Source organism: Falco punctatus (assembly GCF_963210335.1).
Source record: "Falco punctatus genome assembly, chromosome: 8".
NCBI lineage: Eukaryota > Metazoa > Chordata > Aves > Falconiformes > Falconidae > Falco > Falco punctatus.
Window position 1 is genome coordinate 26,998,779 of NC_137588.1, and position 121,465 is coordinate 27,120,243.

Genomic DNA, 121,465 nt, shown 5'->3' on the forward strand with positions numbered 1-121,465 from the left:
GCATGCTGATGTGCATGGCTTTGAAATGGGTGACAATGAGTGGGGAATAAAAAGTGGAGGTAGTACATTAAAAAGGATGAAAACTGTTGCCGTTAGCGAGGAGGGAATGTGCACCAGATTGCTGAGAGCAGTGGCAGACATTGGTGCAAGGCTGCTGTCTGTAATCTTTGAACAGTGGTGGAGATGAGGGGATGACCCTGGCAAGTAGAAGAGGGCAAACATCAGAGCTATCTACAAGCAGGGACCAAAAGAGGACCAAGGAAGAAACTACAGGCCCATTAGTGTCACTTCAGTCCCTGGCAAAGTACTAGTAGAATGAGTCTTCCTAGGAATTAAACCAAATTAAGCAGGTGATTGGGAAAAGCCAGCACATATTCACCAAAGGCAAATCATGCCAGACTAACCTGGTCACCTTCTACAAAAAAATAACATATTCCATGAACATGGAGAGAACAGTGGATGTTGTTTACCTGAACTTCAGCGAAGTGTTCAACCCTGTTTCCCACAGCCTCCTCCTGCATGAACTGGCCAGACAGAGAGTGGTCTGTGGGATGGGTAGGAAATTGGTTCACAGGCCACATGCAGAAGGCCATGATCAGTGCGTTTTATTCAGGCTGGCAGCTTGTCATAAGTGGGGTCCCTCAGGGGTTGATGCTGGGCCCCATGCTGTTCAACAAGTTGCACTGGAAGAGGTTTCATCTTGATGTAAGAAAGAAATTTTTTACATTGAGAACAATCACTGGAACAACCTCCCCAGGGAAATTGTGGGGTCCCCATCACTAGTTTTCAAGGTGCAATTGGACAGAGTGCTAGGTAATCTCATCTAGGGTCCCTTTCCCACAAAAGACTGAACCAGATGATCTTTCAAGGTCCCTTCCAACCTGGGCTGTTCCACGATTCTGTGAACACCTTCATAATAAGATAATTAATTGTAATTGCATCAGAGTTCTGAATAAAAGGATCTCCCAGGGTTTTGATTATACATGGGGCTTGATTATACACGATAAGCCACCCTTTCTGGATAGCTGTAATCCCTGTGTGCATGCCCAGAGTGATAGCTGGGGAGAAAGCAGAGAAGAGGCCCTGGGGAGCACCATAACCCCCTCCCATCTCTGACTTTCACTACCCTACCCAGTAGCAAGTCTGGAGCCGCCATCCCTGTCTCCAGATGCCATTTTCTCCTACCTGACAGACCCTTTGGCTGGGGACACCGAAGCCAGCTGGCTTCACAATGTATTCATTCTTCTCTCTGCTGGTTAATTAGAAAAGGTTATCCTTAAATTGCTTCCTGATTAAGCAGCAGTGACTGCCGTTAGTCAGGAGCTTGTCAGCCCAAGAAAAACAAGGCAAGCAGCAAGAACGAAGTGCGACTCAACGCACAGCACAATACTGGGAGTGCACACACACAGACGTGAGCGCACCATGTGCACTCAGGTGCTCACAAGCACATCACTTTGAAAGAAAACCACAGGGCTGTGGAGAGGTCTGGTCCAGGGTTTTGTCCCAACTTCTCTTAAGAAAAAAGTCAAACCGTTTTCCAGATTCCAGGCCCCCTCACTGCTCAGTGGGTTTGCTAGGAAAAGATGCTCAGCCCTGTGGACTCTGTTGAGATCCTCTGCCATTGCTCTTTCTTCCTTTGCAAGCCAGCAGACTCCAGCTGGCTACGCAGCAGAGAGAGAATGGAATGAATGAGACACCTTTTTTTTCTTGTTCTGGTCACACTTTTAACTGCCTAAAGCTAAATCAGATCCCAGTGTCACATATGGGGGAAAGAGAGAGAGAATAGGCAGAGCATAACCCTGCAACTGTTTGCAGCCACCTTCTCCCTGCCAGCAGCCATCCAGTTCCAGGTCTCTGGTGATGGCTCCTTATGCTTTGGGAGATTAGGGGGAAAAAAACCAAACACCACCTTGGGAAAAGTGGAGAAAAGCCCTTATCCGGGCACTGTCCCCAACTTGTGAAAATGCTGAGAGCGGAACATCATTTGCAGAGAGTTCTAGGGTTGCACGGTCAGGCAGACACACAGACAGACGTTGAAGCATTTGCTCCATATGGCACAACTTCAGCAAGGCACAAGGAACAGCCCAGCCATGCAGAGAACAGACCTACAAAATGAAAGGCCATTTGCGGGCAGTTTGCTGGTAGCACTCCAGGTGTCCTTTCAGTCAGAACATGCTTCCAGCAGAGGCTTGGACTCACTATCCACATACTGGGTCAGGGAACAGAGATGCACTACAAAAATCCTGGGAGTACTGGGAGCGTTAGCACACCCCAGCTCTGCTGCAGAGGAAGTGGCTCACACACTACCAGAGAAATGCTCCCATCAGTGAAAAAATATAAGGAAATGGGGTTCTCAGTGCTGTTCTTACCAGGATCTTTCCATCACTTGGATTGTGCTCTGAATGTTCTTTCATGGGCTGGGCTGGCTGGTCCTGACTGCTGGCTTCCAAATGAGGACCGAACTGCCTGTGTTGTACATCTTGTGTGATCAGCTGCTAATACGCAATATACGAGTGACCCAACACCCCAGAGCTATTCTGAAATCTCATGGAATGTCCTCTGAGGGGTTTTGAGCTGCTTTTGAGAGGTTCTGCTACATGTGGAATGTATTCGCCCCACCCCACTGCCTTGCCAACACACCTTGGTGGTTCTCCACATGGACAGAGCTGGCTGCCTTCATCCTGGATGTATGGCCAGCCTGCACTCTCTGCTGGAGCTGAGCTGCATGCAGAGCTGCTGTGTGTAGCAAGGCCATCCAGCAGGCAATTGGAAAGCAGCACAGGCTAACAGCCCTCAGATGCCTCAGCTTCTTGGAGGGTTTTGGTAGCCCACACTGAGCTCAGAGACACCATTACCAGTGCCCAAATGTGCCAGTTTTTGACCAGCTGTGGACAACTTGTAGTTGCATCTTCTAAAATTAATTAATCCCATGCTCATGAGCCTTGTCAGTTCCTTCCCAGCTAAAACCAGTCAAGTGGCTGGACTGGGGACATACAGGTCATCTCTTCAGAGAAGGTCTTGGGGCAGGAGAGTCAGAGAAAGGCCCCTGACTTCTGTTTGAAGCAGCCCTTTCTTGTGGGCTTCTAGGGTCTGACCTGAACACTCTTTACAACACCTGTACTCTGTAGGTGGCATGGTTGTGCTTCCTCTGCTCTGGTTTCAGTCCTCAGTGGGGTCTAAGCTTCCTCATGCGGAACCAGGACCCCGGGCTTGGAGGGCCAGTGGGTGCTTGGGTTTGGGAGCATGCTGACCCTACACTCCCCACCCCCCACCCCACCCCCACCAGTTCTTGGATTTCTCTTCTTGGACAGCTATTAATGCCCTCTGCTTCCACTCTGCCATCAAGGCATATTAGGGACTGTGGTGTGCTGGCCCATTGGACAGCCCAGCTACCACCGCTGAATCAGGCCCTTTCACTGAGCATCTTTGTAGCACCACAGACAAAATTTGGAGTTTTCTGAATGCAGCTGCCCTTGAAACTCTGACAAAAGAGGACCTGCAGAGACTTTTCTGTAAGCTTTTCCAGCATGAGAAGGTTGCGCCCCTCCTCTGACTGCCAGCTCAGTGAAGACCACTTCTTTTTCCCTGCTCTTTGGCCACCCGGTGCAAGGAAAATTAGTCACTCTCCACTCTTTTTAAGCAGCCTCTTTTATCTATGCAGCTTGTTCTTCCCTGGCATGCTGAAGCCTTCCTGCTCTTGTTTATAGTACAACCCCTCCAACAGATTGCAGAGTCTCTTTTCTGCCTTCTGTCCCTCTTGGCTGGATTCCTCTCCACAGCTCCAGTCCAGAGCAATGGTCTGCACAGCACAAGGCCTCCGCTTCGCTGCCAGGCCACTGCCAGACTCACAGAGAGCTGCTGCAAAGCTGAGCTGACTCTTGATCTTTTATGCAGTGCAGCACAGGTGTGTTGGGCAGTTCGTTGGCACCCAGAACAAAGATTTAAAAGAGAAAATAACCCCCCATATCCAACACTGAGATGCAAACAGTGCTTCCAAAGCTTCTGTGTTGTCGGCATTTAACACAACATGAGCTGTGATCCAGCTGCAGTGAGGGCATTGGCAATGCGGACTCTCCAGTGTCTCATAGCATGCTTAAGATCAGGGCAGAGCACATGCCTCTGCTCTACACAACTGGGTCCAGATACTGAACAGAGCTTTATCTTGGTAAAAAACAGTTGAACTGGCAGAAGGGTGCAAAGTTAGAAGGAAAAGCTTGTGTGCACACAGAAGATTTAACTGGGTGAGTGTTATTACATTAGGAAACCAGGCTAAACAAACCAAAGTTGCATTCCCAGTTCTGTTCTAGAGTTTAAATTACTGGCCTGTTTTTTTCAAGTTCAGGATAAACAGCTAATCCTATGGCCTTAGTATTGATGTGAAGCCAACTTCTGAGATCCTGTTTGTTAAAGCTAGCCACAGTTCTCTGCCCTTTCTCTCCCTGGTGCATGAGACACAGAGATGCAGAGAAATCCTTTAAGCAGGAGCATCAGAGGTCACTGATGTTAAATAATTAACCACCCATGTAATATTAATGGTCCTTTGCCCTTGCACAAGAGTGGCATCACTCCTTGGAGGATCTCAAAGCGTATTCCAGATCAGGTGGAGTTGGCAGAGCAGCTCTGGACTTATGTGGGATACAAGTCTGATGCCAGGGGGGCTTCCAAGAGATAGACCCAGGGTTGTGGCATGCCCAAGACTTTCCTAAAAGCCCTGAGCTTACAGTGGGTTCTGAAACAGCCGTTTGCCATACTCTGCTGTGACTTGGATGGGAGCAGCATAAGACCACTGCTTTAGTTAGGAATGCGGACTTAGCACAGGACTTTCTTTTGCCCTCAGTCTTCACTCAACCAATGATGCAGGAAGGTTGCTTTAGTCTTAGAAACCTTCCTGAATGCAGTGCATGGGAAGTGAGCCAAAATCTGGCCTTGGCAAACAGGGAAGTTAAGGACATGCTTAACTTGAAGTGCGTGCTTAAGCTTGTTAAGCCTTCTCCTTTAGCAGATGATTCTCCTTAATGTTGGGAGTCTCATCTGCTACAGAAGTGGGGAGTCACAAGGTGATTTGTTTGTTATATTTTGTGTGGCAGCCTGATCTAGAAAACATTTGCTGTTAGCTGCAGTATTTTCCTACCAGCTTGTCTCCGTGACTTCCACTGGGCTCCATGGGATAACAATTACTCCACAACAGGGAGTGCTCTTGAAGTGTCAGGGCAGCCTGCTTGCAAGGCGCTGCTGCAGTCTGCCTGCTGGTGCTGTTCGTCTCTCATTCTAAATAACAGGGGTCATGGGCACTGGGAATGCACGTGCCTTTATTTAGGCAGGGTATTTCCCCAATCTGATCACAGTAAAAATCGTGATAGCCAGATCCTGAGAAACAGCTACAAAGGTTCTGTTTAAAAGAATGTGACTACAGAAAGCAGATGCTCATCAAGTTAAATAAGGAATTTAATTAGCCTGCATTTTATCTTGTTTTCAGCAATATGATGACAAATCGCATCTTAATAAAGTAACATTAGGGAGCAGCACAATTCCAGTGCTTCAGGAAATGAGAAGCAGTTTAAGTTATAGGCCTGTTCCCACTGAAGAAGTCATTCTCATTCAGAAATCTGACATGATGTTAAGATGGATAATGCTTTAGCAAAATGTTCCTCTAGCATTTGGAAAGATTTACAGCCACGTTTGGCTTTAAAAGGCTTAATATAGGGTGATGGGGGAGAAGGGAAGGGGCATGAATAGCTCAAGGGACTGGTAGTGCAAGTAGTATTTTTTTATTCCTATGGTGGCACAGGTATGGAGGGTTCTTTACAGGTGAATAAAGAGTTGTCCCTTCCCCAGTGGGGCTATAACTAGACATAGACATTATACATTGTACAACAAGCAGTGGGTTTAGTGTTTGTCATGTAGTCGAATATGTCCAAATTAAATTACAAACAGGCATTTGATCTGGAAAATTAGTTTTGTGTAACATCATGAGGACAAGTCTTGCTTCATCCTGAGAAAGGTTCATGAAGGATCCACAGCAAGTTCGCTCATCTCATGGTTTGAGGGCTGGAAAAGTTTGTCTAAGCTCACTTGTAACTTCTGGGACTTGAGAAACTAGTGGTTTGGGGAATATTTTTGTCTAGTAAAAAGGATTAAAAACCACAAGAGCTACAATAGTAAAAGATTATGAGATTTAGCTTCATTATAAAAAAATAAAGGAACTACTCATCCCATTCAGCATGGTTGTCCACTGAATCCTTTCTTTTGTCTGTACTGGGGAACAGATCCATGTTTTAGGCGGTAGATCATGGGGTTATCACATAGTTGTCCACTATAAAATGCATAGTTTAATCCTGGGTGATATATTGAGGCAATATATTTCACTTGCTGATCATACGTTGCAACAAAAGTTATTCCTGATGGTCTGTTTGACATTTTCCATCTTTCAGCTTCAGTGGTTGCTCCATAGCTCCTGTATTAGGAAAGGAGAAAAGTGCAAGAGTTGTCTGAGTGGATCTCTTGTCATGTGAGGGTGCACACATACACAGACAGTATGCACAGTGAGTTTATAAATGTATATGTATTTGTGCATATACAAATATATTTATTTGCTGATATGTTAACTTTCTGGATTCATGATTTAATGTATTAATCTGAGATTATTCTGGTATTGCTGAGGACAGAAATATTTTAGAAGTTGTTGATGAATTGGGAGTCTCTGCCAGTAACTTCCTGGCCTGCATTTAGTTCAGGTTGATGAGGGTTGAAAGCTGTTGCTCTCTGGCAGCTGTTCACTGGTGTATGTGAAATGAGTTTATAATTCTTGATCAAGGTCCTAGAAAACAGATGTCCATACTACAAAACTCACCTTTGCTATTTAGACCCTCACAAACACTGTCTAGAGGGATGGTGATGAAGCTCTGTTCGTTGCTATGGGGCGGCCTCGAATCAAAAGACATTGCAGAAGTATGGATTGGGAGTGGGTCTCCTCTTTTAACAGGCAGCAGATTCCTTTTAAAATTATCTTGCAGGAGCTAGATTTAAGACTGAGTGTGGAAGGGTGAAGTTTTCTATCAGTGGACATTTTTTTAAAATGTATTGACCTGGAAAATCCAAGCTCAGAAGCAGCAGTTGGGTTTTCAGCAAGTCCCTTGTTTCTTTCTCTGTTGTCCATCTGGATTCACTGTAACACAGAAATCAAACATTGCCTCTGAGGTCAAGTAAAGTTTGGAAGCGGCCACCATTTCTGTACATTTTTGCCAGGATGGGTGGTGCTGCCCCATGCTCTAAGGATGCTGCTTGCTGGATATGAAAGGCTCAGGCCTGGAAGCAGTGGTGGAGATGACTTTTCTCATTTGCAGAACTGTTTGCAGAATTGGACCCTAAGCCCTTCCAGAGCAAATTGTGAAGCAATGCACAAATCAAGATGCTGACTGACTGCATCACACCACAATATCATGCTGACAGAATTTGAGGCTAAAAGCAGTGACATTCATGTCTAGCAATGTTGAATACATCATATGGTTGTAAAGTGACAGCTGAGTCCTGGGGGACAAAAACTAACCCCTGTATGTCCTGAAAATATTTCCCAGCCCACAGACAAGTTAAAGACCAGGTCTTGAAAACCGTTTGATGGAGCCCCTGGACTTGATCTCTTAACAGCAGAACAGGTAGTTCCCTCTGAATTTGCACATGCTGTCAGGTTTTATTCATGGTCGTGACACCATGCAGAATTAATGTTCCCTGTGGATGCAACCAACTTTTTTTATAGATTTTCCAGACTTTCATTAATTACTTAATTGGTGCACAGTAATATATGAAATGAAGTGTATTCCTATAGGACAGTCATACTTCAGACAGGCACCAAGCTGTTTGCAAGCAGAATTAAAAACAAACGGGAGAAACCTTTTCAATTGTCCCTGCTTCATCCTCGATTTCAGCAACACAGCTGATATATTGCCAGGTACTGATCCCACTACCTGGAATTTGTCCAGGTTGAGAACTTATTAGTGCTTATTTGAGCGAAGAGGGGAGAGAGAGAGAACACAGCTTGTATAAATCAGATTAAAGTATTGACAAGTCCTAAGTAATGCTCATTCCAGGAACAAGCTCACTATGCGATAACACCACTGCTATAAAAGAAGTGCATTTTGAATGCATGCCACTTTGCAAATACCTGGTGGGTCAGGAGTTCTTGAGGCTTAGTTACTAGAAGAGAAAACAGGATTGCTGAAAAAGTTCAATGCTTTAGATGGAGATTATCCTAATGACTTCATAGGTGAGAGACTCAGCAACCACTGGACTTTGCTTTGCCTGTAGTCGATGGTTCAGAACCATCTTGGGTCAGAGTAGAGTAGAAATTGTTACAGCTGATACAGACTGAATGACAAAATCAGGGTCTTGACCCAAGCCTAGTGAGCAAAGAACTCCACAGTGATCTGTGATTCGCCTTGGCTTTCACATTCAGTGAGAAGGGGCGTGGTTAAATGCAAACCTAGAAAAACAAACTCCTGTGTCTCTTCTCAGTGTGGTTGCTGGACGTCAGGACCATGAAATATCAATAATCAGTGTGTGTTAAGAGTCCCCCTCTCCGCCTGATCCACAAATGATGTGCATCTGTCTCTGCTTTCAGCCACAGAGCTCAGCTCAAGCTGAGGACTCCTGTGCTTTTCACTTGGGAGCCCTCGGTGCACCCGGCAGCAGAGCAGCTTTGCCAGTGGTGTGGAGTCTGGGCTTGGCAGATGGCTCCAGCATCCTGACTGTCACCCTGGCATCTTGTATCTGTGCTAAATCCCCTTGTGTTATTTTTATTTGATATATTAATCTCCTTTTTGCCACAAAGCAGAACGTGAGCAAAGGGTTGGAGGCAATGTGAGATGACCAGAGGAGGGATGGATAGTAGGGTAGTAGGAAGGAAAGGGGAGAGCTGCAGTTGCAAGCAGAGAGATCTTCAGTGGCTTGGAAAAGGGGGGTGGGGGTGGGGGAGGGATGTGGGAAGACATTAAATGGAGATCAATTTTTTGTCATGTGTATGTCAGGATTTCATTGGGACAGCAATTTCGTAGGAGCACATATTGCCGATGGCACTGCAGGAGCAGCTCTGTGTCAGAGAAAAGAGACCGGATGGGCAGTTTCCTTTGCTGAGATCCCTCATGGTTTTGATCCTTATCAGCCTAAATGAGGGCTCCCCAAAAGGCATCAGAGCTGGACAGGTGTGAGCTCAGTAGCAGAGTCCCAGCACATGATGGCTTCAGATAGAGGAGACACCATCTGCCTATGCAAGCTTTCCTGATATCACACACCCAAACCACATCAGGGAGGTCAGGGGGAGGCTACATCTCAGGGTACTCTGGGACAATTCTCCTGTGATTTTCCAATTTTAGAGTCAGCTGGTGTGTCTAGAGGAAACTCTTCTCCTCTGTGTAGTGCCACCATGTAACTGAAAAAGCAGCATCCCAAGGAAGAGGCTGTTGGTCTGCCTGCTCTGCCTTTTGTCTGGATGACTGGGACTCCAGCCATGGGCTTCACTTAGCATATGTCAGCAGCAGCTCCGCATTGTCATAATGTGCATAAGCACAGTCATTGCTGCAGTCCTGGCAGCTTGTGGTCTTCCTCTGGGTCTCCTGAGACCCAGGCCCATTCCCAGAGTTACTGTGGGTACCACAACACCATGCCCTGCAGGTGGCAAAAGCTGGTCCCACAGTGAGCTAAGCCCACCTTGCCCCATGCACCCTCTTGTGCAGGGAGTCTGATCCGAGACCCATGACGTGGCCACTGTGCTGGGGCAGGTGGTGGCTGGGAGCAGGGGAAACAATGGCCACCAACTCTTCCAGTGGGGTCACAGCAAGCTTGAATGCCCTTCCTTGCTGCTCCAGGGGTAGGTGGGGAGGATCTGGGACACCATGCTTCTGGCTCTCCTGGTCTTCATGCCTGGCATGGGAGCTTTACCCAAGACCACAGGCAAGTTCAAGGGTGGGATGAGGTTCCAATTTGGCCTGTCTTATGTGTGGAAACCTTCCTTTTTAGAACATGCTGGAAACTTTTTTCCTAAGGCACTATCTGTCCTCCAGGGCATCCTTTCCTCCTTCTCATAGTTTCTACACAAATGCAGGATCTTTGGTGCTTAGTCACTCTACTGTTCCTGCTGTTTATTGCGTCCGATGGGCGTAATTCTCTGCTCAGGAGACCTTTGCGAGTTGCTGTGGAGGAGCCGTGGGCTGTTGTCATGCTGTTTCCAGGGGGCAATAAACAGCAGCAGTAAAACTTCCATGGAATAAAGATTGTGTCATTATTCAGTCATAAAGAGAGGGAAGAAAAACAGATATATATTGCATGTGTGCTTATTTGCACATCACACAGGGATGTGCAGATTCCTCTCAGAAGAGAGTCTTGCTGTGAAGTAAAATAGGTCCCTACATAGTGCTTCACGGCTGACTCGAATGAGTGAATTTTCCTGCCTGTGCCTCAGTTTCCCTATGCAAATCTTGTAGCTCTTCCCACCTAGCTTAAGTGCTTTCAGGTCCAGGATTTTATTCATGCCCTTACTGGGCAGGGCAGGAAGGCAAGGATGTGCGTTTGGGGGTGACTTAGGGAGGGGAGTATTTCCTGGGGTTAAGGGCTTGTGTTTTCCCCCTCTTCTTGAACAGCAGCAAGCATTTGTCAGGGAGGAATATCCAGGGAAACGACATTAGTCTTAACAATGAAAGGGCTGGTATTAGAAGCAGCCCATCACCATAGTCACCTGCATCTGTCCTGAGGGTTAAAAAACTATAACCAGGGAGAGCTAAAGCCTGTTAGGAAGGAAAAGCCCCTTCAACAGCAGGAAATTGCCACTTACATGCAGACAATGGCTCAGAAGCAAGTGCTTTTGACGGTTTCCTTTTGGGGGCTGTGAGACTGAAGTCAGTCTAGTGGGCCCAAGTCATTAAGAGCTATGTGACCCCAAGGACCAGAGGGGATTTCCAGCTCATCAAGGGTTCAGCCCACTGGGCGCTGAGCACCTTCATGGAGTTGTTCAGCACCTGGGAGCCTCCATCCTTAAAATGCTGCCCCCGCCATAAAATGTAATTATAAAGCCCTTTGACTACATAAAATCCTAAATCAATGAATTATCTTGGCAAGAAAATGTATATGGTTTTGAAATCTCCCTTTAATTAACGTAAAGTGCATTAGGAAGCAGTAGATCTAGGCTACCATTTTTTGTCATAGTCTGTCACTTCATGTGCTCCTGAGGCCCTGGCAGAGTGTGTCAATGTAATGCCCAAGCTCCCTTTCAAATGCTGTGTCTGGGCCACATTCAAGGCCAAGACCTCCCTTTCAGAACAAGGTTTCCATTCTGAGGTACTATTGAGGTATCCTCCTTAGAAGTGCAATGGTCAAAAATCGGCTCCTGTTTCCGCTGGTGTAAATCCATTAACTTTTCACTGCTCTTCCATTTCTCTCTGCTTTCATCACCAGCAGCGTTCCATCTCTGACAGCCCTGCCTTTAAATCCATGTTCATCCTCTTATCTCTCTTACCTCTTCCTGTTGGAGCCTTGCACTGCACTTGTCCTTTGTGCAAAGGTGTGGGGACAAGTCACCAAGGAGAGTGATACCTGTTAGTGAAATCTTTGCACACTTACTAGAGACAGTTGTGAGCTTTCCTGTATTTCTGATGTGCACTAGAGCATATTCAGGGCCAGAGAAAGAGGCAAAACAGTATCTTAACAGGCTGTGGGTTAGCCCGGTATTTTGTACCGGTCATTTCTAAGCAGATCTGGAAACCTTCTGTGAAAATGATGTGGAGCTGGTGCATGTGGTGGGTGCTTCTTCAGCGCAGGGAGAAACTAGGATGTCCTCCTACAATGTTCTTCACTGTGTGCCTTTCTCTGATCTCCCGTGTTCCCTCCCTTCTCAAGGCCCACTATATGCAATGAGGGTTGCTTAGGAGACACCTAAAATGGTCTTCAGCTCATGTCTGGACCTTGGACTCTGGCAACATGAAAACTCATCTACTACGGATGAGACTAAGAAGATTAACTGGCTTGTAAGTGACTTCACTGCCTGCGTTGTATTTATGCAGCATGTGTGTATTTGCCTGCTGATCCAGAAACAAGGTGCTGTAGCTGAGGAAGTTATCTGGGCAGCCTGAGATGTTAAATCCTAAGATTTGGATTTGTAAGAATTTAGGGAAACAGTCTCAAATGTTCAGGATGCTTATTATACTGGAGCAGAGCTGTAGCTCAAGAGGGATCTCAGCTCAGCACAGGATTCACAGGATCCATCTCCTGCACATCCTGGCATAGTGTCACTACACATGACCCTTTTGTGCCACAAATGGGTCCTCCTGAGGACAGACTTTTATTCTTCCCATACAAAGTTACTCCTGTTTTCTTAAGCTGACTATGGCAGTGTTGTGCCACAGTATAATCATGATGGTACTAAGAGGAATGTCTTCAGTATTACTGTGTCAGATCCTGAATCCTGGTAACTAAGGAAATGCCTGATGACATGCTAGATCCTCTGAGTTCACCTTGATTTGGAGAGCATAGTGTATCTCTCAGGATCAGCCCCTACTGGGCTTGTTTAACAACATTGTTTTCTCTATAAATCCCATGTCAGATGAGTGAGAGCTCATTCTAGGACTGTTGCATGTCGCTAAAATAACATACATCTGAGAATGCAATTGGAGACCTGAAACAAATTTGACTTGACTCAGGAGAGTAGTGGAAATATCCAAGGGACCGTGATTATATACTTTCTCCTCTTTCTTTTTTTGTAATGTCTAAATTCCAATTTTAGGTTTGGGATTTCATGACAATTACTACATTCCTAGATAGTTAAAACCGCTCAGGATTTGGCTAAATGCCTTAGAAGATATCCTGAAATGCACCATCTATTGCAGCTGCTCTATTCAAGTCACAGTTCTGACTAGTCACCCAAGGGGACAAGGAATTCCTTTTGTAGGAGTTAGTGTAGGACTTGTTACCAGGAAAGCTCTATGTTTGGGGTTGTCTAGTTCTGAATAGAAGTGCTGTGGCTTTGCAAGTTTGAATTTGAAATCCAGATCCTAAAGGAGGAAAGGTGGGGGCTGTCCTTATCAGCAGTTGTATCATTTCTCTCGCATACTTCTGCACATTGACTGGCCTCAAGACAAACTCAGTAAAACTAAGATCTGGATTTCTTCCTAAACCCAAGGAAAGAGATGTGCAGTTCTACTTCTTTGCTTGGACTCCTATTGTGGGACATGCCTGATTTTTCAAAAAAGAACATTTCCTTCTCTTTTCTTGGCAGAGAGCAAGGTGCCATGGAAGTAGAAAAATTTTCTCTATATCAACTCAGAGGCAGACCATGATCCTTGCAGAAAGAGAGGGAGTGGAAGTTCGGGCCCTGCTTGGGGAGAAAGCAATAGCACAAGGACTCCCTGTGTGCAGGGTACTGTGCTTTTTGCTCTAGCCCAAGGCAGCAGATATACCAAAGTAAAGCACTCCAGAAATGATTTCTCATCCCTGTTGAAAAGAACATTCTAATCAGTGCATGGATTATTTCTGAATACTTGGAAGATGCATAACCCCCACCTGCAGAGCCCATCTTGCCAGCAGCATTCTTTGCATCAGCACATTTACAACTGCCCAGAAAGAAAGACAGACCAAAGAAAATGTGACAGAGCTCCCTCCAGCAGCTGGCTGCATCTACCCACAAGCTTCGTCAACTGAGTTATGGTAATTGCATCACTTGAGATTTATTTAGTATCTCCATCCTGGAAAAGGAACCAGGAAGTCTGGCTGTGACGAGCAATCACAGGGTACTCAGCTGATGAGCAGCTCCCCATCACTGAGAGAGCAGTAGGAACCTTCGATGGATTGGATTTAAGTAATGGTTTGCCAGAGTGATGGGGCCCACGCCACAGCAATCAAAGCTCCTCTGCACCATTAAGGAGCTCTAAGTGGAGCAGGAGGCGCAGTGCAGCTATTGACTGAGTAGGTGGGCATGAAAATGGGTTTAGGTAACTGTTTACTTCCTGAGAGATGGAAAACACAAAGGGATGTTTCTCTGGCAGCTCTCTGGCTCTCTGATCCTGGCTGTCCACATCAGCATTTATATTGTCTGTCTCTCACATACTCGTGCACAATGACCAGTACGCTGTGTTCAGGCTCTTCGGCCACAGTCCATGCAGAGCTTTCCTGCTTGTGTTTGCCCTCTCACTATCTCTGCCACTTTTAAATCTCTGACCTAACATTAAAAAAAAAAAAAAAAATTATATCATGTTATATCAGAACACCACATAGGCAGATAAAGTATTGCTGCAGCTCTAGGCACCCTCTTCCTTCCTTTGTCTACCACCTCTGTACTGAGCAGTGGCTTGTACAGAGGTCAAGAGGAGGCACATAAACAGCAATACTTTTTTCCTCCTTGTTGAGGTGGTAGCTAAGGACCAATGGGCCCACACTCTGCTCTAGAAGATCAGGATTAGAGTATCTGCTGTGAGACCAACCTGCATCCTGACACCTGAATCCATCCTGATGCAGGTTCTATAACAAACAGGCATGCAGGTCTGCGCTGAGATACCTGGGCATCTCCCCTTCTGATTTCCCAGTCGGTAGCTCAGATGTAAGTAATCAAGAGGAACCAGTTCTCCCCTCTCAGCTGATGGATCCATGTTTTTTAGTTCCTCTTTCTCTACCTGAGGAAGGCAGGGGTAGTGTGTGCCAGAGCTGGTGCTTCCCTATGTTTCCTCCCTATGTTAACCTCATGAATATTAGTGGGATCAAGAGAGACACCATCAAAACTCCCAGAGACAGGCCCTTCTGCAAAAGGAAGTGATGCCCATCATTTGCTGCATGTAACTTCCTGTGAAGCAAAGTCTGGAAGGCTGCACTGGCCTCCTGGCAGCCCTCTGCTTTCACCAGGATCTCACAGAAGTGTCTTGAGCCAACTCTTTGCAGTGTGAGCATTTTAAGCACGGCACCTTGATCGATACCAAGGGATCTGAATGCAGCATCCAAGTGTGAAAACGTTGGCCGCTGGCCCATTTACCAGAAGAGGAATAATAGTACCCACTCACCTCTGGGAAGCATATGGAGCACCTCCGATTTATTATTTGTTTTATTTATTTTGTCACATTTATCAGCCATTCAGCTCTCTGGGCTCACAGCCCATACATTAAAACCCAGAGTATAATACAAAGATTTCCTCTACCCTGAGCATATTCTTTCTGTAAAACCAGGCATGGGCAGGAGGGAAGGATGAAAGATGCTTTACACAAGTAAAGGGTGACAACAATATATTTTTATCCAATTGTGTTATTGATGGAACCATTCTAAAAATGTTGGCGACATCAAAACAAGAAGATGGGATGAGGGCAATAAAAAGCAGGGGGTGTGGAAAGCCATCCTGGAGCATGGGCACAGAGATTCAGCCTCTAGCCATTCTGTCTCATGCTCAGGAAGTCCCTAAAATGCTCTTTCCATTATTATTTCTCTAATGACCACATTAGACACATGAAATCCTGAGCAGCCTTAAATATGTTGTAGAGAGCCACCCTGGCAAATCTGCCCAGTTTTTCTGAGAAATAGCAGGCTGCAGTGATAAATGTTTTAGCTTTAGAGCATCCCGATGTGTAATTTATTTGCTGGAAATTAATTGCATGTGCTGTTTTCATTTTCCTGTAGTGAATAATCAGTTTTGCTCCTTTTTTAATTAGGTAACAACACATTCCTCTGCTGATCATGGCACAGTGGTTTATATGTGTCACATCTTATTCTGAGACAATTTCAAGTTATTTTCTAGGGCCCAGCACAACTTTTGAATGGCATTAGATTGTCTGTCAGCTGTAACTCCCATGTCATTGCCAATGAAGACCTCATGCATAAGACCAGCTAGAGAACTCAGCCTGGGCATTGGTGTATGCTGTATCCTACTGGAGCAGGAATTTGAGGATACCCTATGGAGAAACTGAATTAAGGAGCCTGACATTTCAATGGCATTGACATGATGTGGGACCAGCTCTATGTTACCAAAAGGTGTGTCCCATCTGGCAAGTGTCCACTGGTCCCCAAGCTGAGATATTGCATGGACGTTAGCGGCATTGCATAGACTTAGAAGCCTTCAGATCATCTGTATCATTGATAATTTTGGTCCACATCAAACCTATCACCTTTTTCAGCTGTCCCAGCTGGGATGGCAAAGACAAAGTTCCAGTGGAGAACTACCTTTCCCCTTGTATTCGGAGACTGGCTGGGGCTGCATGGACAAACATAGCAGGACAATGAGGAGAAAGCCACCTTTGCTAATACTTGCAGAGAAAAGCTAAAGGAATCTAGCAATGCTACCTGCATTTTTGGATAGGCTGAAGAGAGTGAAAACAATAGGCTTTGGCAGCCATTGGTTACTTTTAGAAAATCGCTAATTAAGCGATAGTGTTCAGTTATATTTACCCTTCATTGGGCTACAAGGAACCCATATTTCTACTGAAATATATGCTACTGAAACAAAACAAATCTATCAGTGAGGAAACGCTGCTGGAGCGAAATGAAAAAATATTATCATAGCTATTTAACCATGAAATCCTCTGCAACTAATTAATCTGCTAGGGAAAAGTTTGTTAGTGGGATTTCGGCTTCCTGCTGGGAACCTGTAAAGCAGGCACCATTGCCCGAGAAATCACCAAACTCGATCCCTGCCACCTGCCCCTGAAAGTTTCCCGATTTCCCCGCAGCGGCCAGCGGGAGCCGGAGCGCAGAGGCTTCGCTGTCTGCCGGCGGCTCCGAACCGGAGGGGCCGCCTCCCGCGGTGCCCGCGCTCGGCAGGGCTGGCTGCGGGGCTGGGCAGGGCTGGTTGTGGGGCTGGGCAGGGCTGGCTGCGGGGCTCGCCGGGCTGGTTGTGGGGCTGGGCAGGGTTGGTTGTGGGGCTGGGCAGGGCGGCCCGCGGGGCTCGCCGGGCTGGTTGTGGGGCTGGGCAGGGCTGGTTGTGGGGCTGGGCAGGGCTGGCTGCGGGGCTCGCCGGGCTGGTTGTGGGGCTGGGCAGGGCTGGTTGTGGGGCTGGGCAGGGCGGCCCGCGGGGCTCGCCGGGCCCGCTGGGCGGCGGGGGACGGGCGGCCGGGGGCGCGCAGCGCGGCGCGGAGCAGGGCGGAGCCGCCGTGCCCCGCCCGCGCCTGGCGGAGCTGTCCGCGGCTCCTGGTGCTGAAGCCGCAGCGGCCGCCCAGCCCCTTCCCCCGCCCCTCCTCCCTTCCCCGGCGTGGGCTCTCGCAGGCAGCCGGCAGCCCGGGGCATCAAAGGTTGGGAAGGGCCCCATTTCTCCCTTTGATTCTCCCCCCTCTCACCCCGCCTTTTTGCTTGCTTTTTTTTTTTCCACCCCCCCCTCTGTTGTGTTTTTTTTTTTTTTTTTTTTTTTTCCAAAGCCGGGGGAGGGAGGAGACCGCGGCCACGTTACACCCCTCCCTTCCTGCAAATCCCCGCTTGCACTGCAAACAATCTGCCTTCCCCATTGCATCCAAGGGAGATAGCAACAGCAACATCATCACGGCAAGCCGGATGGGAGAGCGGAGAGGAGACTGCTGCTGAGGGAGGAAGGCACACACGCGTACACCAGCTCGATGTTGCCAAAGCGGTAGGAGCCGCACGAAAAATAAGCCATGCTGCCCCATGTGTCTGGCGCATTGTGCTCCATCCGAGCCTTTTAGGAGGAAGAAGAGAATTATCTGCCTGGTTGGTTTTTTTGGTGGTTTTTTTCCCTGCCAGCGAGAGTGCGACAGACTTGCGATGGTTGAATGTCAATGCTTGTGAGGGAGAGCAACAGTCAGAGGAGGAGGAGGATAGAAGGGGAGGAAAATGAAGGTGGGGACGGTGGTGGAGAGAAAGAAGGAGCCTCGTTCAATGCATCAAAAGGAGGTCCCTGCAATTGCTGATAGAGCCCTGGCCGCCTCGCCATCCACAATGGTCTGTACAAGCTGCCAATGCGTTTGATGACGTTCCTGTTTTGTGAAAGGAGGAAAGGAAACGTGACCATGTAAGATCCACGTTTCCCCGGTCAATTACATGCGAAGAATAGATCCGATTTCAACGGGGTTTTTTGGTCCAGGATGGTAACAGCTTAGGGAATAATACAGCCGCCTTCCCTCACCAATTTCACTTTGATTTTTTTTGGTGTGGTCCAGACAGCTGCTGGAATAGAGAAGGTCAGAATATATGAATATATATGAAATATATATGATATATTATATATATATTATATATATATAAATATATTTATCTCAGTACATCTGAGATTAAGCTCATTGAATGCTAATTATTTCTTTCAGGACTTTTAATATTTACAATGAAATCTTTTAAAGGTGACGGTAAAATCTGACGCCACCTGGGAGTACAGTGTTGGAAACGTAGGGTGTTTTCCCACAAACAATGTGAAGGTCTTTTTTGTCAAAGAGGCAATTTTGATAATAACAACAGCCACCAATTTTGCATTTTGATAGCCAGACCGGCTGCTATTTTGTCTGGGTCTCGTGTGATCGGGTTTTATTTTTTAATTGAAAAAAATATTATGAAAAAAATAGAAGAAAAAGGAAAATTCCTTGAGATGCCAAATACTGTCGAAAGAACCATATTCTCCCTCCTCCCCACACCCACCGGAGACGTGGACCCTTCTTTTTTACAGGCTTAGGAGTTGCGAGAGCCGATCAGGGGCTTTCTCCCGAGCCTGCCGCCCGCACCCCCGGACCCTCGGGCGTGGGAGATATATTTCCTCCTCCCGCTGATTTCTAAACAAACTTCTGGAGGGGGGGGCGGGGGTAAGAATCCCCAGAAGCGCAGAGTCGGGTTTTTTGGTGGTGTGTTTTTGGTTTTTTTTTTTTGTGTGTGTGTGCTTTTTGTATTTTTTTTTTTTTTTAACTGTCATCCTCGCCGGATTCCAGCGGGCTGCCGGGCATTTCGCCCCCTCGCCCTCCGGCTCTGCTTTTGTCCTTTCCCCGCCGGCCAGCGCAGCCCCCCCAGACACTGAGGCCGCAGCGGAGCCCCCCGGCCGCGGGGCGCCCGGCTGCTGCCCTGTTCTTTCCCACCCCGTCCCCGCCTGCCAAGGAAAGGCACATGTTAATACCACCCGGCGCGGTCATTTTCTGCTACTGCTGCTGCGGGCTCCTCCGTCCGAGACAGATGTTGCGAAACCAAGGCCTCCTCAAGTGCCGCTGCCGCATGCTCTTCAATGACCTGAAGGTCTTCCTGCTGCGGAGACCCCCCGCGCCGCCGCCGCCCTCCCCGCCGCCGCCGCTCCCCATGCCCGGCGGCGCAGAGGCGGCGGCGGGCGGCCCGGCGGGGGCTGCACCGCCCGGGGGGCGCGGGCCCGGCTGGCGGGCGGCGGCGGCGGCGGGCGGCGGCGGAGCGGGCAGCCCGGCCGCCGAGGAGTGGGGCAGCCCCGCCGGGGAGCCGCCCGCCTCCCTGCCCAGCAGCACCTCCTCGGATGACTTCGGCAAGGGCAAGGCCGAGGACCGCTATTCGCTGGGCAGCAGCGTCGACAGCGGCATCCGCACCCCGCTCTGCAGGATCTGCTTCCAGGGGCCCGAGCAGGTGAGCCCGCGGAGGGCGGTGGGTGCTGGGGCGGGGGGACCACGGTGGGCCCGATGGCAGCGATGCTCCAGCCTGCGGGAACTAGGGCCTGCTGCTTGCAGGGGGTTTCCCTGCCACCCGGAACAGGACCCCAAACCCAGAGGTCCAGGTCCTCTGCCCAGGTCCAGGGCTCCAGGATTTTGCGCCTCAGCGGTGTTTTCCAGGGAAATGTGGGGTGGAGGGCGGCTCTGTCTGCCTCTCTGCTGCCTGGCAGCCTTGCCCCCAGGTGCCTGTGCGGGCCTCAGAGCCGTGCAGCTGTGGCATGGGAGGGATGCGTGGACTGCTCCTTGGAGCAGAGCGCATCTTGGCGACAGAGGCTTTTTTGTCGCCTAGTGGGTACCCAGTTGAGATGATCCCAGAAGCGATGCAAGGGATGCGTTTAATGTGCTGACTGCTTTTAAAAATACAACTTCAATCTGTACAAACACGTGGCAGGACACAGCCCCACCTCACCGGTGTTTCCCAGGGGATGGCTAGTAGGGGCTCTGTGGGTTTGCCACAGCTCCCATGCTCCCAGTTGCACAAGCTGGAGAAGGAAAACGGCAGGTTACAATTGTACCTGCTGAAACTGCAGCATTGAGATGCTCCTTGTTATGGACTGTGGTTAGGCCAGTGAAGTTTCCCTCCACCACCCAGGAGAATGAAACAGATGCAACCTCAGCAGAATGTAAGGTGCCACCCTGGGACATTATTCTCCCTATTTAATGACAATTAAAAGCAGTCCACGTATTTTCAGGATGGCAGCTTCCTTACAGTGATATACACAGCAGCATTTTTACCTAACATGACACAGCTGCAGGCAGCAAGGAAGGCTGCAGACCTCTGCTTGTGGGATCAAGCCCAGATATGCAGACAGGCTTTGCTACTCTGGGTAGTCCTGTTACCTGTGATAACAAGGGATCCTTGCACAAGAAAAGGGTTGCAAGGTTCAGCTTGGCTGATACCTGTTTCCATTTTAGGGGCAGATCCTAGCACATAAAGTAATATGCTGAAATCCTGAGCAAAACAGGTTTTGCCCCATGTCTTCTTTCCCCTTTATGGACCTGTGTGCTGTGCCAAGGAAAGCCAGTGCTCATCTGAGAGTGGCCACGCTCTGGCACACATCCTGCCTGTCCCAAGGCTGCCTACTTCTGTAACGCAGTGATCGTGCCTTGCCTTGTGTGGGTCTCAGGATGGTGGTGATGGGGACAGGGAGGTGAGGAATGCCCTCCCACTGTTCTTTGGGAGATGCAGGGCCTGATGCCAACTCATCTGAATATCTACAGTCCTGCTGGATGTGTCATACCAAGGGTCTCATAGCAGAGCTTGATGCTCAATGGACTGTAGCCTTCTCTAATGGTTTAGGCAGCTGACTGATAGCTGTGAGACAGTTTTTGCGGTAGGCTTTTAGATGGGGGAAGGGTGGGGAATCATTCTTTTTGGGGGATGCTGTATGCCTTCCTCACTTGATTTGTCTCCTCCTCGTCTCTTCTAAAAGTTGGAAGCCATGCGACTCACTCCCTGGGAATTTGCATTATTCCACATTTCTAGTACTCTTCCCTGGCTTACCATTCTGCCTGTGTACATGAGTTGTAGTGCCTGCAAGATTGGCTTACGTGTCTGAGCAAACAGAGCCTAAGCAGAATTAAAATAGAGGTAACTCGCTTCCTTGGAGAACATTAATGCTTGAAAATAATTGGATGCTAATTTTCACACTGAAAACCTGTGTAGGTTGCATTGTAAAAGTGAGACTATTTGCTGACCATCTGCCAACCTACCTGAGTGAGAAGCTGAGCAGACGTGACTGGCATTTAAGAAAGTTCCACCAGAATTTCTCTTTTTTTGCCTCTCACCAATATGATATAGTTTCTGACCAATATATTAAGACACAGATGGATTCTGCCACTCGTTCTTAAGCGGTACCTTCTTCTGTAAATAATTTTTTTCTTCACCACCAAGGCTTGAGGAGTGTCTGAAACCCTTTGCCCTGTGGCAGCTAAGAAGCATAAGTCACTGAGGAGGCCCGAATCATGGGTTTTTAAAGCTCAGCCAGATCCTGACACAGCTTCCTAGAAGTATGGTTCAGAATAACTGAGAGCTGAAGCAGTGCAGCTGATGTCAAGACCTGCAGTTTGGTTTATTTGGCCCTTATGTCAGTAAAACTCAAACAGGGCTAAATCCCAAATTCCTTGTGCTTTTTTATTATGGTGGTTATTACTGATTTAGCATTTCTCTCCCATTTGTTATCCAACTCAACAGCTGGGCAAAGACTCTTCATGTTTTGGACTCTCAACTATAAAAGTCATAGGTGCACAATATTCTATACCACTCCTGCAAAGATCATAATGAAAATTTATCCACTTGGAAACAAAATACAATTGCTAGTTCCTTACTCTGCAGATTAATAAAAATGACAGATATAAACGGTGTTTTATTTACCTGTCAAAACCATCTGAAACTGCTACAGCTGTGGGCAAATTTGCAGGGCTGCATCACAGTACCAAGAACAAAAGCTTTCATTATAAATTGACTGTTAGGCTCTCTAAGCCTATTTACCCAGATAAAATGACAGCGAGTCTCCAAAAGATGTTTTAATCCTGTTTTGATTTTTTAAAAAAATACAACAGGCAAAAAGGTTTCTTAGTAATCTGGCTTCACAAGTAGGTTTTATTTAATATCTAATGCAAAACAAAATTGGTAGGGATTTTCACTTTAAATGTATGATTGCCCAACATGCATGATACTTTAGGCTACTGAATCGCTTATATCTTAAGCTCCTCATGTATGTTTGTGGCTCTTATGTGTAAGCTGATTCTTTCATTTAAAAATGTGCTGAGGACCATAGGAAGGAGTAAAGCTCATTATTGTGAAACTGTTTTGATCCTTCCATGTTACTCGAGAGAAACCAGGGATGCAGACAAGGAAGAGTGCATCTGATGACCAGGTGATCACAGCATCTGGGCTCCCGTTTTGAGAGCTTGAAGAGCAAGCTCTGCTCAGGTCTGACAGTTGAAAGAGGCAACTGCTTTTATTGAAAATGAGAGCTTAACATGGTGACAACTGATGGGCTGAACTCTGAGCTTGGTAATGGCATTGCCTTTTGGGGACTTGCTTGGCATTTTCAAAGGTTTCACTGACTGAATGTCCCGCACCATTGTGTCAGCTAATTCTGAGACCCTGGATTGAATGGCAAAGCTCTGGGGAGAAAGTAAGAAAGAAATGCTGGAGTATTTTCTTCTGGTTTTGTTAATACCAGTGTTTGCAGAATTTTGTCTGTTTTCCTGGATCTCTGACAATGTTCTGCAAGAGAAAGAAACTAAGACGAGCTCTGCTCTCACAAATGTTTCACAGTATTTGGTATGGTTCCAAGTTGAAAGCAAGTCATGGAGAGTAGCAGGAAAAGACATGGATGAAAAGTCCCTTTACATCAGCAGATAAACTGTTTGCCCATGTCACAAGGAGTTAGTGGTACCATGGAGTTTAGGATCTCAGAGCTGGTGCTAGCTGTGCTGAAAATAAATAGGAAAGTGTTCTTAAATGAAACCTAAGATCATTTGGAAATCAGTCTGTCTCAAGGGTTGCTTGTTAGACTGTCAGTTAGATGGTATGTACGTCTTTTCTTACCCGTCAATTTCTGCCTGCATGTCTCTATTTCTCTGTTCTGGGGAAAAAATGCTGTAAAGATGGAGATTTGAGAAGTCAGTGCGAATAGGATTGGTTGGCTAAGAGGGATCAGAGAGAACAGACTGTGGACTCTTTTGCCTGCAGGCGGCTGGCTTGGACTTAGCTCAGTATTCAATAGAAATGTTTGAAAATAGACTAACCTTCCCACCAAAGTCCCCTCCAGACTTTAGGGATACCAACTCATTAATATGAGAACATGAAGACCTTCAAGGAAATTGAAAGGGAAGACAACTTGTAGTGGATATTAGAGCATGCATTTCCATGGGATATGTAATTAGGCTGTGGAGCTCCTTGCTGCAGGAGCAGAACAAACAACTAAATTTAAGGAAGGATTTTAAAGCCATGTGGTTATTAGGAATATCTAGAGTTGTTGCAATGAATAATAGCACTTCGGAATTTTACTTCTGAAAGTAAAATAAATGCTTCAGGTCTGAAGCCAACCTTGAGATCAGGGTAGCACTGAAGAGGAGCAGAGCCCCAGCTCTGGTCTCTAGCCTCACAGCTCACCAGCCCATTGTGCATGGCCAGTGACATCCATCTTGCCAGCGGCACGTCTGGATTTCATTGACATGTAATGTAATGTCTTCAGCATGTAGGCATCTGCCATGCTCAGGACCTCTCTACAGCTAAGGTGACCCTAAATTACTCAGTCTGGATTAAAATGCTGTTCTTGGGTGCCCTGCGTAGGATCAGTGAATTGTTAGTACCATCAGATGGCTGGTCATCAGCATACATTGCTTGAAAAAACTAGTGAGAATCTCAACCCCACTCCTGTTACAAATGCAGGCACAGGCCAAGCCGTCATAAACTTCCTGCCTGGTAGTGTGCGCGGAGAAGGCATGAGCTAAGTCAGGAAATATTGCCACTCTATGCACTGGTCTCTCAGCAGCACGGAGGAGTGGAGGAAGCCTCTGGGATACTTGATTTCAAATTTACAATGTTGTAAGATTAAGGAGAATCAGGTACCTCTTTTCTGGAGTGAGACAAAGAGGAAAAGAGGTAGCCTGTAGCAGAATTCAGGGCACGAGCGTGATAATGAATGAGTGGAAGAAGAAATAAATGTGCAACCAACATCACAAGCGTGTCCAAAGCCAGGGGAGCTCAGAAAGGGGGGTGATGGTGTTTGGTGGAGTCTGTGCAGACTGGCTAGACCATCAGGACAGTGTTTTCAAACATGTGGAATCACATAATGATGATGCCAGCTTCCCATCCATGTATTTTTCATAGGTGTATTCCCACAGGATGCATTTACTTGGTGTTAGAAGGAGAATCATTCATTGGCAAACAGCCCTGCTAAAACTGAAAACTAAGAGATGCCGGGATGTGGCCCTTTAGATTTCAATCTGTATATTGTAATTTTGACAGAAAGGAAAGACAGATCCTTCCTGTGACATTCAGTCCACCTCTCTGCCTTCCCATCTTTGAATCTTAACACCTCTGCAGCTAACTGTGCTGTTTCATCTGTCCCAGGATCGAATCTATACTTGTGCAGGCAGAACATTTTTGGCTTTGGCAAAAGCTTTGCTTGAGCCATCAAGTGAATGGAGCCCAGGATGTCATCTATTTTAGATTTAGACTGTGTTGCCACAGAGTTGATTGGCAAAGCTCCCATTAATTTCAACAGCAAAAGGGTAGGCATGCAGTAGCAGGGACTTGACCCCTGTATTTCAATAATGTTGTGCACACAGTGGGTTTTCTATAAATAATAGTGAAGGCCACTAATCCCATTGACTTTTAATTGCTCCAGGAGACAGGGTTTTCACCTTTTGTGCCTGCTGAAACTCTGATGCCTGACCCATTTATTTCAGTGCCACTAGCTAGCCTGAGGAGCAGTTTTTCTTTTCTTTCACTTTTCCCCATATAAAAGGCTTCATGAAGGAACTTGTCTGTGTTTGTGTCACTGTTTCTTAAATATACATTTCAGGCTATGATTAACGGTGGCTGATGTCAGTTAGTGACAGAACAAGCAATGCAAAAGCATGTAGCTCCATTGTTTGCATCTGTAGAGTCACTGTTATTTCCACAAAGGCAACACTTGCTCCTGGAATGGCTCTGTTCAGACAAAACTGCATTGCATTCAGGTTGTCTTTCAAGCAAAAATTCATTCCCAGTGAGGGCCTCCTCTGTGGCAGCCTTTTACTCACATTGGCATTTTTCCATTCAAGGTTGCCCCAGTCCAGAAGTGAGAAATATGGTTGTGCCTAAAATCAGTGATTTTGAGTGTCATATGTGTCTGCTGTGTTTTCATCACTCCTAGGCATGCGGTAAGATGTTAAGATAGGCTATAATCATTATTGGTCCATATCTGTGGCCACCTCATCCCTTTTATTAGCTGATTGCTAAAGGAATAAAGCCATGTTATGGTGTTAGCTATTAGAGTTTATGCTCATCAGCCGTCCTCTAAACCTATTGGCCCATTTCAGCCAGATTTGGCAGAGAGTGGAGATCTGAAAGGCATTAAATTCCTGCAAGTTTCATGAAAACTAGCTAGATGAAGAAAAGGAAACCTAGAAACATCCTGTTGTTGGAGAGATTATAGCATTGGCTGCACTACACACCGTAAAGTCCATGGAGGACAGAGCTTCAGCTGGAGAAAAAGCTTTAACAGAAACATGTATCCCATTAGAAAAAAAACCACCAAACCAACATGATATGGTTTCCATGGGAAACCAGACTCAAATAATACTCACAGAATAGCTTGTTAACTTTTTATCTTTCTCTTTTTCCTTTGTTAAACAGGGTTACTTGCCTAAAATGAATTGCTTGATGCTGAAGACTTTCCTAGCCTCCCCCATCTTTTCACAACCAACCTTTTATCCTCTTCTGATTTATCACTGGTTACAGTAGAACAGATTACATTGTTGGCAGTGGAGAGTGATGACTTTCTTCTGGTGAGGCTGGTGAAGAAAAAACCAGCAAGACCTGGAAACATATGTAGATAATAAATGGGCTGTCCCCATGCCACTTTGAAAAGTGTTAAGGCAAAATGTTGGTAGACAGACTGGTTCCAGTGATAGGTCCCAGATCCTGAAATCCTCACACATCTTTTATTCTGTCATTTTATTTCTTCTTCTTTACACTCTTTGGTGGTTTTCTCTCACCTCCTCTTTCTTCTCTTCTTCTTGGCCAACATCAGTTGACACATCAGACCTTGGTCCCACCCATCCTACTTTTCTCTACTCTGCACCGGTTCTCCTATGGCCTATGTAAAATCTTATCCAAACACACTCTCTGCAGCTTGAACACTGGTGGCACCACTTAAAACAGACACACAAATTTAACCTGCTTCCCTGGGTGGGAGTGGGGGAAAGGACGGTACAGAATGGGAGAATGAGAAGCAAAAATACGTTTTACATGTTGTCTTATTCTTTCCTACATCTGATGCCTTGTGTTTGTTGGAGAAACCAGGCTGTGTCTAAGAGATCCATGTAGGAAGCACCTTTAAAGTTTGTAGTGTATTGAATATTTGAAGGTGTTTGTCCTCACTGGATGCAGATAGTCCTGTAGCTGCAGCCTCTGTGAAGTCTTTCCCTGTGACTACCAGCATAACCTCTGGTACTGTATGGGTTTAGCTTCTCTTAGTTAATCCATGCATTGATCATGCCCAAGCACTGGGCGATGCCCAGGTCTCCAGAGATCAATCAGTCCACCCATCCAAAATCCTGACAGGCTGATCTAACCAGTTCTTAAGAGTGATCGTGGTTGGAGACTCCATCTTTCCCGTTGCAGCTCATTTCTTCTTGCCCTGCCCCTTAGGAGGACAGCAGGTTATTTTTACCATTTCCTTTTTTTCCAAACAGTAAGTAATTGAAGGTATGATCCAGTAGTTGCTTGTAAATACAAAGAAAGTTCATCCTGCAGACTTTACAAGTTCAAGTGACGACTGAGGCCATGACACTTCCTGTTCTTCTCTAGGTGAAACAATTCCAATTCTACCTTTGCTCTTAGGACATGTTTTCTAGACCTCTAATCATCCTTGGTGTTAATCTCTGAACTCTCACCGAACGGTCCATATTTTGCTTTAAATGAGCCGTCTAAAGTTGGAAACGATCCTCCAGCTGAGTCCTTGTCAGTGCTGAGCAATGCAGAAAGGTTTTGAATCCTGTTTAACAGATAACAGATGCCATCCATTCTAGGGTGGTTTGCTGTCTTCATTTATTTATTTATTTATGGAACAGCAGAAGATTATTGATTGTTACTAAACTCACGATCCCATATAATCCCCCATGTCTCTCAGAGCTGCTTCCTGGCCAGTCCTCCTCCATCCTGACTCTGTGCAGTTGGCATTACTGCCTTGGTGTAGGAGCTGTACTTGGCCCTACTGAATTGCATTCTTTTTTCCACCTCCAGTCCTCCTCCACAGTAGCAGGCCCTTCCAGGCAGGCTTGCGGATACAGTAAGCATTAACTTTATTGAATCTTCTGTGTCGTTAATGACTTGAATTCTTCTGCCTTGACTCCTGAGAAGAGCTGGGAGGAAGAGGCTGGAGGAGCATCCGTGCTTTTCTTTAAGGATCCCTTGACTGCCAGAGATGAGACTTATGGCTGGGGCCAATCCCATCACTGCTCGCTTATAGCCACATGGAGGAGGAGAGAATGGATCCTCATTACTTCAGTTCAGGTGTCTGCTCTTTGCCCCCCATTAAAGCCAGTCTTAGCAAGGCTGAATATGACCTTTCCTGGCAGATGCAGGCCTCTAGCCGGTCCTACCTGAAATGTTGCCTCCCCCACCATTTTCTCTCCTGCTTCTCCAATCACTATATCATTAATGGGGTGGCTCATATTTCCTCCGCCATCCCCTAATGGGGTCCCACAATGATTCTTTCTCCTTGTCCTTCCCATCTTTCTCTAGCTTGTCCACTTCCTTTGTTATGTCAGCCCTTAAGGCTGGCTCTGCAGGCTTGATTTTCTTCAGTTCAACCCCAGATCTCCTTCTGTCTCCCCGACATCCGTTATTGATGTCAGCTCAAACACCTTGTACCCAGCATTTTCCTCCATGTCCATCTTTTTTCTGCCTTCCTCTTGTGCTAGCACTGTCACTTGAGGCATTAACCCCACCCTCAGTTTGAGCTTCTTTCCTCTCACTTCCCAGCTGTGTGTTTGTGTTGTGCCCAGATCCTTGTTTGCTTTGCTTTGGGTTGCACAGACATTTGCTCAGATCCTCATTTTTTGCCTTCATATCTGTGATGCCTTTTCTCCACCTTCCCAGCACAGGCATTGCCCTGCTTCAGCTGAGTCAAAACCAAGGCATGAAGATCATATATTTGACGGGTATCTTGATGGAACAAGTGGTGTCCCTGAGAACTTGCATGTGCATCTCCCCTCCCATCAGCATTCCCTGTCCTTACCCATGTAGATCCTGTATAGTTTTTTACTCCAATTCCCAGTCTCTGGGAGAGCCAAGAAAGCCCTGTGGATGGATCTGATGAAGACATAACATACAGCATTGGCATGCAGGAATCCTGCTGACACTTCACCCACATCATGTCAGCACCTACCCTGGCAATTTCATGCAGGTGGTGAACTAAAGCTCAAAGGATGGTATGCACTTTCTGCGAGTACAGGGCTATGGGCTACACCTGCCCCTCCAAACACCCCAGCACCTTTAGTTGTGTCAGGTCATCTTCTCCGCCTGTCTGCTGTCTTGCATGACCTTGCCCTGTCTAATGAACGAAGCACTTTCCCTTTCCTTTTCTCCTTGTTAAGCACACTAGGACCTGTCAGGATTAAAGGTGCTGGAGAAGTACAAGCAGATTATTATCCCATTCCAAGTGATATTAAAAGAACATTAAGATAGATCAGATGAGCATTCACGAAAAGTAGGTAATAATAAAATACTATATCAGAGAGAAATAGCAGTTAAGTAATTAAAGAGAGGGTTTGCACAAGAGGCAGAAGTAAAGTTATGGATGCTTCTGGCCTCTAGAGCATTCGTTATTTTAATACTGTGGTAACCTTTAGAGGATATCAGTATGTCAAGCAATGCATCAAAAAGAGAAGAAAAGGCTTTTCTTGCCCTAAAGAGTTCACATTTTAGGACATAAACCCCCAACATTTCCTTAACATTGGAGAGAGGTGAATTCTTACAAGATTTAGGGCCAGAGGGCATTATTGGGCTAGTCTAGGCTGAACCCCTCTATAATAGCAGTGAAATAAGTTCCCTCTAGGAAATTCCTGCTTGAAGGTTAATGGCTGTGCAAGGACTGGAGAAGAAATACCTCATCTTCATTTTAAAATCTCCAACAATAGGAAGTTGTTGCAGTGCCCAAGGGGAAAATCTGGGGAAACAGAGAACTGAAACTGTCTTTGCGTATGAACTTTTGTCTTTTCTGTCACAGAAAGGACTGTTTACTGTGTGCATCCTTAGAAAACAGCTTCAGAAACCCTTGAACAGGCTGGCAGCAAAGATTTCCCTCATGGAAAAAGCTCTGTTTTTGAAGACAGTTTTATTCCACATCAGATTAAAATCAAGAACTTTCAGCCTGGGAAAACATGCATGGGATTCAGCCAGTTAGGAAAAACCAGTTCATCGCCTCCTCTGACATATGAGAGCAGAAGTGCTGTCACCTACATTTAACCCACATTTGGAAAATTTTCTTAATAGACAGGATCGCTACATCCTTTCAAAGAAAAACATTTCTACAGCCCCCATAGCTTGCAGTGAGGACTCCTACATAAAATCCAGTTTGCTAAGCTGCCATGACCTGGACCAGCTGCCAGCGTTACTCTCTTTCCCAGTCCTTAGGGATTTATTTCTTGCCCTTCTTGCAGACACGTGAAAACCTGCAGGATTGCCCCTGGCCTTCCCATCTTACAGCTATTCAACAGATTTCTTCTCTCACCTTTTTCTTGGTGTTGCCAGACAAGAGCTTTGTCTCTTTGGAGGTGTGCTCAGGCACGTGATGCAAATGTCAGGTGAAGATGACAATTCTGAGTGTTATAGCTCAGGTCAAACAAAATCACACACCCCCAGAATAATTTAGGATGCAGGGACCTCTGGAGGACATCTTGACCAGCCCCCTGCTCAAGCAGATCTGACCAGGTAAGTTTGCTCTGGGCCTTATCCAGCTGAGAGCTGGATACCGCTCCAGCTCCAGATGGTCATTCCACTCACCTATCTACACCAATATTTGACCTCCCTCATGGTGAATTATTTTTTTTTCTGATTTCTAATCAGAATTTCTCGTGTTCTTATGTCTGTTACCCCTTGTCTTATAACCTTCAAGAAAAGTCTGGCTCTCTTTGCTGTACCTTTCAATGAGGTAGCTGAAGACAGTGATAAGATCTCCCCTTAGCCTTTACAGGCATTTTAGGAGGAACTGTGCAAAAGATGGGATTAAATGTCTGCTCTAGCTCCCCAGGGTGGATTTGGACAGGGGCTGAGATTTCTGTAATGGTAGCCAGATAAATAACAAGGGAAAATAGCCACCCAACCATAGATTGAAAAATGAGAACAAACATTGCTAATAATAGCAAAGACTCAGATATTTCTCTTTGTCATAGCCAAGACACTTCTTGATCCAATAATCACCAAACCTCCAAGAGGTGATACTATTTCAAATCTGAGTCATACGGAGATACTGGTTGTAGAAAAGCTTGATTGAGCAAGAACTGCTTCTGTTTAAATTGAACAGAAGGATAAGCAAAAAGAGATCTGTAACTAAGGTTTTCAACTTTGCAAAAGCAGATTTTGAAATATTAGGAATCTTTAAAAATAGACAGTATAGCAGAAATTTATTATACATTGTCTAATGACTACCAAAACAGCCATTAGTCTATAACAAACAAAAGCATTCTGTTACAATTGCTGCTTTCTGGAAGCTCACAGTCATTCTCCCTTCTGCAGGCTATTTTTAATTCCTGCCTTCAATTAATTTTTCTGGAAAGCTGTTCAAAACCTGTCCCAAGATGTATTTTAGTAAAAATGAAAAATATTCTTTTCTCTTTTTCTAGCTTGCTTCCCTAAGTGTTAGTACTTATCCATGTAAGTTCCATTTATAAGTCCGTGAGATACACTCAGTGACACTTAAACTTCTTTGCCAAATTCAGCCACCTTTGATAAATAAAAGCTGCAGAACTCTTAAGCTCTTATGCATTGCATGGAAATATGTGGCCAAGAGGAGCATACCCCCACAGTGGGTTTATGATGCCATGGAGGAGAATTGTGTTAAGAGATCCACCCCTGCTAGACATCAAAGAAGCCACCTTACTCCCAGGTACAATTCAGGGGGAACCTACAGTTTGGCTTCATTGCTTTGAGAACTTCTGGTTTTGCTGTTGTGTTTGTCCTCCATTCCGTTTAAAAAAAGGCAAGAAAAAGGTCCATTTCCCAGCAGAAGCTGAGCCTAGACAAGATTGAATGCAGTACTAGAGCATTTCAGAAAACTATACGCTTAGGAAAACCAAGGAACTGCATAATCGAAGTTTTAGAGTCTTCTCCACTGATCACAGTCCAGGATCTGTTATTTCTGTCAGCCTCTTTCAAGGGCACTTCGCAACAGGGCAGTTACACCAGCCAATGGTGTTTGCCCTTCAGGTAGCACGGGCATGGAGGAGGTTGATGTAGAGCTACCTAGGATGGCCTGAAAACCTGAACGAGCATCTTTGGTCGTGGGCTGATGCCAGCACCTCTTCCCGAAGCCTGCAGAACCCCGTGTGTTGCTCGATTGCTACAGCAAGCCCAACAGGAGTGAGGAGCCACGTGATTGAGGAAGTGATTGTAGACCAGTTAAGTGAGCATGAACGACAGGGAGAATATCAGAAATAATTCTGTGCAACTTACTAAAAGGAGGAACTTTGATCAGAGGCAGCCAAAGTGCATCTGTCGGTAGGAAAGTGAACTAAGCTGCTGGCACTCTTCAGAATTGTTATTGTCGTGGCAAGCCAAAGGGGTTGCAGAGATGGCTGCAGGCTTATGGATTTCCACAGAGCAGTCCTAAGAGGCTCCACATCAGAGATTATTTGCAAATGCAAGGCGTACAAATGTGTGTGTGCATGTAACCAAGCTGCTCTGTGTGTGTTTAGGAGGATCAGAAACATATGGGGCAAATGTTGCAATCTCCTCTGAAGCTGGCAGGCGGTTTGCTATCATAGCATGGCTCTGTTTTCTGTTTGGGTTGGATCCAGTTATTTTTCCCTGTAATGGATGTGAGGAGGCCACTGAGATTGGGTTTCTCTGATGAAACAGAAGATGAAGGTGGATGGTCTTAGGAAAGAAGAAGCTGCAAAACACATGCTCTGCATCTCTGATCAGCACAAGGTTTTATTGCACCTGATGGAGCCTTACTTGTTCATTCCTGCAGGTGATCCCACATCCACCAAAAGCGCCCAATGACATTCATCTGCTCCCTGCTTCTTTGCATCACTCCCAGTTCTTTTTCCCCACTTGTGTATCTCATTGCATAGGATTTATAACTTCATCCCTCTCCAGGTGATGTCTGTTCAATGGGGGAATGTAACTCTCTGAGTTTTCTCACCAGATAATCCTCTGCGTCTAAGCACTGTGATTGAAGCAGCAATACCAGACCACCTAGGCTACAGGGGAGGTTTTCACCTTCTCTGTCTACATCCTGACTGTTCCCAGTTTTTCAGCATGCTCTGCATTTTGGCCTGATTAGTCTATTTGTTCAGTTGTATTGCAGAGACAAGGAGTGGTTCTTAGGCACAAGAGAGTATGTTCTCTCTGTATCCTGTAAAATAAGAGAAAATTTGCTCAGCTGGAAATGAAACAACCTGGAGTTCAAAACTCACTTCCACTGGCAGCTGTTTTTGCATTTTCACACACTTACCAGCCATCAGTACTGGCCAAGGTCTTTAGGCATTTAGCTATTTGTATGGTGGAGATACTGATGAATCAAAAAGAGGCTGTACAAACACATGGAGATCGGGAAAACCGGCCAGATCCCTGCCATTCAGCCTGCCTTAACCATGTCTGGGACAAATATGCACCCCCTAGGTCCCCTTTCTCAGACTGCGCTGTGGTATTTGGTTCCCAGGGGTGAGATAAAACCCACAAGTCCTCCTGGTTGACTCTTTAGTAATCCTCTGACACAGCTTCAGATGGAACGGGTGGGCTGCAGCATGAATAATAGACCTTCCCTTGATTTATATCCTGTCAAGGGGGAGGGAGGGATTTTTGTCAGATACCTATCTACCTATAAATGCATATGGCATAACTGCTGGGACACAGCTGCACTCATGTGACTGACTGTCTTTAATCTGTTTCCTTTTAAATCACTGTGTCTACATTGCCCTGAGCTGTTATTCTTCCCTCCCAAAATGTGCACGGCAGCATAGGAGGTAGTGCATTGCTCCACTCCCAGTCTGCACACCCTCTGGAGCTTTCATGAGCTGGTTGGAGGACCATGGAGCTCAGGGACCTGGGCTCCCACTAACACATTCCCTGACCCCTCTGTCTTTGGAGGATTGGCATGATTTCCAAGCAGCAGCCAGCCGTCACACAGTGCCGCAGTGTGCTGATCCTGGTGCTCACTATTAGGCAGGGATTGACTGCGCACGTATTTGCAGCAGTGCGGTGGAAGGCAAATGCTAGGTGTCTGAGACAAACTGGGTAGAGGAGATGAAGTGGCCACTTGTGGGTCAGTTTTTCCTGCAGAGGGCAGCTTGGTGCCATGGTGCACATCAGGGCTGTTGAGCAGGTGCAGCAGAGTTTCAGGCTGCTGTAAGGCATTTCCCTGGAGGTGCCTGTAGGACAGGAGGCACAACACCAACCAAGAGCTCTCCCAGCCAGGGACATTCCTGTGCAGAAAGTGGTTCTTTGGAAGTGACTACTCTTTGCTGTTGCTAGTACATTTTACTCATAGATCAACACTTTGGCTGTTTCTCCCAGTTGCCTGTGCTTAGCATGTCCAGTCCAGCATGGTGATTTGCAGTGTATTACAACTGGGCTGAATCACAGTGGCCCACGGATCAGGCCTGTGTGTCTTTTTTTTTCAGTTTCCATACCAGTGCTCTGTGGCCACCCAGAGAAAAATGTCTTTCCATCCACAGTTAGCTATGAGGTTCACCAGGTCATAAAAACAGGCTGACCTGGAAAGATCCAAGATATGAGGATGTTTCAGAACTTAGGCTTGAGCACTTTCTGACACTGGAATGTCAGGACTGTGACTGTGGAACAGTAGTGAGCTCTTGCTAAACAATGCAAGTGGTAAAGAAAACTTCCCGGTCAGGGCAGTATTTAACCCGTGTTAGAGGACCTCTGTGCAAACAGCACACTGTGATATCGAGGAAACGCACATGGCCTGTCTCTATGAGTGCCTGGAGAGGGGCACCTCTGCTTTCTGAGGAGCCAGGGTTTGCCTTTCTGCTAGAGAAAAAGGAACAGACTGAAGGGTGTGAGGAACTGAGCAGCAAACGCAGTGCTCTCAGATCGGAGTTACCCTAGTGCTGTGGTTTAACCCCAGCTGGCAACTAAGCACCACGCAGCTGCTCGCTTATTCACTGCTTCGCCCACAGAGGGATGGGAAGGAGAATTGGGGTAAAAGGTAGAAGTCAAGGACTGAGATAAGAACAATTTAAAATAATAATAATACAGCAAGGAAAAGGGGAAAAAAACCCAAGTGATGCACACTACAATTGCTCCCTACCCGCTGACTGCTGCCCAGCCAGTTCTTGAACAGCAGCTGGCTGCCCCAGCCAACTCCCCCCAGTTGATATACTGAGCATGGTGTTCTATGATACGGAGTATCCTTTTGGCTAGTTCGGGTCAGCTGTCCTGGCCGTGTCCCCTCCCTATTTCTTGTGCTTCTCCAGCCTTCTTGCTGGCAGGGTATGAGAAGCTGAAAAGTCCTTGACTTAGTATAAACGCTATTTAGGAACAACATTGGTGTGTTGTCAACATTATTCTCATCCTAAATCCAAAACAGAGCATTGTACCAGCTACAGGAAAAAAAGTATCTCTATCCCAGCTGAAACCAGGACACCTAGAGATCAGCATTAGCAAACCCCAGGTGGCAGCTTGGCCACTGGATAACAAACAGGTCCCAACCCAGGTGGAGACTTGCTCATTGGCTCTAAGGGGACACATTTAAAGTAGTTCCCCCGTGGTGACAGCTTAACTAGAGGAGGTTCCTCTTCCACTTCAAGTGGGTAAAGGAGGATAAGCAGGAACTTGGCTTCTCTGAGCTTTGTAAACACGCCGTGATCCTGCGCACATCCCAAGACAGGACACAGCTCCAGACTGCAAACACCTCAATGTGAGTGTCACAATGTAGGTGTCTGCATGTGGACTGAATGTCTAGGCAGTGAAAAATCAAGAGCTTGAATCATGCCCACACAATGATTTCTTAGTGGAAAACATCTCAACGTAGGTAATCATGCCCCTAGGCAATACAGTCAGTGGAGCTGCAGTGCTAGACACCTACATTTCCTCAGCTGACTCATTCCTGGGGCTCCGCTGTCAACATTGACTAGACCTCCATCGATTATGTGGGAACACAGATACCCAGTGCACATATAGCTGCTGCATGTAGATATAATCCATCTGGACTCAACTGTAGTGATACATATGGCTCTTTCATGCCACCATAAAGCAGGACTAGAAATCTTCACTTCCTCCTAGGAAAGCTGTGAGGGATCCTTGCTTGACTATAACAAACCTAAACCACTTCAAAGCTAGGTGCTCTGCAAATGCTGAGTGTTCATGTTATTATAAGTAAACAGCATTTCGGAAATGTATGCACAATATAGAAGAGTAGTAAACAGATGGGAGAAATTGCCAAGTAAGGCCATGCTAAAGCAGCGAGCAAAAATAAGTGATAGAGACACTCTGACTTTTTTATAGCGAGACAGACACGGCCAGGATTTGAAGCATATAGCAATGAAATGGGGTCAAGGAGGTGAGCTGCCTTTTTATGGCCAAATTCTCCTGTTGGGCAGTCCCTTCTGTGCTCCTCATTGCTGGCCTGGCTGGAAGTTTTCAAGATAATCACAATGCAACACAGCTCCAGTGGACAAGGAGGAAAAGCAATATTGTTTATGATGAGCTGCTGTGCGGGAGAAAAGAGATTTTAAACACAGCCTTGAAGTCACTGGGTTACACCAGCACTGGGCTGAGTTGAACTGACAACTACTAATTACTGAGAGAAAAATGACTCACTAAAACCCAATAATAATTGTCTTACATCTAATTAAAACAGATGATTTACAGTCAAATAGGAAACTACAGTCTTGGCACAGGGGACATGCAGAATGTGATGGACAGCCTGAAGCCTAACATATTTTTTACAGAAATAGAGTTCAAAAGTTGTGCAAGACACTGTATTTTTAATTAACCAAAGCCCAGTGAAGCTGTTCTGCAAATGTAGGCAGAAACTGCACGAGGACACCGTTCTCCTGGCAAAACACTGAAAGTCCAGTCTGATGCTGCTAACGGCAGAACTCCTCCAGCTTCTGAGGATTCACTGTATTCTGTTTTCCAGTACGCAACTGGAATTTGCTGCTGGAAAGTTTCCTGTGGGGAGGGGAGAGCATCGGCAGAGAGGGGCTCCACAGAGAAATAGTAAGACAGAGCAGTTCTTGGGGACTGATGTACTAAATGTGTGACAGGCACTTCTGAAAATTCATGTGTCTGTCAGAGATGTTAAAACTATTTCCTGTTGGTTTGATAAGAATGTATGAAATATTTGTTGGGGTTTACACAAGTATGAATTATAAGGAAAGCTCTTGTATTTTAAGGGATTACATGCTTTATTACAGTATACGCTGCCTAAGTAGTACTGAGAACAGTTCTCGTGTGTGCGCTACAAGGGAACAGCAGGCAAAAGGCAAATGGTTGTTGGTAGTCTTAGGTGTAATTAGGATGAACAGACATGGTTTTACTCATTTTGGCATCTAGAATGATCTTTTCACCTCCATAAAGCAATCTGAAGTCTGTCTGAAACCTGAGCTGGTGTTGAGGCTCTTCTTGTATGGATGTAAATGGCTCCACCATGCTTCTTGGGCACTGGAGCTCAGGGGATCTGTCTCTGGTTCCCAACCCACTTTTTACCTTTGAGCATGTAATTTCCAATCTCTGTTTTAGGAGGGGCAGCTTAGCAGATCTTGGCTCTGAATTTCGGTCTGCTGGGCCTGCTCAGCAGACAGAGATACCTGCTGGGGAACAAGGCACTCAGCATCTCTGCAAATGGCACCATCAGTTTGATGTCATTTTTAGTTTTTTAAGAAAAAGGTTGGCTTGGTTGGCTTTTGTGTTACTGTTACCTTCCCATGCATATGTTGATAAATCCTTGTTATCGGGTCATTTCTGTTTGTAAAGCACTTTAAGTACAGCTCAACGCCAGTGTGGGACATGGTCTTCCCTAAGATGGTGGTGGCCTCCTGTTTGCCTCCCCTTCTCTTTTTCTTTCTGTCTTGCAATTGCTTGAAATTTCCCTTGATCCCTTGCTTAGCTGGTTCACCCTGGTCTCAAAATAGTAACAGCTTTAATCCAGGGACTTCTCTAATCCTGGGGTCGGAGTGGGAGGCATGAGTGATTGCCCTGAGCAGCAAACCCATTTATGCAAAGTGTTTCGCTCTCTGAGCAGCATCATTGAGGAAGGAGGAGATTAGAAGGATATTCACTGGCAAAGTGACTAAGAGATTTATCTTATTCATAGGTTTGTCTTGTACTTAAGGAATTTAAATTATTGGGATTTTTCAAAATCTGAGCTGGCTGAATCTATCCTTCTTCCAGCAGTGTCACTGATATTGAAGGCTTGTTGTTTCCTCGCTAGTTCATACCTTCCAGCACCAGCACATCACTCCCATTGCTTTCTCTGTTGCTTTTCCACACTTTTTTTCAAATGCCAAGAGTATCACAGCCTGCCTCAAGTCCCTAAAAGATTATCATAAGATGATTCAGTGTCAAGACATTTTCCCAGGTATTCAATCCGTTTCTTCTTTTGCTTAATTAATTTCTTCCTGATTTGTCTAGTTAATACTGTTGGGAAGGATTAAAAGGGATGCATCTCCCTCTAACACTGACAGGTCCAAATGTTTATAACAAAAAAAGAGTTAGATCTCCTTGAAACTTCTAGGTCAGAGTACCCCCCTAGAGAGGGAGCCAGGCCAGATCATGGGATGGAGACAGGTATTTCTGTGCATCTGTCCTGAGAGAAAATCCTTGGGAGGACTGACCTCAGGGAGACCTTACCCCAGCTGAGGTCAGGGATGGCAGAATGAGGCTCCCAGCTTGCGACACTGAGGGAAGTCCTGGAGTGCCTTTGCTCCACTAGAACTGCGTATTCAGCCAGACTACTTGGGAAATTATATTCCTCTGCTAATGAAGACTGACACCTTGCTGGGGGCTTCAGGGAGGTGACAGGGCTGGGCTGGCTGAGGAGTGGGGGTGGCTAGGCTGGGCTGGCATAAACGACTTGCTCTGGGGAAAGACTGTGTGGAACAAAACATGCAATTCCAGAAGGCAAAACGTCCACAGTGAGCAAAGTCAGGCTAAAGTCAGTGCAGAAACTGTTGTCCTCCCAGCACGGTGTCTCCCTGCTCAGCAATAGAGCCAGGAGCGGCAGGGGCAATCCCAAGGGGGGAAAAAAAATAGGTGTCACTGAAGTTGAAGGAGAGGAGGTTGTTATCATTGAAAGAAGGAAAAGTGTAATCTACAGACCTTTCCTCAGTGCAAGAATGACTTTGTGGTCTCCTGGTGGTGGTGTGTGTTCATGAGCAAACTGAGCCAATCTAAGCCCATGCAGCTATAGTGAGCAGCAGCCTCAGCTCTGCATTTCCACCCTGTCCGAGCTGTAGCACCGGTGACTATGCAGACAGGGACTTGATCCAACAAGAATCAACAGTTTTAAAATTTGGATTAGCTTTCAGTTGGGTCAGTTCCCCAGTCTTACCACCCAGTTACCAACACTGCACCAGTGAAGGGGCAGAGCAGCACACCTGGGAGAGCAAGGGGAAGGGGGAGATGTCAGCACAGATTTAGGCATAAATTGTGCATGGATTTACATCCTGATACAGAATTTAGCAACTCCCTTCTAGCAACAATGATGTGTAAGGCATTTGAAGATATACCGCAGCAATTTCAAGGGGATTATACTAAATTCAGCCAAGAAGACGAAGCAAAGTTTGGGCTCAGCTCTTCAAGAAAACAAGCTCCCTACCTGGCCTGATATCTGAGTATCTGTCTCAGTAGGGAGTCCCTTTTACCTTTGTAAAAGCAAAAAGAAAATCAGTGGCACCTTTAGGCATTGAGCCGTGGCGGTTTCATTCTCATATACTTTGCAGTTTTTCCTAAGTGACAATGAAGTTGTTCCCAGATCAGAGATGCAATCTTCTGGCCTGCCTGGGAAGAAGCACTATACTAGGGCTGTATGAGATGGCTGCATGCTGCACTTTCAGAGATTTCTTTCCTAGCACCCAAAGACCCCCAGTACAAAAGAGAGATTGACAATCCAGGCTAGTCCAATGTGGACTGCTAAAATGGTGAAGGGGCAGAAGCACATTATGTGTGAGGAGAGGTGAAGGGATTTGGACTTGTTCAGTCAGGCAACAAGAAAATGAAAGGAAGTATGCTGCCTTCTGCTACTTAAAGTCAGATTATAGAGACCACAGAGCCCGAGGGAGCGTGGCACAGCAAAGGACGAGAGGCAATGGCACAAGTTGCAGCAGGGGAAATACTCGTTCTATATACAGAAATGAACTTTCATGGTGAGAGTGGTGCAGCCCTGAGACAAGGGCCCAGAGATACGGGCCTTGGAGATCTTCAAAGGTCAGCTAAACAAAGCCCTGAGCAACCTCAAAGCTAGCCCTGGTTTGAGCAGGAGGTTGGACTAAAGAAATCCAGAAAGCTTTCCCAACCTAAATTCTGTGACTCTATGAAAACCTCAGAGCGAGAAGGCTGAGAAGTGGTTGCAATGTCACTGCTCATAGGATTTAGACTTCTTGTTCTGTAGAAGGATGTTGGAGGGGGAAGATTTTTATACATGCAGAGATGTGTGCTCGCCCGCTCGCCTGCCTTCAGATGCAAATGTGCCCGCAGCCATCTCAGTGGCGTCCCAACTTGTGGTTTATTGACCTTTAAACAGCTAGCTGGCCCAGCGCGAGAGCCTGCCCTAACGAGCACAGCATAGACACGGCCTCTTAAAGCAGTGGCAGCAGTTGGTGCATCACTGGTGCCCAGGAGGTGCCTGTGCCTGGCTTCCCACTCATGTTGGGGGGGTGCTACTGCCATCCTTTACCTGCTGCACTTTTAAGTTCAAATTAATGTCGAACCAGTGAAAACTGGAGCTGGAAAGAGCTGGATAGAGCTGCTGTACGCCCACCACCTGCCTTACCTGTACCTATAATATGGCCCCTACCTATCCCCTGCATAACGCCCCATCTCCCTTATGATCCTGATTCTCTCCACCTCATGGCCCCCAGTTGATTTCCCACTACTCACTTTTCTCCTTATTTCCAAGCACGACTCTCCTGCCTTTTCCCTCTTCTCTCCCTCAGACCTGGTTCTCTGACTTGGACAGAAAGTGCCTTCTGTCCTCATTGGGGCTGGCAGCAGAGTGGGACTGGTGACAAAGCCACACTCCGAGGTCTGCTTAGCTCCCGTGGTGAGACCACTGTGTGGTGAGCCTGAGGCTGGATTTGATACCTCTCTCTCCTGATCCCCTCCCTCCCAGCAGAGATGGAAATAGTTTCCTCCGAGCCTATCTTGCTTAGGGGACCCTGGAATGCCTGGACAAACTGTGTGCTTACACTCATCCCAGCGCTGCTGCTGCCCTTTCTGCATCGGGGATCAAAGAAGGGGAAAGCTGCCAGGAATGAGAAAGCACTTCTTTGACCAACCTGGTTTACTGCAGGTTACCCCAGGTTCCTCCAGTGTAACATCAGACTCCTGCTGGGGTTAACAAGCCCTTTAGTTTCAGTATTATTCACCTGCCTATCTTGCTGGGACATCCCAGTACCTCATCCCCAGTGACTGTCACCTCAGAGCCACACTTAGCAGCACCTCTCTTACACCCCTGTTTCCCAGAGCTCCTCCAAGCTCAGTACTACCAACTCATTACACTTGTGACTGTCTTACACAGGGCTCTTTCCCCTCTGACACATCTCCACCACCTGCACATCCCCCGCCCCACATGCCACCTCTCCCAGCAGCTCTCCCAGTCCAGCCTCCCAACATGATCCTTCCAGGTACCCTCCCTTCATCCTCACCTTCCTTCCTGGCAGGAGTGTGGGAGGATAAGGCAGGCAAAACCTCTCCCCGTAGAGTGGGCGTGCTTAATTTGGTGTTTGTTTTCAGTGCCGTCTGCTCAGTCACTGCTTAATGGAGTTCATCTGCGATATTCAAAGACAGAAAGAAAAAAGATATATCTATGCCTCACTGCAGCACCTTCTTTCAAGGGAAAATACCTTCCCTGTTTGCCTGTGGATGCTGGTTTCTGCCTGAGAGGTTCAGCTACCAAAAGACTTGAGTGTGGTCACTTGAAGCATGCTTTGAAATGCTGTGTATTTTCTCCTTCAAGGGAGCAGGTGAAAGGTTTTAAATCTGGTCCTGTTTAGCCAAGGGAGAAACTGGTGCCAAAATACAGCCTGCCCTAGTGAAGGAGCTGGGCAAAGAGGACAGCTCTGGAAAGGCAGCATGGGCTCACCTGGCCAGGTCTGGCTGTCACAGGCAACCTCTGTATCTCCTGAGCGTAGCCAGCACCAGCAGACAGGGAGTTTCTTCCCTGCCTGCTTTTGCTAGTGACAGACCCTGAGCATCCCTGTGTTCAGAATGGCCGGGCAATCTTGACCGGTTTACAGCCTGCCCACAAGTCCAGGCTGCTTGAGACACATTTGGTTTTGTGCCCACAAAGTTCTTTATTTAACCAAAGTCAGACCTTCAGACTCCAAAAGTGTAAAATAGTTGATTCACATTCCTTTAAAATGCTCTTAATTTCTTCTTATAAAATTTTCCTCCCATTCTCCTACACCCTCTGAGTTCGGATTACATGCCGCAACCAGCTGGTCGGTCCCTGGACAGGGGCAGCTTTCCTGGTCTTTCTGCAGGGTTTGGTACCAGACAGCTGGTTTGCAGAGGAGCCGTTTTCCCAGTGGTGGCATGGGCTTTGACTCTTACCCGAGCTGCTGTGAAAGGAGCGGCATTAGGGAACAGCTACGAGGTCTCTGGAGAGCCAGACCCAAGCAGAAGTCTGAAATGTCACTGTGCCAGCGGGTGAGAAGGAAGAAAGTGTGTTAATGCTTTCAAGAAGCACTGTCAGGCCACAGACTTAATTTCTCAGGCATCCACCTTGCTGTCCTATTTGGCAAACCACAAATAGTAACACCTCCCTCCCTCCCGGGAGCTGGGAGGCAAAACTAACTGCTGCAAAGCCCACTGGGCACATGAAACAGAGTCCAAAGGGTCCATGAAAAAGCCTTTCCACGATTTAAATTCTCACTTGTAGTGTATTTTAGGCTTTTCAGAGAATTAAAAATAAAGCAAGACAAGCCTCCTCCCAGCACTCAGAGCTGGGTATGTGTGCAAGGCAGATTTTGTCTAAAGGCAGGTGCTGCTCTCCACAGTGCAAGCGACTTGAAGGAGCAAGCCCAGCCTCGTGTTGTGCTTTTAGCACAAAAGGATGGATTCTGAAGCTCATAGCACTGCCTTCCCCTGCCACTGTGCTCCCCCTGCCACAGTGCTCCCACCTTCGTTACAGCACAGCACGCTGCCAGGAGCAATTAGGCAGAATGAGTTTTGTTCTCTCCCAAAGTAAGAACTCTCTCATGGCGAGGTAGCTTCTCACTGCTGAAATGCAGCTTAGCTCAGGAATTTGCCATGGTTTTTGAAGGAGTGTCGCCAGGCAGGGTAGGACCAACAGGCTTCATTAGAAAGAGGATGAATGCGAAGCTGGGGAGGGGCGTAGAGGCTGGTTAAAGGAAGAAGGGATGGTGCCAAGATGAAACCTCTCACCTGGCACTTGGAAGCCTGTAGTGTAAATCCCTGCTCTGCCGCAGAGCTCCTGTGTGTCCTCCATCGAGTCTCTGCCCACACACCAGCTCCTGCCTGGGCACTGGGGGGACAGTGCTGTCCCTTCTCCCCAGGTAGACTGTCAAGGTAAAGGCATTGACAATTACACAGCCCTCAGACAGCACGAAAAAAGGAGACACAGACACACATGCCCAAGATAGCCACTATTAACCTTGCCTCATTTTATCTGTTTTTACAGCTGTAGCAGATGTCTCTGTGTCTCCCTGGAGGGAGGTTAGGTACTTACAGCCCTTTCAGCGCAGGCAGAGCTGCCTAGAGGAGCTGACGGCTTTGGCCCTGGCTCCACGAGGCTCTCTCCTCACAGGCAGGCTGATTGAAGTCGGTCGAATTGTCCCTGCCGTGACTGTGAGAGTGTGGCTGAGTTTCGGCAGCTGGGTCAATGTTGGCAGCTGCTTGCCCAGATCTAATTGCAAGCTCAGGACATAAATAAGACAGGGGATAAATAGGAAAGGATGTGCTAGGAAGCCCCATAAGAGGAAATACAGATATTATTATTGATTAATAAAGATAATAACAATAGTAGTTATTGACTTGATCTTGCAGTATCGGGCACGCCAGCCATGTTGTGTTAATGCAGAAGAAAAGAGAGATGCAGCAACCCCTGCACACTAGGCACACAGCTCATTTGCTCTCACGGAGCTGAACTACAGAGAGCACATTTGTAAAATGTAGCCTGAATATCATAAGCTAAAGTGACCTGTAAGATTTTCCCACGACGGTCATCTGGGGAGCTGTTGGCAGCAGTTGTCCAGAAATATTTCTCCATGGCATCAGCCCGGAGGGTGGTGGCATTGCTGGGAAATGTGCTGAATTCGGAGAGCTTTGGAGCTGGCTGGAAGAGTCTTGCAGAAGACAGGGAAGAATTGGATTTTGGTGTCAGGGCAGTGCTGGCTCCCAGTCCCAGGCTCTGTAGCAAACTGGTCTCTCCCTTTAAGCCCCAGGCAAGGGAGTGCTGGGTGCAGAGAAACCCATCACCCACCCCCCGGGTGGGCTGTGCACATACTCATGGGGTAGAAGAAAACACCTGTGATTTTCACTTGTGGTGTAGCCATCTCTGCTGTGGCCCAAAGTGATTATTTTTTTCCCATCAAAGATTATTTTCCCTGTTCCTTCCTAGCTGCCTGCTGCTTGCCTGGCCCTGGCCAGGGCTCTCCCTCTGCACTGCATACGTGATGTCCAAGCATCACTTCTCTGGGCACCCTAGGTGGTGGGTTAGCCCAGCTTTGAGTGGGGACTTGAAGCAGCCAGGAGTGGGACACTGTGATGGGCAGCTCCATCACCCCCTTGCCCTTCTCTTCATCCCATGCATGGCCCCAGCATGGGCTGCTCAGCCCTGGTCCTGCCTCTCTGCTTTGCCTCCCCGTGTTCTCACTAGCTTAGCTTGCCAAATGCCAGTAGCTGCATGGAGAACCCCTTGTAAATTTCCCAGCTTCTGGAGTTACTTAATAGGGCAGGTTTTGTTGCTGGAGAGCCAGTGTCACCGGCACATCCCATCTCCCTGCAGTTTCCAGCCATTCCCTTTGCTCTACTTGTGCCTTGTTTTCCACATATATGAAGTTGAAATGAGAGTAGCCGGTTCTGTTTGGTACTAGGATGCTTAACTTATTAAAGGACACATGACATCTGGATAGCCTTGGATCAAAGCACATAGAAAATGGCTCCACGTTTTTATTAAATGCATTTTCTACCATTCATTCTGTGCTGCCTCCCCAAAGCCACCAAATCCCCTGCAGATGAGGCAGAAATCTCATACTGAGCAGCCAAGCCAGCTGCAGGGACCTGCTGGCAGCAGAGCCACCCTTGGGCTCACCATAGCTCCCCGGGCTCAGGCTGGCACAGCCATCCCTGGAAATGCCGCGTGGCAGGACTTACTCCTCCCGCCCTGGCTCAGTATGCACAGCTGGACCCTCAGCCTTAGTGCCAAGGCAGGGGATGCTCTCCACGGAGGTAAATACTAAACATATTCTGCTTTGTGGCCCCCCCAGCCACCTCTTCATCTGGCCCCGTTGCAAGGCAGCTAGCTTTTAGCAGGGGAAAGGACTACCAGGACATTGCAGCAGCTGCTGGTTTGGAAAACAAGTTACAAATGGCCCGAGTGAGAAAACGCAGAGCTCAGGTAACCCTCACCTACATGGGCTGTGGGGTGGGCACAGCCCTGGCCTGGGTAAGAGGCTTATGCATGTTATGGTGAGCATGTGTCGCACTGCACAGGAGCAGCTCATGTTTGCTTTGTCCTCTCACCCCCTAAATCTGATTGTCTATGAGGAGACCTGTTTATTTCCCATTCCTTCAGTCTGTTTGAAATCACCCTGCCGGCCACCCAGCTAGTGTGCGGATGCATGCGTGTGTAGAGGGGTGTTAAGCCCTTTAAAGCATGAAATGTGATCGCTCTCCCTGCATGCAGTGAACTGGGGCTGCAAAGGGAGATGGAATTAATTGCACCAGTAGTAGAAGTTGATTGACAGTCAGCATCGTGGCAGGGGAGGTGAGTCTGTAAAGGCGTGAGCTTTATCGGAAAGCTGGGAATTGACTTAATTTAGGGGGGGTTGGTGGTGGGGTGGTGTTCCTCAGCTGGTAGCTGGGCAGAAAACAGATCTGTTGGCATTTGTGACTGAAGGCATTTGCTTGATTGGAGGTGTGCAGCGGGGGAGGGGAGCACGGCAGCCCATTGGGTTGGGTGCCAGCCGGGGCTTCCTCCAGGGTAGAGGGAAGGGCTGGCAGGAGAGCAGCTGGGATGTGCTGTATGAGAAACCTGGTTTGATGTGACCATAGGAAAGAGGCAAATCCCAGACAAATCCCTGGGATGCAATCTGTAAGTGGGAGCTTGGGACTCATCTGAAATACTGGTTTAAAGCTGAATTCTGGAGGTAGCAATTTCCAGAAGTAGCTGCCCCTGGCAACTGAGTCAGAGGGTAAGGGGCATTTAGCTGCTCGTCCTGCCTGAGATTCAGCCTGGCATTTCTGGTCTCAGAGCATGGAGCTACTGTGAATCCACTGTGCCAGGGCAGGGTAAAGCACAGTGCCAGTCAAAGTTGGTTTTACTGCGCCATAAGCAGTGCTGATGGCTAAGCTCCAGCCCCCTACTTCAATGTGGAAGACTTTATTAAACATCTTCATAACCCAAAACCACTTTGTACAATATACTGGTTCATGGTCCCCACTAGGGCCAGATCCTTGGTGACTCCAATGTTGTGTTTCCCTTCTCAGTGCCATGGAGAGAGGTTTTATTTCATGCATTGGAGATGTGACCACCCAGACTGATCAGTCCAAGGCTGATAGCCACCATAATGATAAATTACCCCATGGCTCTGCCTTTTGTTCCAGGGCTATTGCCACCATGTCTGTGACTTACAGATGAATCATTCTGCCCAGCAGTAGCGCACAGCCTCCTCCAAAAGGGCTGCTGGTTACTCATGCACAGCAGCAATACGTGCTGGCTTACTGCTCCAGGAGTGCCATCTCCAGCTGCCACCTCAAAAGGCAAGAAGGGGGTGATTTAGACCTGCCCCGTGCCGAGGATGAGTGGGGCTGAGCTCCCAGATGGATGAAAAGGGGGGCAGCAAATTGTCCCTGGAGAGCAGAGTTGCTGAGAGTCTCTACTGAGCGTAAGGAAGAACCAGGATTTCCACCCTTCCATAAAGTCATTTGAGCTGCTCTCAGTGGGCAGCAGGACTGGGCAGCAGGGCCCCTGAGCCCAGTATTTGGCTTGTAGCTGATTCACTGCCTGACACGGAAAATGAACTAGGGCCTGGCTGCAGCAGTGAATTGTCTTGTGTCCTGTCCGGTCCCCGCTGTCCCCCCCCTGAACCCCACACTAATCCACTCTGGCAGGGGAGGCAGACTGAGGTGCCAAAATGCTTTTTTTTTTTTTCCTTTTCCTTTTCATCCTCTTTTTAAATAGCAGTTCAGCTGATGGGCAAAACACGGTCTCGAGTAGCATTTCAGGCAGCAGAAAATTAGTTCAGCTTTTACCCTCATTAGCTGATTGCCAGTAATTAACATTTTGTCATTAACTACAGATGTTTATGGCCTGGAAGAGAAGTTTGGATGTCTCCACATTAGCTCTCAGAAATGCACTGATTATCTCCATTTAATTGGCTGCCGGTGCCTCAGTTTCCTTATCTGCTAAGGGGGAAAAAGGTTATAATGACTCACCCCCATCCTCTACTTCACATCCCAGCCTATAATAGCTGTCAAAGGAGAATATGCTGCCTTTAGATATGGGTCTTTTTAGGAAGTTCAGCTTCAGGAAATACAGTTTTTTCACTCTCTCTAGCTTGCCAGCCCTTCCCTTTAATGAGCCTCATTGTTCAATAGGTCATAATCTCCTTGGCATTAAATGACTTCTGTTGTGTCCTGGAGCATTATTCAAACTGTTATCTTCAAATAATTGTGAATGCCCACAAGTGCGTTCATGCCTGGCTTTTGGTGGCACCTGGTTCTTTTGCAGGTGGTGATGCTAAGGTATCTTAAAGAACCATAGCTGGGGCCCAGATGGACCATCCCACCTCGAAAAAGCATCCATTCCAGCCTGAAAAAGCAGGCATAGCCCAGCGCTTGGGTCCCAAACCCAGCAGCAGTTGGGGATGGCTGGCACTCATTCATGTCATCGTCATGCCTTCTCCCTCTTTGACAAGCTTCTGTATCTCCCTGGGTTTCAGAGTAAATCCTTCCATTCTGCTTGTTTTGTCATTAAAAGCATTTATGTAGCAACCTCTTCTGGAGGAGTAACCCCACAGTAGCAAATGCATGTGTGCAGCCTGGCATTTCAGAGCAACGATGTAATGGGAAATAAAGCCAGCTCGAGTTTGATCAGGACAGCTAAGAGAGCTCCCGCTCCCCTATGCCCACGCCTGCCTGGGGCACTGAGCACAGCCGCAGCAACGTGATGTGGTTGTGGCTCTCCTCTGCTCCTGTTCCCACTGCAGCTGCGGCAGCCCCAGAAAACGTGAAAGGCAGCAGCACTTGGTGCAAAAATGTGTTTCCAGGAGGCTGCTGTAAGTGTCGCTGAATGAACAGAGAGCTGGGAAGGTAGGAAGAACTGGAAAATCATGCACAATACCCTGCCAGTTTCCCTTTGAAAGTCATTCCTGTTTATCTCCCCAGCACACCCCTCTCCTGGTCCTCCGGCTGCTGCTGGGAGCCCCAGTGCTCTCTGCTTACCAGCTGTTCTTCCTCCTTTCCCTATGTGACCATCAGGCAATCGCCACCTTTTGATGCTCTTTCTCTGATCAGGAGGGCACAAACCGGAGATTGACAACAGAGTTCAAAGGCCCTGGGGATCAAGCAGTGCTGCTTTGTCGGTGCTGCAGCGACTCTGAGTCTCTTTCTGGTGGCTCCATGTACAGGGTTGTACACCAGTGCCTCTCCCAGGTATAGCTACAGTCTCTGCAGGCTGAGACAAAGGCTGTGGCTGTATCTGGAGGTAGTGGCAGTCTGCGATAGGAGGAAGCGCAGGTTTTCAGCAGAGCTAAAAGAGGCTGGGTAGTTTCTGTTTCACACAGCAGGTCCAGAGCTCAGCTGTTCTCTGCATGGGCAGAGAGAGTTTGTGTGTGCCAGCAAAATGCACATCGATGCAGCCTCTCACACCAACCCCTCCCGCACAGCAGCTTTGGCTGCCGATGCAGTCCCTGCTATATTTATATCTCAGCAGTGCCTGAGCCACACTGTTAATAGGTGTCAGCATCAGCACAAGCAGATTTGACAGTCCCCGGGGAGAGCTTGTCTGAAGGATAGAGACATGAGGGCATTGCAGTAACCAGGCTGGGGCTGCTCAGACACAGGATGGGAGCACTGGTGTTGGAGCCTGGGGACAGGCTGTCTTGCTGAGGGCAGGAGGCAGGAGAAATGGGGTTCATGCAGCAATGCCCAGCGCCTGCATTTCTTGCCCTTGCACCTGCTTAATTTCCTCTCCTCCTCTGAGGATGTCACCTGCTGAGTCTTTGGCCCTGCTTTTCTGTGTGGCATGCCCTGGCTTTGCACAGGTTAAACCTAAGCATGACTGAAAACCCCTGGGACAGCACTGAGAAAGCATGACAGGACAGAGAGCACCCTTCCAAGGAGCAGCCAAGACAAGGGAATTACTTTATCCCCTTGGATAAATCCAAGGAGGAGTCCAAGGATCGGCCTCAAGCAGGGCCAGTGCGTGGCCAAAAGCCATGTCACAGCTGCACATAACACCAGGTTGTTACAAAGGAACAGGACCCCCAGTGGCTGTCCGAGCTGTACAGAGCATGTTTGCACGCAGTGGGAAGCTGCGTGTCTTGGAGCCCTCTGTGTTTTCCACATCCTGGTTAGTCTCAGGGCATGGTAAAGTCACACCTCATCTAGTAGCAAAGCAGTGACCCCGTTGGGATGATTTATAAGTCCCAGTGGGTGTATTAGCTCTTGCTGGACCCATTACTCAGCTCTCCAGCGCTGCCCTGTGAACACTGTCCCACTGGGGTGGCTCTGCACAAAGCAGGAATCCCCAGCCCCTGATTTCCCTCTGCTCTTGGCAGACGGGCTTTCCTCATGTAGTAAAACCTCTGAACACCTACGGGATCCCTGTGGAGGGAAAGCTCCCAGTCTCTCTTTTGATTAAGTCTCTGCCTTCTCGGCTCCTCAGCATACAACCCAGTCACCTGGAGTGACATAGCTACTTTGCAGGCAGAGAGTGACCTGGAAAATGTGCTCTTCCTGCTTGTTAGATATCTTCAAGACGGGAAGATCCTCCACCAACAGCTTCAGCAAACACTGTCTCCAGTGCTGGCACCCTGGTCCTAGCTCCATGGTTTCCAGGAGGAAAAGACCCTGGATCTTCAGCAGAGGTCTTGAAGAAAAGGGTGGGTCAAGGCTGGTCAAGACCACTTTCCTCTGTGCCTTGCAGTGAAATTCTCTGGTGCCTAGCTGTGTGAGCTAAAGCAATTTCCAGGATACCAGGACAGTTCTGACACCTGTCTCTGTCCTCTCCATCTTGTTGGATACTCCAGAGTCTGATAAGGAATTTAGCTCAGTCCACTGATTTTCCTACTTTGGCAGTTTTTAATAAGGTTTCTCTTTTATATGCATTGTCCTATAACATGAGCACATTTATTATCTTGGAGCCCTCCAGTCCTTGCCAAATTTGGCTGAAAGCGACCAATGACTTGAAAATGAGTTACTGGGTGGTGTACACAGACCTACGTGTAACCAACAATATGGCCTTGTAAGCCTCGTTCGCATTACAAACCACTCTAAAAAAGGGAGGAGTGAAACCTGGTGAGACTCCATGATATCTGGATGAGGGTGGTGGAAGTCACAATGGAGGGAGACGCAACACTGTAGAGATGGCAGTGATGACAGAGCAAAGGTGGGGTAGCCCTGACTGCAGGGGAGAGGGAAGATTTAAATTCAGCAGCGCTGCTGAAATGATGGGATGTATCTGACATATGCTGGCCAAAGCATGTGCTGGGATAATCCAAAAGACTGCAGTTCGGGCCAGAGGTTGATACTTCAGGTGTGACTGAGCATTTTGGTTTGAGTGTCTCCATACTAAGATCTTGTGGATTTGCTTAGAGTTCAGGCTAGAGAACTGGACAGACCATTGGTGGTCACTGGGAACACTGGGGCAGGGCAGGAACTGGTGGACGCATTTTTGCCTGCATTAGTGCACAAGTGCGTTGTGCCCTGGGGAAGGCCTTCAGGACTGGACTGCCAAAGTGTCTCAAAGGGTTTGGACAAGAGGGTCTCTGGCAAGTGCTCAGCGTGCCAGTGAGAATGGAAAAAGCCCATAGGACATGTCATTGCCATGACTGTGGTAACTAGGAGAGAAAGTCCTTGATTCTCTCAACAGCACCCATGTGTCCCTTTGGTTACCAGTTGGATGCCAGCAAGACCATTTTGCTTGTGGCAGCTCCAGTTATTCAGAGTGTAGTGGCTTGGCCAGAACAACTGCTTCCAGGTGGGGGCTGGAGGGGCATCTGGGACTCAGCATGAGCCTGAGTAGCACAGAGATCCTCCTCACACCCCAGCAAGCACAAAAACAGGGAGAAGCATGTTCCAAACTGGGAGCCAGATGTTCTGGCTGGGTTGAGATGCATTTTCAGCCTCTGAGTGGATTCAGGGGAGGGGCAGGGAATGTCTGCACCCAAGAGATGTGGGGAGAAAACAGTGTGAGAAGAGAGCTTGAATTTGGGCTGCAAGAGAAGGCAGGTTATTCTGGTCATGTATAGGCTTGGAGCAGAGGTCACAGTTACCATAGGGCCCTTGAAAACTGAAGTGTGAGAGGAGGAGTGTGTGCAAGTGATTAAGAGCCTGGTTAACGTTCTCCTGTGGAGAATGTATGTAACTGCCTGATGCACAACTCATGGCTGGAAGGCAACAGTTACTAAACAGACATTCAGAAGCCTTTAGGAAGCAAAGGTAAATTAATGGATTTCTTTAAGTGGTTCTTTTATAAACCAGCTATCCTGGTTTCTCTGTGGTGTGAAATACTAGCAGGTTGCCCTCATTTCAGACCCGGTGACACCTATCATTCCAAACATAGCCAGGTTTTAAGACTTCAGGAGCTGGGGGACCTAGTGCATCTCTTCATAGGTTCTTTAATGGTTAATTGCTTTCACTATTTCAAAAACAATGCATTTTGTTTCTAGACTGTATCTACCTGCTCTCATCTTCCACCTACTAGATCTCATTCTGCCTGTCTACCAGATTAAAAAGCCCTCCACTGTTAAATGCCTTCTCCCAGTGGTAGTACTTAACAGACTGCAGCTGCATCACATCTTCACCTTCTCTTCATTAAGACAAGCAGATTAAGCTTCTCTCTCCACTCACTAGAGAGGCAAGTCTTACCAAACATGGCTTTACAGTTCTGCTTCTCACCTCTGAAACTGTAGGAGGGTTGTGGGGGATCAGGATATGGTCCAGAGGACCAGACTAACCTCAAGATGTAAAGATAAAGTGCAGGCTCTGTTTGAGAGGCTAAACATGCTCTGTCTGAGATGCTGGTTTGCCAGACCCTAGTCCATGGAGATGAAGCACGGTGCAGTATGGTCTTGAAGACCTCTTCTCTCCACTGTATTCCCTTCCAGGATGTATCTACAGGAACTGGAGGTAAAAAAATATTTCTTAACTTATAGCAGCTCCTGTCTGCATCTGGCAGTCCTTGGGTTAATCTTGCACTTGGAAGTTTACTGATATGCTGAAATCTCCTATTTATTTCTTGTGTACTCTTTGTTAAGGATAGGCCCATATGTCCTGTCTGCTCAACTAGCATGAAAAGGATTGACACAAGCGAATGGTGCCATCCACAGCCTGATCATACTTGGCATCCTTGCATTTGGCAGAGGCTGGGGAGCTAGTTTTAAAAAAGAAGAAATAAAAAACTGTAAGCTGCTGTCAACTCTGCTTTCCTAAAGGGCTTATTAGAAGGTATGTTGTAAGAATCTGCTCAGCATTTTTGTGATTTGATCAAGAGTACCCAGGAGGGATGAGTGAAGCAATCTGGAAGGAATAAGAATTGATCCAAAGCTCAGCCTGAAACTTATTGGAAGTTTGGAAGTTTGACCAGCTTCTGTAACTGTTCCCATCACTACTTTCGTGAGCTCCTACCTTTCTAACACTGGGACCAGAACTGCTTTAAAGCCAGGACGTGTCCTGTCTGACCAGACATGCCAAGTCTTGAAAAGGATCTCTGCCTCTGGATTTCTGGCCAAGCCACACTCCTCGATCTCATGTTCCTCCCTCAGTATAAATGCACTGTTTCTCATCCTGGCAGTCTGAGAACATGCTGTCATTTCTGCCACCTGGGAGCAGTGGGTGGGATGGGCCTCTGAGCTGGGCACTGAAAGATGTCCGTTCCCTTATCTTTGCATGCTGTTGTGATGTTGTCTGTGAAACGTGAATACCTTACTAGCTGATTTGGTTTAATGCACGCAGATCATTTTATGTGAGGTCCTCAAAGCCTTTTCCATCCTCTTCTCTCTGGTTTTGAAGAGTCAGGAAAGGGATGTCCAGCTGATCAAACTGTGCCAAGTACTTGAGTCCTCAAGACTCAGAAGTCCTCAAGACAACACATAAAGATTTAGTAAGGGAGAAGACTAAGCGGAAAACAGCCCCAAGCTTCAGAAGGGGTAGAAAGAAGAGTAATTGTTAGAAGTGATCCCAGTGTCACTGTGGTGGCTCTACCTGCTGCTTGGGGACCTTTCCAGTCCAGACCCAATGGACTGCCTGGAGCAGTGTTACCAAGTTAAGGAGATGTCTTCCACCTGCCTCTGGTCCCCAGTGTGACGTTAGGGCTTGTGTTTATCTCAAGAAGCTTGCTTTCCGTCAGAATGGCAGTGCCTGTTCCCACAGATGGGTGTGAAAGTTCTCCTGATGGTTTTGGAAAGGGCATCCACACAACTGTGTCCTGACGAAAGGGCATCCAGACAAGTGTGTGGGCCACTTACCAGGCTGGGGAAGTCACTGCTTCTGCAGTCTGTCTAGGTCTCTCCTTGGAGTTACTAAATTGTGGTAGGCCTGCACGCTAGTAGCATTGAGGGTAAATTACTGCTTTTAGTGACAGTCTACTGCCTCCCTGCTTTGGACTTAACCTGCCGCCTTTCCAGTTACTATTAGCACATGTACACCTCCTCTCCATGTGCCAAGTAGCTGAGTTGTACACTGAGCAGTAAGTTTGATGCCTTCAGGTGGCACTGGACTTTCCAGAGCAATTGGACTTCTCCAGAGGAAGAATCTGCTCTCCCAGGAGGTGATAGACAGCTCTGGCTCAGCATGGGGAGGGCCAGGAGTGAAGGCGGGCAAACCCTGACACATACAGAAGTAGCTGCAGGGAGCGTGGGGGACCAGAGTGGGTGAACAGCGCCTGGTGCTCAGCCAGGGTGGAGCTTGGCAGTTGGTGTGGGGGGGCACACGGGGAGGGCGCTGTCCCCCTAACAGCTCAAAGAGGTGGGCTCCAGCAGTGGCCATCACCCCCACAGAAGAAACCAAGCCATGGTTTCCACTCGGCCAAAAGCCAGCACTGGCAGGCATGTGGCGATCCAGAGCGGGCTCCCATGTAACCGTGCGGCTGTCCAGGGCTGCAGGGGGGCCTGAGCCTGTCACTGCTACCGGAGGGCAGCAGAGACAACCCTGTGCGGTGTCACCGGGTGGACGATCTGCTCAGCCCGGGGGCAGAGCTGGATGGGGAAGCAGGAAGGTTAAGGAGTATCGAAGTGTGAGAGGGAGACAGACTGGTGGAGCTGCTCTCTACCACCCCTGAGACAAACACACCACATGGACACGTTGCGAGAGCTGAGGCTCCGCTGCCTACTCACCTCCAGGCAGATGGAGGGGTCCTAAGAGATGGGGAGGAGTGGAAACAGGTCTCTGCTCACGGCAGCAGGTGAATCATCCCCCAGCCTAGTTCACCCACACAATAGGTATGTGGCTCTGGAACCTGAAGGCCAGGAAAATGGCAATGTGGATGAAAGCCTGTCCAGGTTGGAGTTGGCTAGGGAGAGCTAGTCAACCCTGCACATCAAGACCAGCTCTGTTAGGAAGAAAAGAAAGGTGGTTGTCATCCACGACTCCGCTCTGAGAGGAACGGAGGGCCCAATGTGCCAACAAGACCCAACCCGTAGGGAAGCCTGCTGCCTCCCCAGGGCCGGGTAAGGGATGTTACTAGAAAACTCCCTCATCTGATTATTACCCATTACTGGTTTTCCAGGTGGGCAATGATGAAGTCCAAACAAGAGGTCTGAAGGCAATCAAGGGAGACCTCAGGGACTTGGAGTAACTGGCTGAGGGATCAAGAGCACAAGTGGTGGTCTCTTCTATCCTGCCAGTTGCAGGGAATGATGGTGCATGTAATCGGAAGTCACACAGATCAATACCTGGCTCTGGGCCGAGTGTTAATGGCCAGATTTTGGGCGTTTTTGATCATGGGTCAGTTCACACGGCACCAGGCCTGCTGGCAACAGATGGGATTCACCTGTCTCAAAGGGGGGAAAGGATCCTAGATCAGGAGTTAGTAGGGCTCATCGAGAGAGCTTTAAACTAGATTCGAAGAGGGAAAGGAATAAAACCAAGCTTGTTATTGATGAGCCTGGAGGTGGCATGCCAGGGTTGGAGGCGAGATCGATAGCACAGCTGAAGTGCATCTATGCCAATGCCTGAAGCATGGGCAACAAAGAGGAGGAGCTGGAAGCCATCATGCAGCAGGAAGACTATGACATAACCACCATCATGGAAACACGGTGGGATAGCTCACGTGTCTGGAGTGCAGCAATAGATAGCTACAAACTCTTTAGACAAGGAAGGAGAGATGGTGGGGTAACCCTGTATGTCAGGGAATGTTTCAGCTGTCTAGAGCTGAATGATGGTGACAGTAGGTTTGAGTGTTTATGGGTAAGAATCAGGGGGAGGGCCAAGAAGGTGGGTATCCTGGTGAGAGTCTGTTATAGAGCACCCAACCAGGATGAAGAGATAGATGAAACATTCTAAAAGCAACTGGGAGAAGTCTCAAGATCACTAGCCCTTGCTCTCATGAGGGACTTCAACCTACCAGATGTCTGCTGGAAATACCATGTAGCAGAGAGGAAACAGTCCAGGAGGTTCCTGGAGTGTGTGGAAGATAACTTCCCAACACAGCTGGTCAGTAAGCCAGGCAGGGGAGATACCCTGCTGGACCCCCTCTTTACAAACAGGGAAGGACTGGTGGTGGTCAGAGGATGTCTTGGACATAGCAATCATAAGATGATAGAGTTTTCGATTCTTGGAGAAATAAGGAGGGAGGGTCAACAGAACCACTACCTTGGACTTCTGGAGGGCCAACTTTGGACTGTTTAAGAGCCTGGTTGACAGAAGTTTAGATTGGGTATTAGGAAAAATTTCTTCTCTGAAAGAGTGGTCAAGCACTGGAACAGGCTGCCCAGGGAGGTGGTGGAATCACCATCCCTGGAGGTGTTTAAAAAATGTGTAGATGTGGTGCTTGGGGACATGGTTTAGTGCTGGACTTTACAATCCTGGGTTAATGGTTGGACTTGATGATCCCAAAAGTCTTTTCCAACCTAAATGATTCTATGATTCTGTTATTCTGTGATATGGCCATGGTTGGGTGACAGCCCAGGAAATGCCTCCATGCGATGGAGAAGCTGTTGCAGAGTCTTATGCGTGGTTAATGAAGTTTAGCAGATACAAATGGTACATGTTAATTGGGGAGTTGTGCAAATACTATATGCATAACAGGGACCCAGTTCCCTTTCTGTGCTGTTAGTGCAGGAAAAGTGAAAGGCCTCAGGTAGCAGAGAAACTCAGTTACAATGTTCAGATGAAAAAAAATTAATCCTTATGAATTCTAAGAAAAAGGAGGTGCCTGCCTGTTTTGTTATAAATCTCAAGTAAATGCATTTATTTACAGTCTGTCAAACATGTAACTTAAAGCTGAGTAAATTTCTTAGTAAGCAAGGAGATTATTAGCTGTCTGTGCAGGAAGAGTGGATCAGTGCTGATCCTTACAAGTCAGTGCCCCTGTAGTGGTTAGAATGTCCCCTCTGTATCCCCCTGGGCTTCCACAAAGCACACAGGATAGATGTTTAATATGCGTACTTAAGGTCATGGGTGATAATGTCAAGTCTCAGGGGACCTGTGAACACTAAACCCACTAACACTACAGAAGGGACTGTTCAGCACTGAGGAAATCTCACATGCAAAGATCCTCTTCCATACAGGAATCATGGGTGTTTACAGTACATACATGTATGGATTCATGTTCCTTTTTGCACCTTACAAAGGACATGAGAAGGCTGGGAAAACACAAGGTGTAAAAACAAAAGATAAGAAAAAAGGAAAAGAAAACAAAATTATGTGTAACAGAGGGAGTGTTGCAATCTCTCCATCTCTGTACGCTTGCAGAATAATCACCAGCACTGTAGTCCCTGCATTGCTAGCACAGCCCTGGCCATAGCTGCTGGCACGGTGGGGTTTGCTTATCAGCTTTCCCAAGGGGAGGGAAAAGCCTGGCTGAAGGACGGAGTGGCTTGGTGGGCTATTACAGGAATGCACTAATGAGATCTGCTGATGACATGAGGTTCAGAGTCATTGGCCGTGGAGAAAAGAATGAGAGTCTTAGCTTTGGATTACCCTGGGTAATAGAAATGACATTAAATGGAGTAGGGTACAGGGAATAACAGCCTGGACTTACAGTGTTGCAGCTGGAATGGCAATGCTGGAGCTAGCAGGCCTGGTGTTTCCTGCAGAGACAGGAAAATCATACCATGGCACTGGCAAGCCTTCCTGGGGAGGTGTGGGCAGAGGAGGGTTTTTCTGGGATGGGCACAGGCAAGGAGACCCCGTCAGACGAGAGGAAGACACCAGCCATGTGGTTAGCCTAAGAAAGCAAAGTCTGAAGGAGAGATGCTGAGCTATTCTAGCTCTGCTGGAGGTGGGAGACCGTAGTGTGAAGGAACGATGTACAGTAGCAGCCAGCACTGATTCTCAAAGGAGAGAAATTCAGGAACAGTCTCTCAATAGGAATAGCAAGAAGAGGAAAACTACTTGTAAGAGGAGCCCAAGTCCTTCATTTGGGATTGAGGTTTACCTTGGAGTCATGCAACTTGATCTACGCAATTTCAAAGTCTCCCCTATAACAACAGTCAGTTCAGAAAAGTATTGTAAATTGTAATTTACATTAAATTATTGTAACAGTAAATCACCCCACTGTTTTATGTCTCAGAGTCTGTAACCCTACTGTTCTTCACACACCCAGCACCCATTTGCCAAAAATAGTAAGAAAGATGGCCACTGGTAAGAAGAAGGTAGTATAAAGTTTTAGCTGGGAGAGGAGGATTTGAGCCTTGATTCCAACAATAGGTATACAATTCTATACATACAGCTGGTTAATCCCAGCTGGATTTGTTTTAGTCATTTGAGACTCATCCTCTAGCAAAAATAAAAATAACTTCGAACTTATGACTATTTCATCATCTCTGGTTTCTTCTCCCTGATCAAAAACTAAAGCTGTAAATCAGACAGTTCATCTTTGTAATTTACATCTAGTTAAAGAAATGTTATCCTAGGTCTTAATCAGAGTAAAGCCTCCTTTGAACACAGAATATTAAATCTGGGAAAGGCCTAAATCTCCACGCATGTTTTTCATCCCACCTAAGTAGCCGGGTCTGCCGTCAGGAGGCATAGAGAGGAGATTTGCTCTGGTCCAGCTCCTGCTTTCATAAACGAGGGCTCAGCAAGTGCAGATACCAAGACTTTGTCTTGGCTTTGTCTCAGTTCTCATGGCTTTATAGGGAGAAGAGAGTTAAGATGCAAGACATTCAGGTCACTATTTAGACTTCCACTCGCTGTCCAGCTGGTGGTCTGTCAAGACATGGCTATCTAGGACAACCCCAACCGATCATTAGCCAGCTAGGTTTGGCATTAGCTGTAGCTAATTACCTGTTGCTAGTGCAGGCTCAGCCCCATTGTACCTCAGCCATCTGTGCAAAGCAGTGCAACCTCTCCAGCACCTGAAGTTATGAACATACCTAATGTTCTCTGCTAAGAAAAAACTCAAATACTCCCACAAAGTGCAGCTGGGAATCAGGGTCCCTTCCTGAGCCTGACCGAGGGACCTCAGACTTTCCAGATGGTGTTCAAAGGACTTACAGAGACTATTTTTCCACTGAGAAATGTCAAGGTCTACTTTAAACGGGTAGCTTCAGATTTCCTGAGCTCTCACGAAAACAGGGAAAGTACAAGCTGGACAGTCACTGTGGTGCCTGGTCTCTATGGGAAGCAGTCTCCTGTTGCCCCATGCAGTGTGGCAGACCCTTCCACCTAGAATTACCTCTAGGCATCTCACAGCCCCACAAATCATGGTCCCAAAAAGATGACAGGAGGGCAGCTGAGCAAGAGGGAGTCTGGCTGTGCTTGCTGGTCCATCCTGGAGACACTGCTTTGCATTTCTGCTTTGCTCAGAGGGGGTTGCTGGCCTTCATCAGCTCCAAAGCAAACTTTGCATGCAATCATTCCTTCAGTCTTCACATGTGGTGTGAGATTACATGGACTCTTCAAATGCCTCTCATTCAGTGTTCTGTAACATCCTTTCTCCCAGTCCTATTTACACTCTGCACATAAGACTCCCAGCTCCTGCTGGGGGTCTCCAGCCCCACTCCTGCCTTGCTGGCACTGTTTTCCTGGGGCATGGCAGACCTCTGTACAGGCTGCTTTGTTCACCATCAAAAAACAGTCCACAGCCTCCTTTGTCATGGCCCCAGTGCAGGTAGAAAACCTGCCCTCCAGCTCCAGTGGGCCTGGGAAAGGGCTTTTAGTTCTGCACAGCTGAAAACGTGGTGGGTTTGAACACACCCTCCCTGAGCAACCAGCCCCGAGACCATGCTGTGGAGAGGCATAAATTGCCCAGCTCCTGCTGGCTGCACAGAGAGCATTAAATGACTCACTAGGTTTTTCTGCCAATTTGTTGGGTTTGTTTTTTTCATTTTATTAGTATTTAGCCTCCAAAAGCATTTTTCATATCCTCTCATCTGCTTTTAATGGAATGCATTTAGTTGGGTTTTTTTTGGTTTTGTTTTTGTTTTTTTTTTTTTTTAGCCAAGATTAAGGCATGATTTTCTGTTTTTAAACCTGGGCTGGTCATTATCTCTGTCAAAGTTTTTGATATATCTGGGGTTTCTTTTCCGTGTGTGTTAGGGAGAGCAGGACTTGAAGCAAGAATAGGCGTCTTACATTTATTCACTGTGCCTGCCATGAAAACCATTCCTGTTTGAAATGAAGTCTTGTTATCTCAAAGATGCCTCTTACTTCTGCGGTGGCAGCTGCCAGAGAAAATGCATTACGTTTCCAGCTTATGCAGGGGGGTTGTGGCTGTGTGTGTGGGAAGGGAGGAGTGTTCTTTCTGGAAGGACCTTTCACCCAACTGCAGATGCCTTTCCAGCACAAAATTCTTGCTCCTGCGATGAGGGACACCAGGAGAAGAGAAGGTGGAGTTTGCTCTTCAGGAAAACATGGGAAGAGCAATTGAGATGAATAGTGTGAGTGTGTTGCATTTTTAGGTAGTGTCTGCTGTCACTCGGCTCCCGCAAAGGCTAATGTGCTTTTCTGGTGGAGCAGAGGGCCTCCGAGAGGAGCAGCACAGCCCTCACTGCCCACCTACACAACAGCGCATCAAGGTCTCAATCCCAGCCTTTCCCAAAGCCTTCGCCAGCCCTGGACGTGGAGGCGTGTGTGGATGAGACGGGTGCCTCTCAGAGCAGCTCTCCACATTACGTCACTGGAGAAAAACAAGGAATATAGGCAGGGTGCAGGGAAGAGAGAGGGCAGCAAACTGGAAGGGTGAACCCCAAAGAAGGCAGAGGAGAGGAGAATGGCTGGATCCCAGAAGCAGAAGCAAAAAGAGCTCAGTGTTGTTGTTAACCCAGGAGGGTCAGGTGAAGAGCATGAGCGTCCTAAGGACTGTGCGTGACTGTGCTGGGACATGTGGGTGTATTTGCTATCTGACAGATACTGCATAGCGTCTTCATCATCCCTATCTAATGTATTGATTGTGATTAATGCTATTACACGGCATATCTGATAAATTAACAATGGCTTCCCACTTGCAACTGCTCCTAGCCCAGCAAGTGCATCAGCTCTTGCCTGACAGATGCTGGCACTGGTATTGCTGGTCCCGACAGTGGGGCTCCCCGCTGCCCACTGTGGGAGCATCGTGGCCAAGGCACTAACGAAAAGACTGGAGGAGATGTGCAAAGGCACCACGTTGGTGGCAAACAAAGCTTTGTCACAGGAAGAGCAGGGCCATCCATTGTTCCAGCAGAAATTATAGCAAAGGGGAGGATGTTCATCTGATCAGATGGAGCAGGAGACTTGGAGAAGTCAGTTGACCCTATGCAGGGCCTTCATCCTCCCCATGGCTCTGGTTCCCAACCACCAGGCTGTAGGCTTTAATCTCCCTCCAAATGGAGAGCTCAACACTAGTTGGACAGGAAGGTTTGAGACTTCTCATTGCCTCACATCTCCTTCTTTGCCTTCAGTTGTTTTTTCTCTTTTATGAAGTTCTCCAGCCTTGCCAGGGAAAAGGTGCTATGGGAGCTTCCTCACCCTGACCTCCATGGCAGTGGAAATCAGGAGCCTGCATGTCTGCATCTCCTCTCTCCTATGCTCAAAAGCTGTCTTGATCTACCACCTGTTGGCATCTGCATGGGAGCCAAGGGAGAATGGTGAATTTTTGCAGCCTCTACTACATGGAGGATGGCTCTCTCCTGCTTTCCCCCTCATCCAGAGGCAAAGCCTTCCTTTGGCATCCCCTTCCCTGCTGTGTGTCTGTCATCGTTGTGTGTTGTCCCCCTGTCCCCTCCCCCCAGTTGCCATCTCTCCTTGTGATATTTTTTTTGTGGATGGTTTTTGATAGCGGATAACCTGTTACCATGACAACCAGCCTCTGTTGTGACATCGGTCTTGAAACAAGCCCAGGATGATGGTTTTCAAAGTTCCTGCATGTCTCAAGCGGTCAGAGGGCTGCCTTTTTGCCCTCTGTTCATCTCTGGCATGCCTCTGAGACTGAGAGAAGGAGTGTAAAGTTTGCCTCTAATGAGGGCAGTGGGTGCTTGGCTACATTTTTATGTATTAGTGAACCACAGAGAGATTAAAGGAAAGAGGCTCCACTAAAGGATTAACAGATCTGGGTATTCAACTATCTCTTTAAATTATTATCCCTAATTATGGGTATGATGAAAGTCCACTTGGTGAGGGATTAGAAGAGTCAGATGCAGCTCTTAGGGCTCTTGTGCTAGTGCCTGGCTCTGGGGAAGATCTCCATGTCATGCTTTTGTGTGCTCCACTCTGCTCTTTCTTGTTCAAGTGAAGAACAACTCACTGAAAAGGGGGCTGAAGTCCTGGTGTTCCTTTTCCTCACCTCTGAACCCAGTGAGATGTCCCATGTGTAGGAGGAGATAAAGGAAAGCAGGACCCATGTCCTCTTTCTGGCTCCCCACCATCTCTCTTTGCTTCTATTTCTGATTGGACATGATTTCTTTGTCTTCCCACATCACAACATGATCAAAGCCTCACCATCGTTTGCAAAACCCTTTGGGGTCCTCACATATGGTCTAGATAGAAAAATTATCAGTATTTAAAACCCACTCAGTCTTTGCTACATGTAGATCTTCTGCATCTGCTACATTATTTTCCACTTAAAGAGCTTCAGAGTGGTTTGCGAGGACAAGACTAGGGTTCCTGCTGCTCTGGAACTTGTGGTGGGAGGGTAGAAGGTCACTGTCACCAAGGACACAACAGCTCAAATTGGGGCCAGACACTGGCAGTACGTGGGAAATGGGAGAGTTGAAGGACAGGGATTTCTTCCTAGGAAGAAAGCTGAAATTTGAGTAGGAGATAGGGGCTAACCTACCTATGTCTGGAAAGTGCACACAGAGAGGTTTTGTGTCATTTGGGGTGTTGTTTTGGGAGTGCTGAACCCCCATTCTCCTGGCAAGCTAGCACATTCCTTCCTGACAGCCTGTGGAGTCTGGAGTGAGTCAGCCACCTTGCAGAGCTGAGCATCGGGGACCAGAAAGGGGTCTAACCTCAGGGGCTGAACTAATTAACCTCAAACACCCTTTGGGGAAGGGTGATGCTGAGCAGGACTGGGGAGGGGGAGAAGCAGCTGCCATACAGGAGCCTGGGTTTTGTCAGAGCCTTGGTGGTACTAATCCCATGGGAAGAGCAGACCTTGCTGGCAGCTGGGAGGAGGACCCTGCAGCACCGTGTGAACTGTGCTTTGGGACAGCTCTTTGGGAGCCCCAAACCTGGCTGCAGCAGCCTGGTTTCTCTGTAGCTGCGGTGTTGCACTATGTCTTTGACTGAATAAATTCTTTTTTGGGTATTGTGTGCTTGGGGGTGGGGGAGGGGAGGGTAAATCGCTGGCAAGAATTTGAAATACAGCAATTAATAGGATTAAAGTGGCATGTTTTACAGGACTGTGTACACAATTTACAATAATGGGAATTGTAATTATAAGTTCTCCCAATTGACAGGGAAGGCGCAGCTTTGCGAGTCGGAGTGCCTTATCCAGCACACCACGGCATCTTTTTGTCATGGGGAAGAAATAAGCAACAGTGCTTGATAATGGCATCATTTTGGGGGAGGAGTTGTTACAATAGGCTTATAGAGAAAACCTGAGTGGTCCCAGGTGGGGAATGGAAACTACATCCAAGCCAAACATTGTCAGGGCTGCAAAGCTCCAAGTTATGTCCTGGTAATCACAACAGTATTGCCCCCAGACAGTGATAACTGTGGCTTTGCTGAGCTTCTTGCTGAGGGGAGGAGGAGATCAGAGAGGAGGTGAGAAACCACATTTTGATGACTATGGGTCAGCAGAAATATGTGCTTTGCCAGTGATGACCTTAGGTTTGTGCATCTGGTAGAAGAAGATTGAATGAGTGTAGGGGCAGCAGTGTGGTGAATCAAAAAGGCTCCTTGTACAGGGCTAGAGCCGGTGCCCCAGTCGTCTGCCCACCTTTGTCACTGCCCTGTCTGCAGGGCTTGGTGGCTATGTGGTCCATGTCTCAAAGGGAAGGTCTTTGGAGCATGTTCAGGGTGGTTAATTAATAACATCATGAGCCAAGAGGTGTCAGTAATTGGACTCTGCCACTTTATTTCTTCTGCAGCATGTAAATTTGGGGGGTTGGTGCCAAGCAGGATTTTTGGAGGGTTTCTGTGTTGGGGACCTCTCTGAGGCTGGCTGCAACATGAATTCATCTTGGGCCCCTGCATGTGGCTGGCACACAAAACTCGTTCTCCTGCAATCCCATGACCATGGGCTCAACTTCTTCCCAGCAGGCAGGAGGCAGCCCAGGGTTTTATCATTACCTGGGTAAATGGTGCATCCCGAGCAACGGTGTGTTGTCCCCAGCCGGGCTGGCGTAGGAAGCACTGGCTGGGCAAATAAACTAAGAAGCCTGAGAGAGGTGATCTTACCACTGTTTCTACAAGCTTCATCTCACACCATTAACAATAGAAGCTGAAATTTACCTGTTAGTTTGCAATTCTGGGACTGGTTTTGTGGTGCTTTCGTGTGGTGGCAGGCTTGAATTCAGCTAGGCTGACTGAACCAAGCCCCTGTTCTCTGCATCATCACGGTGATTTAGACCAGCTCCAAAGTCAGTGTTGTAGGAACAAGCACATTCAGGCAGGATCTGCCAATTTGTCTGCCAGAAAGCAGTGGAGTTTCCCGTACATTGTTCCCTCATTACCACATAGGTATAGTCCAAAAAGTCTCACTCTGCCAGGAAAGAAGCCAGAATTAGGTTCCCCATGAAGATCAGCCTTGTCATCACCAAATTGGTGAAAATAGGGTCAAGCCAGTCTCTACATTGTCCAGTACGCCAGAGCTGTGATCTTTGGATCAATAGTTCCCAAATTAGAGGTCCTCTTAGCCAGTGAGGTCACAAACCCCTTGGAAATACGTTCCTAGAAATACAAAATACGGCTATGAAATGAGCCCAGTGGTGCTCTAGGGAGTGGATCATCCACAAGAAAGTCTGGTTTCAACAGGGCTAGAAACTGCTACTACAAAGAAACCTGAGATGGTCGCTGAGGGGCAACGGCTCCCCTTGGCAGGGGATGTGGCACAGAATCAATTTCCTTTAATTTCTGCAGGAGACACCCACTGTACACAGAGGGAAAAGTTGTGTCCCTCACCTGACACTAGTCAGCAGTTACCACGATCTGTATTGTAAAGATCTGCACAAAGGCACTGCAAAGTCTGAGGGATGCCAAGGGCAGAGGGTGGGCTAGATTTACTCAAATCCAATTTAGGAGAGTTTTTTGTATGTGTTGACTCTGTAATTCCCAGGAAGGACAGAACAAAGGTTATGCAACAAGAAGGCCTCAGAGGAAAAATACATGAGTGAGCAGCTTAGCATAGTTGGTTCCCTATTGTCAGCAGCTCAGTAGTTAGTTCCTTGTTGTCAAGGAAAGCTGGAAAGCAAACTTTCTCCAGCTCATGATGTGCCCACCTTTCTGCCAAGCTGGTCTGTATCTCCTAGCTCAGTGCAGTTGTTGCTTCTACACCATTTCAACCTGGACCTTGTAAGTCATGTTTACAAGGTGCTGCTGGAAGCCTGATTCATAGCTCTCAGCTAAGGAACTGGGTCTGCGCTCAATGAAGAGCAAGAGTTAGGAGCAAACGTTGCCTTGGGCAAGATCAGTTGTTACAGGTTTACATTTTTTTCACCTAGATTTATGCCCCTGTCCAGCGCTACTCGGTGTGTGAGGGTTACTGCTGCAAATAATTAAGTGAAAAGCTGGGCTGAGATTCCTGTATTTAAACAGAAACCCACTCCCTTTGGGACTAGTTTTCTGATGGCTGGCAAGGAACAGAAAAAACTCCAAACTCCCTGTCCCTTCAGCTGAAGGCTTTTCTACCATGTTTCAGTAACAGTGTTCAAAGTCACCCTCTTGCTGATTTAAATGTTCTACAGCTTGCAGGGCCTTAACTGGGTTGTGTATTATGAACAGTAAATTACATCACAGCATGTGCAGTTGGGTTCAGCCTAAACATGAAACACTCCTTTTCCTCAGTCAGCGAGTTTTCCTGGATAACGTTTAAGCCATTTGTGTTTAAATGTCATCTGCGCAGAGGATCTGGGACCTGTCTCTCTGAATGCTGAGGTCAATAATTGCTTACTGAATGCCGGCAAGAGCAATAAGGATTTTAGTTATCCACACTCCTTTTGCCAGGGAGATTATCGCTTTGTTCACAGAAGCTGAGTGTGGCTGAGGGTATTATAGCAGATTGCAAAATATACCAGGAGGTTGCAGTGTTTCATGGTTGGAGCTCTATACTGGGTCTTGAGTCCTGAGTTTCACTCTTTACGTTCATATTTAGTCCCCTGAGGCACCTGCTCTTCCCATGCCTCAGTTTCCCCAGCAATAAACTGGAGACAGTGGCTCCCCCTCCCCATAAAGTGCTATGAAGTCATCCTGAAAAACAGCTCATATGAGAGGGATTATATTTTCAATATGGTGTTAATAAATACTGCAATACAAATCATTCAGTAGCCTTACAAATAATTATATACCCTCCTTAATTATTGAACAGATGCTTTAATAAAACATGCAACAAATAATTCAAAATCTATTCAAGGAAAAAGATGTGCAAAAAATTCCTCCTGTAAATATGTACCAAAATTAATTTGTGTATTATTTAAAAATCTGAACCGTCCTTTGCTCTATCTATAGAGAATAATTGAATAGAAAAATATTGAAGTTAGTAAACAGCAAATTAATAATTCACATAGTATTTACAGTCACAGTCCACCGTATTTTCCACCAAAAGTGCATGTTCTCTGTTCACCAATGGACTTAAGAGATGCTGCAGTCTAAGGCACTTGTGTCTGGGCACTTCTGTGAGCTGCTTTGTGGCTGGGGGATGCTGCTATGAGAGACTTATCAAGTTGTCCAGCTGACATTGGGTCTGATAAAAACCTGCCAAGATGGAAAGCCAGTCCCTGAGTAGAGGTCTACAACATTTCAGCTCCAGCATTGGGAGCATCTCACAACTCCTGCTTTGTGTGAGGACTAACAGTCATATTTGCATGATCTGCGTCCTGGTCCTATTGTTACAGATGGAATCCAGTTTATGGCACACAAATAAATTGATTTAAAATTATTTCCCATGCTCCTAGCTCTGCAATAGTCCGTTGTAGAGGTGATTGTCCTATGCTAACATTTATTCTTCTCTGGAACTGTCTGAAGATCTATTACTTGGCCTGTACCAAAATTTGTGTGTTACCTAGGAGAAATAAGAAGTCATTTAGGGTTCTCATTCAAAGAGGAAATTGGAGTAGAAACCAAATTTCACCACAGACCTGTGAGATCTTGGTGAATCACTCAGAGCCAACCTGAAACCATCACAACAGTGTGCAGATTTTGGGGCGGGGGGGGGGGGGGGAAAGGAACAATTTGGGTCACCTGCTTTCCTGATCCCCCCTGTCTATCTCCCTGGGGGCAGTGCTGAGAGATACTGGGTGCTCAGGGCTCTTTGGTGTTGACTCCGCGCTGCTGCGGGGGTGGTTTGAAAGCAGCCACTCACTGTGGAAACATGAGATGGTGTCTCTGGAGCAGCTTGTAGACAACCGGGTTGTACCCCCAAAGGCAGCCCTGTCTAGCAGTGCGAGCATCACCTGTCCGCCCCTGTCCCCAGGTGTGATACAGAGGAAGGTGTCCTCATACTCTGCACACACAGCAGTGCAGGAGCAGACATCCCAAGGGCAGTGCTGGGCCATCCTCTGTAGGCAGCTGCCAGACACTAGGCTGGGGATGTCAGCACCCACCTGCAACACCCCCACCCCACCCCCCCATTAAATCAAACCCGTGCAGCTACTCCTGGGGAGGCATTTGCTTTGGGTCAGACCCTTGCTCTCAGCTCCCATCCCTGCAAGAGGCTGAAGCCTGAGAACCAGACAGATTTACTGTGGGCAGCCCTCCGGAGAGGGTTTCAGACCTGAACTCAGCAGCTATTGGGCCACTTCAGATTGGATCGGCTCCAACTTTCCACTTTTTCTAATGTCACTGTCTCTAGAGGTGCTAAAACTTGGGGGAGAAGGCCTTTTCAGAGGCCCTTTGAAGAGATGTTTCTAAGATCTAGATTTCTATTATGTCCCTTCCTGTTCTTCAGATCTGAAAATTAAGTGCTGTCTGACCTGCAGGAGTTTATCTTCAGAGCTGTCAGATGTTGTGTCCTTTCTAAAAGCCCAGAGCATTCACAGCATCTGTGATCTCAGGGGACTGCAACTGGGGAAAATAAGTGTTTTTTCCTTTTTAGCTCATTGCTCTAAATCCTGGTCAGCAAATGCCGAGGTGGGCGGTCCTGTCAGGAGAAGAGCTGAACCTTGTTTCTTGTCCTGAGCCCTGAACGGGGCAGCTTCAAAGGAGCCAGGTGATGCCAAAATGTGCTCATAGCTAGGTGTTAGTGGGGCTGAGATGAAGTCAGGGAGCTTTTGGGGAAGTCGAGACCTTTGGTGGAAGGGGAGCAAGTGACAGGTGGCTCTCTAACATAGGCTGTGCCCAAGGAGAGCCCAGGAGCAAGGGAAGAAGCTTTCAAGCAGGAGATGAGTCCTAAACCCAAAAGGGTAGAGGTGTCTGTGCTGAGCAGGGATAGAAGGAGCCACAGCCACGTTTGCATGACTCAGACATTGGCCCTCAGGGGTGCATCTGGATCCGCTGATGAGGGTGAGGAGGAAGTCACTGGAGATCTGCATCAGGGTTATTTCTTCAATCAGGTTCCTCTTGCGTTTCCTCCTGGGAGCCCCTGACTGACAGCTCTCCAGCAGGGATTCATGCAGCGCTGTCAGTCATTCATTACTGGCGGAGACGTTACGTGCTGACGGCAGCCACCGATGAGACTGCAAAGGAGCAGGGGGTGTCTGAGGGACAGGAGGTACATTTTACTTCATCTATCATTCCTTGCTGGGGCTCACATGACTTCATATCTGACAAAGACAGAGGTATTATCTTCAGCTCTGTGACCAGATTTTAATGAGGCAATTCTTTTATTTCTGCTTTACATTCACTGAATGCCTGGATGCGGAGAGGAGGCATTGCAGAAGGATTAAACCATTATCAAACCTGCCAGCAGTGGCAAGCTGGAGCTGCTATCCATGCTTCCTGTCCCACATCTCCCACAGAGGCTGTGATGGCCATCTTGCCCAAACCCATAGTCAGGAATTTCAGCAGGGGATCATCAGGCAGTTTGGGGTGAAAGTTGCTCATCAAACCCAACTTCTTACCCTTCAGGGTTGAGACTGTAAGACCGTGGAGCATAGAAGGCAGCCGTGGGTTTCACAAACATTGCTTTGCCATCCCATCAGGTGAAGGATCAGGATACAGGTTATGACTGGAGACTCTTACATGGTGAGGGCTGGTGAACTTAAATGTAGAGACGTGGTCAAGCACCCGCTGATGCCAACAGGGACTAGCCCTTGAGTGCTGCAGATGAGAGCAGGGAACATGGGTTATGAGGATGCAGCGTGGATGTATGTCAGGTCCATCCTGGCCAAAACCAGTGTCTTGGTTCATCTCTTTTCATGCGTTTTCCTGGACACTCACAACCACGTTAGGGAAATCAGAAGAAAGGGAAAGGATGGTATCCACGTGGCAGCACCTGGTGCTTTGACTTCTCCATGCTCTCTCACATTTTTAGTTCCTATCGTCTGTAACTGCTTGCTTGAGTAAGGTCCTCAGTCATGGCCTTGCCTTGGTTACACGGCAGTGCCTGAGGTGCTGCAGGCTTTGTGCGGTTTGTCTCTCCTGGCACCCCTGCAGTCGCTCACTCATGGGTACAGTCCTGGCATTGTCCCACTCTTTGGGTCACCCGTTGGCAGGTGTCTACAGTTAGGGCCTGGCTGTTCCTGGCAGCAGTATCTGTTCTACCATCGAGCTGTGACCTTCCCTTTTTTCAAGGGGATTCTCTACTCCTTTATAGTTTTACCACTAGAGATAGACCCTTTTCTGGGCCTTTGGTATGTATTCAATATATTTAACATCTGTGTCATGCTAATGCTGCTGTTTTCTTTTGCTCATGAGAACACCAGAAAAAGAACTGAAATAGGATACAGATTATTTTCTTCTTTGTTCTCCCCAAAATATAAATGGCATTATTCACAGCAAAGTTATATTTAAATCAACCAAAAAAGAAAGTCTGTCTCCCCCTCTATATACATATAATGCCATTTCAACTTTAAAAACGAGGCAAGTTATCCCTATAAAAGCTAATTATATTCAAAGACAATTAGTGAAAATGAGTCTTCAACTGATCAAAAATAATTTTGCGTTTATAAAAAAATTAAATTCTAGTCAGCCTGATTGTGCAGGAAAAAACCTAAAAATATCACATCCCAGATTTCTTGAGATATAGTTTCTGCCACTGAGATCAGAGAAGGGAAATTTCCAGGTGCACAGGGGAAGGTGAGCATGCTGCACCCCACGTACCTCCAAAAACATCTAGAAACCAAGCACTCTCCCCAAGGATTAATAACAGAGATGACACAGCAAGGCAGTGTCAAGACCAACTCATTGGCTGTGGCTGGTTAATGGTTACTGCTGTGGCTCCCAGCCCGAGACTCTTCCTTAACGTCAGTGGCATCACATCAAAAGGCAAGTGTCCACATCTGCCTCTGCCTCCGTTACAGACAGTGGGCTGTAGGACAGACATCATCTCACCCAACATTAGCCAAACAAACCCTGCCCTCTTTTAGCTGTCTTGACTCACCCCTAAACCAGGAGCCCAGGGAGACTACCTTAGATGGAGAGTCTACGCAGGAGCACTGCACATTAGATGTGATAAATCCCACCCTCAGTGTCTCTCAGTCAAAGTGTTTCTCTTGCTTTCAGTGCCTTTCTCAATGCTCCTCCTCTCCATCTCGGGTTGTAAAAAAGGCTGATACTGTTACTTTATCTAAGTCATGCAAATGAAAGATCAGTTTTTTCTTCCCCAAAATACACCACCATCCTTTGGTGCATTTCTAGAAAGGAAGTAGCTAAATAACTAACTCACCTATGCTTGGCAAAGGAATGATAGTGGTGATTATTGGGTAGAAAACTCTAAAATCCAGAATGGAGTGGAGTGCAAGAACAAGGAACAGTTAATTATTCACTGCTTCTTCCAATACAAGAGCCAAAGGGTGCCCAGTTCACAGCTAACAGGACAAAAGGCAGCAAAAAGAAGCACAATGCATCAGCTGGGCAGCTCATTTCCTCGGGATGTTGCAAGAGGAAAAAGAATAAAACACCTGAAAGAGGGATTAGGAGTTATTAAACTCAGTGGTCAAGAAGTGACCTCTTTCAATGAACTTTTGGTCTGACTCTGTTCCTATGAAGACTGTCATTGTGAAATGTTAACCCCAACCACTGTTTCAACACCAAGAGGAATACTGATTAAAACACAGTTGTCTGGTCCAGGGCAGACGGTGCCCAGTGGTGATGGGAGGAAATTCAGCAGATACTGGTGGTTTTAGAGGCAATATCATCTTCTGTCAAAAAGCAAAGGAGCCCAGCTGGACTCTAGGAAATGGAAGCTGATCTGCTGCATGGCCTCAGGCAGACAGTCTCCTCGGTATTGCTCCTGACCCTGATCTGCCTGACTAACACGATGGTCACCCTGTAGAGCAGGAGCAATCTTTTACTATGTGTCTGTTCAGTTCTTAGGAGAAATCGGCCTATCTCTCAGGCAGTGCCTGTCATTGTGCTTGCAATAGCGGCCCAAATTGGCAATAATTATGTCTATTATGCAAAAAAAAAAAAAATAATAATCCATTCCACTGTGTATTTTACTCTGCATATTTGAAGCTGTTCCATTTACAGACACCCTCCATGTGTCACTCCAGTTACAGACTCTGATGCAGATGGTCCAATTATTTATTAATCTGGTTTTAAAATATCCTCAGAGTGTTTCAGCAGGAGACACTTTCTTCAAGGTCCCAATTTCAGCAAAGTCAATCAGTGTTTTGCTGTTGCATTTGCTGGAGAGCAGAATTGAGGCTTCTTTTGTCCTTTCTGACCTTCCCTTTCACATGCTACCAACATCTCTTAGACCTGGGAGAGGCAGTTACTGTTGTGGTGCATTCATATTTTTAGAATGGCTGAAATTGAAGGGATTGTGTCTTAAATCTTCACCTGCATCCCTAGAGTGCCTTCATACTCTCATAAGCCATTCCAGCATGGATAAGAAAAAGCATAAAAATTTCTGTGAATTAAGTGTTAAAAGAGCTGAGCTTTTTTTCCCTCTTTGCCATGTGTCCCAGAAGGTCCAGGACATATGGAATGTTGGTCTGAAGGAACCGGTTTTAGTGGCAGCTCCTTGGATTTTGCCCCCCTCTTTACAAATTCGTAAAGCCAAGCAGATGATTCATCCAATCCATGCACCACAGCTGAATCGGACATCACCGTGACTCAGGGTTTTCCCTTGCTGTGACATGGAGGATGTCTCACTGCAGAATAAGCGCAGTTAGCCAGTCTCCATTAGCCAGCCATCAAGCTGGCCACCAGCCACATTCACAGGCTAGGACATGTGTGCTGCACTGAAACTCAAAGGCCAAATTCATCCAAACCATAGGGGACTTCAAACATCAGCTTGGGGACTATGCCATTCCTTTGCAAAAGCAGGGAAAGAAAAGTGCTGGAAAACACGTTCCCCACCTTGTTGCTTCTCCAGCACCATCAATTGAGCACCATTGCTGATGTGCTCAGGGACCAGATGCAGGGAAGGGGTCCAGAAGACTCCCCAAGATTATGCCTGCAACCTCCCACTGGCTTCACAGGATGAGGTCTGAAAATAGCCATAGCCTTCAAAAGATTGCAGCAGAAAATAACACACACCAGACTTTCCTCTTGTGCATCCTGTGAACCTGAGGTCATGGTACAACACTGCTATTGCCACAGTCAGCCTGAGCACACCTGGAAGAAGAACTGCCTTGTCCTGAATGGCACCAAGTGTACTTTAGAGGTCTGAACCTCTGCCTCCAGTTCAGTGCTCTGCCCCACGTGCAGGAACAGATGGAGAGATGTAGAGGAACAGGGCAGCAGGTTTCCCCAGGATGGGTCCTTATTTGGCCTCATATCCTGACCCGCCTCTCAAATGTACCTGTCATTCAAATCCCATCATTGCAAGGTTAAGCTCCCTTTTGTTGCACCAAGTGAGTAAATTTAGAAACAGTTAGTTAATCAGTACATTTGTCTTATGCCTATTAAATTACAGTGCAGCACAAAAGGTTTCCCCGGGAATAAAACAATTATTTTTGAAAATGAAAGGAGCTGTTTGTTTAATTCCCTTTTGTAATGATTTGTTTGGACAATGCGACATTTGAACCAATGAGCAGGAAACAAAGGAGTTCTGCCATTAAAGAGAAGTGGAAGTCCTCCCAGCACTCCCCCTCCCAGCTCCGTGGTTTAGCTTATCACTGCATGAAAGTGCTCACTGCACCCCGGGTCTCGGAGGGAAACACAGACAGGAGGGACACCAACGGCTTCTGCTTTGCTGAAGAGTCTTCAGTTCACCTGGGCTTTTGCTGCTGTGTCCTTTTGTGCTTTTCCTCCATACTTTTTGTCTTTTTGTAGCCAGGGGTTTCTGTCATTTAAAGACCCTTTTGCATTAGGAATAGCTCAGATCCTTACCCTGCTGCTAAGGCAGGCAGGATGCGAGGGAGCAACATGGGGTTTAGCCCCAGAGAAGACTTGGGCAGGTCTGGAGCTGATCTAGCGTGGAGCAATGCCAAAGGTGTGGCACCTTATAAAATCTCTCAGTCTAACAAATACTAGAGATTTTTATAAACTTGTGAGGCTTCTACCTCAAACAGGCTAGTCTCACAAGGCTCCAGTATATGTTTTCTGCTACAAGTAATATTCATACACTTGCTGCTGTAAAATCCTGTGCACGTCAGAAGCAGAAAGGTGTGTTTCCTGGTGTCTGACGTCGCTGCCCCTAGAATAGAGAGAAAGTAACCGAGCTGCTTGAGGAGGTCTGGGATCTGTAACATACAGACTTGGTGCTGTCACTGAACATACGGTGATTTTGAATGACCAGGGCGCTTCTGGGCTGAAAAAGGCAAGTGTGATCCTGCAACAAGATAGAAAACAGGGTCTCCTCCACAGGTCCCATGCCACATCGATACCTCTGTCTGGCTGTGGGAAGGGCTGGGCTAGGACAGCATGGGGAGCAGACCACCCATGCTTAAAGGGAAGGCCTTCACCTCAGAAGCGGCGCAGAAACAAGCTACACGTAACCACAGCAAGGTGGTCCCATGAGCAGGAGCTTGGGAGTCCAGGAAAAAGAAAGAGCTGACTGGGGACCTGATTTATCCCTGGTAATACACAAGAGGAGGGAAAAGAGCTGTTCAAGTCCCCCCGATTATTTTGCAACAAGAGTACTTAATATAGATAGAACCGGAGTGAATTTAGGGTGAAAACTGTAAGGAACTTTCTAAGTGACCAAGTAGGGAGGTTTTGGAGGAGCTTTCCAGAAAGAGCTGGGGCATTAAATTGAACTGATTTTATAATGGAGCAGAGCACCAGTTTGCAAGCAAATTTATGTGACATGCAATAACAGGAGGCTGGAGCTGGCTGCTGAAGTGATCTCTTCAATCTTATATCTGTCTGTTCAAAGCAGGCTCCCATTTCTTAACATAAAGGCATTTACCTCAGTTAACAAGGGAAGATGTATGGCTGACCACCAACACAAGGATCTCTTTCCATAGCCCAGATCTGCGTCCTATGCTTTCATTGTGGTTGGGCTGGAGGTTCCCAGTTCTTAGTCTAAGGAGATACTGTCAAGCTACTGTGCAAGGCAACAAAAATCTCTGCACCAAAGAAACTCCTTCCTCTAAAGTCAAACCCAACTGTGCTCTCTTTCTGGAAGAGAGTCCCTTGGATGCTTTTAGGCTTGTTTTCCTCTGACTACAAGAATAAAGGTGCATTCTTCCTAATACAGAAGCAATCCAGAAAAGGCATCCACAGAAACAGTGGAAGTATTATGGTTCATGACACCTAAAGGCTGGGCCAGACTCAGTGTGAGGGGAAGACCCTTCCCAGCCCTGGAGAACATCATGCAGGCTAAGGTGAACCCTTGCCATGTGGGGAATTTTTGTTCACTTTCTCCCATTGCTTCTCCTTGAACTTTACTAAAAAATCATGCTCCATCCCTGATCTTGCAGCTTTCAGCAGGCCATGTGCACAACGGGGCTACTTGTTCCTCTCCATCCTTTTTGCTGACTTGAGCACGAATATTCCACTGCGCTATATCCCCTCAGGGTTTTGTGAATACAAATCTGCACAAGCAATCCTCACATAAGCGTGATCACTGAAAACAACCAAGCTCCAAACTCACACACACATGAGGGAACAAGTAAGCCTCAAACTGGTAAACAGCTTATTGCTCATTTAATATTATCACTCAGCAAAGCTCCCAGTTTGCTAATACACCTGGGTGATCTTGTTACAATTACTGTTGAATTGCAGAGGAACAGCCTCCAAAATAGTTCCAGGTAGGTAGGACTTGCCTGGCAGACAGCTCTGAGTATCTCCCAAGTGAAATAAGTACTGTTTCCACCTAAATAAGGATCTAACGAGCCATTCAGGAGAATAGAATAAAAATCTTTGCCCTGAGGAAAAGCATCCCAAAGAACTCAACAGCAGCTCCAGCCTGCTGCTAGCGGTGCTTCTCTCAGACAATACAGGCTAAGATAGTTTTCTTAAAGTGTAAAGGAAAACACAGAATTAGGTGGAGGAAGTGAGCATCTTTGGGGTACAGGTTTCATAATTGTTCCCAAGAGCCTCAGTCTTCAGTTTCACAATATCTTACCCTGTCATGCTTGCACAAAACATGGTTAAAGATGGATTGTGGTGGTCCCAGAGCCTGCTCCCTGCGTTTGACAGATCAGAGCTGAGTGCTGTCTCACTGCAGGTTTGCAGTAGTGCAGGTAGCAGTATCAGTGCTGCCAACGACTACTTCACAACTCACAGAAGCACAGAATTATAACAAAATCACAGAAATGAAGTGAATGCCTACCTGAAAGGCTGCTACGTGGCAACAGCATGTTTCTGTGAGCCTGGGGGTAGGGCAGGGCGATGTAGTTCTCCATGCAGCGCTGTGTTCCACGGCGAGGTCTGTAGAGAGCACTAATGGATTTCACCAGCTCAACTGATACAGGTGAAAAAACTAGTCTGACCCACAGGAAAACACATGTCCAGTACAGGCCAGATACAGAGCCTACCGTTCTTTATATCTATGGCAGTCCCATTTTCTAGTTCTGTGCTATGCAGAGCAGAAAGTCTTCTCTAGGGACTGGAGAACTGTGAGGAGCTTCTGATTCACAAAAGCTTAAAGATAAAATGCATTTAGCATCATGTTAAAAAGCTCATGCCAGCTCCCTGCTCACATTCAGCCATTAATTTGCTCAAGACACTTTGTACCTGAGAAACATGCAGAGTAAATGTGGATGCAGGAAGAATCCCAGTCAGATCACTTCAGAACTCATGTTTCCACTTGCACCTGCCTGCACTGTGGACCAGAATCAACCGTTCTGTCCCCACAGCTCCAAAGTAGCCCTGGGGCTGCCCAGCCTGGGTGTATGTATATGCACAAATTCCTTGATGGTGGGCTTAGGTGTTTTCTGGGCACTGCAGGCTGCTGGTGACTTTTTTATTTTTCTTCCCCCTGACAATAGCTGTGATTTAGAAATACAGTTAATTTGCATTTTGTTAGTAAACACTTAAAATACATGCCTGGGAATGAGCTCACAGAGCACATGCAGGCACTGCATGCCTACTCAGAGACAAGCAGAGGATACAGGGGAAGGGGAGGCTGAGAAAAATCAGTGGCACCTGCTATTCATAAGACCACAAGACTGGCAAGCTAATCCTCCTAGAAGGGAGGCACAGTGTAGAGGAATGAAGTTGGGTTAATTAGCATCGATAATATACAACTGTGGGCTGGCTTCAGGGGTGGCGAGTTGGCTGATGTAGGCAGGGTACAGCTGTGGCTGGTTCTGTTAAGTAGTTGGGCAGCCAACGAAGAGAGAGCAGGAAGAAGTGAAGAGAAGAGAGCACCCTGGGAGAGGAGAGACTAGGAGAAGGCAGCAGGTGGACTGGCACAAAGAGTATGTTGGTATGAGATGGTAAAAGACCTTGTTGCAGTTGGTAGTTTGAAGAGTGCTGCAGCGGTACAGATTAACATTGTCACTCTACCAGGCAAACCAATCTTGCATGACTCAGAGTAACATATCACAACCCCCTGAAGTGAAATCAAGGCCATAACATTGCTGCCTAAAAGGCACCACAGCTTCCTTCCACCCTGCTTCCAAGGACAGGTTCCTTTCTGTGTATCTATTCCTGCCCTGGCCCCAACAAAGACTTTCCCAGGTTGGTTAGCTTTCACCCAGATGGGTGACTGTGCACTGTCCAGCTCTGCTAAGTGCCACCAGCAGCACCAGAGAGCCACCAAAACCCTCTCATGTCTATGTAACGCACAGCAAGCCTATGCTCGGCCACCAGTCTGCTTTAATAGAGGCTTTAAAAAGTACCTCCTCACAGCTGCTCTGAGAAGCAACTTGGCTATAGAGGCTCCACTCATGGGATCACTGCACAGAACCCCCCATGAAGAAACCCTACCACCTCATTCAAACCCTGAACTTCTGCTCTTAAAGGGTGCACATGGGCTGCTCAGGTGTGTCTGATAATGAGGGACAGGACTGTGGAAATGAGCCAAATGGCTTTCCCTGGGTGTCTTCAATAACCAAGTTAAGGGGAAGGCTTGAGTGGAAGAAGTTCTGCGATGCTCTTTAGAGAAGTGCACTGCTGCAGAAGCTGTGGGTAGGCTGTGATGCTGTGTGGTCCCTGCTGAGGAGGTCTGAGCTGGAGAAGTCTCAGGTTCTCCCTGGGCTATATTTTAGGAAGCTGGGCTCCTGGCAATGTTTTCTACTTCAGCCAGCATGCTTTTAGTTTTCATTTTATATTAATTTTTAAAGAGAAAGGCTGTAATGGTGCTGTTTCATGTTTTAGGGCACTTTAGGATCCTACCTCCACTGCCCAACGGGAACAGAGAAGCTTTTCTATGTGTGACAATCTCTGTAACTGAGTGTCAATGTGCAAAAAGCCTGGGTGAACCTGCACCCATGATGGATAACAGCATTCCCCTTGTAGGCCATTTTCCTTGTAGGCCCTCGATCCCTGTCTGTCCCCCGATGTTGCTCCCATCATCTTTCATGGCTGTACAGTATGATGTTTCCCCCGAGAGAACAGTGCAGGTGGATGTGACACAGCATAAGAAGTCATCTATTGCCATCTCCTCCTGACAGTCCAGGGTGAAAAAGGAGAAATCAGCGTATGTGGAGAGGTGATGTAAAGGGCAGACAGGGAGGAAAGGAAAGGTTATGGCAGACTCAGGCAGGCAGGTTTGAGTGACTGCCTTTGCATATCTAAGCTTGTTTCATAGTGCAGGGAAAATTCTGGGTTTGCTTCCAGAAAACAAAGTGCAAGGGTCTCTACAAAGCTGGGGAAAGGGCAAAGCTCTGCTCTGAAGAGCTTGTGCCCCAGGACGATGAGCAAGTAATCAGCCCTGAGGTCGCCTGCCCAAAGTCCCATGGCCTGAAGCAGATAGGCAAAGCATCACCCAGGTCAAGGCAGGACTGGATCTGCTGGCAGCCTTGAGGCGGTGTGACTTTAACGTGTTCAGTCCTAGCAGCAGTTTACCGCTGCCTCATAGGGAAAATGAAATAACAACTCTCCCCGGGTTGCCGCCTGGCTGTTTCTGCACAGCCGGTGCTGCTATCGACTGCGGCCAGCGTGCAGGCAGCACCAGGCAGGGCTCCACGCGTGCTGCCAGCCTGTGTTTACTCCTCACACCACAGCTCTCCGCGTCTCTGTTTCCTTTGCAGTTTCACACCTCGCTCCCTTTCATCACATTCTGCCGAGGTGACCGCTTCCCCTCTGCCTTCCCTTTCATGCACTCCAGCTCAAGCGCTGAGCGTTGCTTTCACATGGCGCAAGTTACCTGCAGGCTGTGCAAATAAAATCATTCCTGTGGTGACAAACGTGCCTGTATTTCTGGCTCACCTTGGGGAAATTCTCACTCAGCTTATGTCCCTGTTTCCTTGCAATCTAATCAGGTAAAGAGGGAGGCAAGCTCCCCTCTGTAATGATGGGCAGATCTAATAGTCACAAGCTTGGATTATTATTTTATTCCTATTAAGCAATTAATTTAACCAGAAAACAAGCTCGTCACGTCAAGGAATGACTTGGGCACCCTGCTCTCTGTTTGTAATAGGGCCAGCCCTGAAACACATGGCAGTGCAGCAGAGCATGTTTCAAGACCTGCCCCCTGTGTGCTCACATTCATCAGCACTGTTACCAGGCAGACTTCTGTCTCTGACATCTCCAAAGAAATTAAAGAAAATAAATTAATTTAAAAATTCAAACACTGTTGCTCTCCTCCCAGCAGCAGGAGGGCAACATTGCTGGAGACCCAGAACAGTGAAGCCCAGGACGCAGAGATCCCACCCAGCTTCTCCTGCTGCTGGCAGAAGCCAGGGATGGTGGCCAAGCAGAAGGAGAGGATCTGGAGGACACAGAAGGAGCATTTCCACCTGCCAGGCCCTGGGGCTGTCAGAAGTCCTCCAGCTTCTCCGGATGATTGCAAGTACCCTTGCCGGCAGGCACCACCAGTTTCATTTCCCACTTGCTGCCACTCAAAAAAAACTTCCAAGTCAATTTTCTGCCTGTGGAAATGGGTGGATACAAGAGGTGAAGGCAGACACGGCTTGGGCAGGAGCCATGGATGCAGGTGCTGTGTCTCTGCCAAGGCACCTCAACCCTGCTCTGCCATCTCCAGAGCCAGAGACCTTGCTGAGCACTGGCATTTCACAGAGGCTTACGTGGTAGCTGGAGGTACTTGTTCTGGAAATGAAGTTTAAAAAAATCTCCCACTTCCCAGTCCTTTCAGCAAGGACACAAAAGTCAGACTGAGGATTTGTGTGTAAACGTATTGAATAAGAGAAGCCCCCTGCCTAGGCTGATGTGTGGGGTAGTTTCTTTTCCCTCAAAGGCTGTTTGCTTTCATGTAACGCTGGCAGGGGGCTCTGAAGGACAGCTTCCACTGAAACGTGCCTGCAGGTGGACAGGGCTAATGCAAAGGGCAGGACCTTTCTCCAGGGCAGACGTGAGCTGCCCCAGTGCTCAAGGTTGGAAAACCCTCCAACTGCCAGAGTGGCAAAGGCAGCCAGTGACGATCAATGTCCATGCAGACCAGTGGCCAGCCACGTTTATTCTCAACCTTGTTTATTTCAAGATTTTAAAGCCCTTGATAAATACAGATAAGTGGTCTCTAGTTGGCCCTGTGTGTGGTGGATAAGAGTCATTACCCTGGTACACAGAGCAAGGATCCCCGCATGGAGATTGCCCCAAACCCACCCCAAACATGTCATCGGCGGAGCTGCAGGAGGGAGAGCCAGGGCCAGGACCTGCCCTGCCCATGCTGACAGGCAGCTGTGCTTCCCACTGAGCTGCAGCCCACAAGGAGTGGCTGTGGTTGCCACAGATATTTCCCATTCCTGGAGCATCGCTGTGAAGGGTGATGGCTGGGTAATGAGTTTCTTTAGTCGTGCCTGAATGCTTTCGCCTCTGCAGACACAACTTCTCAGCATTTGGCACCAAAGAGCAGATGAGTAGCTGATTACACACTACCCTGCCCCGAACACAAATCTCAACAATTATTTGGACTCTTTCCAGGTAACAAACATCTGTGAATAGTGTTCATTTCTGTGCTCATCTCTCTACCAATGCCAGTTCTGCAAAGGCAAGAAAAAAAACCCAGGAATATTCAAAAACCTCTTAAAATCTTCCTGGCATATCAAAGCCCAGGAGCACTGCACTAAAAGATCTCAGCTCTTGGGACTTTCAGCCCTGGCCACTTTGCACCTGTGACACCCAAGGCAAAGAAATGGGAACAGCATCCCTCTTCCCTTTTCTCTCTCCAGTGGCCCAGCTGGCGATGCGGCATGAACAGTAGTGAAGAAGTAGTTCTGCCAGAAGTATAGCAGGTCATCGTCTGGGAAGTAAGCTGGCCCAGCAGCATATTTCCATGTTGCTCTTAGCTTGGTGTACCAGGAAGTGGAGCAAAGCAGCTGGGTGGATGTAAAGGACAATCCCATCCTAGAAGCTGACTGCAGATTAGAAAGACAATAAAATCTCCACCACTAGAGAGAGGCAGAGTGGGGTCTCTGTGCAGCTCAAGCGGCTGAAGCCTGTGGTCGATGCACACCAACTTTTCGTTCCCAACACTGCCCAAGAGCGTGCCGAGAACTGATTTCATTGCTTGTGCCTTTGGCTTCATTACCAAGGCAAAAGAAAAGCCTGGCCAGGAACAGGTGTTTGACCCTTCCTGTGTGGAGGCACAACTCACTAAGGGAACTGTAAGCTGTTACGGAGGAGATGTGTTGTTTCAGAGGAAGGCAGCCTACCTGCAGGCTAAAGGAGGATGCTGGAAGACCTGTCACAGCAGTCTGACTGGACGTACCTTACTGAGTTAAATAACTTAATCCAGGTATGGTAGGAGGAACCTCATGAGGCAGAAACAGATTCTGTATCTGATACAGCAAATCCCATGTGGAGGGAGCAGGAGAAGCAATCTGACAAAGCACATTAAAGACCAACAACAGCAAGGGTAATAATTCATATTTCAATAGGGCATCTTTCGTGCTGAAGGATACAAATGATTTGGCCACTGTTTGAAATTTAGCCACCTCTGGAGTGGAACATAGCCATGCGTAGCATCTGACATTGCCTCGGTGTTGATGTATTTTTTAATATGCAAATTGCCAAATCAGTATATCTTCAAAAGTTCATTGCAGAGTCAGATAATAAATCAGCCCTATGTAATGCTTAATATCTTTACACTGACAGTGCTGAAACCTCAGAGCCCTGGCACTGTTTATATATCCACACGCACACACTAAACCTGGCCTTGTTCTTGTGCAAAACAGAAGACTGAAAGAAAAATCATAAAATGGCCTCTGTAGCCCACTTTACTGATGTTATGGCTATTCTTACCTTTATTTTTACCTGTTCACCTCCCTGATTTATATTCTGCCTGTGAAAGGGAAAGCTGGATTCCCCAGCTGAAGTAGGAAAACACAAGGCTTTTCAGCAAGCGATACATGCAGGCAAGGCCTGGAACACATGGATTCATTCAGCTTCTTATACAGGAGGCCTTTGGCCAGGGCAACATTGAGAAATCAGAATTACTGCTGTGCAGCTTCCCCTGGGGACAGTGCAGCCAGCACCACCAGTACCTTCAGCTCCATCCTCTTGAGCTGCTCTCAGCTTGAAAGGTGTCATGCAAGGCAAGGGGATTTGGGGATTAAGCTGCCAGTTCTCCTTTTATTTTTGCTGCACTTCAACTAAGTGGGCCTAAGGGTTTGTAAGATCTGGACCGTGTTCCTGCGGTGGGTGGGGAGGATGGTGCTAAGAGTCAGCAAGAGTGTGCTTACCCGCTTCCTAATCCCGGCCTTTCCCCGGGGGACTTCACCTGTTTTTCCAGCACGCAGGATGTCTTGAAAGTAGAAAGTGAAGGGGGAAAGTGACCACTCTTGTCGTGGCCAAGTGGTTTGAGACTCCCTGCTTTTACCCCCTCCCTTATCCCATCACTTGCTCCAGCTGCTCCACGCTGCCACTGACTCTCCCATCTAACTCGCAGCCCCCTGACTCCCTGTGGCATGACCCTGAGCTGCCAGCCCTGCAGACACCTCCTCCCCAGCCCCGTGCGTGGGTCTTTCCCCAGATCCCACTGGTGAGGTATGGGCAGCGGTGGTTGGTTTGGCCTGTTGGGGTTCCTGAGCGGTATCCATTACCGCTGCGTGAGTGCAGCCTGCGGGTGGCTGCTCTGCTGCCGCTCCACTTGCCCTCTCTGCAGATACCTGCTGAAGAAACATTTTATATTTATGGCTGGTGTTTAGCTCACTGCCAGTAAAGGCAGTTCAGCCTCACTCCGTAACCACATCATTTCCAAAGGAAGTGCCTCTGCCTCCAGTGCATGTTTGTGCCAGCAAGCATTTTGACTTTCCGCCAAACATTTGAGTGACCGTATGGCAGTATTGGAATGCAAGGCTCTGGAGCTCCACCACCCATGGTCCCTGAGGGCCTCTGTTCTTCCCTCTGCTGCCTCCTTCACATATTTTTGTTCAGCATCTCTGCTTGCAGGGTTGCACGAGATGTTAAAAAGAAGTGCCTTCCCCACTAAGACAGTCTGTAGTAATAAGGAACTTGATCTCACATAAATTGGGATGTTCTGAGAACCATTTTAATTTCTGCTAATCGGCAGATGAAAAATGAATTACTTCAGATGTCATGTCCTTCTGCACGAGTCTCGTAACATTTGGAAAAGCCGTAACAGAGTTACCCAGTAATTGAAGGGCTCTACATGAGTGAACTTTGTAATTGCATATTCTCCTTGAGTCCAGGAGGCAGAAAGGAAAAGCGGATCAGGCCACGTCTTAATGAAACAGCTCAGTCCTGCAGGGCTGCTGAAGCTAAAAGTAAACAAACCATGCTCATTATTGTATATCACAGCTCCCTGGCTGCCGCAGCAGCCCTGTGTGTGATGTGCTGTCTCCCAGTTCACTGCTCCTCCACTGCTTCTGCCTTCAACCCCATGCCAGGCTGGCCGCAAGCCCCAGCAGCAGCCTTCACCCCGGATGCACCCGAGGCCAGCGGCTGCTTCCATCCCGGTGCTGCCCTGCATGGCAGGAGACACAAGCTGCTTTGGAGAAACCCATGGCTTTGGAGGGTTTCCATCTCAGAGCTGTGGGTCCTGACCAGCCCAGGTGGAGCAGGAAAGCTCTTACATAACCATCCCATCGAGACCTGTTGGGGCAGCCCCTCCTGCCAAATCCCCGCTCTGCTCCCAGCTGGGAAATACTGCCTTTGAGTACTGGAGTCAGGCTATGCACTTCTGTCCGCACCTTGTTATTAGCTTCTGCTTATTGAATGCCCACACATCTCCCCAAGTTCCCCACCCCGCTGCCCTCAGTCCCGGCTCTGGGTCCCTTGGGGGTCTGTGGCAGATGGGAACCCCCAAATCCTGCAGTACTGTAATTTTCCACTCCCCTTCATTGATGAGCTTGATGGTACCGGCACGAAGTAGCTCTTAGCAGTTGCTGCACTTCTGAAAGGAGCATCTCACTGCTGTAAGGCTGCCAAGAGCACCTGGCCATTTTCTTGTTCATGGAGAAAGGGGGAAGATGAGGTAGATATTACAGAATTAAGATTTTCTTAGCTCTTATGTTGAAGGGGTTTTCAGCTTTCTTGGGGAAAAAAAGAGGAAAGAAAAAAATTCTATTGCTCTGTTTTGTTTCACTATCTTTCAAAGTGGGTTCTATCATCTCGAGAGTCAAACCATCATCCATTTCTGTGGATTTTCCATGGCTGCTCCTCAGCGGCTGATGGCATAATGTTTTCTGAAATGGCCATTAGCTGAGTATCTTTATGAACAGCTTCCCAGGGAAGTAGCTGCAAAGTTCAATTTGCTGAATTATGAGCACATATCTGATAAGAATTGCATTATATGGTACTTGCATGCTGAAAGCATTAACTTTGTACTTTGAACTTTTAAAATATGCATTGATGAATCTGATGAGGACTGGAGAAGTAGAAAGGTGAAGGTCCCCCAGGAACAGAGATAATAAGGAATAATTGCTATCTGTTTTTTTCCGTGAAAAAGAAGATGTGTATTTAGAAGAATTCTATTTAGCTAAGGCTTTTTCAATAGAAAAGGCCATTTGTACAAAAAAAGAAAAAAAGTAATGGAAAAGCTCTTTCATTCGTTGAAAATTTATTACAACAAGCCATAACTTAAGGGCACTTGATTTGGGCTGAAGAGCTGTTTGGCTTCATGAAGTTGCATCAGAGTTACCCCAGCATCCTAGGGAGCAAAACTGAACTCACTCTTGTATCTCACACAGAATAAATCTAAGTGTTGTCTTAAATACTTCTAATTTTTACTTAAGAAGAACCAGAGTGAAACAACAGTAGATTTCTCTTTTGGAAGGAACTAGATTTTTCTAGCTCACAAAATGGATGTGGTCTGCAGTAAATCTCCAAAAGTTTAAAGGCTCGATACTTTGAGTGAAAGCCCAAGAGCTGCAGACTAGGACACTTCTCTGGGATGCTGAGACAGCTCTGCTCTGCTCTGCATTCAGGACAACTCTGGAGCTAAATTCGCTCTAACACCCAAGTGCTCAGGGGTATTCAGGTATCTTGATTTCACATGCGTAGCACTGTGATTTCTATGCACTGAAGGCTCTTCACTTAATCGGTGCTATTATCACACCTGATGAGGCACAGCAGGTGATATTTGAGATGCTTGCCTTTTGATTCCTTGCAACTGAGCAACATTTAGTAAGAATTACTTAAATCAGCTAATCAAAAACATGTTCAATGACATTAGGATGAAGTGGGCTCTAGAACACCTAAGTAAAGTTATTTTTCTTGTGCAAATCCTTCTGTAGAGAGAAAAGCAAATATATCCCACTGTGATCTATATATTCTAAGCTCTCTGCTCCTTGGGCTATTGATAAGTAATTCCTGGAAATCCTTTGTTATTCCATATTTCAGGCAAAGTTCAACTTTGTTCTGGTGGAACAGGTTTTCACAAACCTCTTCTACTCCTATTTTGGTGGCATAGCTGAGACTAGCCCAAAGCTTGTGTGATAGCTGCTGGAGCAAGGGCATGCATTAAAGCCGAGCTGCCTTTCAGCTTGCACCCAGCCTGCAGGCAGAGGGATACCTGTGTTTTGTTCCTACATTAGTCATTGCCCCCTAAGAGGTGAATGCCCCATCTGCAGGGCTGCCAGAATGGCTAATACCTATCAAAAATTGCAGAAAACCACAAAGAAAGCAGATCTGTGTCGTAGTTGTTGTCGTCGTTGTCCCCCCCCCCCCATCTCAGAGCCCCCAGACTGCTGTGCCCAGCTGTGGCTGCTCACTTGTATTGTTGTGGGGATGAGGAGCCCCAGAGAGGGACCCACTCCTCTACCATGCCAGAGCCCCGCAGAGATGTAGTCCTGCCCCAGGGAGCTGCCAGGCCAAGATCCCACACCAAAAACTTTAGTCAAGCAGCCGCAGGCTCAAAACCGTGGCTTAGCAACAGAAGTAATTGTCCAGAGCAGGGTTTTTCTCCAGTCCCTTACAGGGCTGCCTCTTCTCTGGCTGCTGAGGCGAGGGGCACTCATCGCACCGCAGGGCACATGGCTCTTGCCTGGCATGGGGCAGCACCGCCTCTGCGTGCCACAGGGATGCCCGGTCTTGCAGGGGAGCTGTGGGATGAGCCCATCCTGGTCACAGAGGTGGCATGGCAGCAGTGGTGGCACCTGGGGGTGGGAAGGGAGCTGCAAGGAGTCAAGGTTATTTCTTTTTATAATCACTCGTATAAAGTTTCCTATAGGTTCCCCAGGTTTTAGGGAGTTGCCCAGCCGGGGGACACCCCACACACACACGCGCCCCACACACACACACACCCAGAAAGTCTCTCTGAACTGCTGCCAAGACAGAAATTGGGGTTAACACCCTGTTCTCTGCTGGGGTCCCTGGGGAGATGCCACCCCACCAGAAAGCCCTGTACATAACTGTGTCCTGTGCTGTCCTGACACCACAGGAAACATAAGCCCACAGAGTCCATACTCTGCATCAATCCCCCCCGGTGCTGGAGAATTTCATGCAGTTTACATACATATACGTATACACACACACATAGATACTTATTTCATGTCCCTTCCCTTGTTGTCTGTTGTTGGCTGGCACAGTGCTCACACACAGGAGGGTACTCAGGAAGCATTTGAGATTCTGATAGTAACATGTGTGTTTAGTTTACAGGGATGGAGGGGCAGCTTTTTTAAGTGTGTGTGAAGAAAGAGTGGTCATTAGACGTGTTTATTGAAGTTTACCAGCTCTGTAACTGGTTTTGTTTTTTTTTTAATAAAAGGGTTTCTATTTGCCAGCAGACTTAATTCCTCTGTAATTATGTTCCTAATGCAGGAATCATTTGGCATTTATTTGCCATGATAAAACTTACCATTGCATCTAAATTCAATATGAAGATTTAAGTGTATTTAGGAGACCTAGATGAAGACCTGAAATTAAATATCCCTAGTTTCCTTTTCTAAACAAGGCAGATAAATGCCAGTGGTCAGATCCACATGTGCAGCTACTCCCTTGAGCAGTGGCAGCTGCATGTGCATACTCAGAGAGAGATGGTAGCCCTTCTGATGTGGGTGACTCTTTCAGCATCTTCTCACTGCCCTGCTGTGGTCCAGGGCACTGGTCCTGTGGGTGATGCTGATGGCTGACACTACTTTGTACACCTGAGCAGAGAAAACACACAGCTGAAGAAAAGCTTCAGTTGTTAAGATCACCATCAGCCATCCCAGTTTGCTGTACAGCTTGCACTGGTTTTCAAAATGTTTGCTTTAATAGCTGTGGTAGCAGGATGTTGCTAATGTAGCTTTTTTCCACCTGCGCTGGTGCTCAGGAACAGCCCAGGCAGCAGATGTAGGTCAGCACAGCTGGAGCTGGGAGAGTTCAGGAGACCACATCCTGGCCCAACGACACCACTGTACCCAGCCCTGCCGTGTTCAAAGGAGACTGGATGGGTAAATTGGCTATACTTAATTCATATAGTTGAAACAACAAGCCTGGGAAACACATCCCGTGACTGCCTGGGGGCGGGTGAGCAGCTGCAACTTTGGTAGCAACATGTGGATGTGCTCCCAGGACTGGTAAATGAGACATAAAATGGCCAAGCGAAACACTGACCAGCACGCAACAGGGGTGATGCTGCTCCCAACGTCGTTATTTTCTCCCTAGATGTACTGAGCATCAGAAGCATGCACTGGTAACAATTTTTTTCCCCATTCTTTCTCAGAACTCCTCCCAGCAGGCTTAAAATAGCTGGGCCAAGATAATCATTAACTACTTTGACGTATTTCAATGGGCACAGATTGGGAATTCATAAGGAGAGGACAGAGCTGGAACAGACCTGCACTTCTGGTTCATCTCCAGCAGTATCAGCCTCCTCGGGGTAAAGCCAGTTCAGCCTGGCCTTGCCCATGCTGCTTCTAAAGACAAGCTCCCATCACAGCCAGAAATAAGGAAAGAATATTATATAGAGTTGCTTAGTACACTACTTTTCACAGAAGAGTAATATATAGGGAAGATATTTCATCCTTATGTTGAGAGGGTTATGGCTGAAGCCAGAGCACCATTCCCTTTTTGTAAACTCTGATCTTCCACCTTTGACATCGTCCTGGTTTCAGCTGGGACAAGTTCGTTTTCTTCTCAGTAGCTGGTACAGTGCTGTGTTTTGGATTTAGTATGAGAATGATGTTGATAACACACTGATGTTTTTAGCTGTTGCTAAGGAATGTTTACATTAAGTCAAAGACTTCTCAGCTTCTCAGGCCCTGCCAGCGAGAAGGCTGGAGGGGCACAAGAAGTAGGGAGGGGACACGGCCAGGACAGCTGACCCGAACTAGCCAAAGGGCTATTCCATATCATAGAACACCACGCTCGGTATTTCAACTGGGGGGAGTTGGCTGGGGGCGGCCGATCGCTGCTCAGGGACTGGCTGGGCATCGGTCAGCAGGTGGTGAGCAATTGTAGTGTGCATCGCTTCCCCCCGCCCCTTTTGGGTTTTATCCCTCTCTCTCTCTCCTTTGCATTACAATTATTATTATTAATTATTAATCTTAATTATTAAATTGTTCTTAACCCTCGAGGTTTTACCTTTTTCCTGACTGTTCTCCTTGTCCCGCTGGGGGTGGGGGGCTGTGAGCAAGCAGCTGCGTGTTGCTTAGTTGCCAGCTGGGGTTAAACCAAGACAGACATAACCCCAAATTTAGACTTGTATAACAACAAAAAGAAAAGGCAGGTGCCCTGAGTCCAAAGTCCACTTAGTTGTTTCAGGGGAATAAGATGGTACTGAGCAAGCTGAGGATGAAGCTTGCAGCCAGGGAGTGTTTCTCTGTTGCTGACAAAGCAGAAATGCTGCTTAGGCTGATCCAAGTGATGGGATGGAACTCTACAAAGGAAGATTGCAAAAATAGGTGTCGGGAAGTACACCCTTCAAAGGGACTTTGGAGAGCAGTCCCCAAAGTGAATTGGTGGGAATGCTGTTGTTTGGAGCACTGGTGAAGATGTCATGCAGAGCCATCTTCTACAAACCTACAGAAATGGGCACGGGGATTTGATTTCCATCTCTAATTGCTGTGATCTGCACCTCATTTTGGGCTTGCTTTTGTGTCCATGAAGCTTTTAGCAGAGGTCTCTGTGCAGAGAATCCTTCATGTGTATCACAGCCAATGGACTGCTCCTGAGCTCGCTGTACAGCCGCCTTCTTTGCTGTATAGAGGATTTATTCCTTTAATATGTCCCCGGTGTTTATTTTTCTGCTGGTACAGGAGTGCATGTGCATGTGTGTGCTTGTGGCAGTGTTTTATGAATGCCTGCTGTGGACAGAATTGGGCTTCACAGTATGCAAAAATAGCTGTGCGCTGCACACAAGGATGTAATATTTCACACGGCTGGAGAAAATGTGATAAATCAGGGTTTTGCTGGATTTGCAGAAACCAAGAAACTGGGGGATCCATCTCCACAGTTGAGTCCTGAGCTCTTGCAGGAGCTGGCAGGACTGTCTGTGCCAGAGCATCCCAATTAGGGAAGGAGAACTGGGTCCCCGTGGTGGTGTGGGATATCTATGAACAGTCCTTGGCTGTGAAGAGGCAAGCACGGATTTCAGGCTCATTTATTACAGAGCCCAAGAAGCCAACGTGAGTTCAGGCAGCAGCTACAGCTTTTCTCTTCTGCCTTTGCTTGGAGGTTGTTGCTCTTGGTTCCTGCTCCGTTCTGCCCCACCCCTGATCCTTTATCACCAGTGCCTCCAGCTGCTCATTAGATAAAACCCAGGTCCCTCACTTGCCATTTTGAGCCCTGCAGGAGACCCCAGTGTGCAGCAGGGTGGAAAGGCAGGGATGCTGTAGAGCTAGGATGTTTCTGCATTACCCGTTTGTGCTGGGCTCACACTTGTGTGCTGAGGAGTGAAGCTGCTGAGAAAATAAAGCACCAGGGACTGAGATGAGGAGGGTGGACTAGAGGCACAGAGCAGTCCTTGTATCAAGCTAGCTCTTGGTGTGGAAGAGGTTTAGTGAGCGCTGCCAAATGTCAGTGCTTCTTCCCACATGCACCTTCCTCCCATCTAATCCTTCTCTGCTTCCCTTCTTCTGGCTTTTCCTGTCGCACCTTTCCAGGTGAAAAAGGTTCATGGATCCTACACCCTCCTTGCTCCCCCTCTCCCTTTGCATCTTCTCCGGTGTCTAATGAAAACAAGTGACAGGTAGAGGTGAGCCTGGTTTTGTAATATAAAAAGTTATTTACAGTTTTGTTAAAACTTCATGGAAGATGACATTTTTAGGTCACCTAGCCGAAGCAAATGAAATGATTAACATGTTTGCATTAGGCTTCATAAAAAAAAAAAAAGTATCGCTCTCACCCGGCATGGTACTCAGTTCCTCAGGTCCTGAAACCTGATGTGGTACCCTGAAAGGTAGACAGTTCCCTACCAGGGTTAGCAAGATCAGGATCTGGTTTCCTAACCCAAGGTAGCTGGCATGGATGTCTTTTACTGTGCCCAGCAGCCTCAAACACCAGGATCTGTTTTCTTGGTGCTCTGTCAGTGGTAATGATGGGGCTGATCTCTCCCAAACACTGAAAGTATTATGCCAGCCTTCCCCATCCCATAGATAGTCTTATTCTGCCTTTAAAAGCTTTTAAATCTTGGAGCACAGCTAAATACACTATTGGGGTCTATACTCTGGCTTTTAAACACTAAGAGATAGAGAGTAAAATGTAATGGCTCTGTTCTTCCCTAAATAAGCAATGGCAAATGACTGTAAAATTAGTTCCTGAGCATGTGTGTGCAGAGAGGAATTCAGTCCCACCGTGAACAGGATGATAGCAGATGGATCAGTATAATGCTGGGTTTTCCTGGATACCCTGTTTAAAGCTACACCAGAACACAAGCCAGGAGGCTCAGTGTTTTGGCCGCCCGTCATAAAAGCCAGGACACAATTTGTTCTCCATCTTGCTTGCTTCTAGGCTGGAAATAGCCAGCCCTATAGGCAACGCAGCAGTATGACTCACTTCTGGGACAGACTGTCTGGGAGAAGTGGATGGGGTGGGGGGGTGGGGTGTAATTTTGAGGACCTGTGCCCTGCCAGGCTATGGCTTCACAGGGACCTGGACCCAAAGCACACCCCTGCCACCCACAATCAGATTCTTCAGTGCAGGGGCATGGGGAAGGCGAGTGCTGTGTCTAGTGCAGCAAACGCCCACTGCCTGGCAAGTCCTGGGATGTACCACATGGTGCTGGGCTCGGTCCAGCTCCCGAGGAGGAGCGGCACCTCCACAGCTGGCACAAGCTAGCCTGAGCAGAAGGTCTGAGGGCTGCCATGTCTGTGCTTGAGGTAGCCACCCTGGGCTGAGCAGGCCACCAGTCTGCTCCCTTGCAGCTATCCCCACCAAACCTCACCTTCTAAAGCAGGTGAAACAGTGGCATCTGGTTGCCAACAGAGCTGTGTCCAATGGTTATGGTCTAGTGTGGAACCTCTGGTACTAGTAAGAGTTATGTTTGTCTAATTTTTCCTTCAGCAATATTAGGCATCTTTTATCTACCCAGCTGTCTCTTTCCACAAAAAAATGTAGGACTCTAGTATCTGAGACTGTTACACTCCAGTCAAACTCAGTTCACATCAGCTGAGAATTATTAGAGGGAAAATGGATGGAGGCAGCATTACCTAAGCCAAACCAGGTCAAAAGGAACAAAGAGCAAATGGGTGGATGATGGAGCTTCTGCCATGCCGTGCCTGTGGGAGGAGGGGAGCCTCATTGGTGCTGTCTCTCTTTTTCAGGGGGAGTTGCTGAGCCCGTGTCGATGTGATGGATCAGTGAAGTGCACACACCAGCCATGTCTGATCAAATGGATTAGCGAGAGAGGCTGCTGGAGCTGTGAGCTGTGTTACTACAAGTATCACGTCATTGCCATAAGCACAAAGAACCCTCTGCAGGTAAAGGTACTAGAGACATTTCAAAGTCTATTTTTTCTCATTTCTGTTTTTGTTTCTGGGAGCAAGTGAATTCTACCTGCATGGGGTTTCCTTCCCTGTGCACAGCGATCTATATGTCGGAGGCGCTTCAAAAGGGTTGTTGGGGGTCCGAAGAAGCCCCCATGTTTTGCTTGGTGATACCAGGGGCATCCTCTGGGAGTCTGCTTTTGCTGTCCTTTGACCATTCCCACATTCACTTGCCTCCTGTTGAAAATGCCAGTGTGACCATGATAGTGCTGTAACACCTCACAGCCCTTCCAATGTGTTCACCCACTGGAGACCACAGGTATGCCACTGTCTCCAGGGGCGGATGAGGATGGAGCAGTTACAGAATTTGCTACAACGGAGCACACAGTCTGTGACAGAGCAGTATCCTGAGGCTCCACGTGTCTATAGTTGTGCCATTAAGCCTGATCTTCTCCTGCTGAGCCTCCTCTGTGTTGGCATAAGGGGCAGAGGAGGCAGATGGAGGGCTCTTACAGCTCTCTTATCTTGCCACCCTTTTCACTTCGCTGCTCCCCCGTGATCAAATACATCCTGGCATGGCACAAGGGGTGTTGGCTCTGATGCTCTGATCTCTCCAAGCCTGATTCTTGGTGGACATTTACAGATGTACACACAAGAGATAAGGCACATCTTGGTGTAAGTGGCTCTGAAAGGCATCAGAGGACCCACCTTCTTTCTCTTCTGAGTTCAAAAGCACTGTGGTTTAATAAGCCCCACTGCAGGCTGGTAATTTAAAATCAAGATTCAGAATGGGGAAGACTGTGTGACTGTTAAAAAAAGGTATAAATTATCCTTAATAGCTATTGATTTATTTCTGGGGCAACACCTGAAGATGAATTAATTGCTGAATGCCTTTGCTGAGCACCATTAGTGCCTTGGATGTAAGGAGAACATAACATCCAGGCACTACTGCTTAATTAGCATCATCTGGACTGGAGACATGTTACAGCAGCATGCTGTGGTTTAGAGACTGGGGAAATGTCTGTAAGGATGTTGGTTTGTCCAGAATCTGGTGGAGGGCTTTGGCTCTTTGCCGGTTGCTCTGCTTTCTAACAGGAGGCAAGGATTTGCTAGTGATGGTGCCCAGTTGTACGGCAGTAGAGGGGGAATGGAAACTCCTGCTCTGTTCTCCCCTCCAAACTGCAGTCTCTGTGTATCTTTTTCCAAGCCTGAGGTCACTAACCACAGTGAGGAAACAGGGACAGCCATTTAGGACTCCAGACTTAAATGAAATAGTGAAATTAGTGGAGCATCCTGGGGAAATTTTGCTAGGGGCAAGGAATAAGACTGCCTGCTCTCTGCAAGTCCCTACAGTTCCTGATTCAATTTGCCTTGTGCCGTGGGCTGGAGAGATCAGTAGTTTCATCCCAAACCCCAGACCCAGGGTGTTTTAATTTCCTGGCTCTGGTAACAGAGCAGATTGATACACAGGAGGAGTGATGTGGACAAAGCAGCATTTGTTTGTTTCTTGAAAGCTGGTCCATGAGTGCCCTAATGCTCAGATTAGGGGTGCAATCCTAAGCAACACTGAAGGTCTGTGGGTGCATATGTAGCCAGCACTGCCTTTAATGAATAACCTCCAAATGCTTCCAGAGACTCAGGACAACAGGTCAGCGATTTTCCTCCTGCTCCTCACTCAGCTAAAACTTGTTGGAGCTATCCACAGACAAGCTCCCCTCCCACACACACAGTTCAAAAGCCTGTGCAAAGCATTGCTCTTTCTGGGCTCCTGTGTTAGAAAGGGGCCTGATCTGCTGGCCTTTGCCATCAACACAAAAACTGAGTGGCAGGAGCAGCTGAGTTAGAGAGCTCAGCTCCAGGAGCGAGCGTCCCAGAGGACCGTGCAAAACCTGGGCTCAGAGGCTTTGTGTTGCTGGCATAGCTTTCACAGCACTTCTTGCAGAAGCACTGGGAGATTTGGAGGGTGGGAAGAAGCAACTGGAGTGAAAAGCCACTTGATCTGGAATAAATGCAGCGTGTATAGATTTACAGCTGTGTGCCCGGGTGTCCTGACTGGTGCCAGTACAAAGGCATTTCTGGGAAGCAGATGCTACACTACACTAGTACGTGAAATCCCATGGGAAGTGGCTGATGTACCAGGCCTGGACTTCCCACAAGGACTAAGAGCTCAAGCCCCCCATAACCCATCACCATGCATGTCTCTTTCCTCAGCGGCTCTCACCAGCCTCTGATGCTGGGAAAGGGAGGCAGAAAGGACCCAGGGGCTGCGATGCCCTGACACTATGTGCCATAACGTCTCGCAGCACGTGCGGGCAGGAAGAGCATCCTTTCTGCTTGGTATTCACCCCACATGTGGATAACAGGGGGCACCTGGACATACAAGCATGTCTCCAAAAGTAAAGTAATAGTCCCTGGCCTTTCTTCTCCAGGGTCTGCTGGAAATTCTGCCCAGCTTTATTCTTACTAGAAAGCTCTGAATTTCTCAAGGACAGATTCTTGAGTGCAAAAGCTGTAGGAAGTAATAGTTGTCTGTTTATACCAGACAAACTGTAACACAGGCAAGGACCACACAAACCTCACCCTGTCAAATGAAACCTGTTTGGGTGATGCTCTGAGCCTGGCTAGATTTTGATGAGCCATGTGGCCTACCTAGCCCCTGTGTCCTCTCCTATGACAGACCACTGGGAAGCCAAACCCAGGCAGCTGGCAGGTCCTGGGCTCCCTGAAGCATGTCCAATTGGTCTGAGCAGAGCAGCACACCCAACACCCACATGTTCTCTGGGATCTGCATGTTTCTCTGCCCATTTTGACATCTGCTGGGCATTTTTTGGAGTGCCTAGGAGCACAACATGGGCCAGATGTGTGTGGAGAGTTGTGGTATGGGCGGAGAAGTTGCAGCTGAGGGAAGATGGTTCATGCATAATTAACACAGACTCCTTCCAGCCTTCAGGCTGTTATGATGCCTCATACCAGAAAGAGGCCTTTAGTCTGGTATTTTGGCAGAATTAACCTCTATAAATTAATACCACCTCCCCCCATCCCTGGATTGAAAGCATTTAAAAGTGAAAGCCTTAAAAGTAAAAGCTACACTGCAAACCCACAGAGACTGGGGGTTTAAGGGTTTTGAACAACATGAGAGGTGTCCGGCCAAGCAGCAGCTGGGCAGCAAATAAGCAAAAATATCCCACCAGCTGTGAGCAGCCAGAAGACCCAGAGCTTTTGTCTGACCACCCATCCATCCTCCTGATCTCCAGTCTGCCAGTCACCGAGATAGAAGTCATGGGCATGGAGGCTTTAATTGCTCCTCTCCATTATGATATTTGTGCAAAGCCCACGATTTTGAAAAGGCCCTGAAAACACAGAGTTTCAGAAGCATGTAATAGTACTGCGGACACCCTGGTGCTGATGCATAGTGGACAAAGTACCTGCCATGATGGGACTCTGCAGTGAGTTTCATCTATACAGCTCCTTTGTACCTTCTCCTGAACCACATCCACTCTGATTTTAGCAAATCAAAAATCCGTTTGAACTAACCTTCCCAGACCTACAACTGCCTGCAGCCTCAGTGAGTTCAGCTCTGCTTTACAGTCATTACCTCTGACTCTTCCTGTATCGAGGGTTGTTTCAGCTCCAAAAATCCTCAGTTATCCAGTGCTGGGGTTGGCATCCAGTCCCAGTTCTTTTCCAGCTCTATTTTGACTGTGGTGATGCTCCCTTAAGAGCTGATGAGTGCTTGTTTACATGGCCTCTTCATCAGGCCACCCACACCTGCAAGAAAAGTGGCTGAGGTGCCCAGGTGTTTGAACTTCAGCGTGAGCTAAAAAGCTTGAGGCAAGTTCACTGATGTTTACTCGTTGTCCCAACCTGCTGAATCACCTGTGTTGAGTATGAACTTGGCTGGTCCCTGCTGAGCTCCAGCTCCAGTAAGCAATGGGTGCAATCACAGCAAGAGATACTTCATGGCTTGTGCCTCGTAGCAGGGGCTTTGTAGGATACCCATACTGTAGCCTGACTCTTACCAGATGCTTTGGCACGTGGGGGAGAGGGGGTTCATTACTGCACGCTTCCATTGCGTGGCCCTATTGGGCCCTCCTTCCACCTTGTTGCCTTTCCAGTATCTGAATAAGTGACAGCATCTGTAAATGTGCAGCAGGAAAGCTCTCACAGCAGTGGCATAACTTCGCTTGGTGAATTTATAAAAAGAAAAGCCATCCTTGAACAGATAATCGAGGAGGATGGCCAGGGCTTTAGGACACCAGTGAGGAGAGAGCCAGACTGAAGCAGTGCTGGGAATGGTCCACTCCAACCTTCTGGGAAAAAACCCTGCTTGCTTGTGATCCTGGGTCTGAAAATTAAATTGCTGACTAGCACAGCTCAGGATGTTAATGATACGTACTAAGGGGACTTGTCAGATACAGCAATAAAAATAAACTGAACTGCCTGAGGCAGGCATGGGGGAGCTCTCAGAGGAGTGTAGGAAGGCTTTCCCAGTAAGCAAGTCTTCTTTGCAAGCTGCTGCAGTAAGACATAGATACCTTCTGCAGGCAAATATCTGCCTTGGATCTGCTCATGTTAGTGCTTGGGAGCCTTTGGAGACTGCTGGTGCCAAAGAAAGTGAAATACAGATCAGACCTTTAATACTATAGTAATGACATTATTAATCTGTGTTACATTGGCAGTGGGAGTTTTCACTCACAAGCCTCTGAGCAGAAGCACTGAAGCAAACAAGGAAACAGGTTTGTCCCAAGTACAACACGTAGGTTATGAAACAGTGCAAGAGAACAAGAGTGACATGACTGGCCGGCACCAGTCCCAGCTTGGACCGTGGCTAAGGTCATCACAAATGTCAGACCTGGGCTCCTAAGCAGCCCTTTCTGAGGCATCTTTGTTGCAGAGCTTTGCGATTTGGGGGAAATGGGGAAATGGCTAAAATCAGTCCAAGAGAGCTTGGTGTTTTGCATGTGCACATCTGGGTGGTGTGCCAAAGCGCTCAACCAAGGGGGATAGTAGCAGAGCTCAGACAGACAGCTCCTGAGTGAATGAGGACATTTCTTCAGAATGATCTGGAGGGATGGAGACCTTTTTCCAGCACAAGTGGCAAGCCATCGCAGAGAGCTGCTTGGGCACACTGTGAAGCCATTGTAAGCCCAGAGCTCACAAAGCTGCTCCTGTTATCCTGCAGAAGCCTTTAAAGCTTTCTGGTCCCACCAAGTCCTTAGTTCTGCCCTGTTTAGTGCTGGCAGAGCATTCATAGAGCTTTCTACCTGCCTAAAGGTCACATTCCTGATTGACAACCTGGATGATCTGCCAGTTATTAAAGGTGCACTTCAGTACAGCTCAGCGGCTACCTGGAACTCAACAGTCATTATCAGATGAGGAAAAAAGGGCTCAGTGTTAGGTTTCTCCCCACAAGGTGGGATTGCTTGACCCTGTGACCTTGCTAGAGTTTGAACATTTGAGCTGGAGATTTGGAGGGAGGGGACTGTGTCTGCAGCCAGGCATTCAAAGAGCTTTGGGGGTTTCAGACATGCCAGTAAAGGGATTCTGCAGCATTGCCGAGACCTTTCTTTGCAGCTCTAGTAGTGACCCAAGGACAATAGGGTCATCTACTAAATCCCTGGTCTGTTGGCCGTAATGGTGGAGAGGGGTTAGGAAAATGGGCGATATTTTAAGGGCTGTTACAAAATTTGAGAGGCACAGTGTAGTGATTGAGGCAGGCTCCTGAGGCCACCAGTGCAGGGACACATCAGGCCCAGCTCCTGCAGCTGAAATTCATCAGCACGTTCCACCTCTGAACAGCTCTTCGACCCTTCTGTCTGTGCTTTCACTGAGTAATATGCTTTATCTTCTGTCTCACCCTTTTTTCCTCTGTGCAAACCTCATACCCTAAGATGTGTAGCAAAATAGAATTAAAAGATGAAAAATAATGACTGTGGTTATTGGTGGCTCGGGCTAGATGTGGGATGCCAAACTGCAGTTCTCAGAGTTGCCAGAGAGGAAATACAATATTTATTACTTTTTTTTTTTTTTTCTCTGGAAAATATTAAATTCTTCTGCAAGCTGGTTATTTTCCTCAGTGTTCAGCTCTGACCCATTTACCTCCTTGCCAGAGGGTAATCACACCCCAGTGCCACCTCCTAAACAGAGTCAGGACTGCTGCTGTGTGTGTCACTGCCACTTAGTGCCAGATGCCGGGGGAGAGTCTCCTACCCCCTGGCACAGCTGATGGACTCCAGCCTCTTCATTATCACCGAAGTGAACCTCCTGGAAGCTGCCGCCAGCTGAGCAGCATCAGGCAGCGTCCCTGCCTGTGCTTCAGCCTCTCTCTGTTCCCAGCTGAAGGGAGCGGGGTTTGAAGGTTGCATTTAGGTGTAACTTCTCTGTGCTCTGAGCCCCATCCCCTTTGACAGTGTGTTTAGCCCTGCACCTAAGCCTCCCTGTCTCTGCAAAGCAGCGGTGCTGGGTGTACGTGGCTGCTAGCTGTAGAAAACAGCTCCTTCTTCTTTTCCTGTCTTTAATTGCTGCCTTGGAAGAACCTGTTGCCACCACAGGCCTTGCAGTGTGCCAGACAGATGGTGAGGAGCCAGTCCATTACCTCCTCTTGAGAGAGAAATGATGCAGAATGATTTGTCTGGCACAGGCACACGCAGGTCAGCATGGGAGACCTACAGTAAAACCTTTTGCATGGAGCACCAGGCTCTCTGCACTCCCACCCCTCAGCATTTGCCAGAGTGACTGGACGAGGAGATGAGATCCCGGGAAAGCTGCAGGGGTGAAAGTGCAACCCCACATACATACTCAACCTCCCTCCCACCACATGCCTCTAGCCCTGGACCTCCGAGCTGACAGCACCAGTTGCAGATTTGTCCTGCATCTGCTTATGGTGCTGCTGAGAATGAAGCTGAAGAGCTGATGGGAGGACAGCATAGCTGTTGATCCGCCCCTCAGAACCCAGTTCTGGGGACAATGGGTGCTGGGTGGCTTTGCTCTGTATTATGTTAGGAGAGGAGCTGCACAGCGGTGCATCTCCTGTGGACTCCAGCACCCCTGCGTCTAGCCTTGACTCGTTGCGACTGGCACCACCAAGCTTCCAGCACTAAGAGGAGGGCTGTTCACTACCTCAACTTCTTTGTGGCACAAAGGGGCCACTTGTGCGGCTGGATTTGGTGCAGGCGTGGAGCAGGTCAGGCTACGGCAGAGTGGGAACAAGCTGCTGAAGAGATCACCAAGTGTTCCCAGTGCTCGGTGTTTGCCTTTGGCTGCGCCAGCCGCTGGAGTGGACGGCAGGAAGGGGACTGGGGATAGCTGAGCCCAGGAGGGGGTCTGGGGTTAGCTGAGCCAAGTCCTGCTTCAGCAGGGAACAAGCTCTCTCTCTGCTCAGCAGCCTTATGGCCATCTACTCTGTGGCCAGTGATGAAATAAGCTGGTACTACTTACCTCATGGATGCTGCACATCCCTGATATATGGTTTGAGGGCTGCCTGCCCTTGCAGGATGTAAGCCAAGGAGCAAGGCTGGCAGAGGCAGATGCTTCAGCTCACCTCTGAGCCAAGCCAGGCAATCTCCTTCCAGTTGCAACCCACAGTCCTCAGTCTCAGGCTGAAGCTCCTGTCTGTTCCTCTCCGAAGGCAGCCCTTTGCAGGAGAGTGCATTCAGTTCAGGTGTTTGGTCGTTGGACTGGTAGCAATGCCATGCATGCCTGTACCAGCTCAAGTCACCTGTTGTCCTTCTTGCCCTTCAATCAGGGTTCAAAGTCCTCCCTGCCTCCCAAAAAGCACTGGTAACTCCCGGCTGGCCTGAGCATTAAAGGGGGACCCAGCAACTGAACTCCTTTCTTACCCTGCGAAAGGATGGACCAAGGCTTGATGGGTGACCCCGCTGTCCCAGGATATGTCTGACAAGCATGCAGGGTACCGAGGGCTCGCCAGAGACGCCGCTTCACAGGGACACTGGATTTGGGCTGAATCCAAGCTAAACATTTTCAATTCCTCTGAATCCTCTATACCTGCAGGAGGTTGAAATCCGCCTTTATTTATCCTTCTGCCAGTCCCACTGAGATTTCAAGGGCATGTATCTCACAGCTAAAGGTGGCCTATATACTTCTGTGCCAGGAGAGGCTGTCTTTCCCCAGCCTGTTTACGTGTCTGATTTCTCATTTGCAGGAGGGGCTACAGGCCATGCCCCCAAGTCTTGTTAAAGAAAGCAATTTCTGCTCTTGCTTTTTACAGGGCAGCTCTCTCTGCAGTGTAAATCTGAGTGGGGACATTTTATGCTGGATGACAGAAAGGAATCTGGGCTTAGGATATTTATACCGTAGCTTATACAAAGCTATTTGACATAGTGAATGGATTTGGGGGAGTTATTTCTATTTTTTTCTTCCGAGGAAGAAGCGTTGACGTTTACCTTGGAACACAGCCTAAACGTGTCATCACCTAAAGGCAGGGTGTCCTGACCACAGCAACTTGTGTTGTTTGTAGCAAGTTTTGTGGGAAGTGCATTGCTGCTGCGAGATCCTACCTAGTGCTGTGATCCTGTCAGATCTCACAAAGTGGCAAAGAGCCAGCTCATGGGAGGCCTCCAAAGGAAAGCTTGGCTCTCTGAGACACTTCTTTTCATGGTAATAGGATGCCTCAGCTGAGGACGCTGCCTGGCCTCTGTTTGAGGTAGCAACTGAATATGTCCTGGTTTGTGGTGGCCACCACAGACCTACTTTCGTGGGGATGTTATTTTTGGTGTCTTGCCCCCAGCCTGTCCTGCCTCCTTCAGGTCTCTGTGCTTTCCTGGTGAGATGCAGGATTCCTCTCCATTGCTTCTTCACCAATGCTGTCAGGAAACGTGGGGCCATGCACTGTTGAACAACTGCCATGCTCCACCCCAGATATGGACCAGGTAAAAGCACCTATGCTCACAGGTGCTCTTTGAGATCTCCAAACCACCACAATGATGTAAAACAGCAGTGTGCCCCAAGTAACTAATCTCTCCTCTTCTTTCTTCCTCCTTCCCCCTTGTCCCCTCTCCTCTCCCTGTTGCCTTCCCTTGCAGTGGCAGGCCATCTCTCTGACAGTCATTGAGAAGGTTCAGATAGCAGCGGCCATCCTGGGTTCCCTCTTTCTCATCGCCAGTATCTCGTGGCTCATCTGGTCGACCTTCAGTCCTTCGGCCAAATGGCAACGCCAGGACCTGCTCTTCCAGATCTGCTATGGAATGTACGGCTTCATGGACATTGTCTGTATAGGTGGGTGATCGTATCTCACGGCATGGCTGAGGTCACCCGTCCGCTCACTCATGGAGGGGAGCAGGAGATGGTGTGGAGAGCTGGCTGGTACAGCTCAGCTTGGGTTGAGCATCCCTGGCTTTTCCTCCTCTTTACTTTCACGGCACCTCTTTTTACAGTCCTCTCTGCTCATCTGGGCAACCCCAGAGTGTCTCCTTGGCTGGGCTGGCAGAGGGACCTGCAGCAACCCCAGAGAGAAAGAAAACTCTTTTCAAAGCAAGAAGAGGGTGGGGAGGTGTGGGGGAGGCTGGGGAGTATAAGGCTTTTGAAAAACTCCTTCCTTTCTGGAATAGCTAATTTAGGGACTGCCTCGTGGTTGGGTATGGCAGGGTCTCTCCACATGCAACTCCTTGGCTCTCCAGCCCAGCCTCTCTGCCAGGCAGGGTTGGCTGCCCCATCTTTGGCCCACCCTGGTGCTGCAAGTCCCAACCAGCCCAGGTCATGCTCCTGTGTGGGTAGAGTCACTCCTGAGGCAAGGAGCCCCAGTTCAGCCCTCAGGAGGAGTAGAACAGACTGTATCACAGAGCAGCAGTTGGTGAAACTGGGGTACAGGAGTAAAATAAACCCAGTGGCAGGAAGAGAGGTCTGGACCACACATCCTCGTATCTGGGTTCAAAAGGCTCTTGGTTTCAGCATCCTTCCCAGCACAGGACTTGGGCCTGCTGAAACCCAGGCCTACTCCTCCCACTGTTGCCACTACTGTGCTAACGAGATGCAGGCTTGGTCTGCAGAGATCATCCTGCTCCTTCATGAGGTGCCGGTGGAGCTACCACATCTCTCCAGGAACAAAGGGTGGCAGACGGGGTGAAAGAGAGATGGGCAGCACCCACATGTTGGCACAGTAGCCACTGGTGACATCCTTTTGCTGGTGGAACTGAGAGTGGAAAAAATTATCCCCGTGTGTGTGGTGTGCGTTTGTGTCGCCTTGTCAGCAGAGGACAGAAGTGGAGAGCCCTGGCCTGAGTGGATGTCAGTAACATGATTAACTGGCTTTGATAAAGCTTCAAGAGCTGAGGGGAACTGATTAGCTCATCTGTCAATAGGAGCTAAATCCTCCCACATGGCAGAGAGCAAAGCATGTCAGCCATGAACTGAAAGGGAAACGGGCAGGCAGATTCAGATTTGAGGTTCTTTGTTTCCTTCTTATTAATTTTTTTAAGAGTCTGGCCTCTATTTCTCTTTTTCACCTTCTCTGAGGGGGAAAAAAGCCCCTTTGCATCTCCACTGATGTCACCATTTAAGCTTAATGCCCTAGGCTGGGAGCTTTGATTTTTTCCAGCCAAAGAGCAAGCAACCATCCTGTTCCCAGGAACATTCCAGAGTCATAGCTTGGGGCAGCCCCTCGTCTCACAGTCCTCCCTGTGCAGCTGGCAGTCCTGGTGGGCCAGACATGCTGGCTTTCCCACAAACTCCAAAGCAAGTGGGAAGCATTACAGATGCAGTGAGTTAACACAGCTGCATGTGGCTTCTCTTGCCCAGCACCTCAGAGACTACCCAGAGATGGCTCCACTTGTGCTGTGTGCAGCACGTCTGCCTGTGCTGCCAGGCAGCCTACCCATGCTCAACCAGGAGAGATGATGTTCTGGACCATGTAAGCCTTTCTATCATCTCCCTAGAAAAGCTCATACGTGCATGCAGCCAGCCCTCTGCCCCTGCCACGCTCCAGCGTAAAACTCACTCGTGTTGTGCATCAGTACCCTTTGCAATACCAGCTGCTGCTGCTGCTCCCAAGCCTGCAGTGGAGGGGAAAGGAGCTCTGAGCGATGCTAGCTGAGATCTGGTGTTCACTGTCCTCCCTGCCTCCTCCTCCTCCTCCTCCTCCTTCTCTTCTTTCTCTGCCCATGTTGAACCAAATGACAAACAAAGTCTTCATGGGGAGCTGTGATGCAGTCAGGTCTCTCCTCTGACCAGCCCTGCTGATTTCAGGGGACTGCACTAGCACTAGCCAAAAGGCTGGTCTGTCCCATGCAGAGCTCAGGCCAGCAGAAGGGGCTGATCAAAGGGAACTTGTGACTGGGTTTAATTCTTCATTCATTATAGTAATGCTATAGACGCAGTGATGCCAGCTTCCTAGAGGACTCCCAGTGAGTTCCTCACTGTGGAACCGCTATTCTTCCTCTCTTATCCTTCTCCCAAACCTTGCAGCCTCGTGCAGGGTCTTTGATCGCAGCCAGGTGAAGCCAGATTCCGAGGTTCAGAGTTCTGCTCTTGACTGCCAGCATGGCCCGAAGCCTCTTGTTACTCCTCCCTGGGCTTTAGTTCCACTTCTGCAGGTTCAGGATAAAACCTCTCATGGATAATTGCAGTGACAACTGTTCCTGAAATACCAGGGTGCTGTCTGTGCATTTTGGTGTCTCGCCCTCCGCAGGCCAGCCCTTTTTCCCCTTTTGCTTTCAAGCCTATGGGTGCGTAGGAGAGATTTAGGAACTAAGAAATGCTCAGTGATGGGGAAAGAGCAGGACATAAAGTAGCATTCAGTTCTATCACACTTGCTTTTTTCAGCTAAAGTAACACACACATTGTCTGTGCTTTGTTTGGTAACAGACTGGGCAGCCTGAGCCAGCAGAATGTTATACTGTAGGTTCTGTGCTAATTGTATGCATTCCAATTGTTCCTTCCCGCAGTTTGACCCCAAGTTTTGCTTTCTCTGGCAGAGGAGCAGAGGTTTGAAGGCAAGGTGTTTATTAAAAAGCAGATGTGCTGAAGCAGAGCTCCTCTGTAGTTCCTGCCAGTTTCTACTACAGTTGTCCTTGGATGCCTCATGTGCATTGAATAGCCAGTGACATTTGTCCAGGAGTCCAGTTTACACACCCTGTCACTGGAGGTGCTCAGCAGGACGCTTTCACTGGCACCATAGAGTCTCACACCTGGAGAAGACACCAAATCTGCAGAGATCCTGACTATCGTCAGGCAGGGAATACACACCTGGTCAGCAACTGCCCAGCTGCTTTGTGTGATCTCCTCTCTATCAAGTCACCAAGGGATTTAGGTAGCAATTTGCCAAGACAGAAGTATCTGTCTCAATTTGCATGTGCAATCCCATGGCAGCGCTGGTCTTTCCGATGTGGAATCAAAGGTGAGGGCATGAGTGTTCACTTGCACATATAGCTCCCTAGGCACAGATAATTTGGTTGTTGTTGCCCTCACTTGAGCTGTGCTTGATCTGAAACAGTCAGACCATCTCCAAGGTGAGCTCTCAAAATACGGCTGTTAACTCAGAGACAATTGATGGATGCATCAAAATCCAGGGGTCTTAGGTCTGGCCCTCAGCCACTCACATTCTGTAACACATGAGTTTTCTTTGGACTCTGCTAGATACTAACATGTTCCACAAAAACAGCTGTAAGGGACAGACACCATTTGCTACCCCTTCACCTACCATGGAAACAAAACCACAACCACAGTAAAATAAATCTGCTCCTCATGACCAGCAGGACAGATGGTATGGCCCCAAGTACCAGAAGCTATGTCCATCTGGGCAAGATGTGCAAGATGGTCTTCCAATATTGTTCTTCCCCTTGCTCTCAGGCATCTAACAAGAGGGCAGGAAGCACGGGAAAGGGTTGCTTGAGATTTGTGGGAGTCACCTATACTGGATGTTTTTTTAAGAACCCGTTAGAAAACATATGTCAAGAACAGGTTGTGGAGAGATGATCCCAGTCTGTGAAGGAGGAACAGACTAAACGCTTCTTGATATCCAGCCAGCCCCAACGTTTTTTATTCTGATCTCTGTCTGTTTCATGTGTGCTATCTCTGGTCATGTCTGTAAGGACAGATATGAGAGTTGGATTAAACTAGAAGCTGGTAATGGTGCCAGCATAGGTATTGCTCTGCTATGAAGCCATCTACAACACAGACATTTGAGATCAGCAACCAGGAAGTGAATAAAAAGTGAGATGGGGACTGCTCGTTTGATTAACTGCTCTCTCCATGGGTCCATGAGAGGTAAATCCAGAAAGCTGGCGTAGAGAGTGATTAGCAGAAATGTGGTTATCGAAATGCAGAGATAAATGGAGTGAGCCTTCATAGGCCTGAGTTACTGAGTCGGGAGAGAGGCAGCTTGGAGCTGGGCTGTAAATCCTGAGAGATACCTGCCTGTTAATTAAGTGACAGCCCTTGGAGGGGGAAGGAGGGGTTTGCCTCTCTGTCAAGGTGCAATTAGGGAAAGTCAGCATTTGTAGATTAAGGTGTCATTTGGGGTCAGGAGGGCAGGAAACCATCTCCTGTTAAACAAGGAGGAATTCTGCCAGCTAATGAAAGCATGTCACAGTCTAGGCTCAGGCATCACCGGCTGGGCTCCAAGGGGGAAGTGTGCCTCAGCCAAGGCACCAGCAGGCTGTGCGGAGACTCCGCTGCTACGGCTGGCGTGTCCGTCCCGTTCGTGCTCGCCCAGGGGTATATCCCTGTGATTGGCATGTGGGGGGCGTTTATCCCCAGCGATGCAAAAGCAATCCGATCTGCTTCTCCCTGGATCACTGTCTGGTGGGGCTGTTGCTTTGTCCATGCCCACCCACTCCTTGCTCTCTGACTCACCCTGCCTTGGTGCTCACAGCGGTGCGCTTTCACAAGCGCTAAATCCTCATGCTCTTTGAAGCTTTTCCCTGGCTTTCCTTGGCAGCCGGTCCCTGAGGGTATTTGCCTTCACAACAGTAACTGCACTGCAGCTCAATAGCACAAGAGACAGGCAAAGCAGGACCATTCATCCTGCCAACGATTTTTGTTGGCACACCATGGCAATCCATTACAGATCAGGAAGTGTGTGCCCGCTGTTTTTAATCCCAGCTGCCAGCAAGAATAATCAAAAGCATCCAGCACGTCTGATGGCATCTCAGCACAACCGTAGGTAATAACATAAGAAATCAATAGCCAATTAAAACTGATCCGCAGCATTTGATCTTTCATAGTGCAATGGGAACAATAATTAATGGCGCTTCCTTAAGACAGTCACAATGCAAGCTTCCTGCCAAGACTAATGTGGTTTCCTTTTAAATGAGCTTTGCTTCCTAGAGGAAATGCCAGGCTGAGCACCTGAGCACCTAAGCCTTAGGGAGATACGCAGAAGTCTCTGTGCCCTTCAGCTTAGTGCACTGCTTGCCACACTGTTCATGCACTTCTCGCCCATTTTGCCTGTAAACTTGAGCTTCCAGGAGCTAACTGGAGTGACCAGATCCAGGCCCTATCATCAGAGCAGGGAGCTGGGATAAAGTCAGGCAGCCAGTTTGGGGTTTTTTTTGCACTGAGTCCCCGTTTGCATACTTTCAGCCATAATGTGCACGCTCAAAAAATCACTGAGCAAACAATTGATTTATCAGCTGTAAAGCAGGGTGTGGAGACAGGAACGGTCCCCACAGGGCACGTCTCGGGGCTCTTGATCCAGCTGGGCAGGGAGCATCCCTGAGAGCAGTCGCTGAGGGCCCTGTACCTGGGCTAGCAGCGGGAGGAGTGGCGCTGTGCAGCTGATGTGCTGACTGACTTCTTGGCCACTATCCAGGAAGAGCTGATGCTCAGCAAAGTCGAGACATGCTGCCCCTCCATTCCTGAAAGATGGGACCTATTTTTATCTAATGCTGCATTGATTATTCAGTACGAGAGCAGAGTGGGCCAGCTGGCATGTGTGCATGTGTGCTGCTTTCACCAGCGGGCATTTCTGCAGAGGCTCAATGCGCCTGCTGAACTCCAGCGCAGCCCTGGCAGCTCTCCGCAGAAAGAGCATGCCGCTGCTGAGCAAAGAGCCACGGGGTCTGGCCCTGGCTCTGAGCACCCTCCCTTTCTGCAGGGAAGGAGCTTGGCTGCCAGCACCCTCGGAGCGGCACCTGGCCTTTCACACGTGTCCGTTCAACTCCGCACTTTTCACCACATCTATCTCCGTGCAGTTTCCCACTGTCACAACAGGGCTCTGGAGATGTATTTTGTCATGAATAACCATATGGTGCTCTCTGCTCCAGTGGATCAATGTGTTTAGCATTTAATGAGGGCAACATAATTAATATTTTCTGAGGGAGAAAAGAAATCCTTTTGCCTTGTGAACTGCATCTTGTGCTTTCAAGGGTGATATGTTATAATCAGAATGATGCTTCCCTGTCACTAAACCCCGTGCTGAAATCAAATACGCGGTGTCCCTGGGTTAAACTCCATCCATGGGCAGAGGCAGAGACACTCACCTGCCTGTCACAGCTTCTATGCTACGGCAGGAGATTCCCTCGTAGTCAGCTGGTAGGATCTCCCACACCAGCTGCATAAATCGTGCTATCTAGTAAATGATGGAAAAAGTCCTCAGCTCTGTGCCAGGCTGTGTTTTTCCAACTGCCTTCTGTGCCATCGCTCCTCCTACTACAGCCTCCATCCTTGCAGACACATTACTCCTGGAGGTGGAAGGCTGTGGTCCATGGCATGCTGTTGTGGCCGTAGCAAGAGAAGCCACCTCCACAGTCAAAGATGAGGTTGCAGGGTGTTCATCCCCGTGCATAGTGAGTGAGGCTGCCTTTGGTGTGTCCCCAGCTCTGTAGGGAGCCAGAAGCAGAGGTAAAAAGATATTAACATGAAGCTACATTAATCCAGCTCTGGGATTGCTTCTTAAAGTAGTGACTGATAAAAAGTTCTTTTCTGGAGAAAGTAGGAGGGATGGCTATGTATTAACTGAGCCATTTTCCAGACCCAGATACAACAGTCTGAAAGCAAGAATACTGCAAACAGGCCCATGGGCAAAGTTGCTAAAATTAAATTGCTAAACTTACTCTGCCTGGAAGTTACTCCCTTAAGCAGTGCTTTTATTCCTGAACCAAAACCCACTGATGGTAGCCACAGCCTGAGTCCTGCTGCATGACAGAGCTGGATCCACAATACCCATACCACTATGCTGTGTTTAGCAGAAGTTGTTCAATAAGATTAAGTAACACCAAGAATCCTGTGCCCAGCAGTCCAGCCAGTACTTTACCTTCACGGAAGAAGTCCAGGCAGCAAACAAACCCACAGCAATGACATTCAGGCAGGACCAGTGAGGAGCGGGCACTCATCACTACCTGCTGAATGCAGAAAAGCCTGAAGAGCTGAAGGTCCAGGCATTTGCTATGCCAGGTGGGACAATTCACTCTGCTCAGCCATGGCCACATCATGGACCTCTCTGTGTCCTACAAGGCTCTTCTCCAGACCTTTGCTGCAGGCTTAGCCACTCTCAGTTCCTTTCACTGCTTGCATTCTTGGCAGCTCAGCACTGACGGGTCCCATAGGTGTGTATGAAGCCTTATCTGCCCCTTTCAGCCTGCATCAGCATTGACTCAGCTGGGCATCGCAACCCCTAAACGTCTTCAGCTCTAGTGGAAGAAACATGCATACCCAGAGCAGGAAGGCAAGAGTTTTTCCCTCCCAGAGATCCTAGCTAGTAACAGATCAGAAATGACAGACACTTGTCCTCTTGGCTTCTACCACCTTCCTTAATTTTGAATAGTGACTCTGTGTGAGAGGTGAAGACCTTTGCAGGGGAGAAAGTGGGACGAGGCATGCAGGGACGCTGTAGGGGAGCAGAGAGGAGAGGCCACAACACCCAAGGTGGAAGGCTCCTGAAAATCTCACAGAAATCCTGGAGTCTGCAGTGAAAGATTTTGCACAGCTCTGGAGGGCAAAGCAGCCAAACACAGGCTGCACCATGGGGTGTCCTAGGGACACGTTTATCGCAACAAAAGGCTGGCCAAAGAGCACCATCAGCACCTTCTGCCTCATGTCCTTGGGATGCCTTCCTACATGGCAGAGGGGAAAGATGCCCACATCTCACTCCAACAAGGGAGCAGAAGCAATTGCAGCGCACATGCTGACATGCCATTTCAGAGGCACTCCCAGGTCCATTAACTTAGCTTATGTGCCCTACATTATCCTGGGGATGCTCTGTTACGGGTGATCTGTGCTCACCTTTATGTGTCTCCTAACTGGTCCCTATTTCTCTTAGTGGAAGAGTACTGGAGTGGCTGGAGCAGTCTGGAGGACTTGGGCGCAGACAGAACCTGCATCCCTTAGAAAACAAAAAACTGTGAAACTATTCCCATTTTTTTTTTTCTTACAGAATTTAATTTGCTAATAAAAGCAGAGAGGGAGGCACTAGTTCTACCTTCAATAAGCAGATGTCATGTTTTGATCATTATTGAACAAAGCATTTTGATTTAGCATTTAGAGATGACTGCTCATGCTGAGTATTCTAGATTCAGTGTCAGAACTGGAATACAACATTTTCAAAAAATTCAAGTCCAAACGAAACATTCTTACCTGTCTGGAATTATGTATGTATTCTTCCATTCTGAGGGACTTCTTCAAGTCTCACTCCAAGCCATTGTGAAGCCAGACTTCCAAAGCCTACACAAAACAGCGCTGTTGTCCAGCTCTGCCTTTAAAGAAATGTCCCAGGGACGGCTGAGGATCCAGCAGGACTGCACAGGCAGCGCTTTGGTCGAAGTAACATTAGTTATGGGACAGGAAGGTTCAGGACCCAGACCTGGAGGGCTGACTGCTGTGGTACAAGCACAGTGAATTGGAAGCCACGTGCTTTTTCTCTCCTCACCATGAGTCCTCACCTCTGTGGACTTCTGTCAGGGAAAGTCTGGAAACCTCAAGGTTGAAAAGACCCATAAGATCACCCAGAGACAAGGGCGTGCATTTGGCCAGTGCTTTGTTCAATCTAGTTTGAAATGATTATTTATTCCCTTCTTTCAAGGACCTGAGAGTATCTGTCATGCACACAACAGGTGTCTTTCACCTCTTGTGCACAAAGTCTTTTCAAAATGCAGGGTGTAGCTGTCATCTCCATTTTAAATTTGGGGGCAAAAGGCACCAAAAGGATCTATATAATCCTAGCTACAAACCAAGGAGGGGAAATTTTAAGAGAGCCAGGGGGTATATGGATAATGTTTCCAAGCCCCGTCCCTCTTACACAGGCAGAGTTATGGGTAGACTCACAAGCAGGGAGTGCTGCTGGAGACGCATGACTCACAAGCAAGGCTGTTCTGCCTATGGAGCTCCCATTTTTATTTATTTATTTGCTTTTTCCAAGATTACTGCTGCCTGCATAACTAGAGAGTACTCTTTAATCCTCTGCTTTATTGTGTGCTGTGAATTAAATGCCACAGGAGTACAAGAGCCCTTAAGGGCACAACATCCATTTTGCTGTAGCTGTCCTCAGCCAGCTGAGTTTACAGGAGTGCTTTTGTTTATGGCTTATCTATTGCCAGAGTGAGGATTTCTCTGGGTTTTATTTTACCTGGTTTTGCTGTTATTTCTCATTTTGGATTTTTTGTCCCAGTTTTGAGGCAGGATGTAAAAGTGCTAGTCTGGGCAAGGCAGGAGAAAGCTGTGGTGGTTGATTGTTCATATGCTTACAGCTGAGAATACTGCAGCATTTCTCGAGCAATGGTGCTGCTGTGTGCAGTTCCCGGGGTCAGCCCAGCTCCCCTGCCACAGGCGGCAGCCTCCAGACAGCTGATGCTGTTTTCCCATTGCAAACAAACCATGTGGGAGCGCTGAACGAAAAGGAATTTCCTGTCCCTTGGATACCTCCTATCAGCGCCTAAATTTTGCCAGTCTTTCCTCAGCTTGGGCCTTACCAGCTCAGACCTTCAGGGCCCAGCCCACGTGCACGTGTTGTAGAGGAATGTGTGGGTGGGCAGAGGACATGGCTGAGAGTGGCTGCCCTGGAACGAAGGCAGCACCTCGCACAGAATCCGGAATCTACCTTGCAGCCATAAAAGTTCCCCAAATGCTCCCACAACATACTGACACCAGCTCCCAGCAGCTCCACAAGCCCCATGACAGGCACTCCTACCTGTCCTCTCAGTTCATCTCACTGGATAAAGCACTCCTCCTTCCCCAGCTACAAATGCCATGTATGTGGGATGGACTGCTCCTGCTTCCAAGAGGAACCCATAGCATCCTGTGTGCACAGGAATCACTGCCACATACTTGTGTTACATGAACTCGTGATGTGCTGCAGCATCACAACCTGGAAATTGCCTCCTGCCATAGAGCTCAGCAGCTTCCTGTGAACTCACAGTGCTGCCTGGAGGAGGGATGTGCTGGCTGTCATGCCAAGCACACCTATCAGGAATAAAAGAGCTGCCTCCTTTCCCCGGCCCCCACGCTCTGTCCTAGTGTGGCAGGTGGCAAGGTCTGCCATGACTGCTTGCCTGGTGGAACAGCAGCTGTGGGGACCCTCTGAGATGCCAGCACACTGCATCCATCTCCCACCCAGCAGGGCTCTTGCTGATTCTGCGGGCAGGTGTTAGTTAGTGGCTGCAGAGAGCTTGGGGTGTAGCATAATGACCCACCCAGATGGGACCTGCTGCTCCCCTTGCAGCCAGATGGAGCAGAGCAAGCAGGGAAGAAGGGCTCTTGCTGCCTTTGTGGGGGGTCCTGGCCTGCCTGGGGCTGAGGAAGCTTTAAGGAAGAGCTGTCCTTGAACCCCAGCTTACAGAGGAGGAGACAAGCTGTAGTAAGCACAAGACTTGCTGGTTAGTCAGCAGTTGAAGGCCTGGGGACCAGTCTGTGCTGTTAACGACCCCAGATGGAAGAATCCATATATGCGTAAAATACCTCCCCAAGACAGCTGGGAGCAGCTTTTCTGCATACAGTGGTGGGGGCTCTGCCCCAGCCATGGAGGTCTCACCCTTTGAGGAGCTCTGTTTCAGTTTTGCTAGAATTGTGGCCTCTGTGGCTCGAGGAGATCCAAGCACAGCATACACATTGCTGTGAAAGCTGCCTGCCACTGGAGCCCCATTACAGCAAATGCACTTAAAGGGTGCTGAGCAGAAGAAGGGGTGTTTTGTCTTCCCCAGACCCATAGGCTCCATGATGGCACATCATCCAGTGATCAACAGCGCTTAACAGGGTCCAGGAGTGCAGCCATCCCAGTTCTGCTGAGCCAAAACACAGTCCATATTAAAATACAGATAATCAGTTCTTTGGATATTAAAAAATGTGCATGGAGAATGATGGATAAGAAAATGCCTGATTATAATCAGCTAATTATTTTTTCCATATGCTAAGCATTCACTCGAGCTCTAATCATTACGAATACATTTTCAATTTATACTATACTATACGTCATTCAATGCTGGTGATTGCTAAGCTTGCACACCCTCCTTGTATAGTTCCAGAATTATTTAGAGTAGACCTTTGCTAGATGTCTTGTGGACCAGAGACATCCTGCTCACTGGTCCAGGTCATGCAACTACCATAAATATCTAAAACGCAGCACCAGCAGTTCCAGGTCACCCGCTACCTGAACTCCTGTATGCAGGGTAGACTGTTCACTAAGCTTTTGAAACATTCTGGGGACAAAATTTATATTTTGGAAGGTGTAGGTGACATTTATGAAGGAGACTTTACTTTCTATTTCATTTCACCAGAAAGCAAAGAATCTCTGAAAATCTGAACATAGCAGCAGTTTGTATGAAAAGTGACTGTGGGATGAAAGCATTCCTGAGCTGGAGAAAAGTGTGATGTGAGGATAATGGACTCCAGAAAAGCAGCAGCAGCCTCAGGGGAGCAGAGCGGGGAGCTCTCTTGGGAAGGAAATCTGAAGGATGAAAGAGCTGCAAACGGCTCGTGGCTGCCAAAAGGGATGGTACTAAAGGCACAACAGCAAACTGTGCCTGTGCAGGGGAAGCTCAGAGGCGTGGGAAGGGAGCACCGAGGCTGCATTCGGAGCTCTTTGAGGACCCCAAATCAGAAGCTGCGATCACACAAAAGGCAGAAAGAAGAGCCTGCAACTAATGAAAAGTCTCTAGAAATCACATGGGCGTGGGGAGCTATCAGAGCTGAAGCCCAGGATGACCATCCAGATATACAAAAGGCAACAAGAAATGGCTCCATAGGCATATGTAAAGTAAGAAGAAGGACAAGGCAAATCTTCAGAGCTCAAATACTATTTGATGCCAACAGGGCCGAAGAATTAAATGTTGCCTTTGTTTCAGTCTTCAAAACTTAACTAAAATAATTTTAATGAGGAGAAAGGAGCCCAGGGCAGAATCAGAAAAGAACAGACTCAAAAATATTCAAATGAGTTAGCTCTGTCCTTGTCAGCACGTCCTAGTGAACTTCAGAGGAAGCTGCAGGAGCCATCTCTGACCCATGAGCATTTCATCATCAGGAACCTGGGGAGGATGCAGGAGGTGCCAGGCAGCTGGGGAAATGCAAGCAAAGTACCTAGCTTTAAATATAATCTCTGTCATTAAAGAAGACAGGAACTGAGGATCAAGGAAATGAAGGGCAAATCAGCTTAAGTGATTCATAGAAAGATATTAGAATAATTTCTTAGCCAGCCAATTGATAAGCACAAGAGGATAACCCTGTCTAATTTGGGAGGGTAACTGTCCTAGTGACTAAGGAGAAAGCAGACAGTTCGATATGCCGTGACTTGGGCAATGCTTTTGGTACTTCGCCTGAAGAGTCTCCTAAACAAGCCAAAGAAATGTGGTCTAGATTAAGTAACACAGATAGATAACACAGGTGTTATTTAGATTAGATATCACAGGTGTACAGCCCATTGAGAAGCTGCTTTCTCAGTAGCTGTCAGTGGTGTACGTAAACTGGAAACACGTTTCAAGCACAACTGTTTTGGACTCTGCTCTCTTCAGTGTTTTTATTAATGGCTTAGATAATGAAATAGCAAGTGCTGTTATAAGATTCAAAGATGACGCCAAACTTGGAAGGGCTGCAAGCACTTTGAAGGATCAGATCAGCATTTGAAATGATCATGGCAAATAGGAGAAATCAACAAGATGGAACTGAATATAAGAGAAGTGCAAAGTGCTACCCTTAGGAAGGAGAAAACAGAATGACACACACAAGCTGGACAAGGCAGTCACAGTGCTGAAGATAGCAATTCTGTGACATATCACTTTCTTTCATCAGGGTATCAAAAGGAAGGTGGGGTGTACAGTGCTGATTCTGCACCTCTCTGCTCTAGGGGCTGCACCCTCCTGGGGAGTTCACTTGCAGAAAAAGGGCAACAAAGTTAAGAGGTTCTGAAGATGATGAACAGGAGTGAGGAGAGGGAGGGCATTACCTGATTCTCCACCTGGCCAACTCTGATGTTCACATCTCCCCTCCCAAAACAGCCCGAGTACAGAGTCCCACTGGTGCCATGACATTACTTTCAATTACAACTACCTCTCCCCACTTCTTGGTTCACCCTCTTCCCCATTGCCTGCAGAGCACAGCTCTGTGGCCTTGAGTCTCAGCCACCGGAGGATTTAAAGATGCTAGGTTGTTTAAAGAACTTGTCATGTTAGCTGGAACTGACCCTGTCACAACATTGAGGGATGCCAGATGCTAGCTGCCCCTTTCCCAGCCCATTTCCCCCACAATGTTCCTCTGGCTTTCTGAAAAGCAGTATGGATTGGAAGGGTCCAGTGGGAGCTCGATGGCTCATGTCCCATGTACTGTGAGCTATTTGCAAAGCTGGGGCGAGGCAGAGATTCATGGTTATTTCGAAAGTGCTTTCTGGAATGGAGCAATCTCATGGTGACTATGAGAATTTGAGAAGTGGAGGGGCAGCCTAACTTGAGTGGAACACGGAGCACAGAGCAAAAGTCAGTACACTACTGTACTGCACTATAGAAACCTATGGCTAGGGAACATAATGAGTACAGAAGGAACAAAAGAGACCATCTGTGGGTAGGTATGGCCCCTGCAGTGTGCAGAGCCCATCAGGGAAACATCGCTCTCCTGGCTTTGTTTTTATACCTTTCCTTGTACTGTTTGCCACTGCCAGAGGCAGGATGCTGTAAGAGACAGGCCCCTTGTCTGAACCAATGCAGCCACTTTTCTGCTCTTCGGTTAAGATAAAAGGCAGCTAAGGATAGCGCAGATAGGATGAGATTAAGGCAAAGAGATAAGAGAGGGCTGAGCTGCTGGAGCTTTGGTAACAAAAGTGGGGGAATTTGAGATTGCCACAAAAGATTAAAGTATTCACAGAAAGGGAGGGAAAGGTTTGTGTATGCAATGATGCCAATAAAGAGAAAGCCCAGCAATGACCCTGCTGTCTCCCAGGAGGATTGGTTTACCTTGGCCTGAGCCATGCTGCTGTGCATGCAAACATTAAGCTTTGATCACAGCTGCCATAATCTTCCCCTGACACCCAGCAATGAGAGCAACAGAAACAGGCTAAAGCATGGCAGCTATCTGGTTGAGGTGAAACCGCATTTGGAAAGGAAACCAAAGGGGGAAACTACTGCTGAAGGTGGAAACAAGAGGTGACAGCTCAGGTGGCAGGACAGGGGCTTTATGAGAAGCAGGACAGAGTAACTGGCTGGAATGGACTGTGATGTTTCCTCCTGTAGATAATAAGCGTGTCGGTGCAGGAGGGATGTACCACATACTGTCAGCAGAAGCCTTGTTTTGGTGGCTTCTTTCCTGGTAAGCAAGAGAAACAGTTCCTGCCCCTAGAATTTACCTGTTTCTTTCAAGAAAATGCACAGCAACTGTTGGAAGAAGAGGAAGGTTAATACGAAGCTGAAAGTCCTGGTGAAAAGATCACTTGGTGGCAGAGGCTGACGATGTGCAGAAGCTGACTGCTTGTCATTTTTGGGAAACTGCTGCTCCAAAGTTGCCTTAAATTGGAGGCTCACAACGACTCAGGTTAATCTCACAGGATGTGGTATAGCAACTGATCCCCTCTTGCCCATCCAGAGGCACAAACACAGTTGTCCTTGTTACATCTGGGTTTTGCCCATGCTTCCAAGACCCTTCTAGCCCTTGGGCTGAGGACTTCTCTCTTGACCAGTCCTGCCACAGGACCACTGATGGCAATGCACCTCTGTCCTGACTGATGCCAAGACACAAAGGGCCTTCAGCACAGAGCCCGTATGTGTCCAGCCTCAGCACCGAGAACATTTCCTTGCTCAGGCACTGCCCATGTGGATCATGATGTCGTGTGGGCAGGTACTGCACAGCTCAGAGAAATCTTACGGTGACATGAGACTTACGTCTGGGCCATGATACTCAGCCTTGGTCATGCTCCCTTTTCTAACTCCAGCATTTTAAGAGTCCAGAAGCTCAGAGTTAGCTGTGGAAATCAGTAGAATGTGGACATTAAACTGCTTTCACAGGCGCTAGCTCTGTTGCAGACCACATCTCAATCATCTGGAAGAGAAACAGTCTAGTTATTCTTGCTCTGTGATGAACATGAGAGAGGGTGGGAGGTAAATGGAAGAGGTAAGTCTTTCCCCAGAGTCATCAGTTGTCATCTTGCTCTCCCAGATGCTTTGGGCATGCACTGACTGGGTATGCAACTGCCCTGACACAACCCTTGACTAGCTAACCTGTATTGATGTTGCTTACCTGTTGCTTTAAATCCAGTCTGGAACTCTGTGCTCTTTGGGGCTGGGTCACTTACTGTGATAGTTTTGTATACAAGCAATAGTTAGGTGCTGAAAGCATAAGATACCAGCGTAAGCAATGTGTACAGTTTGGGTATGACCTATTGCTAAGGTATTGTTGTGTTTGCCTGTGCTGTGATGCACAAAGCAGCTTCTCAGATCTGGGAAGTAATCCCTGCATCCAGGATAATCACTAGTCCCTCCTGCCTGGACTCCACAGAGCTCCACAGGGCTGACCATGGTCACACCCTCTGCATGGACTCAATAATAATAAAGCCACAAGAGAAAGAGCAGAAAAGGCTAATATTTGGAGAGAGTGAACACAGTGAAAAGAGATCAACACGGTTTCCTGTACATACTCTCCCAGATTCAGCATGTGTTAATTCAGAGCACCGCACTGGGTTAGCTCTACCATGTTAGCTCATGTCGTGTCCTGGGAACAGCACAGTCACATCAATGTAGCAATGCAAGCAGAGGCATTAGAAATATTTCTTTTTTTTCTGTAGACTTTGCTATCAGGTTAATGACCCTATCTCATAATATGGGCTGTCTCCAGTTCCAGAGCCATCTGGGAAACCTTTTCATGGCACCATCCAGTGCAAGTAGCAATGTCTAAGAATGTAAGAATGGCCAAGGCTCCGTCTAGCCAGCTGCTCTGTTTCTATCAATGGCCACAAACAGACATGAGAGTGAAATAAGAACAAGACAAGCGTGTATTATAGTTCCCTGGAACACTTCTTCCAGCATTCAACAATTTTCAGCTCAAGGAATTTCTTCTGATGTTGGTCCAGCCAGGTCTCTATTTGAGAAAATGGGAATGAGAACTGCACATCTTCAGTGCCCATGTTCCATTGGAGTACCATTTCACCGAGACCACAAACAAGACCACAGTCATGGACTGGGCACCAATCTGGACCAACACATTTTGCATGAAACTCACATTTTCCTTCCAAAGAGGATGGTTTTCACAGAGGATCCATATTGAACAGTTTTTGTGAAGCAGAAGAGGGCGAGATAAACTTGGGAAGAGTAGAAAAGACGAAGCCACTACCAGAATCCGTCTGAAATTCTCATATAGACATTACTGTATTGAAGAGAGAGACGTGCACAAAGGGAGACGCTGACAATAACCTATTAGCTTCCCCACATACACAGGATTTGGCTTATGGAATAACTGCTTCTAGCTGGACACTTCTAGTTGAATACAGTTCTTCCTGAAGGATTTCCCACTTAAGTCTGGCCTTTAATTGGAAAGTTTCACCTCTGTAAATAAGAATGATCCTCAAGGGAGGGGTGTTTCTGTAGGGGGATGCACAGAGCTGAACATAGGAATTCCAATCCTAATTTATCTCAGGCAGACAAAATTCATTTTGATGGGAACATTAAGTGTCCTGCAGCTTGATATAAACTGATGGACTCTTGCTTACTTTTGGCATTTACTCTTGCAAATGAATCACTGTTACTTCCACCTCCCTGCCCACACCTCCACTTGGCTCCTTTTTAATTTTACAGCTTCCTGAGCTTGACACTGGGAAATCGATAAGTAATTTAGAGCCTAGTAAATACAGATGAAAACAAGTTATTTTGTACTTTTATAAATATTTGGAAACCAAAATTATCTAAGAAAACAGGTGCTCAGTTGACTCAGCAACCCATCCATCACCATCATACAGTTAATTGCAAAAGATCATAAACATTTATAATTAGAAGGCAAACAAACAAGAATTTTATAAACAGCCCTCTTGAATCAGGCTGCGCATTAAATATTTGTGATAAGGTAATTAAGAATAGATTTACAATCCTGGCTCAGTGTTTAATACTTCGGAGAATGCATTTGATTCTATGGAGAATGTTCTACAGCCAAGGAGAAAACATTTGATTTCAACTCTTTTATCCAAGACTTAAAGTGGTCTCAGAGAAACATTGACTCTGTCATTGATCAGAGTGGAATTTCATTCATTGCAGATCAGACAGCTCATTTAAATATATGTCTAATGTCCCTTGTCATAGGCTGATCCACTTCAGGCCTGCTTCAAAGCTCTGTCTCCTTGGCTGGAGCTGCAGGCTTTTCCTAAGTCCTGCTTTTTACGGTTGATGCTTTGATCAGAAGATGTCAGAATTCTCAACTGTGTTTCAAAGTGGGGAGGGAAACCCACATATTTTCTATTAGGACATCATGGTGCTTGGTTATGAAAAGCTGGCATCACTGCAGGGTTACAGGGTTACAGCTGTTCAGTCTCAGCGGTCTGTCAGAATCAGAGGGAAGATCTGCCTTGTACTGTAGTGCCCATTGCCATAACCTGTCCCAGACCACCCGGATCTCCATAATCTTAAACTATCTTAAGATTTTAAATGATCTTAAACTATCCCGTGTAATTACTTCTACAGCCAGTAAGCAGGCTCAGCACCCCATTACCATGAATGTGAGAATCCCATGAAGATATCTGTGATCAGGTCAGCAGGGCTTCTAGTTATGCGTAGAACCAGAGAGGACAGAAATTCACTTTGTATTGAACCTAGGGGTTTAAACCCTGTAAAATTAGATGCAGACCCTAAGAAACCAGGTGGCTGCATCCCATCAGTGAGCAACAGGGAGACCAGCCCTAAGGTTAGGATGACCTTCAGATATTTGGGGTTTTGACATAGCACAGGTTTACTCCAGTAATTATCTGCAATCAGAAACTAGAACAGTCTAGGAAAAGTGGGTGGAGGGGAAAGCCATAGCATTTGATTCATCAGGGATAGCCATAAACCACTTTATTCTGTGGTGACCATCATCTCTTCACACATTGTTGGTCAAGGCAACCTCCTAATTTAGGCATGATTTTGCTTCTTATTTCTTGTGGGTCTTTCGTTCTTTGCTCTTGTATTTATATGCTTGCAACAGGCAGGCAAGACAGCTGCTCTTCCTTAGAAATATTTCTGATAATCTTGATCCTGACCAAGAATGGTGAAGCCATCGTTAAGAACAAGGAAGCTACCCATGTGCTAAGTCACCCAGTCCTACCAGCTGCTCTGGCTTCAGTTACACGGGGCACAAAGGCACTTCCCTAACAGACAGACTGCTGCAAAACAAGGAGACTCAGGGAGACTCAGACACCCCTCATGCTGCATAATTCCCACTCTCTAGCAAAGCTTGTTAATTGCATTACAGTGTGTCACTAAGCCAGTCTACCTGAGATGTTGCAGCTTCCTTCAGCCTCGGTGGAGAACTACACAGTGTTGCAGCCACTGCTGGACCCAATGCTTTCAAAGGGTCTAGGCAGAGCCTGGCAGTTTGAATAATAACAAAGCTCAATACTCAAGTACTGTCATCACCTAAAAGCTTCTAACATTATTTAATCCTTCAATCTTCTCGCAAGGCTGGGGAGGATGACAGACTGCTGGGAGGTGAGCTAACTGCTGGGTGGCAGGGCCTGAGCTGCTCACTCTTTCTAACGCAGGTGTCCTACAGCCCATTGCCACCCCCCACAGAGCTCTGATGCATGCAGATGGGTAGCAGGACACGGGCATTACGTGCATATTCAGTGCACACACGGTGTAAACTCATCTGCCCTTTCTTTCAAGTGTGTTGGGTTTCCCCTTGGAAGGGAGCAGTGACATACGGATGAGGTACCTGCTCTGCAGACGAGGAAAACGTTGCCTAGGATGACAAACCATTTGCAGGTATAGACAGCCCCTTTTTTCCACTCCGTTGCCACCTCTGGCCTCCATGTGCACGTCTGCTGTGCTGCGGTGTGTGAGGGGAGAGGCTGGGGCTGTGCACACACACGATGCTGCTGCAGCAGACGTCACTGGCACGTCAGAGCCAGGCACACCCCCTGCAAACACGCACCGTTAGCTCGGTGAATCACGCCTATGCAGCAGGCAAAACTAGTCCGGGGACAGCTAAACCTTGGGCGTTAGTGGTAAACAGACACTGTTTTGCTGTAAGAGCATAACTCACTCTGCTGCACTCACAGTCCGTTTATTGATTGCCGAGATCAAGCTGTAATCCTTTTAATTCAGGGGAAAAGGGATCCAGCAAGACTGGAGCACCAGTGCTCTGCCAGTCGGTAATTAAAATACATGATTTATTGTTGAATAAGCACTGGCTGAGGGAGAGCTGAGCTAACCAGCTAGCTGGGGGCAGGATGCTGGGTTAGGTTTATGGTTCTTTCTAAAGTTTTGTTTCTGTTTTATGTTTATTTCTTTCCCCCTTCCCTCCAGGTCTAATAATACACGAAGGGCCCTCGGTTTACCGGATTTTTAAACGGTGGCAGGCGGTCAATCAGCAGTGGAAAGTGCTGAACTATGACAAAACAAAGGACATGGAGGAACAAAAAACAGGGACCAGGACAAATCAGCGCCCCTCCTCCCAAACCACCCACTCGTCCTCCACTGGTGGTACAGCCACTAACTCCGCGCCAGCCGACAGCGGGGCACGGGCTGCCGGCCATGCCACAGGCACCCTCTCTGACCACCACTGTGCTTACACCATCCTGCATATACTCAGCCACCTGAGGCCTCACGAACAGCGGAGTCAGTCTAGTAGTAACAGAGAGCTCGTCATGAGGGTCACGACGGTCTGAGCCGAGGAATTCAGGAGGCCTTAACATGAAGCGGAGGAGACAAAGAACTCATAAAGCAGAGGAGCATGGTGTGCCTTTTTCTTTCTCTTTCCTTTTCTTTTCTTTTTTTTTTTTTCTTTCCTCCTCTCCTTTTCTTTTTTGGTAACTGCACAAAATATAAGAGGCGGCACCTGGCCAGCTGAGGGAAAAAGCAGGTGGAGGGAGAGCTGCACACTCATGCTAAAGAGGTTAATATTTTCCAGCCTGTTTAAAAAAAAAACAAACAACAAAAAAAAACAAAAAACACACAAAAAAAAAAAGAGAAAAAAAACCCAACAACACAAATCACAAAAAAAAACAACAAAACAAGTGCAATACAGACTACAAACTGAGTAGGCAGAGTTCTGGGGAAGCAGAGGAACAGACGGTTTAGCATGTCTTACAAATCCTATTACCTGGAATCGGTAAC

At 47.6% G+C, this 121,465-nt stretch overlaps 1 protein-coding gene across 2 annotated transcripts; it reads left to right on the plus strand.

The window, feature by feature from the left end:
* Window positions 1-19,041: 19,041 nt before the first annotated feature.
* On the plus strand, window positions 19,042-121,018 carry MARCHF4 (membrane associated ring-CH-type finger 4; the record flags this gene model as incomplete). 2 transcript variants are annotated; one of them, XM_080398750.1, is made up of 4 exons in its annotated part: window positions 19,042-19,518; window positions 91,653-91,814; window positions 100,856-101,048; window positions 120,656-121,018. In XM_080398750.1, 4 exons carry the CDS (start codon window positions 19,042-19,044, stop codon window positions 121,015-121,017), a joined length of 1,194 nt encoding a protein of 397 aa, XP_080254876.1. In that variant the 3' UTR covers window position 121,018. The 2 variants fall into 2 exon arrangements, with proteins under 2 accessions (XP_080254876.1, XP_080254877.1); XM_080398751.1 differs by having other exon boundaries at window positions 91,653-91,808.
* Window positions 121,019-121,465: the final 447 nt, after the last annotated feature.